A 132,962-nucleotide genomic window follows, 5' to 3' on the forward strand; every position below is an offset into this window, starting at 1 on the left:
TCATTCTAATAGGTGGGTAGTGGTATCTTATTGTTGTTTTCATTTGCGTTTGCCTGATTACATAAGACTCAGAGCATCTCTTCATGTGCCTATCAGCGATCTGTATGTCTTCTCTAGTGAGGTGTCTGTTAAAGTCGTTGGCCCATTTTTTAAGTGAGTGAACCTCACAAGTGTTTCTTAGTTGTCCTCTCATCCCTTTAGGTGGGACAGGATGGCAGCACTGACCACTAGGGACTTCCCTTTCTGTCAGGTCAGAGAGGTTCCAATAAAACCCAACAGGTAGGCTCTGGTTAGAGTTTCTTCTGAGGGTTGGCCTTGCTAAGAAGAACAGAGTGCTCTGGCATATTGCAAAAATGGCTCCTTTCCCTCTTCCTAGTGCAGTGAAGGGAACCCCCCACCACAACCCCAACAATATCTACTACGAGAACCTGGTAGAATTCCTAGAGGTAAAACTCACAGAAGTGTGGGGCTCCTAATGACTGGGTCCCCTTGAAGTTTTTAACTATCAAACTTGTCTACTCTGAGCCTCCAGCAATTCATCCGTTACAGTTTAATACTTCCTTCCCTGGCCTGGGTTCTCGTGAAGATTTCAGCTCCCGACTTTATGCTCTAGGACAGTGATGGCGAACCTATGACACGCGTGTCAGAGGTGACACGCGAACTCATTTTTTTGGTTGATTTTTCTTTGTTAAATGGCATTTAAATATATAAAATAAACACCAAAAATATAAGTCTTTGTTTTACTATGGTTGCAAATATCAAAAAATTTCTATATGTGACACGGCCCCAGAGTTAAGTTAGGGTTTTTCAAAATGCTGACACGCTGACCTCAAAAGGTTCACCATCACTGCTCTAGTAAGTTGCAATTCTCTGATTTTGCTTGTTGGTCTCTAATTTGGGGGGCAGCTCTTTGTCCTATGACCTTACTTCTCTTACAGATCTAAGACATATTATTTATTGTGCAGTTTGTTCAATAACTTTTTACTTGTTGTTATGAGAAAATGGTGACTTCCAAGCTCCTTACATGTGGAAGCAGAAACTGGAATTCCTGGGTCATTTGTCAGATTTGTAATATTCTATGCAGCAGACTTTCCTCTGGTTCCAACACAGTCACACTGTTAGAGCAGGCAGATAGAAAGATATGAGTTGGGAGAGGCTGGAGAGGCAGCCGGGGCTTGGAGGAAGTAAGTGTGAGACGTGACAAATTGAAAATAGACAATGGAGGCATCAGGCCCTGTGCAGGCAGGAAAGTTTCAGAGCCTCCGGGATGTGATCTGATGGCATAATACCTAGATGAAGCAACCTTATAAATTAAAGACACTTTTTTTTCTTTAGAAATAAGGAAGGGGGAGACTTACTGAGGAGCACTCCACTCTAGGATATAAATGTCCCAAACCCCCCCACCCACCCAAGCGGGGCACTCAGTTTGGTCAGCTGACTTGCCTGCTCAGATCCTATCTGAGTGTATTTCTTTTCTACAAAGAAATCCTCGCTTGTTTTTGCTGACATTTGTAGTCTATTGTATGAATTCATTCCTACAAGCGAGACAAGAACTGGGGTCACAGAGTACTGTCTCTAGACAGAGACCCCCTTGACCACCGCTGACAACGCTATTATGGAACCCATCACTCGCAGAAGGATGTGTTGGCCACCTCCCCCCCGACTTTCTCTTTCCTCTTCTTTTATTAAAGCAAGATAACCAAGATTTCCTCCTAATCTTTGAAATAATCATTATTCACATCTGTAAATATTGTTTATACTATATTTAGGCAATGCAGAGAGAAAATAATTTTGTGGAATAGGGTTTTCTCCTTCATATTGTGTTACATGGTATTTGCTAGGCTCACAGCACTTCGTAACTCACAATAAAATCCAGTGTCTCTCTCACATTGATGTTTCTTTCTCTGTGTCTCCCCCTCCCTCCCTTCTACTCTTTCTAAAAATCAGTGGAAAAAATATCCTCAAGTGATAACAACAACAACAAAAAAAGTTATACATTTAAAAAAAAGACTAAAAGCTTGACTTAAAAGCTATTTTTACATATAAGATGGTATTATATCATAAATATATGCATCATTACAAATTTGAAAGAAGCCAGACAAAAGAAACACAAGTTATAAAAGTGAAAATATGTAAGAAGGCAGATTTGATGTAGCTTTACTAAGAACTCTGTGGGATTTACCATAAAGTCAAATGGCAGTGAGTGTCTATCACTGTCCCCATTTGATAGAAATCCGAGTAGGAAAAATAATTCTTTACATTAGATGGTAAACATAGTTTGGTTTACAAACTATTCATGATCAGAGAAAGAAAAGATCTCTTCTTTTGATGGAAAATAACATTCTTTGCCAAAATCCTGATAGTGAATGCCAAGAACTAGATGAGTCAAACATTTGCTGGCAAAAATAAATGCAAAAGTTTCAAAATTTATCACATTTATGAAAAATGCTTGTGATATGTCTTTACTGTTTGTGATCCCTAGGGGCGTGACTGTATTATTGAAGCCAAGAGTCACACAGCGACCCTGAAATATAAAGCTAGATCTAAAAGCAGGGAAGCAAGCTCATCTCAATAGTTCACCCAGGATTCATAGTGGGACATGTTGCTCGCATGGGATAGCACCCCACCCCGCTTGGTAACCAACATATACAGACTTACTGGCAAGAAATCACTTTCTCAGGAGACAGAAACTGACCTCCATTCTCTGATGTGAATAAGCAGTTTAAAAAGTGTACTTGGATTACAATAGAAGGCTCATTTGCTGACCTTTACCCTCATATCACTTTCCTCTTCCATGTTCTTGGACTTTTGCATTAGTACAATACTGTCTCAAAGTCCTCCCAACTATGGAATCAATCCTTTGTCTAAACACCTTCTTACAGTAATATGCAATGTGCAAACCAGAATTAAAGCAGAGGAGCTCTGTACTGAAGATACAGAGTTATAGAGGAGGCAGGGAAAACACCCCATGTCATATCCACAAAAAGTCCCAGCTGGCGTCTACTTGGCTGTTTTATGTGAAGTGATGGAAAGGCAATCCGCTGGGAAAGTAAGATTCTATTTCCCCTGTATTCCTCACCTTTGGATGCATATTAGCATGCATGATGAGAGAGTGGGTGAGGATTCATTCCCACAACAAGCTTCTAGAAAGCTAGAATCAAGATACTATGGGGGATACAAAGTATGTTTCTCACTCATGATGTGCTCCAATACTGTTGGATTTTTTTAAATTGTCATTTAATTATATATTGACTTTAATATTCTAATTAATTAGATAATTCAAATATCACATCTATGCATTTTAGAATTAAACATTTCAAAAAATAACTTGGAAAATTAACTCAATTTCTCAGTCTTCTATTTTTTCCCCTAAACATTATTTAACTCACTGTTGGATTTTGATTTTAGACAAATTGGATTTTTTTTCTAAATACTATTAAGCAGGTTCAAAATGTATTTTTATTCATGTTTTATAATATTCCAGCAAATTGAAGCAAAGAGTATATCTTAAAGTCACACAAAATGAATGTCTTGAAGTAGTGGCATGGGTCAAGGTGATAAACCAGTTACATTTGGACTCACATCTTACCAATCTAAGCCGCCTCTAAATTGAAATAAAAACAAATACATGGAAATGATGTTTTCTTTTATATCTTGAAATTTAAAATGTGGGCAGACTCAAGTGAAAGATTCTGGACAGTATAACAAGCAGGTTGAAAATTGCAGCCATTTTCTCTCTGTTTCTCCCTTCCTAATTTGTTACTAAAAATGAACTCTATGTATGTCTGTTGTCTTTTCTTCATTAAACATGGATACTTTCTGATAAGAAAGGCCATTGAGAATTGCCATGTTTGAAAATCTATCACCAACTAAGAGTATAACCCAAAACCCCTAAATTACTTGATCCCTGGAAATCTATGCATTCTTGGGACTACATTCCCTAACACTTGCTTTAAGAAACAGGAATATAGTATAGTAAACTTAAATAATCTATATATATATAAGTCTAAGCGACTGACCGACTGTTCAACCATTTAACCGTTCGACCATTTGACTGGTAGCTATGATGTGCACTGACCACCAGGGTGTAGACGCTCAATGGACAGGCATGGAAACATGGAAGAGAATGATGAATCTCAGAGGGAAGGGGGGAGGGAGAGGGTGGGAAGCAATTAACCAAAGATCTTGTATGCATACTAGAGGCCTGGTGCACAGATTTGTGCACCGGTGGGGTCCCTCAGCCTGGTCTGTGAGGATCAGTCCAAAACTGGCAATCCAACATCCCCTGAGGGGTCCCGGATTGTGAGAGGATGCAGACCAGGCCGAGTGACCCCACTGGTGCACGAATCCATTCACCAGGCCTCTAGTACAACCTTTAGCATCCTTTGAATGCTAATTTGTCTTAATTCCGTCTTTTCATTGTATAAATTTAGAGGTCAATACAAAAGGACAAATGTGCATAAGTTCTCAATCCTTTGAAATCTTCAACAGTAAACCTAGCATTTTTTATTTTTTCAAAGTGAAGGACTTTTTAAAATTTTTCAATAATAATAATGCTTAGGCACTTATAGATTACATTGTAGCAATACAGTTCTATTAAAATGTGTTGTTTTTATTTTATTATTTTAGAGAGAGAATTATACTCCACTTTGAAAATTACTGCATGTGTTACTACTTAAGAACAATATGTAATTAATCTAAAATAATGAAAGACGTTAAAATAATAATGCTTCATTAAATGTCCCTAAGCATATTTAAAATATCACAAAGTGGTATGGTCAGCTTACCGGTAATTATTTTAGATTCCAAACACTGTACCTTTGTAAAAACTCTTGGGATTCAACGTAACCTGCGACAGCCTGAGGAATGCTCTGCTCCACTTGTAATTAAAGAACAAGCACCTTGGGGACGCTGAAGGGAAGACGGACATTGTAGGCACCAATTGACTCAAAATATGTCTTCCTTTCTCTGTTTTGGAACCTTGTGAATATTTTTGTGTGCATTTAACTTATGTTGATATCCTTATCTCCTTAAAAATATAATATCAACACAGTTCAAATAACCCTATTATATTCGTGGCTTTTAAGAATCTTTTCTAGGTAAAAACAAAACAAAACAAAAAACTATCTAAATTGCAGTGACTCTGAGTTGCCCATGGGAACGGAGCTGGCTAAGGCAAGCCAGAACTGGAACTCAGGCACCGTGAGGCTTGGTCAGATACCCTGAGCTCTACTAGTATAAAAGTAATTAGAAATTTTAAGCACTGCCACTGTCAATGATATACAGTGTTTCCAGAAGCTTCCATGCTCTGTTTAAAGTTCCACTAAGCATATCATTGCTTGTCGGCTGTTGGGACATACGTAGCTAAGATGACACATGATCGCTTGTGCAGGAAGACAGACAGTGCATCTTAAAGGAGAACCAGAAGCCCCATCAATTATTACAGCCTCTGAATACTCAGCATTCAGCCTGCAGGAGCTCATGGGGCCACACAGAGTGGTTTAGAATTGAGTTTAAGTCTCAGGAGCTGAAAACAAGCATGCAAAGGGCACAGGAGGAAACCAACACTTGGGTCATCACCTAATCTTACCATGAACAGGATATAGAGAAGGGGAGAAAGGTGAACTTTTCCTGGAGGTATTTTTCTTCAGAAGCAACAAATCTAAAACGAACAAACAAAAAACACACAGTGGAATATCAATAATTAGTAATCTAGCAGTTCATAGAGGATGAAGAGAAAATGTGTGAAAATCCACTAACCTTAGGGTAAGAGCTATTGAATTACTACCAATATTCTATAGACAGGCTGATACTTCTACATTTTTTTTTGTTCTTAAGGCCAATAGAATGCTAATTTGTCTTAATTCTGTTTCTTCGTTGTATAAACTTAGAGGTCAATACAAAAGGACAAATGTGCTTAAGTTCATCTGCAAAAGGCCAAGATTTTATATTCATGTTTTTTATTACTAGTGCGTAGGTTTTTAGACCTATCAGCCAAATTGAATGGTTTTGGATTTTTAAAAAATGGTAATAAGCACCATTGTCTTTATCCTAAAACCCTTCTCTCATTCTAGCAATTTCAATCTTCAATGGCTCCATCTACAACCCCTTGACCTTCTCTAGCCAGCCATCTTCATTACCCTCCACTTAACCACAGTTTGGTGGCCAAACTCTGGGTTTAGTCATTATCAGAGTTCTCAATCCTTTGAAATCTTCAACAGTAAAAGTTCATTCTCTCATTACAGGCCAGACACAGCCAGCTGCTTATTTCTTCCCTTTCCATCTGCTCACGCACACCACTAATCTTCTTAACACTTTTTCTTTCAATGAACCATTAACCAGTTCTGCTGGTCTGACTTTACCCCCTAACTAACTTGAATCATAATGGCAGTGACGTGAATATTTATTTTCCATCACCTCATTTTCCTTTATCAGTTTTCATTCGGCCCCACCTATTTTGCCAATTTCCTATTAAAACTAAAACATAACTTATTTGTACCTATACTTGGCTTTCCATTGTTGTGAATTACCTGTGTATACTCTTTAACCATTGACCTATTATGGAATTTTGTCTCTCTGATCTGGATGCTAATACTTACTTGCTATAGGAGTTGTGTAAGTTTAATCTTCACATTAATATTTTATTTGTAGAAATTGCAGGTATGTTCTCTCAGAGCTTATATTTTAGTTCAAATATGATGTATTTTATCTCACAGAAATTTTAAATTTTCAGTTATAATTGACATATAACATTGTATTCATTTTAGGTGTACAACATAGTGATTTGATCTATGAATATATTGTGATATGATTGCCACAATAAGTTTAGTTAACACCCATCTCCTCATAGAGTTACAAGTATTTTTTCTTGTGTTAAGAACTTTTAAAATCTACTTCTAATCAACATTCAAATATACAGTGAAGTATTTTTAGCTAGTCTCCATATTGTACATAACATCCTCAGAACTCTTTTCTTATAACTGGAAGTTGTTACCTCTTAAGGACCTTCACCCATTCCCCCCACCCTCACCCCTGTCTCTGTCAACCACCAATCTGTTCTATTTCTATGAATTCCATTTTAAGGATTACACATATAAGTGAGATCATACAGTATTTGTCTTTCTCTGTTTGACTTATTTTACTTAGCATAATGCCCTCAAGGTCCATCCATTTTGTCACATGGATATACAGCCAATTTTATAGTATTTAAGTGACAATAAATATATAGTTTAAATAATCACATCATTGTAAAGGTAATTTTAAAAATTTAAAGTGGAAACTGGGCAAAATACTGTAACTTATTTCACACAAAAAGTTGATGCCCGGCCAGTGTGGCTCAGTGGTTGAGCACTGACCCATACACCAACAGGTTACTGGTTTGATTCCTGGTGAGGGCACATGCCCAGGTTTTGGGCTTCTTCCCCAGTGTGGGGCATGCAGGAGGCAGCCAGTCAATGTTGATGTTTCTCTCTCATTGATATTTCTATCTCTCTCGTCCTCTTGCTTCCTCTCTCTCTAATGTCAATAAAAACATATTTTTAAAAAATGTTATAACATAAACATATACAGTATTTGAAAATAGAGTAAAAGTTGTTATTGTTAAATGGGCTGAAAAATGATTGTATCGTTTAAAATCTGAAAATGGCTCCCTATGAAAAGATTCTCAGCCTCACTTATAATAAAAAATATAGATCAAAACCACATGGAGATATTTTCATTATAAAATTACTTTTCAAAAATGTATTATGTTAACAAAAGAGCCCATCTCTTATCTTCCAAAAGACTGGGCCAACACAGAAGACAGAGCAATGTTTTATATGTATTATATAACTCAATAGCATCTTAATAAGTATCAAGGTAATAACTAGGAGCTTATACTGTGGATATTACTAAGGATAATTTGTCACTCTTCAAGTTGCCAATGCCCTCAGAACTAGAAAAAGGCAATAGATTGAGGAGTGCCAGTGGGAAAAAAAATCACTGTTATTTTTCCTGCCTTAAGGTGATTCTGTTGCTCCAGAACAGTACATTCAGTAATCTTCCTGTCTGGGTACAATTTGAAAAAAGTGGCAATCGCTACTGGGGGAAAAAAAAACAATGGCAAGCCTATTTTGAGGTTTTTATTCTTTTTTTGGCTTAATTTGGTACATTAAGAAAAAGCATTTTGAATCACAGGACAATGTACTTAATTCATGGCATTACATCCTCTCTTAGGTTAGTAAAGATCACAAAATAATTTTCAATCAATCCAGTCAAAACAAAGGTTTAAAACAAAACACGTTTTAAATCAGATAGATGCAATACCTGTGAGAGAATGGTGGCTGACTGGGGCACTTAGTCGGATTGAGGATGTTAGTAAATTGAGGAGGGGGAAGAGGTAAGGAAAAACAAGATACCCTAAGTTATTTTGATTCACAGGTGATAGGAAAGATGTCTTGAAGATTTTTATTTTTAAACATCTTGCAGCTCTTTTCACAAGCTTTTCACATTGGATGATATAACGAAAGGGGTCAATTCCAAATATTATGACATTTTATGCAGTCATTATTTAAAGTACTTTTAAAAATGCCAAAAAGAGCATAATGCTAATGAGAAGGCAATTTTGCATAGTCTTGTCAGAATTAGAATTAAAAAAAAAAAAAACTCCCTATTGGGAGCGGAAGCTAAATCCAGAATTAATATACTTAATAAAGGTATAATACTTGGAAGGATATAAATCCATAAGAGAAAAACAACGTTCTAACTTTTTATGAATTGTAAAGTGAACAAAACCCATAAAATGGAAAACAAAATTTTAGTGTCACTAAAAAAACTTCTTTTGGTACAACGTTAAATATGCATTGAGTTTAAACTATGAACATAATATTAAAAAAACACACACACCAACCCATACATTTTTAGAGCTATAGTCAACAATTAGAGGTACTTAAACATATTTTCTTAGTAGAGGACTACAGTTACCCCCTCATAAATATAGCTTTAGAATTGAGTTAAATATTCCTCCCTTAGGTCATTTAGTTTTTCTGGTGTTTGTTGCTGGTTTCAATATCTTGTGTGACTAGCAATCTGACATACAGAGAAAGCAATAGCAGTTGACATGATAACCTTGGTAGGTTGAGTTCAGAACACCAGGTCCCTTTATACCAAATTTTCTACAACGGTAAACTTCACTGAAATAATCTATCTGTGAACACCAGAATCTTTTGAGTGCCAAAGAGCGGAGTCCTTGATATCTCATTTTTGGTTGAATTAAGAAGAAGCTTGTTCATCCCTGGCTAATGGCTCAATTGGTTGGAGCTTCCTCCCACATACGAAAAGGTAGTGGTTTGATTCCCTGTCTGGGTGTGTGTGGGAGGGTTCTGGTTTGGATCCCAGGTGGGAGACAGCTGATCAATGTTTCTCACATTGATATTTCTCTCCCTTCCTTTCTCTCTCTCTCTCTCTCTCTCTCTCTCTCTCTCTCTCTCAAATTATATAATCATGTCAATAGATGCAGAAAAATCATTTGACAAAATTCAGTATTGTTTCATGATACAGACTCTCAACAAATTAGTATAGAAGGAATGTAACTCAACATAATGAACTCTAGAAAACTGAGACTTAATGATTGATCCTATAAAAGACAATATAGTAATTTCTTAATGGTTTCATTAATTCCCAATTAACAAAAATATATATTAATTGATCAGTAGAACTTTAAATTAAATTAACAATACTGAATGTGTATACACTTAATTAAAATTTAAAAAGCACTTGATGTATTACAATTTTTCTTATGTTATAAAAAAAGTTATTTCTAAAAACAAATGAACTCCTCAGATTTAAACATGAGAATTTCTGATTATTTTTGTTTTAAAATTGCCAGGTAGCACAGGAACAGAAAGTCAGAACAGACTCTATTAATTTAAAGTTGATATCAAAAGGCATGCCCAGTAGTTCCAAGAAAAATTGTGCAGAAGAACTGCATTTGTATAAAAAATGCAGATTCTAGGATGTAGGGACCAATAATCTGTATTTTACCAAGAACCCCTAGTAATGCTTTTGCAGTCTAGTTGATGAAAACCTGTTAAAGTAAAAAGAAAAAAAAAGTATAAACAACCATAAGTATCACCAATGGCTGTCTGCTTTTCCACAAAATTGGCAAAGAGTACATTTGTAATTCAATTGCTTAAATTATAAACCCAAACACTGTTCCATAAACAGTATGTAATAGACTTCACAATGCAGGTAATTCTGGACACATTACTTAGTGATGTAAAATAAATTCTGGTCCTCAATGTTCAGAGCACAAAGGAATTTGTTTACCTGTAAAAAAAAATCAATGATCTTTGAAGAACTCTAATTGCTGGTCAATACAAGAAGAACACAAGATCAATATATCAGTGATTACAGACAAACGTAGGAGATATTGTGGGTTTGGTTCCAGAGCACTACAATAAAGTGAACATCTTATTAAAACAAGTCACACAATTTTTTTTTGTTTCCAAGGGCATATAAAAGTTATATTTACAGTATACTATAAGTACAATAGCATGATGTCTAAAAAAATCAATATACATATCTTAATTAAAAATATTTTATTGCTAAAAAGTGCTTTTAAAAAGGCTCATCATCTGAGCCTTTAGCAAGTCATCATCTTTTTGTTGATGGAGGGTCTTATCTCAGTGTTGATGGCTGCTGACTGATCAGGGTGGTGGTTGCTGAAGGTTAAGGTGGCTGTGGCAATTTCTTAAATAAGACAATAAAGTTTGCCACATCGATTGACTTTTCTTTTCATGAGCAATTTTCTGTGGCATGCAATACTGTTTAATAGCATTTTATTATTGCATGGTAAAAACTCATTTCAAAATTAGAATCAATCTCAAAGCCTGCTGCTGCTTTATCAACTAAGTTTATGGGGTATTCTAAATCCTTTGCCGTCATTTCAACAGTCTTCACAGCATCTTCGCCAGCAGTAGAATCCATCTCCAGAAACAACTTTATTTGCTCATCCATACAAAGCACTTCCTCATCCATTAAAGTTTTATCATGAGATTGTAGCAGTTCAGTCACATCTTCATGCTCTTCTTCTAATTCAAGTTCTGCTATTTCCACCACCTCTGTGGTTACTTCCTTCACTGAACTGTTGAACCTTTCAAAGTCATCAATGAGGGTGGGAATCAACTTCTTCTAAACTCCTGTGAATGTTGATATGTTGACCTTTTCCCACCTACCACAAATATTATTAGTGGCACCTAGAATGATGAATCATTTCCAAAAGCTTTTCAATTGACTTTGCCCAGATCCATCAGAGGCATCAGTATCTATGGAAGTTACAGCCTTCTGAAATGTATTTCTTAAATAATAAGACTTGAAAGTGAATTACTCTTTGACACAACTTCAGAATGGAGGTTGAGTTAGCAGACATTAGAACAACATTAATTCTGTACATCTCTATCACAGGTCTTGGATAACAAGGGTACATTATAAATGAGTGGTAATATTTTGAAATAAATATTTTTCTGATCAACAGGTTTCATCAGTGGGCTTTTATATGTTGTAAAAAAATGTGCTATCATCTAGGCTTTGTTCTCCCACTTATAAAGCACTGGCAGAGTAAATTTAGCAAAATTCTTAAGAGTCCTAGGATTTTCAAGGTGCTCTCTACCTATGAAAGTCCTAGATGGCATCTTCATCCAACATAAGGATGTTTTAACCTACATTGAAAACCTGTTGCTGAATGTAGCACAGGAGGCAGAGGAGGAAGAGGAAGCATAGGAGGAGGAGGAGGAGAGGGAGGGGAGAGAGGAGCAGAACAAGAAGAAGTAGAAAAAGAAGAAATAATATGTGTACTTCAGATATAGGCTGATCTTCGTCAGGTATTGACTGGTACTTCTCCCAACTATTGAAGTTTTTCAAAGCAATAATTGTGTCTAGCACAAAGTGATCCTCCCCAAGGGTTTGCTCCAGCACAAGGAAAGGGAAAACATATTATTAGAGTCAGATCAATAGTTTTTTGAAGCCACAAAACAGCAACAGACCTAAGCTGGCCCTTTCACAAGGCCATAGATCCAATCTCTCCTACTGCACAGTAGCTACTTTCTGCAAGCAGTTCCCATTCAGTCTTGCCATCATCTTGGTACTCATCTAGCCATCTGCTGGGGAAAGAGGGAAGACAATTAATATGAAAGAATATTAAAAGAAGGCACATTACTTAAAACAAAACAAAATTTAAATACTTAAAGGATTTAAAGGGGCCTTCAGAGAGGGGCTCAGAAATTTAAAAATCAGTTAAGATTTCAAGTCACATCCAATGATCTTCAGGAATTCAACTTCAGCAAACCTTTGTCCTACACTCAAGTTATATTGATACATCCTAAAATGTCAGTTTTTAGAAACATTCTATGATAACTTTACAAATATTCTAATATATCTTAAAATCAGTAAAAATTTCTTATTTGGACTTTCCTTAGTGGAAATCTTTATTGCTCTCCTTTCATGTAACTGGTGTTTAGTTGCTAAGGCAGGCTCTGCAACAGCAATCTTCCAGAGATATATAACACAAGGCAAATATATATAAGTGAAATAAGCCAGTCAATGAAGGAAAAACACCACATGATCTCACTCATTCATGGATAATAAAGACCATTAGAAACTTTTGAATAATAATAGATACAAAGGCAGAGTTGCCTCGAACAGACTGTTAAACTACAGCAGGAAGGCCGGGGAGGGTGCGGGGGCAGGAGGGGGTGGGCAAGAGATCAACCAAAGGACTTGTATGCATGCATATAAGCATAACCAATGGACATAAGACACTGGGGGGTAGGAGAGGCCAGGGGATTGTCAAGGGCGGGAAAAAAAAAAGGAGACATATGTAATACTCTTTGTAATAATTTAAGCAATAAAAAAAATTATTAAAAAAAATAAATAGCAGAATTGAAAAAAATAAATAAAATGTTAAACTTCCAAAAAAAGGAAAAAAGAGTAAAGATTAAATTAATTTAAATATTTTTATTTTAATAAATTCAAAAGATGATATTTCAACATGTAATTAATATAAAAATTATTGAGCTATATTACTGCAATGGTCTGAATGTTTGTGTCCTCCTATGCCCAGAATTCATATGTGGAAATCCTTTGAAAGGTGCTTAAGTCATGAGCGGAGATCCATCATGAATGGAATTAGTGGCTTTAAGAAAAAAAGATTCTGGGGCCATGGAACAGACTGACATAGCTTGATTATATTTACACCATGTTAGAATAATGCTTTAGCATTCACAGTTCATACACATAACTTTGTTTGATTTTAATTCATATGAACTAATAAAAACAGGTATTCCCGTGATACTTACACATGAGGAAACTGAACCTCAGAGAAGTTGATAATAGTACCCACATTCCAAAATTAGCAGGGAGCAGAACAAGTGTTTGAGGAACAGAATCAAGAACCTGTTTTCTAAATCCTACTCCAGTTTTCTTCCCATTTCAGCATGCTTATTGCAGAAGAGAATATTCGATAGACATGAAAATAAATTATCTATAGCATCACATAAGAAAATGAGTGAATCTTAGAAGCATAATCTTGAGTGGAAAAATAAGTGGAAGGCTTCAAATAGCATATCTTGATTTTTACAAAACACAAAAACTGTCAAAAGTATTTTCAAGGATACCTGCATAATTAGTAAAGCCTTTTTATTAAAAGCAAGGATAAAAAACATCAAGAAATGATAAACCAAAAATTCAGAGTAGCTACTTTGGTGGAGAGGATAGGAATAACGAATACAGGTAGAAGCACTGGTATTGGTAATTTTCTAGGCTCACAGTGGGGGGTGGGTTATCAGACCTTATATAATAAAAATTTTGAAACTCATAGTCTAGATTTTCTATTATGGTAATTTTCTTTTCTTTTAGTGAAAAATATGCAGAATGTAGGAAGGAGAGTTTCGTTAAAGACTTTTAAAACTATGCTCTAGAGCCCTGGCTGAGTATCTCAGTTGGTTAGAGCATCATCCGCCAAGGTTGTGGGTTCAATTCCCAGTCAGGGCACATAAAGGAATCAACTGGTTAATGCAAAAATAATTGAAACAACAAATCAGTGTTTCTCTCTGCCTTTCTCTCTCTGTCAAATCAATATTTTTTTAAAAAATTAAAAAGAAAATTATGCTATCGTAATTACTTTCAACTTTTCTTAACTGAGGTCAAATTGCCTTACCCTATCAGAGAAACTCATCAAAATTCCAAACTATCCTGCCAAAATCTTCAGCCTGCCTATCATGTTGTTTGTGTATTGTTTTTTTAAATGCCTATCATGTTTTCATCATTTCTTGGAGGAGAGCTTCATATTCTTCTGGATGAGGCGAGGTCCCCTTACCATGTGGTACAATAACACTCTGTGCGTCACTTTAACACTATGTGTCATACTTTATTATACTTGCTTATTTCCTCTGTGTCTGCTCCCACCAGGCCCTGCCTTGTTCACATTTGAATGCCCAACCTGTGGCAAAGGGACAGGCATAGCAGGTCCTCCGCAAAGCACTCTTACATCAGAAGGCAGTGCTTTCCAACAAATGGTCTGAGGACCACATGAATCAGAATCCCCTCAGGTGCTTGTAAAAAACAAGCAAACAAACAAAAAACCAGACAGCACATTTCTGATGATTCAATAACTATGAATCAGAATATCTGGGTGTAGGCCCAAGAGGCTATTGTGTTTGTTTTAAGATATACAGATATTTCCTAAATATTTTGAGGCTTTTCTAAGTTTGCTGTAAATGTGAGGCTTTACTGAGGCTGTCTCTTTATTCTATTTGAGATACAACATTGTTCAAGTTAAAAGAATAGGGGCGTGGGAGAGGGCAATGGGGGAAAACGGGACATATGTAATAGTTTCAACAGTAAAGATTTATAAAAAAGAAGAAAAAGAATAATGTTATGTAGCTTCTCTTTTTAACAATGGGAAGGAAAAGAAAAGGTTTGCAAGTTTCGCTGAAGTGTTTCCTATACCTGCACAGATTTTGTTAATCAGTGTTTCACTGAAAAACAAACAAACTAGTATTAAGACGTTTGTTGCTTTTAGCTCTTTAAACATTAAAAATCATAACGTTTCTTTCCTTTTTCCTTTTATAATTTTTATTTTGTTGAATCAACCCACCTGGTAATAACACCCTACCCTACAAATGTCCAGCCTGCTCCTTCAAACAAACCCCTAACTCTTCCTCCTTTGACCTGCGGGGTCCCTGGTGATTGCCCTGTAGGTGCTGTTGCTATTGTTGCCACAGTGCCTCAACATCCTCTCTTTCAGCATTTGGGGTTAGATCTTCTGTTTCTCTCTCACAACCAAGAGGATTCTCAAAATGATTTTTAAAAACTAGAGCCTGGTTAAGCCAGGAATTCCTATTAGCTGTTCTGTTTGATTCATGCCCAGGTCTACAGTCTTGACTCTCATCAGCTCTTCTGCAAATCCATGCACGATTTCCAGGGAGACTTGGGATAAAAGCTAAATCTCAATAGAAGTTTCCATCCTTCATGACACCATGCATAGAAGACAGTATATTATGTCTTTCCTTCCTCTATGTACTATCTTATTTCTGCCTCTTTCTAATAATTTCCTCTATATAGTCCTCAACTCATTTTATCATGCATCTATTTTCTTCCTATACAATGCGGCCTTCCCTTTTCTTCTTCCTTTCTCTTTGGGTTGTACCTAGAATACCCATGCTTCTTTCTGGTAACAGCCATTTTTAAGCTCTAAGCACTATACTTGGTACGAGGAGAATAAAGTTGAATAATATGTTATACCATACATCAAAAAACTAAAAGTCTAGCAAAAGGGAAAAAAAGAAGTATAGAAATAAATGTAATAAATGGTTACTAAAATATGTGGTTGCATTTTAGTAGTGAAGAATGGAGGTTCCAGAGTTAAACAAACATGTTTGAATTTAATATGTCTAAGGAAAATAAGGGAGATATTTAAAAATTAGAATTGACTGGACTAGTTAATAGGTGTGGGAGGGGTAGAAGGTGAGGAAAGAAAGGGAGAATCAGGATGATTTCCAAGTTACTGGTTTGCTACAAGAGTGTGGGGTAGGGAACCCAGCAGAAACACATCTGTAGGGAAACATGATAGATGCACTTTTGAGTATTACCTAGTAGGTCTGGGTACTTTACACACATACACACACACACACACTCACACACACACACGTGGAAATTTTCCTAGGAAATTTTCTTCATAATAAGGTACCAGTGAGCTTTTTAAGTCCTATAATAAATATAATCTAACAACACTTCACTTAACTCTAATTTTTTTTTAAATATATTTTATTGATTTTTCACAGAGAGGAAGGGAGAGGGATAGAGAGCTAGAAACATCGATGAGAGAGAAACATCGATTGCCTCCTGCACACCTCCCACAGGGGATGTGCCCGCAACCAACGTATATGCCCTTGGCCGGAATCGAACCTGGGACCCTTCAGTTCACAGGCCGATGCTCTATCCACTGAGCCAAACCAGCTAGGGCTAACTCTAATTTCTTAAAAGAAAATTTTCTCATCTCAATTTTACATGAATTGTACATCCATCGTTTGTTTGACCTGTCTTTTATGAGACTTTTTATAAATATTCAAAACAAACTTCTTACCAAGAAAGCAAATCTTACCGGGACCTGTGCCATCATGACCAATCAGAACTTTCTTCAATTTTCCAAGGGACACTGCCTCAATGGAAAAAATATCAACCTGTAAAAGAAACGGAGTGACTGTTAGGACATTCCCTTTATCTAGAAAAAAAAGCATTGCAATCAGTACATTATTAGTAACTATAGTACAATATTACTATATTGCTATATTACTACTATATCATTATTACTACCACTATAAGAATCACCATTTACTATGTTATGCACAAAGTCCTATGCTATGCCTTATGGAAAATATATAGGGTGTCCCAAAATTCACGCAAGATTTGCAATTCAATTCAGTGATGGCGAACCTTTTGAGCTCAGCATGTCAGCATTTTGAAAAACCCTAACTTAACTCTGGTGCCGTGTCACATATAGAAATTTTTTGATATTTGCAACCATAGTAAAACAAAGATTTATATTTTTGATATTTATTTTATATATTTAAATGCCATTTAACAAAGGAAAATCAACCAAAAAAATGAGTTTGCATGTCACCTCTGACACGCGTGTCATAGGTTCGCCATCACTGCCCTATACAAACATGTAATATAATTCTTCCCCTCCTCAATCATACAGCCTGATAAAAATATTTTTAAAATTTAATCACATTTATTCTAAGTTTACTACTGCTAATTTCTTATTCATTTTCTTATTTTATTTTTTAAAAATATATTTTTATTGTCCTAGCTGGTTTTGCTCAGTGGATAGAGCGTTGGCCTGTGGCCTGAAAGCTCCCAGGTTCAATTCCAGTCAAGGGCACATGCTTGGGTTGCGGGTTCACTCCCCAGTAGGGGCCATGCAGGAGGCAGCTGATCAATGATTCACTCTTATCATTGATGTTTCTCTCTCTCTCTCCCTCTCCCTTCCTCTCTGAAATTAATAAAAACATATTTTCGAAAAACAATTCCAGCCAAAACCGGTTTGGCTCAGTGGCTTGCGGACTGAAAGGTCCCAGGTTCAATTCCGGTCAAGGGCATGTACCTAGGTTGCGAGCACATCCCCTGTGGGAGATGTGCAGGAGGCGGCTGAACGATGTTTCTCTCCCATCGATGTTTCTAACTATCTATCTCTCTCCCTTCCTCTCTGTAAAAAATCAATAAAATATATTTAAAAAAAAAAAACAATTCCAACCTAGGCATGTAAATATTCCTTTCTAACTTAGAGTAAATTGATTGCCAATAAAAAGGTGGAAAAAGAATAAATAAAACTTGATGCTGAGGTCTGAGGGACCTAGTCCCTGCTGCAAACAGCAGTGGCATCGAGAATACACATCTTGATTATATTGTCTCCAGCTCTTTCCTTCTCTCCTTCTCTGCATTTCTTCTCTGTGCTTCCTGGGTCGTCTCCTGCCCAGGATCTGCCCTATGCTCTGTTTTGGGAGAATTCACCTGAAGGTCTCACTTCTCAAGTGGGAGTTTACGACAGCCTATCTTTACTGCAGGGCCCAGACTGAATCCCAGCCTGATGAGACCTCTTAAGTCTCCACACGCCATCACAGGCTTCACTGTCATTTTCTGATTGGCTTCTTGCTGCTAAGCTTCCACTTACGAATGGCTGAAAGCTATGGTAAATACCAGCTACTCCTTTGGACGTTCTTCTTTCCAGAATCTTGGGCCCTCAAGCCTTAACTTCCTTGACAGCTCTCCAATGCCTTTAAAACATATTTAAAAGATGTTTATCACCCTAGCCAGTTTGGCTCAGTGGATAGAGCATTAGCCTGTGGACTGAAGGGCCCCAGGTTTGATTCTGGTCAAGGGCATGTCCCCTGGCTCTGGTTGGGGTTTGTGTGGAAGACAACCAATCGATGTGTCTCTCTCACATCGATGTTTCTCTCTCTCTCTCTCTCTCTCTCTCTCTCTCCCTCCCTACCACTCTCTCTAAAAATCAATGGAAAAATATCCTCGGGTGAGGATTAACAAAAATAAATAAGAGATGTTCATCAAACATTTCTAATTCTCAGCAGGATGGCCATTTTGTTACAAGTTAGACTGCCCTAGCTGGAAGTAGACCCTTGATTGTTTTATTTTTATTTTTGTTTTATTTATTTTTAATAGGAGAAAGTGGGACTTACTATGGTTGCATTGTTCTGGTTCAGCCCCACCTCAACTCCAGAGCAATAAGATGCACACCAAGAAGTGACCTCACCTCTCTGTACTTTCTATTTGGTACCAAATGACTATTCAGGAATTTTCTGAGTGTGTGTCTTTTTAGATAAAGAAATTATAGGAAGTGTGGTGGTGGGGGGGGGTAACAATTTATAAGGATCTTTCTGTTACCTATCCCTGTTGAAACTTGACTTTGTTATTTGGGGCCTGGTGAAGACTTCGATTCCCCGAATCTCCCCTGAAGCCGATGAGGTTGATAAGTACATTAGACTCTGTCCCGGCACCTGGCCTCCTGCCAGTGCATATGTTGACCTCATAAACCACCACTGAAATGTCAGAAATCTCATATTATTTTTCTCATTTTTATTTTCTCTTTGAATTTATTAGATACCCTGGAGAAAAATCTGACTGTTCTTTAATCTAGTTGACACGACTTTCTCTATGGTACTTGGGCCCACTCCTTCTTATGTGTACCCCTATTCAAGCACACTCTCCACCACTTCATGTTTATCTCATTCATACAGACACCCAGCCATTCCCACAACTACTGTTTCAAACTAATTATTGTTAACAATTATGCACTTCCATTAACCACTACACTTTCACAGTTATAAGAAGTTGTACTTAAAACACACACACACACACACACACACACACACACAACTCTTCTCTCTCTTAATTAGACGAAAGTGGCAATTTTTCCCCCCTGAAGTTGGCCTATTCTAATCACAGCTGGTCACTCATGCTGCTCCTTCATGGAGATTACTATTCTGTGAGGATTTTTAATAATCTTGATAGAGAAGAAATACAAAGACTCTAGAGAATTGCAAATTTAAATATAATTCTAAAGAAAGAGCTCAGTGAGGTACCAGCAAATTTTAATCCACCATATTTGACCTTAGAATTAAGATAATTTCCAAGACACTGGTAAAAGTCACTAAAATTAAAAAAGAGACTTTTCTAGCTGGTACTACTAATAGGAATAATATCTTGGACACAATGAGTACTTGTTATTTCAAGTTCTAGAATTCTTTTTAAGTCATACTCTGTGCAATTGAACAGTTGCATTTATAGAAATCCACATTAACATTTTCGAAAAAACTCAGACATAAAAATCCAACAAGAAAACAAGGTACGTGAGACACATTGCCTGTTTCCATCATGCCTGACCTTTAGAAAGACAAATGTGGTATATTGGGAAATGGTGCAAGCAGAGAAGACAAATCAGCTTCTTGTGCAGTCTCACATATTCTAAAATACCCCAGAGTGAAAGCCAGCTGAGCTGAAGCAAAAAATTTAGAACACTTCTCATGAATTTAGGACAATGAAAGAAATCTTTTAAACTACCTATAAAGGAGATCTGGTCTCACAACCTGTGCAACTACCTGAGCTGAATTGGCTGAAACTGACACTGGAATGCTTCATGAAAACAAGTATGTGGACAAGCATGATTGGAAGTCTTTACAGGGAGACCATGATTTTGTTACTGGAATTTTTTCTTCATTTCAGTTGATAAGTGAACTTGTTTACAACTAAAAAAAATAAATAAATAAGGACATTAAAAATATTAAAACAGCCCGGCTGTGGTGGCTCAGTGGTTGAGAGTTGACCTATGAACCAGGAGGTCACAGTTCAACTCCGGTCAGAGCACATGCCCTGGTTGCAGGCTGGATCCCCAGTAGGAGGTGTGCAGGGGGCAGCCAATCAATGATTCTCTCTCATCATTCATGTTTCTATCTCTCTCCCTCTCCCTTCCCTCTCTGAAGTCAATAAAAAATATATTTAAAAAATATATTAAAACACAAAGTTAAACAAACTAATCGTTCATGGTTTTAAAAGTATACACCAAAAATTATTTAGAACAGAGACCAAATATTTGTAGCACAAAATGCAGCACTCAGCCCTCCCTCAGCCATTGTTCCTGCCCCATGATCAATTCATCCCCCTTCCCTGCTACCTGCACACACCTCAAATACTTCTCAACACTGTGTTCCCAGGAACAAGTTTAATACACCTAATTGGACCAGAAAAATTTCCTCCTAGATTTAGGCAGTTATTGCCAGAGAAATGTCCTAAAGGGAAGCCATCTTCACAATTTAGGATGATTTTGGATAAATTATGAAAGAATGTTAAGTAATTCTGTTCTTAATGTCACCAGAATTATCAATGATATATCAAAAAGCAATGGCCGTGTTCACAGGATTGTCTGCTGTCAAAGCCATTGTCTACCCTCATGCTGAGCGTATCCTGCAGGACTGCACTTGTCCGGGTATTGAGTGTCTTGGTCTCCGTGTTCTAACCCACATGTGCCGTTAAGTGCAATGCTTACGTCTTTTTCCATTTCGAACCCGTACCTCCCAGCACATGTTAAATGTTCACTGAATAATACTGAGTAAGTGAATGCCTAGCACTCCCTCCATCTAGGAAAAGTGTTGTGTGCTGCTCTCTGCTGGTTGCCCACAGAACTGCTCAAGCAGGAATCACCAGACTGCGCCTCAAACCCACCCCACCTTCCCAGGATCGTTCTGCTACTAACTTTGCTCTCATTGCCCAGTTTATCTCAGGGTCCAGATGGCTTCTGGCCCTTTGGATTTGTCTCCTTGTCTTAGGTCTACATGTGCTATCAGGAATTGACAATAGAATTTGGCTTCCTAGACTGAGCCTCTCTGAAGACTACCATCCACACAGGAGTGACTGAAGAAGGCAAGGGGTAGGCAAGGAGTTACCATTGTCAAGTACTTCATGCCAGACATGTGCTAGAAGCTTCTCTTAAGTGAGCTTATTTAAAATGACTCTTTAGTAGTATATGCAGTATGGCCTAGTGGTGTTATTCTATTTTGGTTCAAATCATCCAAGAATTCTCAATCTGTTACTGGAAAAAAAAATTGTCCATTTTTAAAATAAGCAATAGAGTCACATAAAAAATATCATTCTTCCAGCTATATCCCTAAAGTCGCAAGCTTTCATTCTCCTCTCAGGGTACATGGTTGAAATTTTCATTAGGAAGTGACATATGGAACTTACCCTAGAGAGATGTGCCCCTGTGCAAATGTGTGTAGGTGGACACACACACACACACACACACACACACACACACACACTCCCTGCCCTGAGGTGGGAGCAAGCACATCAGTGAAACTCATGGGACCTTAAATTTTAAGTAGGGCCAAAAATGGAAAATTCTCCACCCAGGGCCTTCCAAGTATTTAGCTCCCCAATTCAGAGATGAGGGAACCACAGAGTCTCCCAACTCCTTCCAGCTGGCAAATGACCATGGGGCCATGGGACTATGATTTCTCAGTCCCCTTCCCTCCATTCATGGAGTAAGACTTTCAAAACATTTCAGGTCCTACCAACCTGCGGTGACATAAACAAATAATCACTGAGTCTAAGGTCATGAACTTTGCATTTGTGCCCCCATCCTTGTCAAAGTGCACACAATAGCTTTAGTGAATGTAAGGGTTTTTTAAATTATTTTTTTTTCTAATTAGAAAAAAGAAATGTAACTGTTTATGTTTGGGGGACTTTTCTAAGTGCCATGTTTTTATCATGATGTTCTAATGTTTTTAGGTAATACTCAGTGACTTTGCCCTGCCGAGCTCTTATGCCCTGTGTGATGCGGCTCCTCGCTGCACATGGGCACCTGTGATGCTGCTCCGACCACCTCAGGAGCATAAGCATCACTGCTGAAACCTGGGGAGCTCTACAGGCAGCACAACTGAACTTCCCAAGACAAACCCCTCGGCTGAATCTTTAATTTGATTTAATTAATGGACTGTTTCAGTGCTTTCTCTCAAGTCACCAAGAATGAAGCTTTCTCAGCACTCATCATGGTGAGATCATGTTGATATTAACTGCACAAAGAAATCGGATCTCAGAAACAGATGGCAAATGGGATTCAGTGCTAAGCATGTGCCGGCACTTCAGTCTGCACTGAAGGTTTGTGGTCCAAGACTTTATATACATTGGTGTTTAGGGCTGAAGCTTCATGGGCTTCTAGGTGGTAAAATATTTATCTTGCCTTTGAGCTGTAGGAGGAAGTCCCAGGGTGGGGAGGGAAGTGGAATTTCTTGCTATTTTGTAGAAGGTCACCCACAAGGCCTAGTGAAAAGATCCCTTGGACTGGAGACCTGACCCAAAGTAAAGGAGCTAGCCCTGCAGAGGCCTGGGGAGGTACAGCACAGCAGATAAAATAGAAGATCAGGAGCCTGAGGGCTAAGGGGACAGCTTACCTGGTGCCCTGAGGGAGCACTGAGGGTGGAGCTGTGGGGAGGGTGATAGGCCTTGCAGGAAGTTGTGATGATTTTGGCTTTTACTCTTGGTAAGTGGGGAAACCTTGGGAGGGTTGTAAGTAACAGAGTGACATCATCTGCCTGATATTTTCTGGAGACCACACTGGCTATGGGGCTGAGAACAGCCTGTCCTAAAGCCAAGGTGCTCTTTGCATTTGCCCTCCCACCGTGATAGCAGCTCCGTGCTATCAAGGAAGCAGCAAAGGAAGACAAGTCAAAGGGAGAATGCAAAGGCACTGCTGAGTGCCTGCTCCGTGACAAATGCTGTATTCATACCTTTTCACATACTCCTGAGGGACACGTATTTCTGGTGTGCCTGGAATGGTCCCGACTGACACCTGTTATTCTCACATACTCATTAACAGAGTCTTTCTCCTCTCTAAAGAAATGTCCTGGTTTGGATGGTGAATTATAATGGTGATCATGACCTAATCTAATAATAAGATTAATGTGCCCCATTTCAGAGGCAAACTAACCAAGACTGAGAAAGGCGGTGCAACTTGCCCTCATTCCAAAGCCAGTGATTGAGACCAAGACTTGAACCCAGACTCTGCTTCTCTGAGCTCCATCTGCTTCATCAATGAAAGGGTCTGTCTCTGTCCGAAGCCCGCATTTCCCCCTTGAGCCTGGGTATTGTGGTAAAAGCTAAAGCATTACAAGAAACCTGCCTGTTTTTTCAAACTTATCTTAACTCGGCTATATCAGAAAGTGTTTCAGAAACACACATATTTTCTCACTACTTAAAGTCTGATAAATGTACATATTTTGAAGCAGACACATTTATATTATGATGGTACTTTCTTACAGTCACAGATAGTTATTTTCTATTTTGGAGCAAACCGCTAAGCATACCTGTGCCCTTGCAGAAACCTAGCATCAAACTCTTCCTCACGCACAGATGTGGCCCAAGACCTCACCTCGCATCATCCTCTGTCTCTCCTGAAGAAAGCCTGGAGCTAGAACGTGAGAAGCGGCTATGGTGAGTTCAGTTGACATTCTTATCCTCTCTGGGCATCCCCACCATCCATTAACTAAAGATTTTTACAGACAACCAGCCAAGGGCGATCGGCAGCTCCTGGTGCCTGTCCCCAGGAACAGGGCAGACGGTGAGCAAATCGGAGCTGATGTGGATGAGTTCAGCTTGGCATACTAGCGCCCGGGAGGAGGTTGCTCTGATCCCACCAGTAATCTAGCTCAGCCCCCAAAGAGTGGTGATTTCTAGACAGATAGTCTCGAAAAGCCTTTTCTTTTGAAAACATTCCAGTTACCATTTGAAAAGAAGAGGCAAAGTCACAAAATTGATTGGCTTGAGTGTTGCGTGCCAATTATAAGGAAAAGGACTCTTTTCTGTGCCACTAATTTAAAAAATAAATAAAACCCTCAAGGGTGTCACTAGAACTCTATCCAGCCTGGCAAGCCTAAGCATTAGTAGCTTCATTAAAAACAAAAAGTTCCCCTACATTATTCTTTGTGTTCTTCCCTGGGCTACTTCAAAACATTTTGACAGATGGACAGACATATCCCAAAATGAAGGTCAACCCCTCCTTTCAAACCCAGAACAGAGAAGCATCAACGCAATGGTGTGAGTCTGCTCTGCCTCCCTTGATGTCACAGGAATAGTAAGCGAACTCTCGGTGGCACCAAGAATGACTTTCCAAAAGCAACACCAAGCATGACCAGACTGCCCCTTGCTCATCAGTAGGTTTTGATCCCTCATTAATTCCTGAACATGGATGTGTCGTTATTTTTTTATTTTCCTATTTTAATGACTTCCCCCTCAATGTATGGGAAAATGGCAGCTAAATTGATTTGCCAGAACTGGAATAAAATGAAAAGACTGGACCAGATTAGCTTTAGGTGTCATGTATTACATGATATTACTTTATAGGAGAAATTGCTGTAAGAAAGGGTTGGTGTGCTTCAGCTAAGAAATTACCCCTCTAAATGGGAGATGCTAATGGGTAAAGTTTCATTAGCTAGTTTGGGAAATGGATGAACAGAAAGATGCAGAGGAGACATGCTGAGCTTTTATTGCTTCTCAAGTTAAATGAACCCCAAAAATCAATAGTTCATTTAAAGTACAATGAGTTTCTTTTGTATCTTGAATTTTTTTAAAAACCCACACAACTGCCTTCTACATTTTTGCATGCAATGTAGTTGTGCAATTGAGTTTAAGTAAAGTTCTTTTTTAAATAATGCAGCTTTTAAAAACACAATACATTGAGACATAACTAGTATATCAGACCAATAAGATTTCTTCTGTTTCTTATTGGCATCATGGATTTAAAAGTTCTTCTATATATCACGTTTAGAAAGAATGGATTCTTGACAGATGTTAGCAACTTGGTGAATAGTATAACTAGGTCCTGGAATTCTAGACTGCTAGATATTAGTTCTAATTTTTTCCTCATATATCCTCTGTAATTTCTAACATTCCTATATTAGTTAAGAATGATTCATGTAGCAGAGCATGGATCATTTTCTGAGCCTTTAAAAAATTTTATTCAATTTATTTAAACAACATAAAAAAGACAGTTTACCCATCTCTCCCAAACCCCAACCCTCTCCACTTGTAATCACTAATCTGTTCTCTGTATCTGAGCTGGTTGTTTTTTGTTTGGGTATTTTTCCACATATAAGAAAGATAATACAGGATTTGTCCTTCTCTGTCTGGTTTATTTCGCAGCATAATGCCCTAGACATCTGTCCATGTTGTTGTAAATGTCAAGATTTCAATTGATAACCACTTATATTATTTCCACATCTTGGCTATTGCAAGTAATGATGCAATGAACATGATACTGCATATATCTTTTCCAATTAGTGTTTTCATTTTCTTTAGATAAACACCCAGAAGTGAAATTGCTGGACTACATGGTAGTTTTATTTTTAATGTTTAAAGGAAGTGCCATACTGTTTTTCATAGTGGTTGCACAACAGCACATAGGATTCCCCTTTCTCCACATGCTCAGGTTAGGATGTGGTAGCTCAAAGCATCAGTGAGCTGTGGAGGGAAGCCTTCTGAGGAGAGCCGAAGAGAAGAAACCGATGAAAGGGCAGAGAGAGGGAAGACAACAGACCGAATATGTTAACTGAAGCCATGAAAACTGAACAGGAGCCCTGTCTGAATCATCTTATGTCCCCTGGTTCCCATTACACTAGGCAGCTAATGCCCATTGTATACATATGTTTACCTTTACTTGTGTGGAATGGCAGGATAGACCATGAACAGGTATTAAAGATGATGAGGGTGAATTGCCTAATGAAATACGGGGCCTGTAAGCAAGAAAGAGGACAAGGCTGAAGATGAAATGTTAGTCCTCTGTATAAAGTTAGCAACAGAAGCTAGGGAGAGGCTCAAAAAGATAGTGACAAATCAAGTATTTAAATCCATGTGTTCAAGGAAAGAGAACCACGTAGAGGTAGTGATTTAAAAAAAAAATTTAATGGAGGAAACAGTAAAGAATTATGTGTGTATCATATAACCAAGGTCAAGGTGAGAGACATATTTAATAACAATGATGGTAATAGCTAGTATTTATTACATGAGTCTATGTACCAGGAAGACTAAGTGCATTGTCTCATGACTCAAAACAATCCTGTGACATAGGCACTAGTTTCATCATTTCACAGATGAGGTATTCTGGCTAAGGATAGCACAACTAAATACATCACCAAGCCAAAACTAAACCAATGTGTCTAGTTCCAGAGTCCCTAGAAGTCTTTGCCTATTCAAATGAGAGATCAACAGTGTCAAATGCAGTAAAGAATTCTAGGACACAGAGAAAACACACAGACACACATTTAATTTAGGACAAATGGCCATTGGTATCTACTGGGAGAATATCTTCAACACAGCAGTGAAAACAAGGTGATTATCAGAGACACACGGAATGGATAGAGAAAAATTAAGGCAGTGTGTGAGTTCACTTTTAGGCAAAACAAAACAAACAAAAACCTGAGTGAGGGAATTTAGGTGCTCCTAAATTCATGATTGATAATATTTTCTACCTGTAAAGCCAAGAAGAAAGCCACATTGAAACGGCTAGCAAACCATTCGCAGAAAGATGAATTGACGACACACATAATACATCCTTGTATGTACATTTTCACCTTTGAACAACCATGCAGGTGTTAATCCTAAAGTCTGATGTTCTAAATAAGGAAAGCTACAGCCTGCAAGCTAAATTTTCCAGCATCTGTTTTTGTACAGTCCAGGAGCTAAGAATGCTTTTCACTTTTCTTAATGGTTAAAAAATTAAAAAACAGAATATTATTCCTTGATAAATTGAAATTATATAAAATTATAACTACAGTTCCCACAAATAATTTTTTTAAATACAGCCACACTATTACTTTACATATTATTTATGGGACCTGAACCGTTTCAAGACTTTATGATATCCTATTCTTTGTGTCTGGATCTTTACTGGAAAAGGTTCCTATTCTCTGTTCTATATCATTTCAATTATATTCATCTTTAATGTCAATCACAAAGGAAGCAAAATTAAATACCTGGCAAAGATGCTTTGTTAGTTCTCACAATGGGCATTTCGTTCCATGTATCACCATCATTTTCATTCTCAGCTATCCAGGAGTCAACAGTTAGACAAAACAGCTCACATGTGTCTATGTTTTCAAGTTGAATTTCTTCCAGATAACCACCTGGGGTCCTTTCCACTGTTGTCATGTCCAATACGTATTTTATAGATTTCACCAATATCTTTAAGATTAATCTGCAACACAAAGGAGAAAAGGGAAATAAAATTTCCTACATCTCTGATCCGATTTGTCAAATTACAAATTCATATTCAATTGTGAACTCAATATGTACTCCCCCCCCCCCCTAAATATTTCTTACTAATTTCCTTTAAAACTAGTTACTTGTAAATGTTAGTATTTATGGCAAAGCATAAATTCATTGACCATGGACAAACTAATGTATTAAATCCAGCTAATTTTCACTACATCCTTTTTTAGCAACTCACTGTTATTACCTTGAAAAATAAATGTTTTATTGTAATTATTGATATCCACTATTTATTCAGTGGTTAGACCTAAAGAAAATAATCTAACTTTCTGGAGTCTATAATACATTATGGTTTTTTTTCCGATTAAAGTGAGGTCCCAAGGAAAAGAAACCATATATGCTTCTGAGTTTAAACTAGGGCTAATCAAATAGCCCTGAAACAGAGTGACTTTGTATTGGAAAGTGTGATCCCCCCCCCCCCCACCCTGCAGTTTTACTGAGAAATAATTGACATGCAGCACTGTACAAGTTTAAGGTGCATAGCATGATGGTTTGATTTACAATAGGTTCAACTAACATCCATCTTCACACATAGACTAAAAAGAAAAGAAAGAAAAAAAGAAATATTTTCTCTTTGTGATGAGAACTCATAGAATTTATTAGCTGTAGTCATGATTTGTACATTACACCCCTGGTACTTATTTACCATATAACTGGAAGTTTTTACCTTTTGACCATCTTCAAAAGATCAGAATTCTTAGACATGATACAACAAGCATAATCCATAAAAGAAAAAAAACCCTGATAAATTGGATTTCATCAAAATTCAAAACTTTTTCTGTAAAAAATCCTACTAACAGGATGAAAATTCAAGCTGCAGAATGAGAGAAAATACTTGCAAGTCACATGTCTGAAAGAGAACTAATGATATCTACTGTATATTATTTATATATTCACATATATCCACATTTACCTATAGAGTATATATCCTTTAATAAATGTGAATAGATATATATGTGTAGATAAAAACAAAACCAACTTCTCAAAAAACAACATTTAAAAAAACAATGGTCAAATGATATAAAGAGCCACTTTACCAAAAATGATATGCAGATTACAATAAGCACATGAAAAGATGTTTGCAATAGAGAAGTGTATATTAAGACCACAATGAGCTATCACTATACATGTATTAGGACAGACAAAATAAAAAAATAATGACTACACCAAATGCTTGCAATGATGAAAAAAAAACAAACAACTCATGAGATCACTGATACATGTTATACGTAAATTGCTGGTGAGAGTGTAAAATAGTAGTCCACCTGGAAAATAGTTTGGCAGTTTCCTAAAATAAAAAATTAAACATACACTACCATACCTCTCAGCAATTACACTGCTGGTCTTTATCTCAGAGAAATGAAAACTTAGGTCCATGCAAATGCTTGTACACAATTGTCCTAACAACTTTATTTATAATAGTCCCAAATTAGAAACAATCAAAATGTCTCAGTAGGTAAATCATTAAGCAAACTGCGGTACAGCCACACAATGGACTACTATCAGCCATGGAAAGGAATGAACTATTGATACATGCAACAACTTGAATGGATCTGAAGGGCATTATGCCAAATGAAGGGAGAAATAAGCTAATATCAAAACACCATAGACTGTAAGATTCCAGTTATATAATATTCTCAAAATGACAGAATCATAGAGATTAAAAACAGAGTAGTATTTTCCAGGGATGGTGGTGGAACATGGCTAGGGGTGGGGGCTGTGGCCATAAAGCGATAGCACCAGGGAAATCCTTGGGGATGAAAGAGCTCTCTATATATGTTGATTATGGAAGTGGTTACATGAACCTATGCACCTGATTAAATGACATAAAAACTATTCATACAGATTGTACCAATGTCAAAATCTTGATTTGATATTAAGCTATAATTAGGTAAAATGGAAACAATTGGAGAAAACTAGAGGAAGGGTACATGGAATATTTCTACAACTTCCTGTGAATCTAAAATCATTTTAAAAAGAAAAAATATTTTAAATGTACTTATAAGCATTTTATTATAATTAGAAAGGCCAATTAGAGGTCTTATCTCCTAGGAGCTGATTTTGTCTGCATAGTTCTTCCTCTAGGCACTTGGCTAATTGACCATTTTGGAGCCCACATGACCTCACTCTGCTTAGCCATTGTGTATGGCATGGGGTGGAGGCAGTCCTTCCTCACCGTAGTGTAGTACAGTGTCTACTTCTTCCTGGACTATTTGAATTACTCACAAGGCTCTGTACTTTTTTCTTCCTTCCCATACAGATAGAAATAAATACATTTTTGTACATAAATAAAATAAGAAAAAAGCATATATTCATGGTATACACAGTAAATTTTCATTTTTTAAATTGAATACATTTGTATCTATAGAAGATATAAACAATTTGCAAAATATAGAAGAGAAAGAATTTACTTATCATTTAAATTAAATTATTAATGATTCACTTTTCTAATGTCTTTCTTTTATATTCCAGGTAATGAAAACTATGCTGTGTTGAATGACATCAAAACTATCCAAAATCATGGTTGATACATTGAAAGCTAACATTCCTACAATCAAATATGCTACTCACTGGGTAATTTTTTGTCACAATTTGCAGATTGTTTAGATCCTTTATAGAATTTAATTTATTAAAATTTCAAATGACATGGAGCTTTGCAGGAATCCCACTTGTTAACATCCTTTTATTTATTAAAATCATAAATAATAAAACATAAACTATTATATATACCCTTCTTTGCATGACTGCATTTTCTACATTTCTTATTCTCTTTTCTCTTTTGAATATAATTACTACTTCATGGCTTTTCACAGTCTCTCCTTGTTTCAATTAACTGTTATGATTATTATCACTATTATGAAGATGGCACTTCCAGCTTAGCCAGTGAAAGCCCTTTATATTCACTCTTCTGTCTGTCAACACTGCCCTTGACATTTTTGAAGCTATCATTGACTCCAGAAACAGAAGGATATTCCAGACCAATTCTGTTGTTGTTGTGGTTTTTTTCCTGATCGAAGACAAAGAATGAATGTATCCTGATTCTTTTAAGCGGTATGTATTATTCGAGACAAAATACGGGCACCAGCAGACACATGTGGGTTGTGTGTGTGTGGAAATGCAGCTGCTGTTGGGACATTGAATGGTGGCAGATTAGTAAAAGCCATTTCCTGCTTTCCCCCTTATCTTGACGCTTCTCAGGGTACTCTCTCCTTATGGATCTTCTTGTGGATTCCTGGGGACCAGGGCTCCTTTTACTCTTGGGCAGACATCAGTCTCGTTCCTAACTGTGTTCTGGGTCATGCACCTCACCTCTTGTCCAGCCCGCCCCTTCTCTGTCCTGTGTGGTGAGATCAGAACTGTTCGCCTCTTGAGTTCTCTGCAGTCTCCAGCGCTTCACTCCTAGATTCCACCTCACCTTATGGCCCTCCTACTTTGGTTACTCCGTCATTTCCTCCTTCTTTGGCTCCGTGGTTTCTGGGATTTGCAGTATCACTGCCCTGTTCTGAGACCCTCGCAGTCATTGCCTCTGAAAGTAGTTTCAAGGGGGCGAAGAGTGGCTGGCTATTCCCAGTGGCATGCACCTTGAGCAAGGTGGGGTGCTACCACACACCTTCCACCTTTCCCCAGTCAGGGGCTCCCCTAGAGGGGATCTGGGCCTCAAGCTCTGACTCTGCTCCTCTTAGATGCCCTGCACCCCAGGTCTGTGGTTACTTTTAGTTTTCCATTTTGAGATTTCTCACTGTTACCGAATCTTAATGTGTTGGGAGATAGATGCTATTCTGAAAAGCCTCAGGCTAAATAAATCTGATGGCTTTTTATAAAATAGCATTTCTTAAAAGCAAGAGGACAGGAAATGTCCTGCCAGAACAGGCCATCATTAGCAGAAGGTTTATTTCAGCTACGGTTTGCATTTCTGCAAAGACACTGCTTATTGAATCCATTTCACAGTTGAGGAAATTGAGCTAAAGTAACTGGTCCAAGGTTGCATAAGAAGCATGCAAATTAAAAATGCAAATGCAGTGCACATTTGGTTCAAAACTGTCAGTCAAATTATTTCCTAACCAAGGCAGCTTAACATGGTCTTGGCATGAGAAAATGACCTAGGCAAGTGTTGGTAACGTACTGAATCTTTGAGATGTTAAAAACGATTAAAGAGTTTTATTTGTATCTTTTTCCTTATTTTATAGAAAAATTCTGCTTGTGAGCATTTAGGTTGGTCAAACTTTCTGATAGGAAATACAAGCTCTATAAGGAATGCTCACACTTTCCAATTATGAAATGACTTTCATAGTTCTTTTCTGAAAGTAAAATGAAGTAGGCCACATATTAATTATGACTTTCTCTGTAAGTGGAATTTTGCAATACTTTAACCCAAGTCTAATAAATTAAAATAAAGAGTGCATATTACTTTTAGGAAAACATTATATATGTCTGTATGAGCATCAATAGAATTAACAGGTGGAATAATGAGGTATTTTAAAGTCATTTAACAAAAAAACATTTCCCTACATATATAAGTGAGGAAATTATTTATAAAATTAACTGTGACCATTCCCTCTGTATTAAACATAGTTTTATTCTGCACACAGACACATATTTCACTTTCACAGAGTCACCAACTTTTCCTGCATAGTTTTCAAATGCCAAATATGAGCTATAACTCTAAAAAATATTAACATTAGCAAACAGAACTTCAAGGCAAGCATCTATTTTTTAAAAAATAAAGGGTGGGTTAAAAGTAGCTTTACAGTTGTTTGCATGGAAAATAATACAATAAATTAATAAGTTATAATACAAGAATAAATTTTGTTTTGAATTTTGAATGCTTACAAGTGTAAATCCCCTTTTGCCCTACCCTGTATTAAAATTGGTATTCATCATTTCTCTCTCTCTCTTTCTCTCTCCCACCCCTCCCTCCTCTCTCTCTCTCTCTCACATATTTTTGTTGCTGTAAAAATGCTTTAAGAATTAAAGGGCTGGAATGCAGCTTTCAATGGTATCTAGTCCATTTGTCTGCTGTTAAGGGGAGTCTACAAATGACCATCCAAGACTATGAAGAAAATTTCAGATTTCCTTTGTAATCTTCTTCAAATGTTAGGAATACTGTTATCAAACTACATTGTCCGCAGTATGATAAATCAATATTGGACATGCTCATACATTAGAATATTAAAAGTGAACACTGTCCTTGAATTGGTGCAAATATTAAATAATGATTATTAATAGGTCATTTATTTCATCTAATAAAATTACAAGAAGAGAGTTTCTAATTAATTTATTTTGATGGCTTTATTGCAGTATATGTGATATACAAAAAGCTGTATTATTTAATGTACGTAATTTGATGAGTGGACACATGCATTCAACTACCAAAATCAAAGTAATAAACGCTTCTCACCTCAAAAAGTTTCTCTTTTTAGAGGTGAGAAGAGAGAGAGTTTTAAAGGTTGATTCTGACTTGAGAACTAGACAACAAGCTTTTCTCAGCTTAGAGCCATTCGACAAACATTTCGTAAAGTATTTTGAAAATAGTTCTTCCATATACCACCTGACTTACAAAAGTATGATTCAGTCGTGAGGGATAGAATTCTGTGGTGTGTGGAGTCAGTGCAGGAGAGAGCTGTGTGAGCCTCTCAAATGACCTAAGCCACAAAAGAAATGCCAGACCATGTGCTGAGTTCTTTTTTAGGCAGAATTTCCACTATTTTCAATGGGCTCATAGGCACTATCACTTTGTGACCAACAGGTGGAATAGCAAACCTCTCCAAAGAGAGGAACAAAATAGCTGATGAAATTTGAGCAGTATCAAATGTCAGCTTAACAAAGTTAAAATTCTTCCAACTGGGAGAGTGGTAAGTAACCAGCACACCCAGAGTGCGTTGAAAACACAATAACCAGGGCCCTTACATCAAGGGGCAAATTGGGAAACTAAATTCCATGCCTAGTGCCTCCCGTCACATGCAGAGTCCCATTACAGGGCCTGTTCACTGCAGAATTTACTTCGTCAGCTCTGAGAAAATACCCCAGGTTTTACATGTTCTCATGATCATCCATCAAGCATCTTGTTCTCCGCAGACAAATAAACCACCGCCATGCCATGCTACCTGGTACAAAGTCTGAGATACTTCCACAGGGACAGTGAGGTCATTCTGAGTTCTTTTGAGCTTTGTTTGTTTGGGTTTTGTTTATTTTGTTTTTAACTTTTGAGTTATTTTGAGTGTTGGTTTGTTTGGGTTTTGTTTGTTTTTGGTTCTTTTTTTTAACTTTGGAGTTATTCTGAGTGCTCATTCATTCTTTAAGGCTCTCTTCAGTCCCAGCATTCTGTGAGCTTCTTGAAGCCTTTCATAAGTCTGTCCATTTTTCAGAATTACAATAAGAAGAGCTTGGGGATTTTCACTTAAAAGTAACCTAGTCTTACAACAAAATCAGGTCAAGATTCAAGCTGCGTCTGTGCTGTAATAATAGTGATGAGATCACAGACTACTTTTGCTGAGGTTAGGAAAGTCTCTGCCAAACACTTTTTTATTTTTAATCCTCACCCGAGGATACTTTTTCCATTGATTTTTAGAGTGAAAGGGAGGGGAGAGGTGGGGAGAGAGAGAAACATCCACGTGAGAGAGACACATCCACTGACTGCGTCCCTACAGGCGCCCTGACAGACTGACTGGGGTGGGGTGCAAACCTGCAGCCGAGGTACATGCCCTTGACCAGAATCAAACCTGAAAACCTATGCTTTCACCACTGAGCAAAACTGGACAGGGCTCTGCCGAACACTTTACATGTGGTTTCAAATCCTTATGGAAATCCTATGAGATACCATTCTTTCCATTTTGCAAAAGAGGAAACAGCTGAGCTTCAGAGAGGTTAAGTCATTTGCCCAAAGCCCTGTGTCCCCTAAGCTTCAGAGCAGGGAATTTAACTCAAGACAACTGGATTTCTCAGGGCACGCGGCCCTTTCCACCATCTAAGCACACTGAAACGCCTGGACAATTCTATCCCTAGAGGTGAACATGGTCCATGTAGAAAAACAAAACAAAACGCAACAGAAACGGCAAACGTAACTGGTGTGTTAATATGTAAATCAAATAGTTGCTCATTTTCTCCTTTCCACCCCTTCACTTCCCACATAATCACCCCCTGTGCTTACCAAATGAATGTGTGTGCACGTTGTGTGCATGAGTGTATATGCATGACCGCACCCATGAGGGATCAGCTCTCACATATTCTACGGGATTTTCCAGGGAATTAAGTAATATTTTGTCTGCAAGAGCAAATGATTACATGAGAGTAAAAGTGAATAAGTTAATGCATCCTTTGCATCGTCTGAATGGGAAGGTTCTTCCCATTTTGCCCACTTATGAGTGGGTGGACAGCATCCCTTCAACTACTCCTGTGCCCTCCAGGCAGTGGCCTGGTTTTATAGAGGCACTGTACTTCTATTTGCATGTGGGGCAAAGGTTAATCATTTGTAAATGCTAACACTACACTATGGCACACTTAAAACAGCAAAGCACAGTTGTGTTGCACAAGAAGACTAAATGAGTGAAGTAGAAGCCATTCTGTCTTGGGCCAGAGACTGAGCTTGTGGAGGGCATGAAGGCAGAGACGTCTATAGAGAAAAGGGCGAGGTGAAGCACTGAGCGATGCATCAAGGGGTACCCAGGAAGGCTGTTCATGAAATTCAGACCTCCAGACAGCATGACAACCTGAGGTCTGGAGTTCCTCACGTAGCATGCTAGGTTGCTAATTAACTCAGTCTCTGAATCCAGCTAAAGGAGAGTGAAAATATTCCATGGGAACCCAGTAGATACTGATTTCATTGCCTACTGTTACTAGACTTGGAAAACTGCTAGAACATGATCTCACTCATATGTGGAATCTAATGAACAAAATAAACGGATGAACAAAATAGATCCAGAGACATAGAAGCATGAAACAGACTGATGAATCTCAAAGGGCAGTGAGTGGGTGGGGAGAAATTAACTAGGGAACTGATATGCATATATGCATAGCCCATGGACACAGACAATAGTGTGGTGAAGGCCTGGGGCTGGAGAGGGTCAATGGGGTTGGGGGCGGGGGGCGAGAGAGAGGGGATATCTGTAGTACTTTCGACAATAAAGGTAAATTTAAAATAAATAAATAAATAAAATGTCCCAAAAAAAACACCTGCTAGAGATAATTTAGGTGTAATTAGAGTTCAATGCCTAAGGCTTCTCTGTCATGCTTGAACTGTGACTAATTTTCCTGGCCTGCAAGCTATAAAAGTTGGACTGGGTTTCCCTTTAACGCCTCCTCACCATTACCCACAATAAGATTCTCACAGAAAATGAGAGCTAAAACTAAATTTTGACTTGTGGCATAGAAGTGTTGATCCCAATAAAATCTGTTGGGCAGATGGATTATCAAGAATGAGTTAACCATAGTCATTTAAGAAACTGAAATAAGTATAGCTTGAATCTTTGGAAGATTGTTGATAATATAATTCCTACATCCTTTACTTTCTAATTTAATAGATAGATGATGATAAATAGACAATATATTTAGATAGCTAGATGATGGATGATAGAGATACATAGATAGGTGATAAAGATAGATGATAGATGATAGATACATCAGATAGATAGATAGATAGATAGATGTAAAACATAGATGGAAGGGGGGAGAGGGAGAGTACCTAGACTCATGTAAAAAATAATCAACTTATACTTGAAAAATAAAATTAAAGTGTACTTATGAACAAAAGAAAATGAATAGAAATGGAGGCTTAAAATAAAATTAAACAAACTGATAGATGTTTCTAAGGTTGATTATTTTGAATCCATTTATGAGGCTGAGATATTTGAATAATAATCTGTATGTTATCATATAATTGGAGCGAATATAGCTGGCAGAAAATATGTGCATTTTTAAGGGAACAAAAATATGGGAAATGTACACATTTCTCATGGTTATTGATGAATCTGTAAGTTTTTCTCTTGGTCTTGATACAACATAGTTGTTCCCACTCTGTAATTTACAGACTAGTTTCAAAGAATTGGATACAAACTGTTCTTGAAACTGACCTCACAAGTACTGTGTTTTTTTAATAAAATGTTTTTATTCAGTTATAACTGAGCTCCCTCCCCAAGGCTCCCAATGCGGGTTTTTAGTGAGGATCAACCAGAAGCTGAGCCTTGCTGACTACTGTGAAGAGAGGAATATGCTGTAAGCTTTTATGCGATCCTGAGTGCAATGAAAGATTGCAAGATCAAGCCATAAACTTCTATTGATTAAAATCTGTAAACTTTAGAGATTGTTCCTCACCCCCAACTTTTTGAATTCCTGAATCTTACCAATAAAAAATGGCTGAAGATACTTAAACTTTGAAATATGTGTTTAGAATTCACAGTCACTCTCAAGTTTACCCACCACCCAGATACTTGAGGGCCTGTGTCTGAGTATTAAGGAAGCAACAATACATATGACATATGACCCCCTCCCTCAGGGAGCATACAAGTCAGACATGCACTCAGTTACAGATGCAATGAGTACTGCAAGATGGGGCTGTGGAGAAATGGAAACTGTTGATTTAACCAGTCTAGGGTATCAAGGAATCCCATTTTAGCATTAAAATTATAAGTAGTGTTGATGACAATATTCTGAAGGTGGATTTGGGACAGTCGGTTAGAGAGAAAAGTCTGACAGGAGTGCCATATAATAAAGACGCTGCCAAAGTGAAGACATAAGAATACAAAGTCTGGCTGAGGTTGGAAGAGGTAACATTGGCAATGAAATCTGCACATCACAACAAAGCAAGACGGATAGAACCTTATGCTTATCAAGGAGATTTGAAAGTTCCTGGGAACAACACTTTGACAATCAAACTCAATAATAATAATAATAATAATAATAATAATAATAGCAAAATTCAACAGATAGAATAGTGAAACTTTAGAAAATCTTTTTAACAAACAATTAGCTACTATATGCAAGAAAATAATTGCCCATGGAATAGGACTAAGTATTATAAATGTTCAGAAAATGCCTTTTCTAAAAATCTTTTTTTTCTTTTTTAATTCTCACCTGAGGATATTTTTCCATTGGTTTTAGAGAGAGTGGAAGAGAGAGGGAAAGATACAGAGAAACATCGATGTATTTTTGGTTGCCTCCTGCATAAGCCCTGACCAGGGCCTGGGCTGAGGAGGAGTCTGCAACCAATGTACGCATCCCTGACCAGAATCGAATTTAGGTCCTTTCAGCACACAGGCCAAAGCTCTTCCCACTGAGCCAACCCAGCTAGGGCTCTAAATTCTTTATGCCAAGATCAAAACAACCAGCTTAGTTCCTATCCCTCTTACTGAATGCCTTTTGAGAAGCAGGGAACTCCAGCATACAAGTTATTATTTTTTTTCTGTTCATCAGATTATTTATTCACTTGATTCTTAGATTCACTTGTTGATAGATGCATATTTGTTGTTCATAATTTGTATCTTTACCTTTTTCTTCTTCTTCCTCTTCTTAAAGGATACCTTTCAGCATTTCATATAATACTGGTTTGGCGGTGATGAACTCCTTTAGCTTTTCCTTATCTGTGAAGCTCTTTATCTGACCTTCAATTCTGAATGATAGCTTTGCTGGATAAAGTATTCTTGGTTGTAGGTTCTTGGTATTCATCACTTTGAATATTTCTTGCCACTCCCTTCTGGCCTCAAAGTTTCTGTTGAGAAATCAGCTGACAGTCGTATGGGTATTCCCTTGTAGGTAATTGAGTCTCTTTCTCTTGCTGCTTTTAAGATTCTCTCTTTGTCTTTTGCTCTTGGCATTTTAATTATGATGTGTCTTGGTGTGGTCCTCTTTGGATTCCTTTTGTTTGGGGTTCTCTGCTCTTCCTGGACTTGTAAGTCTATTTCTTTCACCAAGTAGGGGAAGTTTTCTGTCATTATTTCTTCAAATAGGTTTTCAATATCTTGCTCTCTCTCATCTTCTGGCACCCCTATAATTCTGATGTTGGTATGCTTGTAGCTGTCCCAGAGGCTCCTTACACTATCTTCGTATTTTCGGATTCTTTTTTCATTTTGCTTTTCCGGTTGGGTGCTTTTTGCTTCCTCGCATTTCAAATCTTTAACTTGATTCTTGCACTCCTCTGATCTGTTGTTGGGAGTCTGTATAATATTCTTTATTTCAGTCAGTGTATACTTACTTTCTAGTTGGTCCTTTATCACACCATCGAGGGTCTCATTAGATTTCCTGTACATCTCATCAAGTTTATCGACAGACTCTAGAAGCCTCTTGAGAGACCTCAAAAGTGTGGTTTTGAATTCTATATCCAGTAGCCTGCTTTCCTCCAGTTCTGTCCTTTGTGGCCTGTTTCTTTGTCTCAGCATTTTTTTATGCTTCGCTGTGTTGATAGAGTGGCTTTCCGTGTTAAGTGTCCCAATTACCTGAGGTAGACACTCTTGGTGCACCCCCTTGTGGTCTCTGTGAGCATTCTTGTTGTAGTCAAGCCTTGATTGTTGTAGGTAATTACTACTTGACCTCCAGGCCAACTGGCTGTGAGAATCAGCTGTGTCTGCAGTGGGAGAACTTCTCTCCTCTAGGGAGGTGCTAATCTAGCCTTTGCCTGAGGCTATCCGGCAAATGGCTCTGTGTAGGGCTTGGGCAGGGCGGGTCCCACGGGATCAACAGGGCTGAGGAGGGAGCAGTTATGGCTGCTCTCAGTCAGTCCCCAGGGGGCTCTGCCTCTCTGTCTCAGCAACCGCTGCAAACCTCGGAGGGACCGAAGCCAGACAGTCCCGCTTCTCCCGTTTGAGTCTGGGTCCCTAGAGACTCGCCCGGATCTGGAGCTCCGAGTCTGAGGCTCCCTCCGGATTGAAACAGACAACCGCGCCCTCAGCCCCCAGCCCACGCCGCACGCACTCCGCACCTTAGTATTTTACTTCAGCACTGCGCCTTCTCTGATTCTCGGTTCCTCCTAGTTGTAGAACTTCCACTCAGACAGCCTTCCTGTGGTTCTGGATGATGTCCGTTCCGTCTTTTAGTTGTATTTTTGAAGTGGTTGTCCGAGGCAGCAAACTCCAGCGTTAACCTATGCCGCCATCTACAAGTCATTTTAAAATATTGCTTTGTATCATTTTTATCCCAAGATAATTACAAGTTCATGTTGGTGCCAAATGCAAATTATGTTTATTTTGTTCTGAAAACCATGGCAGGGATTTTAATGGCATTCACTAGAACATATGGTCAGATGTGAGAAATTCTTCTGAAAGGTTACTCATGTATGTGCTCAAACACATATGTAACACTGTTTAGAATGGGGCTAGTGCTCACTGGTCTAAGCTCTCCTCAGTTGATTGCATTTTCAGGTGAGCGTTTACACTGAACGTTCAGCAGTACTGACTGATGAAAATCATACTGTTTGCCAACTGGAATACTGTCAAACATTTTCAGCTTTCTTTTTCACACTGCATTTGGAAGAAAATGCTCTCACTATCACACTGCATCACAAATAACTTTCTTTGTCCCACCTTAAGCTGAAGTTGCTACTTAATTTTCAGCATTCACCTAACAACTGCAAATGTCATGCATGCAGTTCTCTGTATCAAGGTATGTTGTACAATTAGCTCCAGGAGACAGTGCTATTTTTCCTAGGAAAGCCATCAAGCAAAATAGATTTTTATTTCCTTTACGGCACAATGGCTGTGAAAGAAACAGTCATCTTTATGTACAGCATGTCTTTCTGGAACAAGGATGAAGTAAATACAGAGAATATGTTTGAATTTAAGGGTTTTATGAACAACTCAGTCCCTTACTACTTGCCTCCTGCATGAATCTTTTTTCATAATTCAATGTCAGTAGCAGATCCCATCTCTTCCATTGAACTCCCTTCACTGACACTGTCTCCCCATGCTATTTAGATGTCCTGGGAGAATTGGACCTTCTCTGGGAGCATCTGCATAACTCCCACTGATCCTGATTCAAATGTTGCAGCACAGAATGAAGAAAAAGAATGGAGGAGTAAGAATATGAGTCGCTTATTTGTGATAGCATAAGGCGTTAACAAGCTGTATGTGCTCCTACACTTCAGAAAGATCTGCAACTTAATAAAAGCAAATGCAGTCTTGCATGGACCCACATTCCTTTCTAGGTAAAGGCAATAAAGGAAGCAAATGCCCAGGAACAGTAGGTAAACTGTAATGCAATGAAGGTCAGAGTGCCAAGTGAAATCATTTGGATAATTTAAAACTATTCAAGTATTTTCTGGAACTAGAACTTTTAGCTTTATAAATAGCTCATCTTCTTCATTCGAATTGTAAAAAATGCATTAATTATTTATGTTATAGGACATAATATTGGCAGATAGAAAGAACTTACACATTTTAGTGGACTCTATGAAGTGGATCTTGGTTGAATTGGATGTGGCCATCAAAGACTGTTTAATCACACAACAGAGTTTTCAGATAGAAAAGAAGGACAAATATGTAAGCAAGTGTATATATCAATGTCTGTGCATCAGACCCACCCAAGTTCTAGAAAGTTATTATACCCATGCAGGAGTAAGTTTTTTAAGAAACAAATGGTAAAGAATGAATCTAAGTGAAAAAGAAAAATAAAAAGAAAGGAAAGCTTTGCTCACATCTTCATGATTGATTAAGAATCTCAATGACAGAAACATTATCGGTAATGGCCAACTAGGTATTCTTAACCCATAATATAACCATACAGTCTTGGAATAATATCAGGATGATGACCCTCCCACGAGTTAAGAACCTCAACATTAAATCAAAACCATTCAAAGCTTTGGCTAATGTGTGGAGGATGTGAGAGGATGCAAATATGTTCACATTTACACTCTCGGCAGCTGAGAACTGTTGTGTAAGGAGTTAAAGCAATGACATCTATTCACACTAGGCTTCCTAAGAGAACCTTGCAGAGAGCTGTGGGGAAGTCAGGCTAGTCAGTGGAATGGAATAACCCTCCATGCAGTCGACCCCAGTTCACTAAGGTCAGGGGCTTCTTGAAGGATCAAGTGGCCAATGTTTTGCTAGTCCTGATTCTGGGAGGAAAAAGAGCTTTTTTTGTACCTCAGTGAACTCCACAGATCCTATAAGCTACTTTTCATTTGGTTGTTAAAGAAGTTTCATGGCTATGATCATTAATTTTATGTGTAAACATAGTGGGCCATGGTACTCAGATACTTAGCCAAACGTTATTCTGGTTGTATCTGTGAAGATGTGTGTTTTTTTAATGGGATTAAATTTAAATCAGTGGACTTTGAGTAAAGCAGATAGTCCTTTATAATATAGGTGGGTCTCACCCAATCAGTTGAAGGCCTGGACAGGAAAAAAAAAAAAGCTGACATCCAAAGAGTAGGAAGAAGTCTGCTGGCAGGCTGCCTTTGGACTTGACCTGCAACACTAGCTTGTTCTGGGATCTCTAGCTTGCTTACTTGGCAGATTTTGGACTTGCCCTTCCACAACTGCATGAGACAATTTCTTAAAATCTCTCTCTCTCCCTCTCTTTCTCTCTCTCTCTCATATACATACCATTGGTTTCTCTGGAAAACCCTCATGCAAATGCACTACACCTAGTAGCTCTCTAGGTTAAGGGATAAACTCAAATCTAAATGAATGAACAGACAAGTATCAGAAATACACGAAATACACATACAATACATCATACATTTATGCTCATGCAGTCAAAGGAGTAAATGGATACAGTGCGATGATGGCCTAGCTTACGGCACATTTTAGCAAGCTAAGTCTCTAGCTATGTACTACCATGATTATTTCTCACTAAAAGGAAGAAAACATTATTCCCACTTCAAAAGAGTTTGCTCTTTAAAAGACAGGGGATACCCTCCTGCACGGTTCTTTGAGATGTGTACCTCAGGCTCTAACCTAGTAGGCAACATGATATAATGAAAGACTGACAGAGTTTGATATACCTGAGCCCCAAAAAAGGTTGTGTGCCCACTGTTCTTTTTTTAAAATATATCTTTTTATTGATTTCAGAGAGGAAAGGAGATGGAGAGATAGAAACCTCCAAGATGAGAGAGATTCATTGATCAGCTGCCTCCTGCATGCTCCACAATGGAGATCAAGCCCACAACCCAGGTATGTGCCCTGATTAGGAATCGAACCACAATCGTTGAGGCATGTCGGCCGGGCTGCCCATTGTTCTTAAAAAGTTACCCGTTCTTTTGCAGCCTACATTGTAGCAGGTGGAGAAAATTTAATTGGATGAGATATGCAGAATACTTCAAACAAACAGGGCCCTTTTCAGACAATCAATAAATATCATTTTAACACTCTACCATATAAATAAGAATGAGACACCTCTGCCACCAGGAACCTGCTTATTCTATTCCTTTTTCGCTCAGAAACCTAATTCTCTGGCAAATCAGTCTTTAAAGACAACAGTAGCTTAAATTCATGCACTTAGCTTATTTAGGGCACCACAGAGTCCACGTTTGGTAACCTTAACAGCTGTTCTGTCTCAGGGCGAAGAGGCCCATCCATTTCCTGTGGAGGTACTAAATGTTCTTCCTTATCCATTCCTAGCAACGATTTTTTTAAAGCAAAGAATATTTTCATTAAGAATACGGGGAAAGAAATGGAGGGGAAATACAAGCCATTTCTGTGACAGGTAATATTCCATTTTCAAAGTTATCACCAAATAAATGTAAGCCTGAGTATATAAGTTATGAGCTCTTAAGGCACATATGTTCGCATACAGCAAGGTGTAAAAGTTTAGGAATTGTGTTTCTGAAACAAATGTGGGGGTGAAAACATGAGAACTCTATTTGAAATTTTAATCCAGTGCCATTACTGCTTGCCAAAAACTAGTTACACTTCTTTGCTAAATGTAGCCAGGGAACCTTGTAAAGAGAGGTAAATTTCTGTATTTTTTAACCACATATACTTACGATAGATGTCTATGATTTTACATTGAGAGAATGCCCATCTTTAAGCTCTACAATTGACACTAGGTTAAGAAAAAACAAAATAAAGGCTACATTCATTACCTTCTTTCATTTATTATACTAGACACACCCATTCTGCACAAGAGCAGTATGTCTCCACTCAGAGAAATTAATGTCTTTCAGCAAGTAACATATATACTGGAGGTGCTGGTACCCATATGGACCCATCATTCACAACGTTTCAGATGTCTTACGTAATGGCAAGATTCTCTAACAGTCTGGAAACCATCGACAACATTCATTTGCCCTCTGTGGTACCTACAGATACAAGCAGGTGTACGGACCCCTGACCAGCGATGTCACAACTAATGTCCTGACAAAACACTAAGAGTCTGACTGGGTTGCTTGTATTTTCTAGTTGTATAAACTCAGTCACTGTTTTGAACAAAGTTTGATTATCCTGGCACAGTTTCACAGGGTGTCATACATGACATGTAAAGCCATTAACATTAGAAGATTCAAGTAATGAGTGTGAAAGATGTTATTGGGGTTTCTTTTTCCTTTCTTTTTCTCTTTTTTCTATTAAGACTTGTTTTGTCAGAGAAGTTCAAGGTTCACACCAAAATTAAGATTTCCCCTATGCCCTCTGTCCCCACACGTGCAGAACCTCCCCATTACCAGTATTCCCCACCAGAATTACAAATTTGTTACAATCAATGAGCCTACATTGACTCATATTCACCCCAAATCCATAGTATACATTACAGTTCACTCCTGATATCTTATATTCTCCTAGAGGCCAGTTACATGAAATTCATGCATGGGTAGGGGCCCTAGGTCTGGCCGGCGATCAGGGCTAATCTGCGGGGCAACCGGCGGACGCCCACCTTGGCTGGCCTGGCCCCCTGCCGCTACCGGTCGGGGCCTGCGGGCTGGGGGAAACTCCTGCAGTGAGCATCTGCCCCCTATGATGTGGTCAGTGCGCATCATAGCAACTGGTTGTTCTGCTGGTCGGTCTGTGGTTTGGTCAATTTGCATATTAGGCTTTTATTATATAGGCTAGCTTTGGACAAATGTCTAATGCCATTATGATCTCATACAGTGTATTTTCAATGCCTTAAAACCCTCTGTGCCTTGCCGATTCCTCTCTCCCACCACCTAATCCCTGGCAATCCTTTTACTGTCTGCATAGTTTTGCCTTTTCCAGAATGTCAGATAATTGAATTCATACAAGCTGGGGATCAAACCTGAAACCCAGATAGGGTCCTTGATCAGGAATAGAACCCAAGACCCTTCAGTGCATGGGCCCACGCTCCAACCCCTGAACCACACAGGCCAGGGTGCTTTGTTAATATTTTGTTGAGAATTTTTGTATCTATGTTCACCAGAGATATTAGTCTGTAGTTTCTTTTCTTGTGATGTCTTTGTTTGATTTTGGTACTATAGTAATGTTGATCTCATAAAATGAGTCTGGAAGGATTCCTTCTGCTTCCATATTCTCAAAGAAATAATAGAAAATTGGTATCATTTCTTCCTTAAATGTTTGATAAAACTTATCAGTGAACCCACCTTGGCCTATTGCTTTCAGTTTTGAAGGTTATTCATTATGATTTCATTTCTTTATTAGATAAAAGTTATTTCTTTTTGTATGAGTGTTACAAATTGTGTCTTTCACAAAATTGGTCCATGTTATCTTGACCCATTATTTGTTTTATTTCAAATTTATACCTCTAGTTTAGTGGAAAAGTCACGAACACCATTCTTATTTACTCTGATGCTAGAGCCCAATATTCAAACTTAGTGAAGAATGTCAAGGACAATAATACTGCTGTAATATGATATTTCACCTGAAAGTCAGCTTAGCATTAGAAATAAATAACCAGTGAGGCATAATGAATTCATAAAAATGCATAAATACATTCACAAGAATAAAGCATGAATTTATTGAAACACCATTCAGAAGATGCTTAAAAGGTCTGAGCAGAAAAAAAAAATCAAAGATGTTGATAAAAACTCTGGATCCAGGATGATCTAAAACATTCTCAGTAACAAATATTTTGTTATTTTCTCAAATTCTAGACACTGACAGTGTACCTTATGGAATCTGTCTCCTTTGTCAGGGCTCTTCAGATGTTGATAAAAATCAGAATAATGTGAGCAGCTTTTCAGACCTCATTAGCAGCTTTTCAGACTCCAATAGCATCTTTCATACTCATGGAGAATCATATGCTCCAAGGTGAAACTTGAGCAACTCTATGTGAAAACTCCACAAATGTTTCTACTGGCATCCAAATTTAGTTAGCAATTCCATGTGCACTTGAAATGAGGAAATATTCTTTATTAGTAGGGTATGGCACTTGATATATAAACAAAACATCAACCTTATTAATTATGTTGTTTACTTTTTTTATATAATTGATTAATTTGAGTCAACTTCACCTGTCTTGAAACAAGAGGGACATATGAAAGCCCCCTAATGTTAGTGGGTTTCTATTTAAATTCTTGCATCCCTTGTAGTGTTTGTTTAGTATGGGTATTTCTTGTGTTATTATATGCATTGGTATTCCTAACAGTTTCATCTTCCTTGTGAAATGTAGCTTTTAACATTACAAAGTGTCCTTTTTATCTCATTTAATGTTTTTTGGCTTTAATGCTTTTAGTTGTTAGTTTTGCAGCCCTTGTTTTCTTTCTTTAAAAAAAAAAAAATATATATATATATATATATATATTTCTTTTGATTCCAGAGAGGAAAGGTGAGGGAGAGAGAGAGAGAGGAACATCAATGATGAGAGAGAATCATGGATCGGCTGCCTCCTGCACGCCCCACACTGGGGATCGAGCCTGCAACCCGGGCATGTGCCCCAACCGGGAATCGAACCAGGACCTCCTGGGTCATAGGTCGATGCCCAACCACTGAGCACGCCAGCCGGGCAGCTCTTGTTTTCTTACTATTCCTTTTTGCTTGGTAAATCTTTGTCCACATTTTTTTATATTAGCCTTTTGAACCAATAAATTTTAAGTGGTTCTCCAAGATACTAACATTCGTGTGTTTTATCCCACAGTAGATATATTACAGTCTCAGATTTAGTATCAAAACTACTTCCAACTAAATTATTACTATATATCCTACTAGGGTTGTGTAGTCGAATTTCTAAGTTTTAATGTAACTTGAAATAATTTGCTGTGTCTTTACATCATCCAGATACACAGCTTGTTTCATTTTCCTTTCACTTTTAGGGGTTACTTTTTAAAAAAGATTACATAAAATATTTATATGTTTCCAAATCAAAACTGAAATATGAGTGTGTTTTTAAAAATATATTTTATTGATTTTTTTACAGAGAGGAGGGGAGAAGGATAGAGAGTTAGAAACATCGATGAGAGAGAAACATCAATCAGTTGCCTCCTGCACACTCCCTACTGGGGATGTGCCCGCAACCAAGGTACATGCCCTTAACCGGAATTGAACCCGGGACCCTTCAGTCCGCAGGCCAACACTCTACACTGAGCCAAACCGGTCAGGGCTGAAATATGAGGTTTATTCAAAGAAGTTTAGTTTCCTTTCCTGACCCCTCTGACCTAGCCCCTCCTTCCACAAATGTAATCACTTATTAGTTTATAGTTAATCTTTCAAATGTCTATTTTTTAAATTTAAGAATATACTTGTGTAAATATGTGGATATATATGGATATATTCACATAATATCCCTTTTCTTAAATAAATGGTAGCATATATGTTTTCTCTAAACTTTTAACTATTTAATATATCCTGGAAACTTAATAATAGTATATGAAAATAAACCTTACTCCTTGATACAATAAGGAATTATATTAGTGAACTTATTCAACAGCACTTTTTTCTGAATAACATTTGGGAGATGATACTTTGTAATTCCATTCTTTTTCATACATTTTTCTGGACCCTTAATTTTCTTAGGTGAATACTTATGACTAAAGAATAAGCCAAAGTTTATAGTGATATTTTTTAAATATAAAATTTTGTAGTCTTGGTTGCCTGGCAAGTTTAAGAAGATGTAGGGAATACTCAGCAAAGGGATAACTACAGCTGTATTTGGGGCTGATAGTTTTATATTTGGGAAACACAAAGAAGACCGGAGGAAAAATGAGCCAGGAATCCAAAAAGAGGCCAATGTCCTTGCTCCCTTGAGCTAAGTAAGCTACCTGGCTTTTATAGAATGACATCTCCAGCTCACCTTGATCCCAGCTGAAAGGCCCACCAGTCAACAGCTATAAAGGGTTTAGCTTTGGCTGCTCCCAAGAGAGAATGTAGATCCTTTCTCTAAGCCCCTAAAGTATGTTCATCTATATTGCTTAATGGGCACCAACTCATAAAATTTCTGGAATCCTATCTGCCTCATGTGTATATGTCCTTTTTCTCCAATGTGATTGCTTTGTATTTTATAGTTCTATACCTACCAGAGGTCTTAACACAGTGTTGGAAATATCGTGTGCTCTATAAACACTTGATGAATTATATTACAATAAATAATATCCTTTGAACACCCTATCTTTAGAAAGAAGAAACAATTTGGTCTTCTTAAAATTATTTTTGAGAAACTGGATAAAACCTTTTGTTTATATTTTATTCTATTCCACCTAAGAACTGCAATAGGGGTTATCTAGTCTTCCTATTTCAACTTGAAGATATTTCTTATTTTTCTCCTTAAAAAGCCTATGTTCTTAAATATCTAATGCATGTGCAATATCAGAGATCATGATTAGAGGGAAAATTTTTAATTTAAAAAGTAAATCTTCTTACCTATAGGCTGTTTTCATCTAAATTAGGGTATATTAAAAAATTACCCAGTTGTTTAATATTATTGGAGAAGAAGAAAAAATAATAAATATTATTCCAAGACTATTTTACCTTTATTTATAGTTGGTTCTTGATTATGACTTTAATTTCTCTTGCTACAGTCTAGGGCATTTATTCTCTTCTTAGGGAAAATGGAGCATTGTAGATTTATGTTTCTAAATAATATCTTATAATATCAACTGGTTACTGATTAACAACTTCAGTTAATAACAACTGATGAGATAATTAAGACTTCACTGCTGATCCTAGAAAACATGGATTATATGGGGTGACAGGAGAAAATCCCAAACTGCAAGCGATTTAGGAGAAAATGGGAGGAGAAAGAAGTGAAGCAACAGGGTAAGTTCATATTTCAAAAGGTTTGTAAAGAAGGGAAGGACAATGGTTAGTAATTTAAGAGCAGAGTAAGGGTCATTTTTAGAATAGGGAAGACATAAGCATGTTGGTAGTTTGAAGGCAAGGGTTAAATAGAATAATCAACTTTACTCAATATCTAACATTTAGTTCAGAGTAGACATCAGCAAATGCCATTATTTTCTTCCCACAAAAGTTTTGGCTTCTTCAGGAGTGGGCATGCCAAACTCTTTTGGTAATCCTCCAATAAACAAACAAAAATGACTGCTATCTGAGGCCAAAACCTTTGTGTTTTAATATTTAGCTTTTCTGAGAAAATTCAGTTATTAAAAAAATGATAAACTGCTGTTTGTAATTTATTCTGTATTGGGGTTTTGGTTTTGGTAGCTTATTCTATATATAAGTAGAGAAGCTCCACTGGCTTCTTTTGATAAGAATTCATATGTGAAAATTTGGTGGTCCAAATATATATGCTTTTAGAAAATACTTCAACTTTGGTAACTGAAGAAAAGATTAAGTTAAATTGTCCCTGGGATCTGCCACCCACAGGAAAGTTGGCTGTGTTGGCAGGACACTGCTTAGTGCTTCCAAATACAGTCAAAGTCCATTACTGAACTCCAAATTTCAAGTCCACCAGGAAAAGGAAAGGAAGGGAGAAGATGGGAGAGAAGGGAAGGGGAAAAAATAAAGAAAGAGGATGGATAGGAGGAGGAGAGGGGAAAAGAAAAATATAAAAAAGAAAGCCACACAGAGTTGTGCCAAAATCAAAATGACACACTGGCATCAATGTAGTTAATGGCTAGTAATTTTTAGATCCACGTGGTCATCTAACCTTTAAACACTGAAAAGGCCCAAGATAAACGTTCTTTCTATTACTTATGCATTCACTGCTTTACTCTAGTCCAGCCAACCTAGTCTTGGCTCCCTCTATTCCTTCCTCCTACTCCAGCCTCCTGACATGTTTCTACATAGAACTCCCATGCCAGCAATAGCCACCTACCAGCCATCTGCCAAGCTGCCTTCCTGCCTTCATTCATCTGAAAATTTATTTTAAATTTCACCCCATCAAGAAGCCTACCCCAATTTGTGGGCAGGAGTTAGCTGCGGGAGTATAAAGACAAGAATATTTTATACTTTATACAAAGTATTTTGATTTTTAACTCTTTTAATATGTACAATAATATTATAAGGTATTATTGTACCCATTTTACAAAGGAGGAAATTAAAGCTTAGAAATGTTAAGTGATTTATCCATATTTCCTTAGCTAGTAAAGGTCAGAGGTGGAACTCAAATATAGGTCCTCTATTTCCTGCTGATCTAAATTGCATTTTAAAAGGCAAAAAAATGTATTTTACCTTTTATTCTAGGAACATAAGGGATATTCAAATAATTGTGAAAGTGCCCTATGAGCTCATAATATTAAACCTATCTATCTACAAAATTAATTGACTTTATATAGTAGTGAACCAGAAACAGGAAACTATTTTCTAAGAGTGAATGGCTTAGCCATTAACTTTTCCCAAGCAACAGAGAATACTATTTAATGTTTTGATTTACAAAAATGCAATAAAAAGATCAGCTAAATCTCTGGAAAGATTTATAAGTAAATAATAACCATACAAGATACATGGGATGCCTTTATTATGCCCTCAAGGTGAGAATGATCACAGGAAAATTCAACAATGAATGCCTCAGGTGAAAGTAACAAATATTAAACACATTCCAGCAAAGTCACTTCCATTAAACTTACATGCTTTCAACAGATATTCATGAGTATCTAGTTTATGCTAGTCAATGGATAAGATTAACAAAGGTGAACAGAATAGCCAAAGAGCATATATGCATATCCCATGGACACAAGACAAAAATGTGGTTAGGGCCAGAGGGAGGGGAGGGAGGGCCTGCGTAGAGGGGGCAAAAGGGAGGGAAATAGGGGACATCTGTAATCATGTCAACATAAAGAAAAAAAGAATTCAAGATTTAGCGAATGAATGAGATCTGGCCCCTGCAGTCTAGGAAATCCCCGCTGACTATCTTCAAATGTTCTGCTATGATGGACTCTTTGTTCTGATTTTTGGGTTGGTCATTTTTCTGAGGATGTCTCATTTCCTTCCATCCAAATCTAAGTGACACTTCAGGTGCTCCTATAGGGCTAACCCTATAGTCTATGGAGGGTAGCTACCGAAATTAATATAAGGTCTTCCATCACTTTGCAATTCCTTTTTTGAAACTAGATTCCTCCTATAGCATGCTACACTCAAGTTCTCCTTCAAAACTTACGACTGGGTTAGGGAAACATTAGAGTTGCCTCACATTGCCACATGTAACATGAACCAGTTATACAAAAGGAAATTTTTCACTGTTCTGACAGTAATGGGATAGTCAATGTTTCAACTCCACTTGCCTGGTGGCTCTTAAATTCCATGGATTTGGTCACATGATATATTGTAGGCCCAAAGTCACATTTACATTGGGCCATTTCTTACTTGTCTTCAGAAAATTATAGAAATCACAGCTAGAATTAGAAGATTTTTACAGAGTAATAGAAAATTCAGTAAAATAGAACAAAATAAAGATAAAAACAGGTAGAGAAAGACTGCTAGAATGGCATATTGAGGCCTTTCATAGATCCAATCCTCCACAGAACAATGGCAAATCTTTCAAAATCAAATTTTCAAAACTTCTGGAAGTTAATCAAAGGGTCGCAACAATCTTAGGAGCATTTATTCAATGAAAGCTATGAGCCTCAGTAAGAACAGAAGGGTTAGTGCATTATAACTTGGTCTATTTCCATTTCTCTCTCTCAAGCTCCACAATATCCTAAAAAAACAACAACACTGCAACTATGGCAGCTGAGAAAAACAGCAGGAAGACAGTCTACATAGTCTAACTATTGAAAGCCAAAAACAAGAAGAGAATTTTAAAAGTGGCAAAAGAAAACAATTAATTCATCACATATAAGGGATTTTCAAAAATATTAACAGCTGACTTCTCATCAGAAATCATGAAAGCCATCAATAGCAAATGGAATGGTAAACTTCATATATGCAACATTTATTTAGTATAATTTATAATTAGGTAGACTATGTATCTCCTTTTGTAAATAAGGGAATAAAAAATGTTTACATACTATAATAATCATAGCAATCACTCACTGAGCATTTTAGGCACTACACTAAACACTTTACATGGATTAATTCATTTAGTCCTCATGATAACCCTCTGAGGTAAGAGTTATTGAGGCACATAGCAATTAAGTAACTTGTACAAGTAGCCATGCTGGTAAGTGCTAAATCTTGGCCATTCAAATGTTGGCCATCTGACTCCTTCGACCCTGTCTTGGCCATGAGGCTCACCACCTTTCCATCACAGCATCATACTCCATGGACATGAAAAGGATGAGAAAAGATAGTCAAAATGGAAATATTTGACCTGATGGTGGACTAGAAATACATTTTTCCATAATAAGTTTTAAATTTTCTAAAGTTCATATACTGTGTTGCCTTTATGCAAATAAAAAGTGGGGAACAAACAAACCTTCTATTTCTATTATTATTCCTGTTTTCCAACTCCATTAGGATAAAAAAAAATGTTTTCCCAAAAAATGTCATGTAAATGCAAAACATACACAATTCTCTATTTCATCTTAGGGACTGTAGATCAGAAGATATCTTCACAAGCAGGTAATAGTATATCAATTTTACCTTGAACATATCTGCACTGTTGGGGTTAAACAGCTGGTGTTTCCCAGAGCCTAAAATAATTGGACCTGAACATCTTGCTTCTCCATAAACATAAAGGGATACTGTTGCCGTGGTGCCCGCATTTTCAAGGTCCCCAGTGACAACAGTCACCTTCCAATCTCCTTCTGCAAAGGAAAAAGAAAATCAATAAGAAATTATGGAGGAAAACCATATTAATATTAGGAAATGAAGAATTCTACATAATCTACTTAGTTGTGAAATGAATACTTTGTGAAATCAAGAAGTATTAAGATAATTGTTAATCATGGACTCCTTTTGAAACTAACATGTGGAAAAAATTGTAGAAATATTATAGCATTTTAATTGCAAAGCAAATAAGCAGTGAGCTTTTCAGGAAAGCATATATTTGGGGCAGAAATGCTGTGTTGGAGGCATTTAATATTGTTTGGCTGGAAAAAACAGAAGTTTATTTAGGCATCACTGTCAAATCTTTGAGTGGGAAGAATGACGGACATACTATTACCCGGACACTATAAGTTGTTATCTGTGCTAGGAGAATGCCATGTCAGGTTGAGGTTAGTAATACAGTCCTAGCAGAATCACAGTGAGAACACAGAAGACCAAAAATGAAGCAAAAAGTGCTAAAAAAAAAAGTTTTCAAGAAAGATTGCTGGAGTCCCCTAAGGGTTGGAATGAACCAATAAATAAGGAGCAACATGTTGAAAGCAGGACTTACAAAAGGAGTTAGGTTTGGGAGAGGGAGGGTGTAGAAAAGATGTATTTGAAATAAAGACAAAGGTATATTATAAGCAGACTGGATCTCCGTGGTGATGCTGGAGGCACAGGAAGGCTGAGGCAAGCAGGGCATGACAGAAAACATCTTTTAAAAGATCTACAACTTGTACTATGACTGGTTGGGTTGAAAAAATAAATTGAGATAGGATTTCTTTTATCGTTCTGTGCACTTTGGAAAATTATACCATCAACCCCACAGCAGTAAAACCTGCTCATGCTGAGCCCACACCATGTAGTCAAGCGTAAAAGAGGGTAGAGTCTTTTCCGCTAGAACCCAATGTAGGTCGTGCAACTCTACCCACCCAGGTTATCCCTGGATTGAAGGGACAACTTAAAGATGTTTTTATTGTTATTTTCAAAGGCTCCACAGATGCATACTGTTTTGTGAGTATTTTTAACATTTACAAATATGAGTAAGACCTACCACCATTCTGGACACCCAAGTTCTCAGTAACTCCTTCACTAAGATGTTATCTTTCTTTTTAATACATGATGTTATTCCCTCTCCCCAATATATTCACAAAGATCATTTGATTATCTCTAAGCTGTTTAATAAAACTTGCAACAAGTAAATTTTGCATGATGTTACAGTTGATAAAAAAAAAATTAGAACTTAAGCCTCAGTACCCAATAGCCAAAGGAGGAGAACTCAAAGTGGTTCACTCTACACTCCACCTTGCGGCAAGTTTGCTCTGAGGAATTTCAGTTCAGCTGGGAAAGTCGGAAGCATTTCTAACTACAGTCCCATGGAGAATTCTATCGCGGTATTAGTTCTTACAGAAAGTCTTTTTTCACCTGTGCTTGGATGCATAGTTCAAAAAGTTACAGAATTTCTTTCCTTTTTATAGATCTTCTTTCCTACCTCAACTTTATCTCCTTCCGCTGCCCTCTGAACCTACCCTGGGATTTTCATGTCATGCTATCACAGGGAAAAGGTTAGGAATAACTTTGTACATGGGCTTACGTATCTTGTTCAATAAAATAGAGACAAGCAGCAGGGAGCCATTGAATTATATAATGCTCCTGTGATCGTCCCATCTGGAATTAGCATGTCACCATGACAGGAGCTTTAAAGGTGGGGGAACTGATGACATGTCTTCCGTGGTGATTTTTGTTGATTCTCAAGTTTTCCTGGGCATGATTTTCTTTTCTACTGCCAGAATAAAATAAGGATTTTCTCCTATTTTGTATAGTTTACTTTTTAAAAATATGATCACTTATCTCTTCTAAGAATGTCTATCTAAAATACAAAATAGTTATGATGAGAGATTTAAACAACGCATGCAAAGCTATTAACCCCCATTGATTTCCCAGTTTAAGTAACTGTTTCCAGTCACGCTTCCACCAACCCATAAATACCAGGTTTATTCACAATAGACAACCTGGACAAAGCAGCCATCTCCTGCTATGTCAGAGAGCATATTTAAAGAAGGCCTGACTGATGTCTACTAACCCACTTGCTCTTTTGCAGTGACCATTTTATTGCTCTAGTAAGAAGTGGAGTCTGTTTCCCTCTCTTTGAGTCTGGGTTGCCCTTGTCCAACAGAATGCATCACAAGTGACATTCTGAGACTCCAGGGTCTAGACAGGCCTGGGTCTGTTAGAAAACTCCCTCTTAGACCCCAAGAGTCTCCAAGCAAAAATCACCTACCTGAGCCACATCAACCCACTGAAAAGTACAAGATAATAATAAATTATTGTTTAGAGTCACTCAATTTGGGGGTGGTTTCTCATGCAGCAACAGAAAACTGGAATGGCTGCTGAAAGCATGTCACAGATAAGAGCTCTCTACTATCTTTTTACTTAAAAATACCATTAGTGTTTTTACCAGGAGGTCTGATTATTAGCATGTATGCCAGGGGGTTTGTCAGAGGCATTGCTTTCATTTCCCAGGTAAAGGGGGAAAACAGATTGCAGGCCTGTTGTTAACCTTTTCCTGTCCAAAGTTTTCCTTGTTAATTGGAGATTTATTTTCAGGAAGGCACAGATGGTTTCTGTTGGCGAACTAAGTCCCTATAGCTAGCGATGTTGAATAGCCCCTTCCTTAGATCTTAACATTTTATCTTTCTTATTCTGTGCAGAATTCTGTCACAGAGCTGGCATGCATTTAACTCTGTAGCTCAGAAAATGGACCCTGTGGTTGAATATAGAAACATCTGTGTCTAGACACATTTTCAGTTACTTGGCAACTACCCACTGAATACAGTACTCAAAGAAATGCAGGGAAGATGCATGTAAATTAAGCTCTTCCCATGTAATTGTTAGTTCAAGAGACAGAGGAAAAACTCAAAGCTTAAGTCACCTCGATGCACAGGGAAAATTATGTTACAGGCATGCTTTGCCTGTGGCACACCAGACAGCAAGCACAGTCACTTACCTTAAGAGCAGGGTGCAGTCAGATGCAGTGAGAGTGACAAAATCCACTGCTCCTCTGCAAACCGCAAGCTCCCTGAGTACTTGGTGTATTTGACTCTGACTTGGTGGAGAGGGTGAGCATTGTGGCAGAGGAAGATGGAGGAGAATGGGAACAGCAGGTGACTTAGGGAGCAAAGGCTCTAACATTAACCAGATTCACCCCCTTCCCCAAAGCCCCGTGAGGGTCCTCCAGACTCCAGGGGGTGAATCCAAGAATTTCTTCCACCCACATCCCCTTTGTTTCCAGAGGGAGGTCAGAATAAATGACCTCCATCTTTACATCCTTAGTGATATTTTAACATGGCTCATAGATTAGCATGCCTGTCAAATGCTGAATTCAACTCTGTTCATGATACTGATGCCCACAGCACCCCATCAAGCAGCCTCTGCCCCCTATGATCTCATTCGCCCTATAGCCACTTTCCCTTGCACCATTCTTTATCTATCCTAAAGGGCTCCTTCCCACCTCCAGGACTTTGTCTGAAATACCTCTGCCAGAATGTTTGTCCTCTAACTCTATTCTCCTCCTCCCATCTGGTGAACACCTTTGATTTCAGGCTCAGCTCACAAGTTACCTCCTCTAAGAAGCCCCTCCAGATATCCCTCACAATAACTGGAATGAACCCATCTCTCCTTGCTTCTGTTGGACCCTGTGCACACTTCAATTCTTAGATATGTGAATAAATGCCATCTGTCTGTGCGCTCCTACCCCCATCTACCCATCAAGATTGTAAGCCACTTGAAGGCCAACTTTTGGTCTTAAATGTCTCCATATTCCCACTGCCTCATTACTAGTACACTACTTCACACATAGTAGTTTCTCAAAAAGTGAATGAGTGAATGATTTATAAAACCTTTTGGGATCCATTAAGGAGTATTTTTTAAAAGACTGCATGTGTGAGAAAGAATATTCAAGGTATTATTACAAATGTTTCAGAACAATATTTAACTATTTCATAATTTAAAAAGAACAAGTCCTTCCGATGAGGTTTCATTAGTGTCATTTTTGGTACAAAGGAGAAGAACATTGTTATTTGTCTCATAATTCATCTTGTTATTAGTACAATAATAATAAAAACAATATTGACCTTGTATCATCCAAATTTTGAAGGGCATATAAATATATCTAAATGAGATTTGGCAAAGATACTATAAACAGACAAATTATTACTTTATTCTAACTTTGATAATTTTATCTCCAAACAAATCTATGTAAATAAATTCACAAGTCCTTCAAATATAGCTTCATAAGATCATGATATTTTTTGAATTTTTTAAGTACTTCAGAAGAACTTTTATTTTTCCAAGAGACAAATAATATTAATCCTAGTATACAAGTAAAGCAATCGAGAAATTATGTGCTGAATAGCACAGGAGTTGGGACATTTGATACAGAATTAGAAACAGCTATGCTGCTTAGAATAAAAGGGTTTCAAATAATGCTCAATTTTCTTCACTTCAAGTTCAGAAAACAACCATAAAACACTATCAGAAATGAATCTGTTATATATTTTATGTCATGGGTATAGAGTAAATCTTTTGTCATTTCAATGATTCTGATTATTATTTATTGTTGTGGGACATAGTAAAAGACACCCCAATTTACAGGGCTGAATGGAGATAAACAGGAGTATAAATAGTTGACAATAGTGGGGTGTGCTGCCTGCTCCAGTCCAAATGCTTGTTCAGGGGACTGTTGCCAGGTGCTCCGGACCCATGATGCATTTCAACACAAGGAAAAATGTAGTCTAAAAATTAGCATTTATCGGGTACCCAAGATGTACCAGGCTCTATTTAAGTGTTTTATAGATATTATTTTACCTAATCCTCACAGCAACCCTGAGAGTTTCTATTATCATCTCTATTTTATAAGAGAGTAGGAGGCATGGAGAAACACAGTGATTGCTCCATGCCATGCAGTGAGCAAGGGATGTAGTGAAGATTTAGAATCTGCACTATTACCCAGGATGCTCAGGAGCCTCTCTGCTTGTTGGTAGCTGGTTGTATCTCACTATTAAGTAAAGATTAACTATTCTTCAGTGCAGTGTACCATGAAGGCCCTGCCTCTCTGTTTAGTACCTTCAACTCCATTTCATACCCTGATCCTTGTCAGGGAGAATGGCATGATAGCTAAATGTCATTTTCTTTCCAGGTGCCCCAGAGTCCCTGTGGCCATCCTCAATCTGGATTCTAGCTTCTCCTCAATGGCATTTCCATCTTGCCTTTACCCCAGATTCCCCTCAAGCTTATCCTTCATACTTGCTGCTAAACTTCCCCCATATCCCTGTCTTTATTGATCATCCACCTTACCTTACGAACACAGAAACCTATTTCTTGCTTCTCTTTGAGTACTTACTAACAGTTCTCAAGTGCTTCATTTTCCAACCTCCAAACAATTTACTAGATCCAAACCTACCTTCAGATACACCTCACGGTATGCCACTCAGTAGGATAGCAATTCATAGTCCTCAATATATCCAGAATTCAAATCTTGACCTACATACATACGCAGGTCTACATGAACTACCCTCTACCAATTCTATGGCTGTAATTATCTATTGCTTTGTAACAAACCATTCTAAGCTTAATGGATTAGAACAATGATAATTATTTATTTTGCCAGTGGCTCTGCAATTTGGGTCAGACTTGGCAGAGAAGAACCATCCCTGCTTCACACAGTGTCAACTGGGAAGGCTCAACTGCAACAGGAGGATCTGTCTCCAAGATGGCCCTCTCAGATGCCTGGCAAGTTGGTGCAGGCCGCTGGCTGGAAGGTCATCCAGGGATCAGGGAAATAGCCTTTGTGCCTCTCCATGTAGAGCTCTCCATGTTGTCTGTGCTCCCTTACGGTCGTGGTATGTGGCTGGGTTCTAAGGACAAACATCTCCAGAGAGAGATGAAGAGAGGAACAACCCGGCAGTGTTGATTTTGCTGACCGGCTAGGGTACAGCGGAAATGTCGCATAGCATGACACCTGCTGTACACTCACAGTGGAGGCAGTCTCAAAGGTCTGCCCAGGTTGATTCTGCCTTTTGATGGGACACTGACAAGGTCTGGAAGAGCACATGGGACAGGAAGTGTTATAGACATTTTCAGCAAATATGGTCTGCCACATCTACCTTTCCAGACCTGCCATTCAACCTTTCTCAGCCTCTCTTCCATCAGGACCACTAGTCTCTAGGTCAGTGGTTCTCAGCTGGTGGTGATTTTGCCCCAGAGGACATTTGGTGATGCCTGAAGATACATTCTGTGGTCGCAATTTAGGGAATGGGGTAGGTGTTATTAGCATCCAGGGATGATGATATACTTGACAGTCTCCCACAAGAAAAAAAGTTATTCAGCCCAAAGAATAGTTGAAAGGTTGAGAATCACTTCATTAAGTATATTTTACCCCAAACTGTACTATGCTTTCTGTGAATTATCTCTAAACTGGTTGAGAATAAACTCTTTCGGCAATGTTTCTTCATAGCTGTTAGACATTCTGAAGATGCTAAAATCATAGTATTACTGTTTCAATGTCAAATCCATTCCATTCCATTTCTATGTTGAAATATGGATATTTTGTCTGTCAGGGAAAGGTGTAAAACAAGGTTCTAGAACAGCCGTGGGCAAACTACTGCCCGCGGGCCGGATCCGGCCCCTTTGAAATGAATAAAACTAAAAAAAAAAAAAAAAAGACCGTACCCTTTTATGTAATGATGTTTACTTTGAATTTATATTAGTTCACACAAACACTCCATCCATGCTTTTGTTCCGGCCCTCCGGTCCAGTTTAAGAACCCATTGTGGCCCTCAAGTCAAAAAGTTTGCCCACCCCTGTTCTAGAATCAAGGAAGGATGAATGACTATCTAAACACTGCTATTTAACCTGTTTTGCATATTGGTTATCTGCATTTATCCATCACATTCAGATCAGCTTTAAAATGTAAACATACTAATAATACAATTATGGTTGATTTAAAGAGGACCTAATTGAAAAAGCTAACCTCAAAAGACTTAAAAAGAAAACTAGAAATCAATATGCAAATTTAATAAAGAAAAAGTACAATGAATAGAAATTAATCATTTGAAAATGATTATTTCTCTTATGTTTAAATTATTGAAAGGAAAAAGCATTTGAAGCTAAGGTCATTTATGTTACTTTCTTTATAAACCAAGCAATAATTTAATGCCTGTGCCTATATTCATTTTAAATATTTTTCTATCAATAGTTTAATAATATACAATAAGAATATACAAAAACTGGTCAGGATAGGTCATCTTGAAAAAGAAACCAGTTATTTCAGATGATTAAAAGATGAAAAATGGCAACAACATTTACCATTTGCTTCCTCTTGTATTTTAGGTTGATGATTTATTTGCATTTCTGCAAAAAAATAAAAGTGAAGTGCAGTTAATAATAGATCTGTCTGATGACATAAGTGGAAGAAAAAGAAGTGTGAGTTTAACTCTTTAACAGCATAGCAAATCCTTAGACTAATTTGTAACTTACAGTAGGGCATATAACATTGCAAGACACATCTCTATATATGCTTTTATTTTCACTGTGAAAAATAATTATAAATTTGATGCAAAGGGTAAACTATCAAAGGGGACATTCTGGGAACAACTGGGGATTATTTTATGACATCCAGTTTATCAAAATCATCTTGTATTTTCTTGTACTGAAGATTTTGTTAATCCTCACCTTGAAGATAAAGCTCAATTTCTGAATGAATTATGCCCTGAGACATAAAGGGAAGCCATCTGAAGAAAAGAAAAAAGAAGAAGAAAAAAAGAGAGAAAATTAATTTTTGTTTTTCTTAATTTTTATAATAAGCCTTATTCTTCATTGATTTTGAATATTAAAAGGTAACTATTAAAATAGCTTTAAATCAAACATGATCCAATATACTATGGACTCATCACTGGTAAGAATGATGTCACAACTGTGGCTTGCAGAATAAAATACATAAATTACTAACCCTGCTAACCATCTACTCCTTCAGGTTTACCAGTCCTCAATCAGGAACACTTGTAAATACAACTGAGGCCCCTGGGGAGCACACTCCACATACCAAGCGGTAACAAAGGCAAACCAGGTCTAAGACTGAACCTGATACGTGGGCTAGGTTCAAAAGTGTGGCCTGAGGATAACTTGGCACAGAAAAATATGCTCCACCATTTTAATACACCCTCAATCTAATACAACCTGTATCTCTAACATCCTCTGTCTTGCTTTCTCACAGCTTTCTTTAATATCTTTCCTTCGTTGTCTTCAAAAAGAATATTACCCTAAAATTTGGTGAAAATATTACCACTTTGGAATGATAGCTAATCATACCAGCTTCCCTCTCAACCAAGCAAACTCCTGTGTTAGAAGTTCCTTTTGGCAGAAAAAGCCAAGGCTGAACTCCGAAAGCCAACCTTCCCACTTGCTGGCTTTGTGATATTACTCTCTTTACTAAGTCGCCTGCCTCACAGAGCTGTTGTGAAGCGGAAATGAATAGTCACGTAAAAATACTTTATGTACTATTAAAGTGGGTACATAAATGTTACTACTTTACCACAATAACCACAGTTATTGTTATTCAAATGATTGCACATTCAAACACACTTCCATTCCTTCCATCTATTCAATAAATATTTAGAAAGCACCTTTTGTGTGGCAGGCACTTTGCTAAGTGCTGCGGAATATAAGACCTAGAGAGACAAGGAAACTGTGCTGAAGAAGTTCAGTGTGAAAGAAGAAAACAGATGTGTAAAGGTATCAATTCACCAAGTGTCGTAGGTGATGTAAGAAATAATTGCAGGTATTATAGGAGAAGAGGAGACTGACCACTTATTAATGGCAAGAATGGAGAAGTAAAGGAATAAAGAACACACAAACTTCAATAAAGATATGATACTTGAGCGACAAGTTGGACAGTAAGTAGATGTTTGCCAGGCAAACAAGAGGTCAGGAAGGCACCGTAGGGAGAGAAAATAGTACTGGCAATGGCACAGAGATGAGACTCCATGTGGCTGGAGCACGGGAGCTGCTGGAAAAGACATGAGAGGTGGGGGGTAAGAAAATGTGGTGGTTACTGGACCCCAAATGCCAAGGTATTCCAAGGCTGAGCTGTGGGACTTACTCCACCACACTGGCCTTGGAGTCACCAGACGGTGCGGGAGTTGGGGTATAAAAGTGAACTGTGAGCTCAGACAGTTCTGCTGAGCTGTTAGCACTGCTCATCTTTCCACTTTTCAAAAGCTAGGGTCTTGCTTGTCCAAGAACATCATACATTTTATACAGCCACCAGCAAAAAGCATGCTTGAACAGCCCAGGTCACCCAAGAGTTATGGGCTAAGTAGAAAACACAAATACAGAAACAAAAAAATCTAGAAAAAAAAACATTTTTTTTCTAGACTCTTAAGATGAAAATAGACAACCATGGAATGTGTTTGAGTGATCTTGCCCTAAAAAATATGATTTGTTTCCGTGGGAAAAGAGCATAAAAAGTTGACATAGCATAGATCTTGTCTGTGATACATTTTACATATGGCAACCCCTGACTCACATTGAATATGGCAGAAGAAATACTAAATGCATGTAAGAAGGGTCTATGTCTCCAGCCCCATACAGAAGAAACAAGCAAGACTCATCCCTGCGCCTCATTCTGTCAGTTTGCCACCATCACTACTTGTCACTTTTGTACCACGGATTGGCTCAAACTGACAAAGAAGAGACCAGAAATCTGCAGCAGCACAAATACACTCTCAGAATAGCAAGAAATTATTAAGAGTGGCCTCTTTTAGGGAAAAGAAAATCTGTAAAGGCTGTTGGACAGGTCCCAACATTAAAGATTCAAAATGCCAAAAACAGTGCAAGTTTCTTCTTCCATGTCCACAATAGACTGGGTTTTCACATGGAAACCTATTCTTATTCGACCGCATTCATGGGTCTGGGCCCATCCTCTTCCCTGTGACTGAGAGACCAAGTGACAATAAACTCGGTGCCTCCGTGCCAGCGGGGAGTTTTCCTGAGAGTCTCAGTAAGAACCTAGAGAGCAAGGCTTAAAGGCAGTAGGGCCAGGTCAGAAGTGGAGGGAGTTGCTTCCTGGACTTGTCATCATGGGGCTCAAGGGAAAGCCCAAATTATCCTGATTTTAATCGTTGTCCTTTATCTTTCTTATGTGCTGTTCCGAGAGTTCTCTCTAAAATTTTCCTCACTTAATTCCCTTATGAAATTGTTATGTCATGACGATTTTAGTAATGTAAAGAGGCCAACATTTAAACAAATATTCTCACAATGTATGTGATAATTTTCAGTGTTAATCTTTTGGTCCTTTTGTGACATATAGCACATTGAAATACCAAGAAACTGCAAGATAATTTTTATTGATTTCAGAAAAGAAGAGAGAGGGAGAGAGATAGAAACATCAAAGATGAGAGAGAACCATTGATTGGCTGCCTCCTACATGCCCCCTACTGGGTATCCAGCCTGCAATCTGGGCATGTGCCCTTGACCAGAAATGAACCCTTCGGTCTACAGACCGACGCTCTATCCACTGAGCCAGACTGGCTAGGGTGCAAGATAATTTTTACTTGCAATACTTAACAATAGATTATTTACTTAAACAATGAGTGATGCATGCTGTGGAATACTGAGTCAATGACACAAATCCACGCACCTAAAACACACACATACACTCACACACACAGGATTGTCCGCATTGCAGCACACTCTCTTGAAGTACCACGGAGACCAGCACGACCTTTCACAGGTGAAGATGGCCTGGGATGCGGTGCCAGGTTGTCTGACGATGACCTTCTCACAATACCAGTACTGAGATTTGTCTCTGGCCTCACAGCGCAACAGCACCTTCTGCAGCTTGCCAAGTGACACTGCTTCTATTTGAAACGTGTCCGTCTGGTGCAGGAGACAGAGGAAAACCCCACAGAAATAACTTGAGTCCAGCACATGACAAATGCTGGTAATAATAATAACCCAAGGACGGCCAGAGGCGGCATAATACTTTAAAAGAGATAATGTTACTACAGCCGGCATCAAAAGGGGTAATAAGGAAAGAAAAATAAGCATATTACTTTTTTATCTATTAGAAATCTATTTCTGGCTGTGCTTCTTCCTCTCTTGCAGTTTTATTTTCTCCATCTGCGGTAGTATCCAGTGTAACAAATAAATAAGCCCTAATACAAAGGTTTCCAGTCCATGGCTTTTCTCTGGCTTGGATTTCTGCCCCTGTATGCAGTTTATTAGGTGGTCAGGTTGCAGCACGTGGCCCCATGTGTAGCACATTTCGTTTTCATGAATGCTGATCTACTTTGAAGCATGGAAGCATACATTTACCCTCTCTCCCCACCTCCCCTTTCTTCCTTCCATTCTCTAAAATTTCTCTCCTGTACCTCTCTCCATAAATTAGATAGAGCACATTCTTGGGTTTGTTGTGAAAGAGCATCCTGGCGTCTTCATTTCTAAATAGGGTTGCTTTATCATGTCAAAAAGTTACTGAATTTCCAGAGAGGTAGGACCTAAAGTAAATGCTACATGGATTAAAATAAAAAGAACTCCTTCACACATTACTTCCTCAGAGATTGTTGCTGGGAATAACCACCCTAAAATTATCTGAGAAAAGGGTCATGAATTTGATTATGTCTGCGACATTCCCAGACATGCCATCTGACTATTAGCCACTTTTTTCTACTTTGTGGTAGAAATGCTGGTTCAGGGCTGCTTATTTTGCTTACATTGCCACCAGGTTAAATTTCAATTTGGTATTCATGATATATTACTGGGTGTCGACTGTTGGGTCCACAAATTTTTATGGAAATCTCTTGTTTAGACCAAACAGAAACCATTACTAGTCCCATGACATTTCTTTAAATCAGATAATGATTGTGCATGTTCTCTGGGATGCCTTTAAAGGGACATTTCTTGATCTGCATCACCTGCTGTAGCAGATATAATTGATACCCCCTGCCATCTGAGTCCATTTCTGGGGTCATCCGCTGCTTTGCTAGCTGGCTTAGGCATGCTGGCAGCTTTCCTTCTCAGTCCCTACACCTCATTGCTTCTTTGCCTGAGGACTTCCCGTGATGAGACAATTTTGAGGGATGTCCTGCAGAGTTTCTCTAAAGATACCTAACAAGAAAAAGTTCCAGTAGTAATTAACTCATTAATGTCCCTATATTGGCTTTTCCCCATTTCCTGCCTCACTTTCCCTACTCTTCGCCTCAAAGGTGCTCACTGGGATCCCCTCCCAGATAAATTACTGTACCCCAGTCTTTGTCTTATGGCCTGCCTTAGAGCAAATACCTCAGGGTCCAGAAAGATTTCCTGAATCAGCTTTCTGGTTTCTTCTTGTCTCTTAAAGTAACTTAACTTTTGAAGATAAAATTAAACTCAGTCTATTATGTATGTTGCTGCCTTTTGATTACATCGCTGGACACTTTGTAGAAAAAATGACAACCAGCTCAATCAGTGGCTGACGATGTGAGTTGTGGCTGGTGTGAAATTGCTCTGGGGATAAACCAAAAGATTGTTGCCACAGTTTCTCAAGTGCAAAATTCTTGCAATCATTCAGCAGTTCCATTACATTCTAAGCAGTGAGGGAAATAACAGAAAAATGTGAGATCCATAATGAATCAGCGAAGAAAACACTTTTCTACCTCTAGTCTTAAATTTTAAAATCATGCCACTTATTTATGTACTGATTGCAACTTTAATTTCAACCTATAATACATCTTCTCCACTCTGTGGTAAATGATGAGCTGTCAAATCTGAGCATGGAACTTCACACAACACTGGATGCTGGCGACCAACTAGCAGGTACTGAAGCTTCACAATTGATCACGAAGTGGGAGGGTGAGCATCTGGGACTGATGGAAAGCTGGGAAGATTCTCCAGTGGATAACCTCACTAATCACTTGGCATAATAGTAACAATAATATCATGGTATATAAGATTGTGGTTTTGCTCAAAATTTATAACTCAGTTGTACAGCAAAAATTAGGCATAATTTTGTGTTTCCCCTCATCCATACCAGTTCTAGTTTTCCTCTTCATTCTGATGAAAGCTTCTGTATAATGTGCCATGATAAATAAAAACTCGGGTGAGCTTTAACACCTCTGATGTTTCAAAATATCTCATGAACTGTAACTACAAAAAAAGTATGAGAAACAGCATTCTCAAACTGGTTTGGGAACCTTTATTTTTAAAAATATACCCTTGGGTTACATAATCTCTACTCTTAATTTCAGACCCCCTAAATAGCTCTGTATTTCTATATATATAGCAAAATAACTTTAAAAAGTAACTGGATTGCCTGGCTGGGTGGCTCAATTGGTTGGATCATGGACCCTTACACCAAAAGGTTAGGGGTTCAATTCCTGGTTAGGGCATATACCTAGGTTGTGTGTTCAATTCCCGGTCGGGGGGTATATAGGGGGCAATCTGTCAATGTTTCTTTCTTACACTGACATTTTTATCACACAATCTCTCTCTCTATCCTTTATCTAAAATCAATTTTAAAAACCCATATCCTCAGGTGAGGATAAAAAAATCTAACTGGATTGATTATGTATCTCAGCACAACTCCTCAGACACCTAATACACAGAAAGATTCTCATATATGACAAAATAAATAATAAAGGGCTTTAATGTGTGAAAATTATATAGTTGGCACCAGGCAAGATGTTTAAAGAAAGGCTATTGTGTTATTATGTGAAAGGTACTATAATGGCTTTTCTATAACCTCACCGCTTAGCACAAACTTTGTAACTTTCAGTCTCAACAGAGCATGTTCATGTATATTTTTCTCTGATATCATCTCAACTTATCTTTTTCTTATTCTAAGACTATCACTAATTTTGAGTGTCTTTATCTTTGTTCTGTTATTCAAACCTAGTATAGGGTGTCCCATTTTCCTTTTGAGAACAACTTCTAAAATAAAGCACATTAGGAAGCTGGGTCAGGAAACTTTGCTAAAGACGTCCTAAAATGGAAACTTGAAGCACTGTGAGCACCTTTCACTTTCAATCATATACGGGCACCTTCAGAGAGAGTGCGAAGAACAGGGGGAGTTACTTGCGCAGACTCGCCTGTCCTCTTTGAAATTTGACTGGCATGTTGGAGTTGCACAGCAGTCTAAGGCAGAGTCTCCCCTCTCCCCATAGAGACACAGGGAAACTTCTGACTCTGTTTCTGCTCGCTTCAGTTGCCCAGTATGGATGTCAACATGGTATCTCACTACTGGCAAAGCAAAGGGGAGAGAAACAAGAGGAAATCCATCACATGGGAGTCCATGCAAACAGGACCCAGACCCATGGGCTAGGCTACAGTAAAAACAAACAAACAAAAAAATCACATGAGAATTCCCTTAATCTGGACTTTCTGTATCTGAGAGACTTTTTTATCTTTCAATTATTAATTTTAATTTTAAATGGCATTTTCACATCATGAACAATTGCCCAGGAGGCTGACAGCTTTTTAAGAAAGAGAAATCAAAGATTTTTAAAAGGCTGTTATTGTTTTTTATGTATGGCATAGGAAAAGATTTCATGCTTAGTATTTTAACAGCAAAGGTGACAATGTTATTGTGCATGATGCTTAAAGTTTAAAATTATGTAGGGTTTGATGAGGAAATAGATCATTAGTGAGGTAATGACATTAGGTGGCCACTGGTCCAGGCAAAGCCAGAGGAAACATAGATGTGACATTTTTCTTTGTCATGGCCTCAGCCCCTGAGAGTGTAGCTGGACAGTAAGAACCTTTTTGAGGTTACGTTTAATCCAGATCCACGGGTGACTCATGCTGTGATGCTGAAAAAGTCATTTCTCAATGGGTAAAACAACTCTCTTGGAAATAGGAAAAAATATTCTGTAACTAAATAGTTCAGAAATAAATTTAAGCAACTGTAAAACAATTTGTATATGCAAGATATGTTACTGCAGATCATAACACACATGGAAACATAGCTTGTCCTCCTTTTATGGCAGGAAGCTCACAGACAACATCCCCATCGGCTTGGATTCGAGATAACCACACATTTGCTGCAAAATCTAGGGTCTTCTTGCTCTTCATATGCTGCATGGTCACCTGAGATTAGAAGAAACAATAACCAAATTGTGTGATTTCCAATGTCTCATAGACTCAGAGTTCAAAATGCAGCCCAGGGATTGCCAAATGCACTGCACACTCTGGTAGTGGTTATTATGATTATTCATTGTAGCAGTGGCTGTTGCTTATAAGGTAATATTTTTTGCCAGATAAATGACTTATGCTGAGTGACTTATTTTAATGATCTCCTTTAACCGTTGCCAACTAGAATTTTTAAATTCTTATAATTTTATAAATAAAAAAATGGAGGCTTGAAGATTTGAAATAGACTGATTCAAAGCTCTCAATTTCACCTATAGCAACTGGTAAACAAGCAACCTATAGGAGAAACTCCAAAAGAGATGTCTGTGTTCAGATTAGTCACCAAAGCAGGCATATGGCAGAATTCCACAACCTAGCCACATTCCTGCTCACCTCAGAGTTTTCACACATACACACACACACTTGTATATCTGCCTAGAACAGATTTCATCTGATTCATTACCATGTTGAATCTACCCATCTTTCATTACCTAGCTTAGACATAACCTCTTCTAAGAAGCCTTTTGTGAGACCCTGATCTGGGTTAGGTGACCTTATTTTGTGATCCATGGGAACCTACTTATTCATGACTATGACTTAATACCTAATATTTGACTAATGTGATGGACATAACATGTTCTACTCAACATGGTACTTCTACCAGCTTTCACAAGGAAGTCCTTAAATTGTTTGTTTAATAAATGATTATATAAATGAAATGGATATTTGTCAACACAGGTAATTAAACTAAATCAGTACACCTCATTGGACCACTAATATCTGATTGTATCCTTACTTGCTCCAACCAAAGGGGCATGAAAAGAACATTGAGTATGAAGTCATTGCTTGGTCTCCTTGAAATGACAATTTTTACAGTGGATTTTCACAGCACTGCACTGGGCATAGTAGGGAATTTAACAAAAAGAAACTCTCTCTACCACTAAGAAGATTTTATAGATCATCTGTGAAGTATAGACACAAAATATATTAACTACATAAGAATATATTATAGCATGCATATCAATAAACACTTATTAATACACACTAAGTGCTATGTGGATTTTGCATAATGCAAAGTTTAGGATATAATAAAAATACTATCAGATGGAACCCAGTAGATGTTTCAGATAAACGAGAGTCATTATAAGCAGGTGAATGGAAGTCTTCTAGATTCTGGACTTAAAGCCTTCCCCAGGAAGTACACAGTTTTTACAAGGTCATTCTAGCTAGCTGAAACTCTCCAGGGGTCCTCAAACTACGGCCCGCGGGCCACATGCAAATACAAATACTGTATTTGTTCCCGTTTTGTTTTTTTACTTCAAAATAAGATATGTGCAGTGTGCATAGGAATTTGTTCATAGTTTTTTTTCAAACTATAGTCCGGCCCTCCAACGGTCTGAGGGACAGTGAACTGGCCCCCTGTTTAAAAAGTTTGAGGACCCCTGCTCCAGACCAAACTACCTATGGAAATTGGCAAGAAGCCTCTGGTTTATGAGATGCCACTATTCCTTCATCTTTAGAAGTACCCACTGATGAGTCTTAGACATTTTTCGTAAACAACAAAACCCTGCTAACTCCACTAAAAAGCCTTTGGGATGAGGACTCTAAATGAGTTCCATTTACCTTCTCAGTCATGATGCCTCAAATAAAAAATGAATCTAAGTTAATCTGTTTATTTGGTTAAGCAATTAAGAGTTGCAGCAGTGGTTCTCCACTGAATGAGATCTTTGCCCCCAATCCCCAGGAGACATATGGCAATGTCTGAGACATTTTTAGTAGTCACAATTGGGGAAGCTGGGGAGGATGCTACTGGTATCTAATGATGGAGACCAGGGAAGTTGCTAAACATTCTACAATGTACAGTACATACCCCCACACACAACAAAGAATTATCCAGCCCCAAGTGTCAATAGTAGTGCTAAGGTAGAAAAATCCTGGGATAGAAAGATACATACAGTGGGGCCTTGACTTACGAGTGTCCCGACTAACGAGTTTTTTGAGATACCAGCTGTCTCTCCACCGATTTTTTGCATTGAGTTGATAGAGTAATTTGAGTTAACGAGCTCCTTAACGAGCTCCTTAACGAGCTTGGTCTTGGAACGAATTCGTAAGTCAAGGCCCCACTGTAGTTGGTTAGTAGATAACTCATTAATTCAATAGAGTGATGTAGATAGATAAAGAAAGATACACTTATTGACCTTATTGTTGGTTGTGTTTGTTGTTGTTTTTATAAAAAAATGTCAATTATTAAAGTGTTAAAGAGGGTCACAATTCCTGGAAGACCAAAATGCATAAGCCCAGGACTAAAATGAAGGCCAACTGGAATAAACTTGGACTTTCGATCAAAAGACTTTGATTTATGTCCTGGCCCTGCTACTTACCAGGTGTATCTCCTTAGGTGAAAGTTTTACATGATGACCTGTGATCCTCAGGTCCTCATTTGCAAAATTGGTATCATACCTACCTGCCTCACCAGGTTGAAGACCGAATGTTTTAGAGCAAGAATGAAATGAAATTAAATTGAAAACACATTATGAAAAAGACAACTAGGAAATTATTTCCCAAAGCAGAGCAATCTCAAGTGTGAGTTGCAATACCAACGGATATTGAACGGGAGATTCATTTTAGAACATCTGATTTTCCTGGTTGGCCGTAAAAGGGTGGTGTGTGTACCTAAGAGCCAGACCACTTTTTTCAAATCCATGTGACAGTTATGTGATATTGAGAACTGCTTATCATCAATTCAAAACCCAACTACAATATCCTCAGTCAGGACAATAATATTACCTACCTTGTTGTGGCATAAACATTAAAAGTGATGATATGTACCCTGAGTGTTCAATAAATGATTGGTGGTGGTGATGGTAATAGTAGTAGTATCAAACTTAATCACAGAAATTAGAGATCAGAATTCTTAACTGTTATTTGGGATTGCTTGTGGTTCCTCACTCTCCAATATCCTCCTAGAGACAGCACAAAGAAAACTTCAGCCAAACGATCAGTTCTTTAATAACAGAAAGAGAAATTCTATTTTAAATCCCTGAGTTCTAGGTAGAATGACCTGGACAATTTAGGAAGATCGAGAAAGGCCTCCTTCGCCTCTCTTCCCCTAAGTCAATCTAAATGAGCTTCTCCTGCTACCTCTCCTAAGGTCCCTACCCTGAATTCTCTACACCAGTCAAGAGCTCCATAAACAAAAGGCAAAACCCTTAACTTCAAAAGAAAGAGACCTTCCAAGTCTTTGGGAATGGAAAGCTATCCTTTAACCCCTCTCTTTCACTTACCGCACCCCCCGCCTCCCATCCCCATAGAGCTCCCTGACACATCTAGTCTCCTACATTCCTAGTTGAATAATCTTTGCATGCTTTTTCTGAGGTGGTCCCCATCCTGATTTGCAATATCAGGCAGGAACACATTAGAGAAAAGATGTCCATTTCTCTAAACCCCAAGGACTGGCATTGTCTCTATTCTCCAAAGAGAATATGGTTGCCTATGGTTGCCTCTTCTGCTAATGTCCTCCCTATTTAGCCCTTCAGAGATGGCCCTGTAGCCTTTCCCTACCTGTCCTTAGTGCCTATCTTTCATGTCAACCAGGACTCCCAATGGAGTAAGGATCAGGTCCAGGAAGCCCAGAGAACACACCAGCCGGATCACGAGGGCAGAGTGAGCCAACTGCCCTTCTCCTTGGCTCAAGCTCCATATCTTCCTTTCCTGCCTGTTACGGCCAAGACTAAATGCAATTAAGAACCAAAAATCATTACTACCACCACCTACATTTATATTCTACTTTGATTTATGAAATACTCTTCACATATATTATTTAATTCTAAATTTAATCTTATCTTTTCTTGGAGGAGAAATAATATAAAGCCAAATCAAACAAACACTTTCTGAGAACTAAATTTTTGTGGCTAGTTGTCTGCTGGACACTGGCTATAAAAACAAAGAGTGTACTAGGATGAGAAAAGTTGAGAAAAATACTTTTAGAAATCCTACTCTGAAATGCCATAAATCTTTGTTCTACAAAACAAAAAATATGTAACATTTCTATTCTTATTATATACTCAATTTATCCAATGCTTCTTTTAAAAATAATAAAGGCAAATAGCCCCCAACACATTTGTTGGGCCCTTAAAGTATTTAAAATATTATACTAGACTAGAGTGCACGAAATTCATGCACTCATACAGGGGGGTCCCTCAGCCCAGCCTGCACTCTCTTGAAGTCTAGGAGCCTTCAGGGGATGTCCGACTGCCGTGGAGGTGGGAGAGACTCCCACCACTGCCACTGCGCTGTGAAATTGGCTTTTGGCTGAGTGGCACTCCCCCTGTGGGAGCGCACTGACCACCAGGAGCAGCTCCTGCATTGAGCATCTGGTGGTCAGTGCATGTCATAGCAACTGGTCGTTCTGCTGTTCGGTCAATTTGCATATTAGTCTTTTGTTATATAGAATAAAGTAATAAAGTTTTATGGGGGTAGAAGAATCTGGTACTTGGGTCAGGTTAGCAAGTACTAATGTCAGTCATTAGTATTTTCTTTTTGGAGTTGGAAATATGAAAATAAAATAAGGTCTAAATGTGTTCTCAGAGAACACACTAAGTGTTCTTACAAATAAGATACAAAGTTAAAGCTTGACTCCAAGACTCCTTATTTCTGGTACTATTCCTTGTGATGACACCCTATTTGTTACAAGGACTGTACAAGGAGGATCAATTATGGTATCTACAATGGACTGAAGGACTATCAAATGCAAGAATTTATCTTTGGTTCAAATAAGCTGGCACAACTTTTAGAATATTTCTATAAACTGCTGGAGTCTTTTGAGATTAAACATTTGACTGGGGATTTGGGGAGAATAAGAAGCAGGTGCTTCCTGCTGTTTAATGAACTAGAAAATCCTCAAAAACAAACTATTTTCCTCACTGCATTTCAGAACTTGCTCTTTCTTTTCCATGGTTCTTTCTAAAACCCTGAAGTGAAGAAGTAACTGAAAATGAACAGGAACTGGAAATATTTACAAGATGCTTTAAAACTTCAAAAGTAAACAAATAATTTCCTACCTAGTTTAGCTAATCTCAAGACTGCTGGGAGTTTATATCAAGTAGCTTATTATATCACATCAAGAAGTAGTAGTTTAAAAACAATGTCCCCTGCTGAAAATCTACATGTTAAGCAAAACAAACAAAAACATGTTTTCACCTATTTTAGCTTGGGACACCAGGAATAATTTCAACAAATATTTGTTAGAACCAGTGGCTTCCCCCAAACAATAACATACCATAAGTACTCTCCTTGTTCATCATGAGAAACTACTTGGCTATAAACAATACATCATGATTAAGGGCGGAGGGGGGTGGGAAATCCTCCTGGTGTACATGCTAATAATGGTAGACTTTCTTTTAGATTTTCTTAGTCTACAGAAGGAAGCCTTTGATCATTACAGAACTGACCATTATCTTTTTGAAAATGGCATTTCCATTTCGCTTTCAGATTGGGACATCATCTAGTATACCTCTAGACTAAAACAACCTGAAGCCCTGACTTTTGCTTTAGCTCTGACACAGAGCTACCAAATATGAGCAATATAAAAAAGTCAGTATGGCTGAGGAAAAAAAATACAGTCAAATTAAACTTCAAAGCCAAACCTTATGTTGGGATAGATGTAGAAAAAGTGTTGAGTTTCCAAAAATACATTTTCATTGAAACAAATACTCATTTTTCTTCTAAAACAAACAAATAAATAAAATATTTAAAGAATGGCAGTGTCTTTTTCATATAAAATCTTCAGCATTTGTTTTAATTTCCTAAATGAATAGAAACCATTTTAGGACCGGCCTCGATAGAAACTAATGTTTATTTGTTGAGCTCCCCCTGCTGATTTAGAGCAGCAAATATTAGTTATTTCACACTAAACATTACCATAAAAACTTGCTCTTGGTTTCTTAGAAGCCTAAAATTTCTGGGTTATTTTAAGAAACTTCAACCAAGTAGTTAAATACACCTCCTAAAAATAGTTGACTGCAACAGAATAGAGTGGTATTTACAATGTCTGAATGAACACACTGAGGTTATAATACCTCAGTCAGGTTACCTAACCTTTCTGCTTAGAACCTGAGAGAATGGGAGAAATCAATTTATCTCCTTCAGTAAATCCTTTGAAGGATAGATGTAGTAAGAGAGGCATTTTCATTGAGATATGACGATTAAAATTCCAAGGAGAACTAATCCATAATCTGGTTTCTAGTTGGGTTAATTATAGAATGAACTCTTTGAGGAAAAGAACTACATCTTAGCCATGTTGGCATGCTCAAACTCCTAGAAGAACCTCTTCCACATAATGGGTACGCTAGCAATACTCGATGAAGTACTGTGACAATGAGTATAATTATGTATGCCTTTATGCATCTGTGCTCTTCTATATTTTAACACCAAAGTCCACAAAGAAGAGAACTGTTGCTCTCTTCCTCCCACCCAGGCACACTGAAACATAAAAGGGAAATTATCTTGGTCCTGACCTGTCTCAAAATATAGAGTTAATTAGGATAGAACCATACTAATCCTAGTAAGAAAAAGGGAAAAGTCCTTTAAGAAAAGGGAAATATTGATTAAAAGGAATATATAAAAGATATAAAGATTACTGAATTGTTTCACTAGGCCATACATATAGATGAATTGAACTTTATTTTGCAGAGGGATAAACTTCAGGTGAAATTGTAAAATACTGGAAAAAGAAATAATGACTGAAGTTTAATTATCAGACAGGGGGAGGGAGGGGACATATGTAATACTTTCAACAATAAAGAATTATTAAATAAAAATTAAAAAATATATCAGACGGAATATGGTAATCATGTACACAGAATGTACACCTGAGAAGACATGATGTTGATAGACCTGTAAGTCAGTGTGTTTATCAACTGACTCCACCCAAACAAGGTTACACAATTTGTATCTAATAAATTTCAGGCTATTGGAAGACCATTCAAATACAAGGAATCTACTTTAGCTTTGTAAACAGACATTTTCCCTCTCATTAGGAAACAAATCATTTTTCATACATAGTTATTTCATGATAATCTATGTGCAGCACTGAAAACAGAAAAATTCAATCTTCAAATTACTTTCCATTCACCATCTCTCCCTACTCTGCCCTTACTCATACCTCTCTGCTCTTTAAAATCCTCCTTGTCCACAAAGCCTTCCCAGTTCCTCCAGGGCAGTGACTTTCAACCTGTGTGCTGCAAGAATTTTTAAAACATACAATATCTGGCTATTTAGTCAGGGCACTGACCTCTTTTCCCTTACATTGTCAAATTTAAAAATGACAATAGCCAACACAATAGCCATCTGGTGTGAGTGAATCAAAATTATACCTATTTTTATTTTGGTCAGATTGGCAAAAAATATAATTTTCGGTGTGCCACAGATTTTTAGTAATTGGTTTATGAGTGTCATGAGATGAAAAAGGTTGAAAATCTCTACTCTAGAGGACACATGTATTTTTCTTATTAGAAATCTACTGTGATTAGGGTCTGAACATGCAGCTCAGCCTTTAACTGCTCTCTAATTATTGTATTTGCTAATTGATTTTGTTTCTTCACCCAGATTGAAAGCAGAATCTATGGTTGATTCTAAGTTTATATCCTTGCAAAAGCTAAGGCCAGACTTATGGCAAGTTCATTTTCTCTTAGATATAACATCATAACCCAGTAATTGACCTAGCTTTTTTAGGCTAAAATGGTTTCTTGGGATATCATGTTAATAGCTTCTCCCAGAACTCTCCATAGCTCTGGATAGCTCAAAAGAATAGATTAGTACATAGGCTAGTCATTTTCTAAATCATATAAATTATAAGTGATAACTATTATTGGATTCATACAAACATTAGTCATATTTCCAGATGTGGAACTATTATATAAATGAGTCAAAGATGGCCTCTGTATATTGTCCCCTACATTGATTATTTCTTCCCTGAAGACTGAAACCCATTAGCTTAAAAGCCCACTGGCAGCAAACTCAAATTTTAAAATTTTTAAAATAGCCCCTATGACAGATATATGAAAAAATGTTCAACTTCACTAGGTACAAGGGAAATGGAAATCAAAACCACAATGAGATACCACTTCACAACCTGTTATAATGTCTATAATCAGTAAGACAAGAAATAACAACTGTTAAAGAGGATATGGAGAAAGGGGAACCCCTTTGTGGAATATAAATTGGTATAGCCACTATGGAAAAAAGTATGGAGATTCCTCAAAAAATTAAGAATAGAGCTACCATCTGATCTAGCAACCCCTCCTCTGGGTATCAACATGAAAATTTTAAAAAATTTTTTCATAAACACATATATACCCCTATGTTTGCTGAAACATTATACACAGTAGCCAAGATATGAACACAACCTAAGTGTCTTCTGATGAATGATTAGAAAAAAAAGATGTGGTACATATATACAGCGGAACACTACTTAGTCATAAGAAAGGATGAAATACTGCCATTTGCAACAATGTGGATAGATCTTATGAGTATCATACTAAGTGAAATAAGTCAGATGGAAAAGGACAAGAACCATATGATTTCATTCATTTATATGTGGGATATAAAACAGAAAGCAACGGGACCTCCTGTTAAGAAGGCAGAGTAGGTAAAGGCTATGCCTGCCTTCTCTTCCCAGGACCACATCAAAATGACAACTAAATTATAGAACAACCATCCTTCACAATCACCTGAAGACTAGTTGAACAGAACTCCTATAACTGAGGATATTAGAAGCCATGTCAAGACTGGTAGGAGGGGTGGAGATGCCTAATGGGCTGGTCCAGCCGTGGGCAAACTACGGACCATGGCCCGTTTGAAAAGAATAAAACTAAAAAAAAAAAGACCATACCCTTTTATGTAATGATGTTTACTTTGAATTTATATTAGTTCACACAAACACTCCATCCATGCTTTTGTTCCGGCCCTCCGGTCCAGTTTAAGAACCCATTGTGGCCCTCGAGTCAAAAAGTTTGCCCACCCCTGGTGGTCCCTTTGCAGCAGCTAAGAATCAGCAGGAATAGGTCATCTGTGGAGGAACCCCCTGTGGAGCGAGGGTTCCAGCACAACACTGGGCTCCCCAGCTGAGAGCACCAGTCCAGGAAGCGAAGTCCCTACCATATCTGGCTGTAAAATTCAACAAGGATTTCATCCCAGTGAGATGGAGGACTGCTGTAAACTCAGGCATTGTCTTGGGGACTGAGAACAGATTCACTCAGTCACAAACACTAGCCTTAAACTCCAGAGAAGGGACAGAAGCTCAAAAAGTGCCAGGGACATACGAGGAGGAATTGAATTATCCGGTTTCAGGGCAAGTGTTAGAGGGCAGCTCTCTCCTAGAGTAAAGTATCAGCAGGAATCACTGTCCTTTTGTTGATCCCTCCCCCAAACCAGACTGCAGGCACAGGTGAGTGAGTGCCAAGTCTGAGTATCCATTAACCAGGCTAATTGTACTTTCTTTCCACTCTGTTGATTCTCTGAGACCCTGTGCCACCCAATTCACACACCTAGCCGTAACCTCTTTCCCAGGCTAATCCACACAAATGACCAATCAGGGAATGCACTAAGGCCATGGTCGGCAAACTGCGGCTCGAGAGCCACATGCGGCTCTTTGGCCCCTTGAGTGTGGCTCTTCCTAAGCCTTAGGAGTACCCTACTTAAGTTAATAACAAGGTACCTACCTATATAGTTTAAGTTTAAAAAATTTGGCTCTCAAAAGAAATTTCAATCGTTGTACTGTTGATATTTGGCTCTGTTGACTAATGAGTTTGACGACCACTGCACTAAGGACTTTCCTAAAATCTCTGAAAGGTCCACAAACTGCAAACCATGTGTGCACTGTACCTATTGCTAAGTGGCCCTAAGCCCAGGATTAGTAAACCAATCACAGTTCATAGCATAACCACTCAGAGGCACAGCTGATGAAGGAAATAGACATATAAGTCCAGAAAAAGCAGTGAGTCCCAAGATGAACCCCAAAGAGGCCCACACCAAGACACACCAGTAGTAAAATGGCAAAGATTAAAGACAAAGAGAGAATCTTAAAAGCAGCAAGAGAAAAGCAATTCATTATATTCAAGGGAGCTCCTATAAGATTTCTCAAAAGAAACTTTGCAGGCCAGAAGGTACTGGCAAGAAATATTCAAAGTAATAAAAAGCAAGGACCCACAACCATGATTACTCCACCCAGTAAAGCTATCATTTAGAATCAAAGGACACATAAACAGCTTCCCAAATAAGAAAAAGCTAAAGGAGTTCATCACCAGCAAACCAGTATTAAATAAAATATTAAAGGATCTTCTTTAAGAAGAATAAGGAAAAAAAAGATAAAAAATATGAATAACAAAATGGCAACAAATACAGATCTACTCAACAATTGAATCTAAAAAACAAAACAAACAAGCAGAACAGAAACAGACTCATAGATACAGAGAACATTGTGGTAGTTGCCAGATGAGAGATGGGTTGCAGGGATGGGTAAAACTGGTGATGGGAATAAGAAGTACAACCTGGTAGTTATAGAATAGTCATGGGGATGTATAGTACAACATGGGAAATACAGTCAATAATATTATAATAACTATAAATGGTGTCAGGTGAGTATTAGATTTATTGGGATGATCACTTAGTAAATTCTATAATGTCTAGTCACTGGGCTGTACACCTGAAACTAATATATTATATGTCAACTGCAATTGGAAAATTTTTAAAAATTATTCACATTGATAACAACAATTAGAAAAATATGTTATCTTTCTCACTGGTTAAGATTTCTGCTTATTTCTTTTCATAATAACTATGAAGCACAAAATATAAAACATTACCTTCTGTAAGTTCCATTCAGGTTGTTCACTAGTTGCATCATGTCCTATCCTTATTTTATATATCTCTCCAATGTTTCTTATTTCAACCTGAATGAAATGCAAAGGAGAAAAAAATAGCAGAATGTTTTAAATTAAGCACATTAAATTTTTTCCTTCCTACCAAATACTTTTTATTTTTTGGTTCCTAATATTTAAAAAGCTCTCAGGGATCCGTTCAGAGTCTAAAAATTAGGCCCTCTCAAGAAGCTATCAGCAGTTTACAAAGACACGGAGTATAAGACAGAAATATCATGAGACTTGACTAAAAATATGCGGAAGGAGTTAGATGAAAGAATAGGATAAAGAGCAAACATATGCTCAGTACTCTGACTACATTTCTCACTAGAAACCAATGTGTTTTGAGATGAGTTCCAATGACATAAACATGAGTTTTTATTTTAAGAAAATAAGCAACTTTCATCAAAGCTAAATATGGTGAGTTCTACAAACTTAAGGAAAAGTACCAATGAGTGTAGAACTTCCTTTTACTCTGAAAATCCTCTTGTTTATCTCATAGGCTAAGACACAGATGTTCAAAGTTCAAGGAAGAGAAACAAACCTGTCCACCAGTATGTATACTTGGCAAGTTTTTTATATGGTCCAAGAGTATTTGTTTATCTAGGTAGCATTGTGGAAAACTGACTTTGGAATCACTTTGAGCTCAGTTTGTATTCTGGCTGTTGTAATATGAGTAATATGGTGTTTTCATCTCTCATCAATTTCTTTATCTGTTGAATGGACATAATATCGACTGCATACAATTTTCAGTTCAACTAAATGTTTAACACAATAATGTGGGCATTGTGCAAAGCCACAGATATACAAAGATGAAAATAATGGCACATTTCTTAACATAGAGATATTTATAATCTAGTGAGGAAGACCAATTTATAAGCTGACACTTTCTGTATTATAAGATATATCTAGGACAGTGGTTGGCAAACTGCGGCCCCTTGAGTGTGGCTTTTCCACAAAATACCATGTGCAGGTGCACATGTACAGTGCGATTGAAACTTCGTGGCCACACGCAACGGGCCAAAGAGCCGCATGTGGCTTGAGAGCCGCAGTTTGCCGACCACTGATCTAGGACACTGAACTCTGAGTATTAAAAAGGTGAAATGCTACCTTATTATTTAATAGCTTAAGTAATAGCGAACCATCAGAATTTCATAATCTCTTTCATAACACTTCCCATACTTAGAAATCTTCTTAAGTGCCCACCACCACCATCACTTCCTCCCGTAGACTAGCCCTGGGGCTATTACAACACCAGGAAGGAATATGCTGGCATTGACTAGGAGGAAGAAACAGAGGGCTCTTAATCTTGTAGAGCCAACTTCTGCCCCACTTTCTTATACCCAGAGTTAGTCTCAGCAGTAGAACTCAAACTAGCTCTTCCCAGCAGATGTAACAGGAAGTTATCCCATAGTCTGAGCCTAGTTTCTCTCTGCAAGGTAAGCCAACTTTTATATATACTACTTTTGTCCCAAGAATCTATTAGCATTTAAGGGCAAACTTACTCTTTTTACACATTCTAAGTGACAAAAATAAAAGGATAACTGAACAGTCAGGTTACCTGGTATATGTTACTTCATGCCCGTCTGCCTGTTACTCTGGAGAATGGAACTACCATGCAATCAGCTCAACTACATGTCAGCCAGGAGGCAAGTGCCTGGCATGCATTGTCTCTTCCAATCTGCAGAGTAGCCCTGGGAAGAGTAAGGCTCTTTAAAGAGTCTACTTTAAAAAATGAAGAAACAAAGAGGTTAAGTACTTTGTCTAAGGATACACATGGATACATAGCTGGTGAGTTCCAAAGTAAAATTCAAAGACAAGCTTGTTTGATCAGAAATATCCCACTGTCCTCAAAAATGGCTCACTTCAGGATTGGAAGAACAGAAAAGAGAATGAAAAACTAATTCAGAAGTGGCAAATGATACTGAGGAAAAAATAAACAAGTCAATGCCTACAGAAGAGAGAGCAGATAGGAATGAGCTGGCTAGTCCAAATTTAGGGTTCTCAGACTATCAAGAGGTCCCAGTTGCATTGTGCCTTAAGCCCTAGACTATGCTTCTCAAACATCAGTATAAATGCAAATTACATGGGGGTCTTTTAAAATGTAGATTCTGACTCAGTAGATCTGGTATGGGGCCTGAGATGTTGCATGTCTAACCACCTCCCAGGTGATGCCCATGCTGCTGGCCTGAGGTCACAAGGCCCTACACTCCTACAGGTCTTTCATACCCATCCCTGATCTCTACCACTGATCTCTAATTTAATAGCTATTACTTAAGCTATTAAATAATAAGGTGGTGGGCACTTAAGACACTGAGGTAGTGTCTTAGAACTAAGTCCTTGCTCTCACTCCACAGTAAATAGGAGGAGCTAGAAGAAAACATATGCTGATGCCATTGACCAGGAGAGAGAGTCCTCAGTAACTAATATTCGTAGAGCACTTCTCATCTACCAGGGAGAGTGCATATCACATACATTCCCCGACATTCTTTTAAAGTCACAACAAGACTTTTTAGTAAGTGTTTTATGCTCCAACTTTACCAAAAAGGAAATTAAAGATTAGTGAGGATAAGCAATCTGTTCAAGGTCAATCTGGCTTTGAACCTGGTCTCCGTGACTCCAAGATCTCTATTCCTAACATTTCCTACATTCCCTATATGTCAATAGAATTTTTTGAATATATACATATTTTTTCTTTTGGTCATCAGACTACCCTAAAGTTTAGAAAAAAAGGAACACATATCACTGCCTCTATTCTATATGTAAAAATAAGGCTGGCCTGAGAAAAATAAGTGATATATTCAAGGTCACACATTGAATACATGGAAAGCTAGGAATCCAATCCAGCTCACATGGTTTACAGTCTAGTGCTGTACCTGGCAAAATCACCAGTCTCTGGAAATGGAACCAGGCAGCAGTAGTTTTTAAAATTCCCAGGAGACTCCAATGTGCAATCAACACTGATTATCCTTTCCAAGATTGAGCCCTGAGTAAGTTTTTCCAGAAAAACATTGACAGGATTTACCAGCACATGAGTGCACATACACAAGATATAGTATGGCCAATCATAGGCCTGTGGGTTGGCCTGGTGATCTAACCATAGCACACATACAGTGAATTCTAAACAATCGCCTTCAAATAATCTTTTGAAATCCATATGTGCATTGAGCAAAAGTGCTCCTTCATGACTTCATAATAGCTTTTCTTTTTTTTCAACTTAAAATTTGCAGAAACAGCCAACACCGGTTTGGCTCAGTGGATAGAGCGTCGGCCTGCGGACTGAAGGGTCCCAGGTTCGATTCCGGTCAAGGGCAGGTACTTGGGTTGCGGGCACATCCCCAGTGGGAGCTGTGCAGGAGGCGGCTGATCGATGTTTCTCTCTCATCGATGTTTCTAACTCTCTATTTCTCTCCCTTCCTCTCTGTAAAAAATCAATAAAATATATTTTAAAAAAAAAATTTGCAGAAACAGAATGCCAGGCTCTGATCTGAAGATCTAGAAACCATGGGGGTTTGAGGTACTGCAGCCTCAAACAGCCTTGGCTTCCAGTGACTTGAGTTGCCCTCAATCATTCTCTATCCAGTCTTATGAGACTAAGATATATTCTCTAGGGAACACAACTGATTTTCAACAGCTCTCAGCCTGTGGGGATGCGGGTGGGGTGGGGATTAGTGAAGTGGACTGTGATTGTCCTAATTAAAGCCTGTCCAAAACCCTGAGGAACTAGGAGAGGCAACCAGTGACACTCAAAACAATGCAGCCCAGTTTTCTCTGATGCTAATTAAAATAGAGAGATATTCAAACGGACATTGGCAGAGCTTCAAAATATGGCTTCTGAATATGCCAAAAAGATGATTTCACACCATACAGCTCAGCTGAGTGACATCTAAAAGTATGTGCAAGTATAAAGAAAAAAGGATTTTCATTATCAGAAGAATCTCTAAATCTGGTTATAATTTGAGTTGAAATTGATGATTTATGGGGGCAATTTCAAACCAATGGCCTAAAAATTATCTTTAAAGAAAGAAATTTCTTCTATCATTTTCCTTGTTTGGCCCTAGCTGGTTTGGCTCAGTGGGTAGAGTGTCGATCTGCGAACCGAAGAGTCCTGGGTTCGATTCCTGTCAATGGCACATGTTTAGGTTGCAGGCTTAATCCCCAGTAGAGGGTGTGCAGGAGGCAGCCAATCAATGATTCTCTCTCATCATTGATGTTTCTCTCTCTCTCTCTCTCTCTCTCTCTCTCTTCCTCTCTGAAATCAAAAATATATTTTTGAAAATAAACTTTCCTTGTTTGTATAAGATATGTGAAGGGAAAATGTTTCCTTTGATGATTACAAATAGGCATTAGGATAACTTATGAGAATTCTAATAGACCAGAGATTTATTTTACACAGAACACACATGCACACACAATCACACCCTCCTGTATTATAGAAATACCTTTGAAATGGTCAAAAAACTATATTCCTACCGATATTGTTTACCTGAAACTCATCCTCCTGTCTTGGAAGGAATAGCTGCTCTGGGCTGTCCTTGCTAAGACTTATTGGTCCAGTGACTCCTTCATCTCCATACACCCAGAGTGTGGCATTGGCGCGAGTCCCTGTGTTTCCTGTCAGCACTAACACCTTCCATTCATCTTCTGACAGAAGATTCTCACTGCTCTGGGAAGGTCTGACTTCTTCTATGGGGGTAAAAAAGCATTAGTGGCAGATCAGGTGCAATGTCAGGCTGACAGGATCCTTTGTCTCATGGAGCCCAAGGACATCAAACAGAGCAGGGAGGGGTGGGGCGGGCAGGGAGGCACCGAACTGCTACAAACTCCAGAGAGCTGATTTGTGCTCCTCTCCTCTCAACAAGGCTCTGGTCAACAGAAACTGAAGAAAATTCAATGAGGACAATAAACATCTGAAATGCCTGGCAATTTCTCACTTGTCCTCAACACCTCAACACGGATGCGTGCTGGAATTTGCAGTCTGGGTCCATAGATTTCTCATAAAGCTGCCTGCCTGGCTCAGAGGTTTTTAGACAGAGCTACTGCAATATAAAGTAACAAAGAAAAGTGGGATCAAAACACATTTTCAAATGAGATGTAAAAATAGCAATTTTTGAGGAGAGGGAAAATTTTTTTGAAATAGTTCAGGGGGCTGCGGCGGGGGGGGGGGGGGGGGGGGGGGGGGGGAAGCCCTACGGGAAAGAGCACTGTAAGGATCAGAAACCACAGATAGAATTTTCACAAATGCACGTGGTTTCTGAAGTGCTTAGAGCAGGTTCGTCTGTGGGGGCAGGGACCACATAGCGGCAGTGTGTCCCAAGGCAGCCTCCATCAGCCAGGAGGAGCCAAACAGCAGCTCCTTGTTTGTAAGAGGTGCTTATAAAGGGAAGTTCCCAACTTGCTGTCTTCTTTGCACTCTGCTTAGCCTGTTGCCTCATGAAGGAGATGCTGGGGAATGTAGTGCTAAGAGCATTGCCCCAGCTACTCTGCATTGGTTGTCTAAATTGCCCCAACATTTGCATGTTAATTCTTAACTGAGATTGCCAGGTAGAAATCATATATTACAGACTTAGGTCATAAATTAAATGTCCTTGTGTCAAATGGTTAAAAGGAAGCCATGACTCTCCCTACATTTAATTATATGGAATGAAATAATAGGCAACCTTAGGAAGCACCTAGGATCTTAGGACAGCATTAGCATGATGACAACAAACCCAGGAAGTGGCTAGTTACTTCCTGCTATAAAAAACAAATTTTAAAACAAAATAAAAACTATGCCAAAAAGTGTATTTGCTAAGAAAGCACTTACCTTTATCTTTTAATTGACCTAGATCATCTCTATCACTATAATAGCAAGCTTTTTTTTCAATTATAATAATAATCACCATTTATTAAGCTCCTATTATATACTAGGCTCTGTGTTCAATGCTTCATATTCATTTTTTCATGCCATGAAGTAAGTCAAATTATGCTGTCCATTTTAAAATGAGAAAAAGAGATAGAGGCTAAGTAATGTGCCCAAGTCATATAATAAGTAAATAATGAAATGTCTAAATCTGAAGCCTCTGTACTTAAATGAGCTGGATAGCTGTTCTGTGTTCATTTAAAGACAGTTCAGCAGGACACAAGATTTTATTCAGTGCTAAGCACTGTCCTAAAAACTCTAAAAACTTAGCATTCATTACCATGTCAACCTTACACAATCCTCACACCAGTCCTATGAGGTACTGTCCCCTATGAGACAGGTAAACAAACCAGGACTCAGAGGTTAAGAAATTTGCTGACAGCTATACAGGCAGTAACAAAAAATTAAACTTCAAACCCAAGCAGAGCAAGGTTAAATCCCACGGCATTCGGGGCGTTATATCAAAGGCAGCTGACCTGGAAAAGGTCACAAATATTTTTCCAACAAGATTTTATGGTATAATTTAATTTTCAAATATTTTACGTAAACATCTGACTGTTATTTGTAGTCTATCACAATCAGGAGCCTTGCAAACGCACTTGAAATTTCGTCAGAGCCCAGACAACAGCAGTCAGAGCTCTACTGATGAAAACTCCACAGGACGTCCATGAGTCCTTCCCAGAGAGTAACTGGTGATCTAGGTCAGCAGGATACTCTTTAGGATGCTAATCTACTTAATATCTTAGGAATATATTTTGCTCAGCTAAAAGGATCATTTTTACTCAATTCAAGAAAACTTCTTTTAGTTCCTATTATTTGTTAGGTACTGTGTTAGGTTCATTGCTTCCTCAATATTAATGGCAGAGATTAAAAGATTGAAAGATAAATAATGACAGTCTCACTCTGGACATACGCACTATCCAGTAGGAAAGGCAGACATATACATATTTGGATTTCTAAGATGCAAACACATGCATAGGAAACAAAAGAAACAGGACAAAGTTCAGATGTAGCAGAGAGTCAATTACTATAGAGTAGCGGTTCTCAACCTGTGGGTCGAGACCCCTTCGGGGGTCGAACGGCCCTTTCACAGGGGTCGTCTAAGACCATCGGAAAACACATATATAATTACATATTGTTTTTGTGATTAATTACTATGCCTTAATTATGTTCAATTTGTAACAATGAAAATACATCCTTCATATCAGATATTTACATTACGATTCATGACAGTAGCAAAATTACAGTTATGAAGTAGCAACAAAAATAATTTTATGGTTAGGGGTCTCCACAACATGAGGAGCTGTATTAAAGGGTCAGGCATTAGGAAGGTTGAGAATCACTGCTATAGAGGCTGGTAGGAAAGGCTCCTAGAGATAACCTGGGTGCTGGATGTAGAAGGATGAATTAGAATTTTTAGAAAGTGAAGGGAAGGGTATTTCAGATAAAGGGAATACCTGTCCATGTACAAAGACTTGTAGTAGCAGGCATTATGAAAGAACTACACTAAGTGAGATGTGCTTGAACAAGACAATGAGATCATGAAAGGCATTGGGCAAGTTGGAAATTGGCACACCTTTGTGCAGACAACATGGAATAAGTCCAGATTCTAAATTATGGTGGTGACATGCTCTGAGTATTAGAAAGATCTGTCTGAAACAGGGCGGGCTGTATAGAGCAGGGAGAGACTGCAGCAGGAAGGCCAGTGAACAATATAAAATGAAAAAACAAATGGGGTCAAGACACCATGGTTACTTTGGTTTTAGTTTTGGGGTATCCAAATACGAACATATGCACACGTGTGTGTGTGCGTGTGTGTGTGTGTGTGTTTGTGTGTGTGTGTAGCTTGTTTGTTTGATTTAATCTGCAAACATGTTATGGTCTCTAAAGTCTCTTCTTGCTATAACATTTGCACAAACATAACACATTTGCACAAACATAATCCTCAGGGTGCACTCATGTTTCAAAATTCATGACTTAATATTGAATAATTTATAATATAGAACAATGAATTAAAGTTTGTGCTGTTATCAATTAAAAATGAGTTCCATCTAATACCCTGATCTTTTGGAAATGAACCAAAATCCATTAGTCTCAGATAATAAATTTATCCATTTGAAAACCATAAAAACAGTTGCTTTTGTTGACTAGAGTTTTAAAATATTCTAAGATGGGAGAATATTTTATGGAGATTCTGATTTCATCATCTGACTCATTCAGGGGCTCCCTAAATAAAATCTATAGTACCTAAAACTTACTCGGATGTCTCAAAAATGTTCTTCATGAGGGTGACAGAAGACTTTTTCTATTGATTAAGTTATTACATATGTGTCCTTATCCCCACATTACCCCCAACGCCCTCACTCATGCCCTCACCCCCCTGTTGTCTGTGCCCATTGGTTAGGCCTATATGCTGGCATATAAGTCCTTTGGTTGATCTCTCTCCCTTATCCCCACCCTCCCCTACCTTCCCTATGAGGATTGATGGTCTGATTGAGAACACTTTAATTAAACACCACTCAAGTTGACTCAGTCAATATAAAGTAAAATAAAGCTAAGCTACCTCTGGTGCTGTTGATCTCCTGAAGCTCTGAAAAAAAATTTTAAATTACACATAGACATAAATAACAAATTAGCTGATTCCATACATAGTTCATGGGTTGGTCAAAGTTGAGGTCAACTAAAGGCATGAATCATTATCAGAAAGTGTGGGCATAAAAAGACAAGTCCCATAAACCTTTGTGTGCTTTTTCAAGACAGTGTTTAAGAAAGCTGATTTACACTAAAATGTAAAGCAGAACCTGAAATCAAATGTCCCTTAATTTTGATAGTACAGTATCACAAAAATGATTATTATTTAACCCTATTTTTTAAAATGTAAAATAATCTGGAAAAGCTATAAAAAGTTAAACCATTTTCTCTATAGGTATCGTGCAATGCAAAAGTATCTATTTCTAAAAAACTAACACAAACAGTCTTGTTTTATTCATTAATTTGTCAGTTTCTTGGTGTAAGGTATAGTAGGCTTTTATATAGAGCACTGGAAGCACAACACTGATAGGAATAGCTAACAGAAAATAAGATCAAGTAATCAAGGCTATCTCAACATGCTAAAATATTGGACTGATACCAAGAAGAAAAAATATGTTATCAAGGTAAAGGCCTAAATTTGGTTTAAAAATCAGTTACAGAATATTGAAATCAGTTACAGAATATTGTATATACAATACCCTAGTGATCTTAGTATATATCAAGAGTCCAATAAAGATGTGCTCCAAGCAATATTATATTGACAGATATATGGAGTCCACATTAAAGAAATACCATTTTCTAACTGTCCTGATTAAATGAGAAGACAGTCTCCTATTTAGACTCACACGTTAAAATATATATGTACTATATATAGATGTGGTATTATAAGTTCTAGATCTTTGTCTTCTTTTTTTTTCTAATACATGAGCCTTTTGCAAACAGATGACAAGTTTATTTATCATAATCTAACCCCCAAATTACATACATCTTGCCCCATCCTAAAGGTAGACTGACAAACATAATCTCATTCTTCAGGAATGGATCGTTGGTTTTAATGTCTTTAAAATATAAAATAAGCTTGATAAGTTTTCTAACGTATTTTTCAACTAATTTAATTTATTTTTATATGAATTAATACAAACCAAATCTATCTAGCATAACAGTTAAATAGCAAATCAAAGAGGGAGGTATTTCTCACAATAAATAAGTTTTAACTACTACAGATGTTTGATAGAAGTAGAAAGAGAATCATGATCTGATCACTCAGTAATGAATCAGTCTTCTAAGTAATATTAATATGTAAAGACATTTTTGCCCACCTGAGGGATACTTATAAAAAACCATTTCTACTGCAATCACAGAAGGCAAAATTTAAACAAATCATGGGGATTTGGTAGATGACATTTGCATTAGGAAAGCTTTATCACCTAGATTTTCAGGATTTAATGTCTAAACACAAGGTATATGCTATATCAATGCTTCAAATAGTTAATAAATTAAACAGCTTAATTAATAAAGTTAAGTCTCCCTTTTCTCAGTTTCTGGCCCATTCTCCACTTCTATTGCCATTAACTAGTATTGCCATAACATGTAGTATTGCCATTAACTACAATAAAGAAATTGTGTCTTTTTATAATGAATTAATGACTTAAATTTTATGTTGTGCCTAGTATACCCTGGATTTTCCTTCATAAGACTCAACAATCTCACTTCTGGGTATATACAGGAATATTATTCAGCCATGAGAAAGAAGGAAATTCTGCCATTTGTAACAACATGGGTGGAACTTGAGGACATTACGCTAAGTGAGATATAAAGACAAATACTCTATTATATCACTTACATGTGGAATAAAATTTTAAAAAGCCAAACTTGTAAAAACAGAAAGTAAAATGGTAGTAGCAACAGCGAGGGTTGGGAGTGGGAGAAAAGGGAGAGATATTTAAGGGTACAAACTTGAAGCTAGTAGATAAATAAGACCCGGAGATCTAATGTATAGTATAACAATTATAGATAACATCTACACTAATAAAAGAGAAACATGGTAATTAGCGTACGACCGCTACCCTTTTCATTGGCTAATCAGTGAGTATATGCAAATTAACTGTCAGCCAAGATGGCGGTTAATTTGCATATACCGGCTCTGAGCGAATACTGAAGGCAACATGGAAGCCAAGGGCTATAGAAGGGAGCAAAGTAGAGGCCGAGGACACAGTAAAGGAACCAAGGCTGCAGAGGCAGGAGGCGGGAGGGGAAACCCAGCCACAGCGGCTGGGAGTAGGAGGGGAAAGCAGGCAGCAGTGGCTCGGGGCAGGTTGGGCAAACCCACCAAGATGGAGCGGCTGGGGGTGGGTTGGGAAAACCCACCAAGATGGAGCGACTGGGGGCGGGTTGGGAAAACCCACCAAGACTGAGAGGCTGGGGGCGGGTTGGGCAAACCCACCAAGACGGAGCAGTTGGGGGCGGGTTGGGAAAACCCACCAAGATGGAGCGGATGGGGGCGGGTTGGGAAAACCCACCCAGATGGAGCGGCTGGGGGCGGGTTGGACAAACCCACCCAGATGGAGCGGCTGGGGGCAGGTTCGGAAATCCCACCAAACCTGAGCAGCTGGGGGCGGGTTGGGCATACCCACCCAGCCACAGCGGCTGGGGGCAGATGGAAAAACCCAGCAGCAGTGGCTGGGTGCGGGTTGGGCATACCCACCAAGCCGCAGCAGCTGGGAGCAGGTTGGGAAAACCCAGCAGCAGCGGTGGAGCAAGTTGGGAAAACCCACCAAGACTGAGCGGCTGGGGGCGGGTTGGGCAAACCCACCCAGCTGCAGTGGCTGGGGGCAAGTTGGGAAATTCCAGCAGCAGCGGCTGGGATGGGTTGGGAAAACCCACCAAGTCGGAGCAGCTGAGGGAGGGTTGGGCATACCTACCCAGCCACAGAGGCTGGGTGCGGGTTGGGAAAACCCAGCAGCAGCGGCTGGGGGCGGGTTGGGAGAACCCACCAAGCCAGAGCAGTTGGGGCAGGTTGGGCAAACCCAGCAGCAGCGGTGGAGCAAGTTGGGAAAACCCACCAAGACTGAGCGGCTGGGGGAAGGTTGGGCATACCCATCAAGATGGAGCGGCTGGGGGCAGGTTGGACAAACCCATCAAGATGGAGCGGATGGGGGTGGGTTGGACAAACCCACCAAGACGGAGCAGCTGGGGGAGGGTTGGGAAAACCCACCAAGACTGAGCGGCTGGGGGCGGGTTGGGCATACCCACCCAGCCACAGTGGCTGGGGGCAGATGGAAAAACCAAGCAGCAGCGGCTGGGGGCGGGTTGCACAAACCCACCAAGCTGGAGCGGCTGGGGGCGGGAGCGAAGCCCGCCTCAGCGGGTTTTGCTCCCTTCTCTGCTTTCCTCCAGCCACAGTAAGCCCTATTCTTGCAGGAATCTTCCTGCAGCGGGCCTCTAGTCTTATTATAAATATCAAACTTACTAAGAGACTAGATCTTAATAATTCTCATCATAAAAAAGAAATGATCATTATGTGACATCATAGAGGGGCATCATAGTGCATAAATGTATCAAATCAACATCTTGTGCACCTTAAATTTTAGAGAAAATTAACAATGGTAACATTTTTTAAATGTTTTCGCCAGAACATGTTTTCACAAAATACATAGATTTTTTTCTCTTAAATGTTTTGCTACTCATAAAAATGTATCTATTCCCAGAGATTTCAGCTAGCATGCTATTTTCAGCCAAGTCAAATTCAACTTGAAGTGGCCATCCCAGATTCCATACCTCCTGACACAAGATTGAATTCTCCCTCTGAGAAAAATTTTAACAAAGCACATGTTTCTCACGCAATGTGATTTGTCCCACTGCTCCATGGATTCATGACATGACATGGAAATATAACACTGGGCCTTGTCCATACAGCAAAAGTCAAAAGGCTCATTTCTCTTTTCTCTGGTTGATACAATAGTATCATAGGGCTGTCAGAAAGAGACATCTATTTTCTGTTGCTATCTGAAATAAAAAAGAAAGCACAACCAATAACTGATTTTCAAAAAGCACTTTTTTAAAGGTAACATGATAATTTATCTATTTCTCAAGATGGGTTTAAAAAATGTTTCAGACACAGTGGTCACTATGTCAGTTTACCCAAAGATGACTAGATTCTGATGCACAGAATTTGTCAGATATCATTCATAGAAGATAATACATTTAAGAGCGAGAAAAATGATCAAACAGACTAAAACTAGAAACTAAAAATCCAAACCTCTCAGGCCTAGAACACTTTATTGATGCCTCATTTTCTATATCAGAGAAATGGAGGAGATTATTTTTGTTGTTGTTTAGACTTTGGCGAGAATTTGCTGTTATTTATAAAATATATTCATAAAATATTTTGTAGGTAATAGTCCAATGTGATGTCATAATTTAATGCTACCTTCTTTTCAAGTCATTGTTCAGGAGTGATAATTGAATACAAGGTAAAGAAATAAATACATCTATAACAATAAAAGCATAATATGCTAATTAGACCGGACATTCTTCTGGACATCCTTCCTTCCGGACAAAGCCGCAGTGGCTGGGGGCCACAGCAGAGGCAGGAGAGGCCCCGGCCACAGCAGCGGCAGCGGCAGGTTGGGGCTGGGGCCAAGGCCCTTACATGATTTTCGTGCATCAGGTCTCTAGTTTTTAAATATATTTATGTTTTGCAATATAGAGCCCAAGCATAAGCTAGTTCATGTGTTATAATGTAACCTATATTATAAAAATAACTTGGTGTTCTTCTTGAGGTGTTCACAAAGAACCAGTGCAGACAAACAAACCGAAAGAAGAAAAACAAAAGACAAAACTGCTGCTTACTTGCAGTTGGAGAAAGCGAGGAACATCTGGCCTCAGATTCAGGTGGTATTTCTTGCTGGTGTTTTGACTCCTGGATCTTTTCCTCTTCTTGGCTGGGTGTTGCAGACATACCCATTGGGTTTTCTCTGCCAACTGAAATTAAGATTTTAAAAGATATCATCCTTTTAAAATCACTTGTTTCTTCTCAGAAAACTCACCATATGTTTAAACTATGCAAGTTTAAGTCTTGATATTGTTTCCATTTCAATGCCTAGTCAAATCCTTTTACTCTGTATTACATAGTTACCAGAAAATGACCTTTTACTCTTAGCAGCAGACTGTGAGTGAATGGTATTCCGTTAAAATCTACTCACTGCTTTATAAATCAAAGCAATAATTTAACGTCACAGTATGAATCAAATGACTAATTCAAGATATTTTTTATAGATTCTAACAGGAACTCCTTTGATAATCTGCTACTTTGCCTTCATCAAAAGGGTAAACTGACTAAAATGTCACTTAAACAATACTTCATGTGGCTTTACTAAAATATGAGAATCAAAGAAATATACCTATAACTAGAAATGAAGAAAACATTCGCTATTGTACTGTCTTTTATTTTGAAACAAGTTGTTTTGGTGTCTTGTTCAGGAATAGATATCCCCAACCTAGCTGAATAATGACTCCAATTTTATAGTCCATGCTCCTGAGTACTATTTGTATTTAGAACTTCAAAGTTTAAGTTTGTGTTTTATTCTTAGGGATTAGTCATAGTACAGCCATTTTTAAATTGTAGTAATTCAAACTATGACTGTCAGAAAATAGAGGGATCATCAGCCACAACAAAAAAATTATATAGATGTCTGATTCTATATAATCAGAAATAATAGCAGCTATTTCTTGATACCACAATTGCAGTCAATAAGTTAAGATGACTCATAAAATATATGTTAGCATGAGAAGGCATAACCTCAGAGGTATGACTAACAGGAATTAACAAAACTTAATCTTATGGAGTTATAACACTGGTGTCTGAAGACTGCCCATGATGATATTGTCATGTATATCCTTAAAGGATTATAAGATAAAGATTCAGATAATAGTACGCTTTTTAACACCAAACCCTGTAAAACATGTTTTTCCATATGGTTTATTTATAATGCAATGCTTAGATAGTAGAGATTGCAGCTGGTTAAAAAAAAAAACAACAACAACTTTAAAACATTAAAAGGAAAATCAGGAAACAGGAAGTGTGTATGCTGAGGAAAAATTAACTCGTGGAGAAGAAAGAAAAAGTATAATTTAGGTACATTTTATTATGACCCAATTAAGAGATCCATAATGCCCAGGCTGGTGACTCAGTTAGTTGGAATGTCATCCCAAACACCAAAAGGGTTGCAGGTTCGAGCCTGGTCCAGGCATATATGGGAAGCTATCAATCTATGTTTCTCACATCGCTTTCTCTCTCTCTCTCTCTCTCTCTCTCTCTCTCAAGTCATTTAAAATAAAAAGATTTTAAAAAGAGATCCATAATTAAGGGTTTTCATTATCTATAATAATAAAAGCGTAATGTGCTAATTAGACCGGACGTCCTTCCGGATGAAGCCGGGGCTGTGAGGGAAGACTGGGTCCTGGGTGCCAGAGGGAAGCTGGTGCCAGCATCCAGGGGAAGGAAGGCCTACTCTTGCAGTTTACTAATAATGTAGGGCCTCTAGTTTACTAATAATGTAGAAATCTAGGATCTATAAAGACAAGATAAACTTTCTTCTAGTCACTTCCATCAGCATAAATTGAAAGTCAATGAATAAGACATGCCTTGGACATTAATAGGGTATACAGCCCAGAAGGAGAACATGTAAAGAACAGTATATATTGGTGAGTGCTATAACAGACACATGCACACAGTGTCCATGGAGCACAGAGGAGAAAAGAATTAATGTTCTGTCTAGAAATCAGAAACAAGCTCAGAAAGGGTTGCACAGTAGGGCAGCCAAAGCAAATGATGACATGGGAATAAGCATCTCTCATCTCTCTGCCTCCCAGCACTGGCTTCTCAAGATTCTACCTCATCCTCAAAAACAATGTCAACATTTTTTATAGATATAATAGTTGCTTTATAGTATGTTTAAAAAATCTTCCCATCTATTGTTTTCAAGTGAAAGAGACACCTGCAATGAATACTATTCTAACTAAAACATCATTTAAATAATACTTCATGTGACTTTACTAAAGTATGAGAATCAAAGAAATATACCAATTTCTATTAACATTATAGAACTTTCATAAATGTTAATTTAACTAACACAAAATTCCATGATTATCTTCATGGGTTGATCCAAATAGAAAGAGCTTGTTAGTCACAGGAATTTGTGTCTAATCATAAGGATAACTTGTGAGGTTAAAGCATACTTTGTCCAAAGTCAGGAAAGGGGAAGCTGTGTATAGCAGGACAAACAGACACCTCTAGGCAATTACCCACAGGATTGACGACTAATGCCAAAACTACACTATGTGTATTTATTTAAATCATTTATTTTTAAGCAGAAATCAGAAAATTGTTTTCATATATAAAAAATCGCAACCCATTTTTTGTTTAAAAATATACTTTTTAGTATATTTAGATAAAATGGTAGATAAATATATACAACACATACCCTTCATAGAAAAAATCATGATAATCTATACATCAAAATATAGTTTTTACTGCTGGATAGATTACATGGGTATATTTTCAAATTTTTCCACAATTGCATGTATTTTTATAATAAAAATAATAAAGGGAAAAATTATATAAGCAGTTTACAGGTGCCTGTCAACCAGTTTAATCAATATAAAATCAGGCCCAGCCCCATTTGCTCTAAGCTTTTAAAGTTTCACAATCACTGGAGATATTCAATTCTTTTTTTTTTTAATTATCAAATAATCAGAGTGCAGTCTCAAAAGACAATAAAAAAATAGTATGCCTACTTTTCAAAATCATGTTGAATAATGTAACCTGTACTTTGCAATGCCTGGCACAAAATAACTGCCCATAACAGTTAGCTATTATCACTGAAACAAGAACTTTCCCATACTCTTAACTGGCCTGGTCCCCAACAGCTCTGTGGGGCAGATAGAAAAGATGTTACTATTACCCCGGTTACACATATACAGAAACCAAAGTTCTTTGATATTAATACAGCTGGTAAGTAGACAAGAAAACTCAGATCATCCATGCTCTATAATAGAACTACATTGTAGAGCCTATAAGAAAGAATTCTTTTGTTTCTAGTGGTTCTACTGGTACTAATACCTTCGGTTGACCCTTTTATTATCTCTTTTATGTATTGTCACAAATTATTTTTTCTTCTACTCATCTTTTCTAATCATTGCTATCTATTTTATTCCTCATCTTTGCTTCACTATCCTACCCTTTCCTTTGTATGAGTTTTCCTTTCTTCCTGTGCTCTTCCCACATGTGTGCTGTCGCCTGCTAGCTATTTCTCACTGCTTTTTCTTCTACTCCACCCTGCATCTTTCTGCTTTCTCTCTCGTCATCTGTTTCCCTCCAGAGCTGCTGAGACAGATGGCATACCCATTTTGTTGAGTAGGAGTGCCGCTCTGTTCCAGGTTGTGGAAACACAGAGCACAGAGGGAGTGGTGGTGTGGATGGCAGTGAGTTAAGGTGTACTAGCCCAATAATTTGCAAACTTTTAAAGATGGCAACTAAATGCTAAAAAGGAATTAATGCAGATAGCACAAAGAATAGGACCGGATAGACCACCATGTTAACATCAATCTCTATTTTTTCTTATTTTAAACTATCTTCTGTAGATATAATATCACTATACGCATATAGTGATATTATATAAATATATATATATATATATATATATATATATATATATATATACAGACTTTATATAAATATATATACAGACTTTGATAAGAAAAGACTAGGCAGACTTTGATAAGAAAAGAGAAGTTAAATAAGAGTCATACATAATGCCCTAGCTGGTTTGTCTCAGTGGTTAAATAAGAGTCATAGTGACTAAGAAAATCATCAGGATTTTGATTAAGACCAAATCCATGGGACTACAGCAGGGACAAATTAAACTACAAACTATATTTTGAAATAATTTAAGAACACAACAGAGTTGCCTCATTAACTGTGGTGTTCAAGAAAATACATTCTAAGTTTAAATTGTTTATGTAAAGATTTCAGATTCTTACTTCAATTTACTAGAGACCCTAAACTTAGATACAAAAAGTCTGTTTAAAAATACTCACATTTCTGTCCTATCCTTAGACTTCTTTTTTTCAAATTCTATTTTTAATTCAAATATCATTTGTGTTGACCTTTTTCAATCTCCTTTCCTACTATGATCATAAAAAATTAATAGCAATTAAGCTGAGAATGTTTCTAACAGCCCTATCCCTCTCAGTGTATATGGAGATATCCTCAAATAAAATACAAGCACACACGCACACAGACACACACACAGAGATACACACACACAAGTGCACACACCCAATTTAAAAAACTATAAAGGAGCTCGATGTAGCAAAATTTTCATACCAAACATTAAATACCAGAATTTGAGGTATGTGGTCATTATTATAGGGTTGTTTTTTTTTTACTGCTTCTAGAACAGCAACCATAAAAAGCCTAACAGCAGAAATTTGCTGAGAAAAAAAATGATGAAAATATCAGTGTGTATAACCATCATGAAGCAAAAACAATGAAATATTTCAGAGTAAACGTACATTTGATAACTTGTGGATAGAAGAAAACATTCCCATTCTTGGTGTAAATAACTGGTTTCACCTGTCCATCTGACTGGAGTCCAACAAACAACCCTGGGCTCTTTGTAGATTCCAGGCTTATAGATGCATTTTCCAAGTTCTTCTTAATTTTAAAATGACAGTCAATATCTCCTGTACCCTGCAATCAACATAACATGATTTTGTAACTATGAGCAAACCTGAAGGACAGAATTTTAAACCAGTCAGTTCACAAGGATATAATTTTGCTTCATTTTCAAATCCTCATGCCAAATCTAGAAACTGTTACATGAATTGCCCTATGCACTTGACCCTGTTCCATAAGATCCAGAAACAGAGACCATGTGAGTGGCTGAGGCAAAGGTGCACACCTTGGACAGAAGAGCTCGGAATCACAGAGAAGCTATGTTCGGTTTCAGTGTTGCCCATCTGTAGGTGAATAGAGAACAGTGAGCTGTGAAGTTTTCCTTTTGGAAAATAATGTAATGATGAAAAGAGAAATTTTTGCCATAAAGTTTATTTACATTTAAACATAAACTAATTTTCTGTGCTAGTCCACATTTTCTGGATTGAATTGCCATCGGTAAATTGAGTTCACAAAAATTGCTCAAAGACTGTATAGCAAAAATTCAAGACTTAGAAGCCTAGAAGTCATCTATATATCAGATCATCAAAATCACCTCTCTTTTTTAATGCCATTTATAATTGAGTATTAGAAAAGTCACTATGTTCACATTTTATGACCTTAAAGAGGTTTTCTTATAAGATTTAAGAGTCCCAGAAGAGAAAGGTTTGTATACTTTGTGGATGTTGGTGATACGAAGGAAAAGCTGCTTCCTGATGTTCCTTCTCTAGCAGTGGTCGGCAAACTGCGGCTCGGCAAACCGCAGCTCGCGAGCCACATGCGGCTCTTTGGCCCCTTGAGTGTGGCTCTTACAGAAAATACTGACTTCTGTGCATAGGCCACGAAGTTTCAATCGCACTGTACGTGCGCGCCCGCACGTGGTATTTTGTGGAAGAGCCACACTCAAGGGGCCAAAGAGCCACATGTGGCTCTCGAGCCTCAGTTTGCCGACCACGGCTCTAGGGTGACTGCATATTATGAAATTTTACTCTCAACTAGTCTGGCCATGATAATAATGTTACCTGTTGGTTTTCTTAATTGATTTCTTTTTTTTAGAGAGAGAGAAACATTGCTTTCCACTTACTTGTGCATGCATTGGTTGATTATTGTATGTGCCCTGACCGGGAATCAAACCTGAAACCTTGCATATCTGGATGACACTCTAGCCAACTGAGCTACCCAGCCAGGGCCTGTTACCTGTTTTTAACTTAATTAGTCCACTTACCAGTTTAAAGACCATAAGCCTGACACTCTGTTTCTCAAGCATGACTTCCTCTTCTGTGAAATGGGATCTAGCCCACTTTACAACCCTCTGGTGAGTCAATCAAGGATGCTAATTAAATGTGTGTGTGCACGTGCTTTCCTCTTTTACCCTGTGAACATCAGTGCAGACTCACCAGTCCGCTCAAGACAGGGGCAGAGAACCCTGAACGATCTACGCCTTCCCTCTTACCACCTCCAGAAACTCATGCAAACTCTCCCACACAGCCAGAGCCACACTGGTAAGGTGAAAGGGGAGTGGGGGCATCTCTGAGTTTATCCGAAAGAGTTTAAACTAAACTGTTTCAAACAAGAACAGATACACAGAGCATTAATCAGTAAGTTAAATGTATAATCCTTTTGCCGCTCAATCCATAGGAAAATTATCCTATATAATAATAGCGTAATATGCTAATTAGACTGGACATCCTTCTGGATGAAGCTGGGGCTGCGAGAGCCGAGGCAGAGGCGACTGCGGTGGCAGGGGCCAAGCCCCTTGCATGAATTTCATACATCAGGCCTCTAGTAAATCTATAAAAGATGTTATGTTAGTTGCCTCCCACATCCCCTCCTAAGGTGTTAAAGAAGAGCCCTTAATACTTAGAATTTAAAATTACTTCCTTATTCAAAGTACAGGGTTTCCATTGGTGGAAATTCAGGCACCAAAAGCAGCAGCTAGGAAATATTGTTGAACTGAGACTTTCTAGTACCTTGGTTCTCAAAGTGTGGTTTGCAGACCAGCTCATCAACAGCTGGTTGTTATTAGAAATGCAGGCACACAATCCCACTGCAGTCTAAGATAGACTCTGCTTTCTAACACAATTCCCAGGTGATTTGTACACACATTATGTTTCAGAAATAGTGTCTCTCAAGGGTCCGGATTCCTCTCCAATCATACCAAGCATTCCGCTACTGTCCCCACTCATTAAAAACACTAGCTAAGGGAGACCACCATATATAACACCCAATTTCCAGATTGTTCATAAATTAAAATGAAAAAAAGGAATTATTAAGAAATTGCTATTCTCATATCTATTATTGGCAAATGTCTTAAGTGTTTGCTGAGAAAAATAAGAGCAGATGCTTACTGTTCCATCACACTGGCCATCTTTCATCCTCAGATACATCCGTGCATTTTTCACACTTTCAAACATGCAAATCCCAGCGCTGATTTTATGCACTTTCCAGTAGGATTTTTCAGACTGGTTTCCCACTCCAGTGCAGCTGCCATCCGGCTGGAGACACAGGGCTTGGCACAGGCTTGTGGCAAGCAGAACCACAGCACTGTTGAGGAACACACCCTTCAGAGCAACAAATAGAATAGAAAAGCAATAAATAACAAGCTCAAGTATTGCTAGAGGAATATGGCAATAGAGGCCACTCTCTTACAGAAGCTGCAGTGATCAGGATCTTACCAGAAGCGTGGTGATTAAAAATGAGCAAAAAAAATGCCCGGCTAGCATGCTCAGTGGTTGAGCTCCAACCTATGAACCTAGACGTCACGGTTCAATTCCCGGTCAGGCACATGCCTGGGTTGTGGGCTCAGTCCCCAGTGTGGGGAGTGCAGGAGGCAGCCGATCAATGATTCTCTCTCATCACTGGTGTTTCTATCTCTCTCTCCCTCTCCCTTTCTCTGTGAAATCAATAAAAATGTTTTTTAAATGAGCAACAGAAAATAATAAATAGCTTAACTGCAATGCAAAACTGAACAAAAATAAAGGAGGTTATCTGGTAGACTCCTGCTTCACATGAATCATTATTTATTGAGAGTGTGAAGGTAAGCATCAGATGCTACAGAGATTTTAAAAAGATACAAAACAGTCCTAACCGGTTTGGCTCAGTGGATAGAGTGTCGGCCTGTGGACTGAAGGGTCCCAGGTTCGATTCTGGTCAAGGGCATGTACCTTGGTTGCGGGGACATCCCCAGTAGGGGGTGTGCAGGAAGCAGCTGATCAATGTTTCTTTCTCATCGATGTTTCTAACTCTCTATCCCTCTCCCTTCCCCTCTGTAAAAAAAATCAATAAAATATATATATTTTTTAAAAAGATACAAAACATATATATACCACATAGAAACAGACAATAGTGTAGTGACAGCCAGAGGGAAAGGGGGTAGGCGATAGGTGGAGGTGGAGGTGAGCAAAGGGGTGGGGGAGTGTGCAGATGATGTTTTGTTGAGTTGTATACTTGAAACCTGTATGGTTTTGTGAACCAATGTCACCCCAATAAATTCAATTTTTAAAAAAGATACAAAACACAAACACTTCTCTTAATAAATTTATCATCACTATTAAAAATAGTTTTAATACTAATATAAAGCAGAATATTCTGCTAGCCAAGTACCTGAATTATGAAATGCATTGTATGAATATAAGACATGTTTAAGAAAATTTTATGCAATCAACAGCTTAGGAGGAAGATATAAAAAGTTCCTTAAAGTTAATTAGAAATATACTAACACTGTAGAAAAATGGATAAAATACATAAACACATAAGTCATAAAAGACAAAACACAAATGGTGTATAAACATAAGGAAAGGTACCCACACTAGTAATTAAAAAATAAATAAAGCTAAAATTACATGTTTATTCCCCCTAGAAAATTGTCAGGTGTTATTTTTTAAGGACCATACTCAACACTTGAGTCAATGAAATGGATACTTTCCTACACTGCCAATGGGAGTTAGGTAGTAAAGAATTTAATATTACATAGAGAGGTCTGTGGCCTTCAGAGAGTTTTACTATCTAAACCCTTAATGTAATACCTGATAGGAGTGTTTTTGTTTGTTTGAGGGTCTTGGGTCAACCATATAATAAAAATGTGATTTAGGGTAGGAACTTTGAGTCACAAGGTGCCAGTTGACCTCCTGAGAGGCAGAAGACTGAAATCAGCCACATATACTCCCTATATGTTGGAACCCTAGTAAAGGCTCAGGTGAGCTTGCTTCCCTGGTTGGTAATACTCCATGCAGATTGTCACATATTAATGCTGAGAAAGTATCACTGTCCTGACTCCATGGGAAGAGGACAATGTTTGCTACTTTTCCTAGACTCTGCCCTCTGTGTCTATTCCGTTAGCTAATTTTCATCTGTTATCCTTCCCTGCAAAAAAACCTTAACCATGAGGATAACAGAGTTCAGGGAGTTCTGAGTTGTTTTAGTGATCTCAAAGACCCCTGAACTCTAAAGTTTGTATCAGCAGTGAGGTGGTATATGAACTGTTCTCTCTAACTTCAGAGTTGACTTAAGTTTCTCAGGATTAAAAATTGGTATATTTCTGAAAGAAAATTTGGCAGTATGTTTCTAGAGTCTTAAAGATTTCGTATTCTGATCCTTATGTTCAGTTTCAAATTATCTAACTTAAAAAAAATAATGGAAAAGAAAAAAAGAACATAACAAAATATGTGGTCAAAGATTTGTCAAAGTATATGTTGCAGTAATATATGTAGAGATGTAAAATGAAAAGACAAAGATTAAAGGTACAATGATAAACAAATATATATGTATGTATTCCTTATGTTTAAATATTATGCAACCATTAAAATCTTGTTGTTTTGAAAATGATAATGTGATAAAGTGTTTATTTTATAAGTATAAACAGTTTGGAAGAGAAGCTGACCTTGATTTGATTCATGAACCATCATTGACTAGCCATGCTATACTAGTCAAGATTCTTAACTTCCTGAAATGTTTTTCTCCCCATTTAAAAAACAAATAACAATATCTGTCAATATTTTCATGATGGTTAAATTTAGTCTTGTATGTAATGGAGGTCTCAATAAAGTGCCTGGCACAAAATACACAGTCTTATAACTGATAGACATTATATTAATATGATAATTATATTACTTTTAAAATAAGGTCACAAACATATACTATAAAGGAAGAAGCACAAGTATTATGAAATCACTACATGTATATACCACACTCAAAGGGTGCAAACATTCTAATTGTCAGAAAAATTAAATATATACATTTGTTTAGGTCCCAAATGTAAGATTTTCTAACTTTTATTAAGAATCCCCACATCCATAGTTTTAACCTCCAATTGATCTGGGATGTTACTCCCATTGGTTTGTTGCTGCTGTTATGATCCCTATGGCCTTTCAGTCTGGGTAAATAAAAGGCAATAGGCATCAATGCCACCTCGTGGGAAGACATCTGATTACCCCATATGACTCCATTCAAGAGCTTTCCTTAACAGAGCAAGAGAAAGTAGGTGTTCAGCAATATAAACTTTAATGACTTTCCTCCATTTTACCTTGACAAAAACAACAAATTCTTTGGAAAGGCCCGCATAGCTTGTTGATGATTCATCAGCTATTTTGCCATGGGAGTCAAAGATAATGGTGTGCCCAGGAACCTGTGCTGACTCAAGAAGTGCACAGCGGTTGGGCTGATAACGCACCCGTAGCTCAGTGGAGACTCCACCACTAGCCTAAAAGAAAAGGGGGAAATCCTTTGAATTAACAAGAGAGAGTAAATTTAAAATGTTTTGACATTATATGCATGTAGAAGTCTACTCCACTCTATAGCACTCTTGAACTATTTATATAATCTCATATCTTTTAATTCAATAGTTTTGGTTCCCCAGCATCATTTCCAGTGTCTTTACCCAAGAACTTTCTTTTTCTCTTGATTCTCAGAACCTATGGTAGACTATTGGGTAACAAAAATAATTCCATAGCAGGATAATTTAATGTGATGTTAATATGTATTTTGTCGTTGTTTATTTTTTACTTCTTCATTTGCATCTTCCTAACTCAAGAGAGACTATCTGGGACCAAAAGCTGAAATGAATACACATGTATTACTAGGTTTTACTTTCAAAAAACTAAACATATCAAGGATGTTATGCTATAGAGAGACATTCCTGGTTTGGGGGTACTGTTTGAGGACTTACCCTATCTCCCCTCAGTACCCTAGAAAGCATTTGGGCCTGAAAAGAAAGGAGCCTTGGGTGCCTCTTGAATGGCTTAACCCATGACACTAGGGTTAAGCTAAGTTCCCTTGTATAGGTATGCTAGATTAGCAACAGAGCTAATTACCTTCAAGAAACTATCTTGTTTGATAAATACATTACCAGCGACCAGTGTGGCCCTAAGCTAAGAGGGCTATCCAGACATTCTGAGACCCCATTCCATGTGAAATCTTGTGTGTAACGATATGAATCTCATAATAACTAAGCTGGAATATCTCATCAACCTAGGAGCTTTGAGATAGAGTTATAAAGCAATAGGACATTTGTTAAACTCAATTTAAATGAGTAGATTCCATATCCACTACATTCATATTTATTAAGCACTTACTATGACCAGGACCTGTACTGAGCAGAATGTGCTATGAAGTATAGCACAGAAGGCACCTTGCTAAATCTGGAGCAGAGGGGAAAAGACTTCATGGAGAAAGTTTGACTAATTAACCACATAGCCTAAATTTCAGTCACACAAATTACATAAGATTTTTTCAATAATTATTAATTACCTTTAGTTAAATAACATGCTGTGAATTCAAAATCATCATGTAATATTACATAACATTACTAGAAGCCTGGTGCATGAATTTGTGCATGGGTGCGATCCAGCCAGCCAGATGGGGAGAGGGGCTGTGGGAGCTTGGCCGGCCGGCCCTGCCCTCATTGGGCTGGTTGGCCAGCCGCAGTGCGCATCATAGTGACCGGTCGTTCTGGTTGCTTGGCTTTTATATATATAAACTAGCAGCCTGGTGCATGAAATTCGTGCATGGAGGAGGGTGGTTCCCTCAGCCCAGCCTGCACCCACTCCAATCGGGGACCCCTCGGGGGATGTCCGACTGCTGGTTTAGGCCCAATATCTGTGGAATCGGGCCTAAACCGGCAGTTGGACACCCCTCTCACAATCTGGGACCACTGGCTCCTAACCACTCACCTGCCTGCTTGCCTGCCTGCCTGATCACCTCTAACCTCTCTGCCTGCCTGCCTGCCTGATCGCCCCTGCCTCTGCCTGCCTACCTGACTGCCCCTAACTGCTCTCCCCTGCTGGCCTGATCAAGCCCCCAACTGCCCCTGCCTGCCTGATCACCCCTAACTGCCCTCCCTTGCCAGCCTGATCTCGTCCCCAACTGCCCTCCCCTGCCATCCTAATCTCACCCCCAACTCCCCTCTCCTGCTGGCCTGATCTCGCCCCTAACTGCCTCTGCCTGCCTGATCACCCCTAACTGCCCTCCCCTGCCGGCCTGATCTTGGCTCCAATTGCCTTCCTCTGCCGGCCAATTTGGTTCTGATTGGTCAGTTTCTATGTCAGTCAGCATCAAAAGCTCTGCCTCCTAGGCATCCATTGGCTCCTCACAGTTGACCCAGATTTGATTCTGACTGGTCAGTTTCTATGCCAATCAGCATCTCTGGACCTATCAATGGGGCCTGATCAGAAAGGCGGGGCTGATAAGCAGCCCAGGTGGAGGCCTGGAGAGAAATGGAGGCGCAGCTGTTGGCCAGGCTGGGAGAGAAAGAGAGGCAAGTTCTGATCAACGGCTGCCACAGAGGCTTCGGATCAGACCCTACCTCTCTCTCTGCAGGCCTCTCTCCAGGCCTGGTCCTCAGCCCCCTAGGCAGTCAGTGCTGGGTCGGGGCACCCGCAGTGGCCCCAGTCAGGGCAACCCAGCACTGACTTCTGGTCTGGTCGAGCCTTTGGTCGTTATGACCCTGGTTCTTTATTATATAGATATGAGAAAGCTGTCACGTGAGAGCTGGAGTCCAATGGCCTGTGTTCAATTCCTGCTTTCCCACTTACTAGCTCTTTGACTTTGGGCAGCTCACTTAATCCTCCTACACCTCAGGTTCCTCTTCTGTTAAATTGATGTAATAATGGATTCTCTCATATGGTAGATGTAAAGGCTAAAATTTATAACATCTATTAAGCACATAAGACAGTGTATGACAGTAATGCTGTCTCACTTTTCCAAATATATAATATGCATGGATTTTTAAAGATAGCTTTCTACATTTGTGCATTTCAAGCACAAACTAAGCAATACAAAGCATAATTACATGAAATTATTGGATTCTATTTCCTAATAATAGTAACACTGAAAGGGTCTTTGATAAGTTAGATTGTCTCCTTTGGGAGGCTTACCAAAATTTTGAATGTTATCAGAGAAGTGGTCTACTTTTTGGTTTTGGTCTAAATTCTAATTGTAGACATTTAGGAGCATGTATGCATTTGAATCTCAAAAATTAGTGAGACAAAACAGAATGAAGAAAGTGAAAGTAAAAACCAAAGGAAATACAATTTGATAATCTTATAAAAGTATCTTATGCAAAAATGTTATATATAAATACAATGCTATTGATATATGACAAAAAGAAAAATTACTACCTACCATTCCAGTGACAAAGCCATTGTTAACAGCAAGAGATAGATGCCTTATTTCATGACTTTGGAATATGCATATATTTCCTTTGTTGAAAATAACATCAAAGAGACCTGGAAAACATTTTTAAGTATAGCAATTAATTCATAGTTTTAAGGATTCTTTCTTATTTAATTATACATTGAAATCTCCTAATAATATCTCTCAGTTAAATTTTTGTTAATCAGTGAAAAGGTAGAATGCCAGTAGCCTTTGATTATCTATATCTTGCTTGGCAATTAGGTGGAATGTTCATGGAAAATCTTTAATGCCTTCCCATGCTAATTGGTAAACGCCTGAGACAAGGCCCCCCCCCCCCCAAAAAAAAAAAATAACCACTGGTGGTCCCAGGAAGATAAATAATCCTAGTGTAAAAACCCTTTACCCTTCTATAAATCTCAGAGATTTGGGGTAAAATAAAATAAGGCATTACCAAAGTAATTAGATATGATTTGGGCATTAATGACTGGTTCATATGATTGTGATGACAAAGATAATTCATCATGTATTTGATGGTTTTTAGTTCTCAATGTACTTTTATATACCTTTTATCTTAAAATTTAAGCTTTTGAGGCATAAATTTTTGTCTACTCTGTGCACAGCTATATAGCAGCACTTAAAAGAGTTCCTAGAACATAGTGAGTGCTCAAGAAATATCCTTTAGATAAATTAGTTAACTTAGGTTCCCTTAGCCTATAAATACAAAACTACACACACTCGCACTCACAGAGTTATCCCCATTTGGCAAATGAGGAAACTGAGATACAGAGAGGTAAGGGACTTTCCCAAGACCCCTACGTAGTCATAGAATAGAAGTGGAACCAGGACTTCAGATCTTAGTCCAACATTCTTTGCATTACCAATAATCCTTCCTTTAGTACTTACAGCCAACAAATCTTCAGGAATCCACTCTTGTAACAACAATAAATGAAGACCATTTTTGCTTTTACAAACAGCTGGTTCTCAATGATGAGTCAAACAAGCCAGATATAAAAGAATATGCATTGTTTGTTTTATTAAATAAAGCACAAAAACAGACAGAACTATCCCAGGGTCTTAGGAGGCAAGGTAATGGTTACCTTTGGGGGGAGAGTGACTAGAAAGAGGCATGAGATTGTTTCTGGAGTGCTGGTTATGTTCTATTTATTGATTTGGGTTCCAGTTACATGGGCATGTTCAGTTTTGTAAAAATTCATATTAAAATATGTGTATTTTTTTCTGCATATGGATATTATTGAAAGGGTTCAGAGTATGCCACCCCAAAAGTATGCCCTTATGGCACAAAGATTATTTTGAGCTGAATGCAACTGAGAAAAGACACAGTATGAACTCTTTGTCCCCCGCTCTATCAGCCGAAAAGCAGAACATAGATTTATTTTGTGAAGGTATCTCCCAACCCCAATTCCCCAACTGGAAGGGGATAACAATCTTATGACTGGAGACATGTGGCACTGAGAAAGACATGACACAAGTCTCACTAATTAGCTCTTACCTTGAATTAGCTTCCCCAAATACATCCTTCCCAGAGTTGGCAGCCCCTAGGACCTCAAAGACCTTTTCCTTTGTCTTGTCACTTCTCTATAAAATTATTGCTCTTTTTAAAATGCTATGTAAGCCCCAAGTTTTAACCATCCCTTTGACTTCAACCCCCCTCTTTTTAGTTCATCACTAGTTCTCTCCCATAACATGATTTTAAAATAGGTGATTTCTTGAGCCAGGACTTATTTCATTTCCTAAAGAGTTGCTGAGGTTTGTCTGTGTGGTATGTATGCGCATATAAATATTTATACATAATATAAAATAATGTATCTAATATAAAATAGGCAATGTACATCATATAATATCTATAAAATGGTTTCATGGTTACAAAGTTAGATTTTCTAAAATAAAGCAATCTGCCAGGCTGGTGTCAACTTATGAACCAGGAGGTCAAGGTTCAATTCCCCATCAGGGCACATGCCTGGGTTGTGCGCTCAATCCCCACTAGGGGGCATGCAGGAGGCAGCCAATCAATGATTCTCTCTCATCATTGATGTTTCAATCTCTCTCCCTCTCCCTCTCTGAAATCAATAAAAATATATTTTAAAAATAAAAATAAAATAAACCAATCTTTCCTTCTTCACCACTGTCAATATAGCCCATTTTGTATTAACTCAAAACTTTGAGCTTAGTCAACATATAACAAATGAAGCAGAATTATGGTAGTTATTGTGTGATTTAGGTTCCCTAAATCCTAATTTTTAACATGGAATTATTTATATATTTGCTTTACTTATTCACCTTGTATGTGTATATTCATCTAGAGTTAACAAGTGCAATGAATGAATTCTATCTTTATATATTTTTAAATATATTTTTATTGATTTCAGAGAGGAAGGGAGAGGGAGAGAGAGATTGAGACATCAATGATGCGAGAGAATCATTGATTAGCTGCCTCTTGCATGCCCCCTACTGAGATTTGAGCCTGCAACCTGGACATGTGCCCTTGACGGAATCGAACCTGGGACTCTTCAGTCCTCAGGCTGGCACTCTATCCACTGAGACAAACCAACTAGGGCTACCTTTATATTTTTATTTCAATTAATTCATTGGCAAAAGTTTTTAGCTAAGAATCAGGTCTGATGAAGAGATTAACTCTACTATTCCAAATTTTAAAAGGATTTCACTGTATATTGAAATTCTCTTATATTAATTTAAAGTTATATTTCCAAAAGTGAAGGACTTGCATATTAGTTCAACAAATCACTCCAAATGGAAGGCTTTCTGCCTAATTAAGCTCTAACTTATTTTTGTCTACTTAATAAAAGTCATCTTAATGGCTAAACATTAAGGATCTTCATAAAATTAAATCATATTGATGCATATTTCTAGGTAATCCTGGACATTATAAGGTGTGGGATGTTATTAAATTTTGTCTTCCTCATTACATCTTGAATCTCTGGAATTCAGAATACTGTCTTAGTTATTTCTGTGGCCGTCAAATTATTAAACATTATGTTTTGAACAGGATAGGCACTCAGTATTGAGTAGAACCAACTTAATTCCTTAAATGGCCACACTGTATAAGAGCTACACTGTGGCTTTCTATGAACAATTATAATGTTAATTGCCTACATTTTAATCTTCAATTTAGTAATATCAAATATGATTTTCATGGTGTAATGTTCTGGTCAATGACATTTTCTGCCCAGATTTAAAGCCTGTCATCTATTGATCATTTGTATTAATGCAGATAGTGAATTATTTAAATGATCCGATACTGCTATAAAGACATCTGAAAAAGAAGAAGTAAAACTGTAAATGAAACTAGGTCTAGAAATCTGCCTTTTTCCAGCTCCCAAAACTGCCACAGCACACATGCTTTGCCCAGTGATTTTACCATATTTGTCTGTCTTCTCTCCAACTGCATCAACTATGCCATCTGGATGCAGACGGACAAACCCTCCAGTAAGCTTGTTGTAGAATTGAAGAGTATTTCCCTTCATAAACTTCCAGCTTTCTGCAGCCCACTAAATAGGAAAACAAAACAAAACAAAATATCAATATGAAAGACAAAGAGAAGAACATTACTAAGAAACACCCCTTACTAAACATTATGTACTATTTTCTTTTAACACATCAAATAGCTATTTGAACACTCTACCAAATAATTTTTAAAGCCAAAAGTAAAATCTTACTGTTTCCTTTCTATTACATTCTAGCTTCTGCCCTGAGGATATAAAGGAAAGAGAGGGCCATTAATTTCAGCAGTGTCATGCTTTCCTCAATCATCATACAATAGAGTTCTTCAAGAAATGTGTGTACATGACACTCACTTGCAGAGATGATATTGTTATCCCTGGCATAGAGTTCTCTGACAATTTTACCATCATCTTCCCCTTGATCCAGCCATCTGTGGAAAGAAAGTGTTCCTAGTATATTCTGGCTTTATATTTACACTAACCATGGGCAATTATCTAGCCCAGTCAGAAATAATGGATAATGGACATTTAAAAAAGTCATAGGTATCCAGTTGGTAAAAGCAGAGTGAAAAATGGAAAAGGAAATGCTTAAAATGACTATGAGAGTATAGGTGAAGTAGGAGAAGCTACTAGCAGGTAAGGATGAAATATGTTTCCCCTAATTCACAGGTGCATTATTCAATCAGTCTGTCCAGGTCATACATTTTACACCCACTGGACCAATTATTTTATCCTGTTCTCTGGCCACCAATTAGAGTACAAACCATATCAGTTATTTTATAAATGGCTGTTATTGGTTCCACGGGAAAAGAGATAGGAAAATGTCGAAAGAAAGAGCAAATCTATCATCACTATTGGGAAAATAACCCAAAAATCAAGGCCTGATGACAGTGGGTCAGCATGTCATCCTATATAATAAAAGGCTAATATGCAAATAGAATGAACGGCGTTAACAACTGGAACAACCGAACAACCGGTCACTGTGACATGTGCTGACCACCAGGGGGCATGTGCAGAACATGGCAGGTGTTGGCCATGGCAGGATGGTGGAGCAGGTGAGCAGGGGCACCAGACCAAGGCGCTGGTCACTGTCATTGTGGCAAGCCTCTAGTGGTTACTGAAAATTCTTTGCTTCCGTGCACCACAGTCCCGCCCGGCACTCATACCTGCTGCCAGTGCTGGCCCCACTTGCACCCGCTGCCAGCTCTGGAGCTGCCGCTCACACCCACTGCCAGCACCGACCCCGCTCGCACCCGCTGCCAGTGCCGGCCCCGCTCGCACTCACTGCCGGTGCCCGGCACCAGTCCCAATCACTTGGTGCCATCAGTGGATGCAAACGGCAGCTGCTGGCCCTGATTGCCCCTGAGGGCTGCTCCACCTCCCCCTGCTCCAGAGGGGCGATCAGGGCAGCAGCCGCTGCTCACACCCCACTGACAGCGCCGGCCCCACTCACACCCACTGCTGGTGCCAGCCCCAATCACTCCGTGCTGTCAGCAGGTGCGAGCCAGGGCCGGCGCAGTCAGCGTGTGGGAGTGGTAGCAGTGGGAGCAGGGCTGCCAGCAGATAGGGGACTAGAGGCCACGGCGGGAGGGGCCACGAGGGGGTGTGGAGGATGGGCCAAGACCTACCCCTGTGCCTACCACAGCCTCACAGCCCATAGTTCCTTTCAAGGTGCACGAATCGTGCACCGGGCCCCTCGTTTTTGTATAAAAAGCCACATACAACATTTATTTTATACATCTATTTTTTAACCTAATTTGGGATCTAATCCAATGGGAATAAGTTTTCTTAACAGACTTTCATTATCCTTATTAGAGAGAAATTATATTTTTAAAATCTATCTTAATTTCCCAAGAAATATTTAAATTTAAATCATCAGGAATAATGATAAACATAATGGATATCTTTCTAAATAGAAGAAATAGTACCTAAAATTAATGTTCCAAAAAGTTACCCAACAAAGCACTATTAACCAGGAATAATTGAATAAATTATCCATTTCTCTAGAACTTGGAACTAATGTGAAATGAATTTAGTCAATGTAAAAGCACATCTACAAACCTGTGGCAGAAGAAGACATATTCATGATTGGTTGTGGGATCACTGATTACAACATCATCAAGAAACCAGCCATTTCCTATACACAAATTAAAAAACAAAAACAAACGTGGTGTGAGTATTTATGGTTCAGGTTTTACTTGAAGTTTTGAGAAAGAGTGCCGGAAGCCGGTCCATCCTTGCTGCTTGACACAGTCGCTGCAGGAAAGAAACATCTGCACAGCATATGTTTCAAGGGACCTGGCATATATAGCATATTGTTCTTAGTATGTTTGCTCTCCTTAGTGCCATGTGTTTTAACCAAGGTCACCTCTCCGAGAAAGGTTGTTTCCCCAGGTAGAGATTTTTCTCTGAAGTTGGGGAGGGGATAAAACCCCTTAACTAAGTGCCAGGTGGGTAGTTAATCATTTTAACTATGAACAATCATGCTTAAGCTACATAATCTTTACTCCCTGGAATGGAGATAAGAAACGCCCTAACGTTTGGAATAGAGATTGATAGGATTGGAATCAACTGGGATAAATACAGATGTAACAAGACAACAGATGACAGAACCTAGAGACAGGACTAGGCTGGAGATCCAAGACAGAACCTAGACACAGAACCTAGAGACAGAACCTAGGGAGAGAACATGGCAAAAGATCCTGGACAGAACCTGGCTACAGAACTTCGCTGGAGAACCTAACCAGAACTTCGCTGGAGATCCTGACCAGAACTTGGCTGGAGATCCTAGCCAGAACTTGGCTGGAGATCCTAGACAGAACCTAGAAACAGAACCTAGAAGGAGAACATGGCAGAAGATCCTGAACAGAACCTGGCTATAGAACTTGGCAAGAGAACCTAGACAGAACTTGGCTGGAGATCCTGAAGGGAGAACCTCGCTATGCTGATCAACTGAACGCTGACCCCGTGTCATTCCTTCATCGCCGACTCCATCCACACCTTTGGGGACCCCTGGACCCGCTGCGGTTGGACCCCAGCAAAAGATTTTCTAGTTTCCAGACATATATAAAGGCCTTGGGCACCTTTAAGCTTTCATACTTCAAATAAAACAAGACATAAGAGAAGTAAGATTGCAAAAGCATTTAAAAATATTTCTTACACATGTAACAAAAACACAGTCTATTTCAAGGCCTCGTGTTTTGTTACCTACTTCAATATGTTTTTCCTAACAGTTAAAAATAGAACAATTCTGCAATTGCTCTTGATTTCATAAACTGCACTTATAATCCTGGACCTGGCATCTCCCAAAGAATATATATCTGAACTATTTCCAAAATAGTTTGTGGACGAAAAGGGGCCACATGCTAACCTGACTAGTTCAGGGAAGGCCTGTGTGGTGGCCTTGCAAACTCAGAGACCTAAAGTAACCACAACAGATGGGCTGAAATTAAAACTTTTTAACTAAAAGCAAATCATGGCTCTTAGTCATGCCCTAGACCAACATCTTCCCTGACAAAGGTCAATCATTACCTTTAGTGAGCCTGTCTATTGTCTTTCTGCATCTATAACATATCTTTGGAATGTCAAAGTAATTTTCCTTTTTCCAGACCCCTCAAAGCATAGGTACTGCTCTGCAAAGCTCACAAATACCCTTCATTAATTGTTAACCGTTAACTATCCTATACCCACCTATTGTCAAAGAAGCATATGTCTATCATTATACTTTTTATCCAACCCCAGAGGCTTCCCCACTTTGCTTTCTCCCATCTCCCTAATCTATCACCAATGGATTTCATGTAACCCACATACATTTCATCTATGGATTGTAATGTATAAAATAAGGGGCAAAACTGCCATTTTCCGGAGCATTCTCTCAATTTGTTGAGATTTTGCTTCCTGGCCATTGTCAACAGTTTGGCTCAAATAAACTCACAAAAAATTCTTCACAGGTTTGAATGATTCTTATGTTGACAAAACTCTCAGCAAAGTGGGAATAGAGAGATCATATCTCAACATAATAAAGGCCATATATGAAAAACCTATAGCCAACATCATACTCCATGGGCCAAAACTAATATGTTTCCCTGAAAGATAGGAACATCACTCTTATTCAACATAGTACTGGCAGTCTTAGCCACAGCCATGAGACAAGAAGAAAAAATAACAGGCATACAAATTGAAAGGAGGAAGTAAAACTGTCACTATCTGTAGATGACATGATTTTGTACATAGAAAACCCTAAAGATGCCACCATGTGGGCTCTTTTTCCTGTCTCTACTGCTCCAGGGTTGGGAACCCTGAGTGGAGTTGAGACCCCACACTCCCAAGGGGAGGGAGCTTTGCAGCAGATGTCACAGGGGCTGAGGCCTGCCACAGCTTTTTGAGGGGTGCTGCCCCTCCCTGAGACTCCCCTCCTCTTACTAGTCTCTACATGGTTTCTTCAGTGGTCCTTATATATAATATGTCCAGTCAGCTGCACTTCACCAGGTTTTTCAAGTTGATCGTGAAGTATTTTAGCTGTAAATCTGGTCCCTGGCTGGGAGGAAGGAACCTCAGTCTCCAGCTATGCCACAGACATTCTGGAGACTCTGAGAACTTTGTTCTTAACATTTTGAAAATTATACATTGACACTTTTAAGAAAAAGTTTATTTTTTTATCATTTTTGTGGTATATGCACATTAATACTCTTGCCTTTTGTTAAAGGATTTTGTTTATCTTATATGGTTATTTCATACACTAGGAGAAAATTACTTCATTGGGAAGAAGTGGGTCACCTCTCAGCACTGATGGGAAAACTGAGGAAGAAGCAGACACAAATGGCAGCAGAAAATACAGCTGAGACCTTGCTGCCAGGACAACCTCCCTAACGTGCCACTCTTGGCACTAGAGCTTGTGCTTCATGGACTATCACTGCTGCTGTACCCACCAGCAGCATGCTGAGATGTTTCCACTGCCATAGCATTTAATCCAAAACTCCCCCAATATTTATGCATCACATTTCCTAGCATTCTAGGCAGAACAGCTACTTAGTCAAGCCTATCTTATTTCAATGAAAAATATATCTACTTTAAATTTAAAGAATATCTGGGGACACTATTTTAATTTCAGACAGTCAATACTTAAACATCAGCCTATTAAAAGTTTTCTATAATTATTCTCTAAATTTGTACAGAGTTTCATATGAGTATAATGGAAGCAGACCTATGGAAGATTCTTACCTGGGCCAAGCCCATCGTGTCCTATGACAATTTTGTATAAATCCCCAAGGTACACAGCTTCTAGGAAGAAGGTGTCAGTCTACAACAAATCAAACAAGTATAGTTAGATCTAGATTATGAGTCTGATTTCTAACAAGAGTATAAATTTAGATATAGTAAAAATTGTGAAAAGAATTAGGTTCATTCAGTAAATATTCAAATATGTTTAAAGTAAAACAATAATATTAACTTACAGAACATGATAACCAATTTTCTAATATACCCAACTCCTTTTCACTACCAATTTTTCATTACTAAAGCATACATTGGATCTCCCTACAAACATATTTTTCAAAGCACATTGAGACTGGTAAGAGGAGTGGAGGTGCGGACCGGGCTGGTCTGACATCCACCTGTGCTGTTTTTCTAATCAGAAGGGAGATCGTCTCTGTGGAGGCCACCCATGAGGAGCAAGGGGTCCCAGCCCCACACTAGACCCCCAGCCCAGGGTCCCCGAGTTGGAAAGAAAAGCCCCTATGTCTACTGGCTATAAAAAGTCACTAGCTGTTCTCTGGGATTCTTCCCCTCTTTTGTCTCTTTGCTGCACTAGAACTTACTTCAGGATCACTGAGCCTCTGTCTCACTAAAAACCTATCCAATGATGTTTGGTTTTGCCTACATTTTACCACTCACCTGAAGTGAAACACTGCATTGTCACTGAATAGATTTATCACACAGTTTGCTAGTTCTTTGTCAGGGTGATATTTCTCAATAAATATTCACAGCACAATTTCCTGAGATAACAACATGAGGTTTAGCAGTAAACTGACTCATACTCATGCATTCTCTCCTTTGTTTGTCATCTGAGAGACACGTGATTGATCATACAGGTATCAATATGAAAGGGCTGTTGGGTCAAGAACTGAAGTTTTGTTAGACATACGAGACATTTTTTCCGTAAACAACTTGATTGAGAACCAAATCATTCAAGATGGGAGACATCTGAGAACTGAGGTTTGACTGCATACTTAACACTACTGAACTGTGCACTTGCAATAGTTAAGCTGGTACATTTTATTTTATGTCTTCTTACCAGAATTTCTTTTTTTAACCAGACAAAGGACTTTTCATCACTTACTTGTCCTCTTAAAAAACTGATGGAGCTCTTCGACCAAAATAGTTGTCTGGATCCTGTATCTCCCTTTTTCCCATAGATTGATATGTAGACATTTGCTACTGTCCCAGCATTCCAAAGCTCACCCGTTGCCACATGCACTTCATATACTGTCACTGATAACAAAAGAAAAATAAGCTTCTTATGCCAAGCATTACTTTTATGATAGAAAAATTATAATACATATACATATATATGATCAAGAGTTCCAGTTTCAGGTAAGATAGAGTGACACACTCCACCCAGTCTCTCCCACTGCATACAGCTATAAAATCTTGACAGAATGCATGGAACAGCTATATGAAGACTTTGAAAATAAAGAATAGCACGAAGATTGGCGAAGAAGACCAGTATTTAAAGCACCAAGATGTGGCAGTGATTTTACCTTTTTTTTTTTTTCACCCTCTGTTATCTCCCACCTAAGACTCAATGTTCTAGGAAGCTGGAAGTAGGCACAGGACCTCAGTAGAAGCCTTCTTGCTCTGACTCAAGAAACAGGAAGTGGAACACCTAACATATAGAGAAGGTGCGGATATTCTACCATCATTTTCTCTTTAATTTCTCCATTCTCTCACATCCCATTTTCTGGGCAGAGAAGCACACAGGAGCCAACCCATTAAGGGAAAGAACTTTACTTCAATGAAGAAGAGCTGGGCTTCAATAGGGTGGGGCCAATATTCATTGCTTTCTTTCCTCTCTCTGTCCTACTACTGCTTAGCCCTGGACACAGGAAGACTGAAGAAGTGTACAGGAAAACAGAAAAACTAAAGCACCAGTTAACCAGAAGAAGGAAGGAAGGAAGGAAGGAAGGAAGGAAGGAAGGAAGGAAGGAAGGAAGGAAGGAAGGAAGGAAAAAAGGAAGGAAAAAAGGAAGGAAAAAAGGAAGGAAGGAGCGAGCTAGGGAATTGGAAAGTACCAAAGAGGTTAAAAAGAAGGAAGAAAAGCAAACCCATAAAGTTGTTTATGAACTCTTGAGCTCACCAAATTCAAGATGACAACAGTATTGAAATTATCTGAAAAAGACTTTAAAGCAACTATGATACAAATGTTACTGAAAACAATCATAAACACTTTTAAAACCAATGGAAAAAAAGAAAGTCTTAGCAAAAAATAAAAATAGAAAACTTAAATAAGAAATAAATGGAAATTTAGACCTGAAGAAAGCAAATTTTAAGACTTACTGAATAGGGTCAAAAGAAGAATAGAGAGGACAGAAGAACTTGAAGATAAACAGAAATCTAACAGAAAATATTCCTTTAAAAAATGAATGAAGCCTCAGAGGGCTGTGGAAAGTAATAAAAATTTTAATATTTACATCATGCAATATCTGGAGAAGAGAAGTATGAAGCTCAAAAAAATATTTGAAGAAGTAATGGCTAAAAATTTCCCAAATTTGGCAAAAGATATATACCCAATAGATTCAAGAAGTTCAGTAAACCCTAAACACAGTGAATCCAAGTCAATCCATGTCTGGAAACATTATAATCAAACTACTGAAAACATAAGACAAACAAAAAAATTTAAAATAGCCAGAGAAAATGGTACATTACTATAAAGGAATAATGATTCTAATGAGAATAGATTTCTCATCAGAAACCACAGATGCACAAAAGAAGTGGCACAATATTATTAATGGGCTGAAAGCAAAGAACTATCAACACAGAATTCTATGTCCATCAAAAATATCCTTCAGGCCCTACCCAGGTGGCTCAGTTGGTTGGAGCACCATCCCCTACAGCAAAAGGTTGCAGGTTCGATTCCCGGTCAGGGCACATACCTATGTTGCAGGTTCAATCCTCGGTCAAGGAGCATATGAGAGGCAACTCATCGATGTTTCTCTCTCTCTCTCTCTCTCTCTCTCTCAATCAATAAAAATATATCTTTGGATGAGATATATATATATATTCCCTTCAAGAATGAAGGTGACATAAAGACATTCTTATATTAATGAAAATTAAGAGAATTTCTTGCCATAAGACCTGCTCTGAAAGAATTGTTAAAGGAAATTCTTCAGAGAGAAGGCAAATGATGCCAAAAGGAAACTTGGAAATCAAGAACAAAGGGAGAGCAACAAAAAAGAACCTGCATAGAAACAAATTGAATAAACATAAAACTGAGATTGTAGTTACCAGAGGAGTGGGGGAATTGGATAAAGGTGATCAAAAGGTACAAACTTTCAGTCATAAGATAATTAAGTTCTGTAGATATAATGTACAACATGATTATTATAATTAATACTGTTGTATGATGTATTTGGAAGTTGCTAAGAGAGTAAATCCAAGGAAAAAACATTATTTTTTGTATCTATATGATATGATAGTTACTAACTAAACTTGTAGCAATCACTTTGCTATAGGTCAAGTCATTATGCTGACCACCTTAAATTCATACAGTGCTTTATGTCAATTAAGTCTCAATAAAACTGAAAGAAAAAGTGAAGGAGAGTCTTCCTAATTAACTGATATATTCACCCAGGGGTCAATTATGCAAATTGAAATAGTTGTTTCAATAAAATAGCTTTCACAGGACCTCAGCAAGATACTTGAATAGGAAGCCCCAGTCCTGTTTTCTTAGACACCAACTTAACAAAACATTAACAAATTGCCTTAGTAAAAACTCCAGAAACTATATGAGGTTCCCCTACCCAGGCAAGTCCAAAACAAAAAGACTGCATCAAAGCCCCTAAGAAAATTCATGGCATTGTATATGCCTACACCCCACCTCCCCAGCACACTACAATACACATGGGAGAAAATTCCCAATACCTAGCTTCTCACTGGGGAAGTAATAAGAAAGATGAAACATACGGCCAACATTCTGGCTTTTCAAGAGTCTGTCTGAACAACTGGTTTCTGTCTTACCTAAATCAAAACACTGACAGGAATGGGCACAGGGTGTGGGCTGCTGAGCACCAGAGAAATTGCAGAACTGCCTACATATATCCAGGGAAGTTCCTGAGTGAAAACACATAAACCTTTTCAAGTCGGAGACCACATGCATAATCAAAGAGGAAGCAAAGCTAGAAAAGGATAGAGGGGTCTGCAGAATCCCGAGTAGGGCTAATTAGTGAAGACCTTCCTATATATGAAGCTAGTCCACAAAGACTAGACAGGTAGTTGTTTTTTCAAATGCCCAAATTGCAACAAAAAATCACAGACAGAGCAAATAAAAGAGAAATATGACCCAAACAAAAGGACAAATTAAATCTTAAGGAATCAACCAGAAAGCAATGGAGATCTATGAATACCTGACAATGAGTTCAAATAACAATCTTAAAGGTAAACAATGAATTAAAAGAGAACATAGACATCTAAATGACACCAGAAATACTATGTACAAACAAAAGGAAAATGTCAAAAAAGATGTAGAAACTGTGAAGAAGTAAGGACACAGTGGAAACAATGACCCACAAGATTAGAGCGGCACACAGGTGAACCCAGGGAGGCACAACTTATGGTAGCAGAGTCTTACTGGCAGAAACTGCCACAGGAACCATTGCTGGGGTAGGAAAATCTGAACTGTAATTAACAACTGTTGGAGGCTCATTGCTGACAAGTCTGAGTGTTTAAAACTCCAGGGGCACCCAGTCATACTTTTGTGAGTTTTGTCTCCAGGAGCTCAACTAGATTCTGACAGTAAATATCAGAGAAAAATTTCCTCCTGTTTCTTTCCTCAGGAAGAGGAGAAAGGGGAGCAATCTGACATATACCAGAACATTCTGTTCTTAATAAGTACTGTCCTCGGGAGAAATGAGTTATTTATTATAACGTGTTCATTACAATTAAAAACAAATTTTAAAAATACCTTGCACAGCCTGGGAGAGCCCACTTTTGCCCTGGTTTTCTTAGCAACCCTTATTGTCTTTAGGAAAATCATTCCATAATTAAAACATATTTTTCAGGTTAACCAGGCAAACACTTTTAGACTTCCTTTTACCTTAAATGACAAATACTATTCTACTTCTTTATAGACTCAAAAGTATACAATATAGGGGGGGAAAAGACACTGATTCAACCTTTCCTTACTGTATGTATAATGGCATCATTTCATACACAGCACCAATCTCTGCTAGAATTTTGGGCAAAAATATGGCTGTCAACCATCATTTGCTATATCTACCACTGACCTAGATAACTAAAGGCCTACCAAATTTATAAATAGCACATGAGATGATATAGATAGCACATGAGAGATACCACTTGAGAAGTTTCTCCAAGCCAAGAGGAAAAACTGAAAATAATTACAATAATTTTTTTTATTAATCAACCATTGTACCAAGTACTATAGGGAAGACAATGGAAATCAGTAAGTATTTGTAGAATATGCCTTCTTTTGATCAGAATTATACAATTAAAATGAAACAAAGAAGCAAAAAGTAACCTCTGCATCATTACTAACAGTGGGTAGAAACAGGGAACCTAGCAAATACCTCTTAGGGAAGAGAATGGGCTGATGAGAAAGAATGTTGAGAAGAATACTTAGGAGTGATGAGAACAGTGCTCATACATAGCCTTCACTTTGTAGCAACTGGAACTATTCATATCACTTCAAAAATATTTTAACTTCAGCAACTTAACAGTTTAATGCACCTTATTTAAAAACCACAAAGGAATCATCAGTCTCTGCAAATGTTTACCAACCTATGTTCCCTAAAAACGATACCCAAGTTATGTACCTAAGCATAACATTAGATCTATGGCATTGTGTAGCTCTTGCTAATCTTCACATAATATTCATTATCATTTCTTTCTTTAGAAAACTAAGATATCATATTTTTAGTAGAAAATATTCTAGATTGGAGAAAAATCTGTTTTTTCAATTTCCCATTTAATAATTCTCATTTACCCTTTTACTATTCTTTTTTTTTTTTTTTAATATATTTTATTGATTTTTTTACATAGAGGAAAGGAGAGAGATAGAGAGTTAGAAACATCGATCAGCTGCCTCCTGCACATCTCCCACTGGGGATGTGCCCGCAACCCAGATACATGCCCTTGACCGGAATCGAACCTGGGACCTTTCAGTCCGCAGGCCGACGCTCTATCCACTGAGCCAAACCGGTTTCGGCCCCTTTTCCTATTCTTTTCTAAAGCAGAGGCCAGCAGACACAACAGTCGAGCAGTGATAGTCTAACCCTGAGCAGAGCCTACTTCTTAGCCACATATACACAAGGCTTGAACACAACTTTGCCTTTGCTCAAATGCATACAAAGTCATTGAGCAGTTCTGTTTTCATTTCCTAATCAAATAGATAAATTTTCAAAAATAAGGCAGAGCCTGGTGGGAAAAGCATACATTGAGTTGCATTTCTTAGTCCTAGAATAAATTCATTGGACATTCAATTTCTCACGACCCTCTCAGAATTCATTTTCTTGTTTTGATTAAGAGGTATTTCAGCTGACCTTCCTACAGGGTTAACTGTTGATAAGAAACCTATTTCTGACTGCCAGTATATGAAACAACTAAAAAATATACCACCAGCAGAGATAAGAAATTAGCAATTCCTTATTCATTCATTCATTTATTCATTTACTTAACATGGATTTATCAAGTCCTCTGTCCTTCAGCAGTTAGGGAAACAAGTGTTTTCCGTGCTACCTGGAGTTGTATTTTTCCTACCTGGAAGAGTGGGTTGTCCTCTGTTTAAAACAGGAAATTCTCGACAGATTTCCCCATCCTCTTGATCTCGTGCCAACCATCGTTGTACAGGTATATAAAACTTTTTTCCAGAATTCATGTCCCACAATTGTATCTACAAAAGCAACAATATTACTTGTAAAAATATTTAAGAATACATTTTTATTTTAAAGTGATTTTTATAAAATATTAGCATGAGCTCAGATTTCATGCACTACAGATTCGAACTGGTAGTTACTTCTCTGGGGTCTTAGCAATGAATGAAATTCAAGCAATAATTATTTATTTGAGCACCTATTATACCATACTATATCTAATCATTTATCCTGTAGTTAATCAAAGATGTTAATAAACGTCCAAAATCATCAAAAAGTAGAAATTATGTTTTCTAATTCTAAAATCTAGCATTTCATAGTAGGGTACTATTATTGTAGTTGTTATCTGTTAAATTAATCTTTAAAATGTCTTAAATCAGAGATTTTCTACTTAATGTGTTTAAGAAATCATGTTGTTATAAAGGTAGATTTTCAAGACCTAAACTAATTCTGTGGGTCTTGGTAAGGTACAGAAATTTACATTAATAAATTTACGTGAGGTGTGATTATGGTGTAATCATACGTTTAGAAAGGCTCTCAAAGAACCACACAGAATTACCTTTGGCTTGCAAAGCTGCTACTGCTGCCACTAGTGTTTGATTTTATTATTTTAATGAAAGCTTAAGAAGATTATTTGAGAAATACACAAAATAAATCACCAACTGAAACTTTCTTTTTGTACTCTTCCTTATCTTTACATGAAAGAATCAAGATTAAGGTCCTAAGAGCAATGTGAATATTTTATGTGCTGTGAAAATATTGTATCATTATGGCTATAATGGACTGACTTTTAATTCAAGTCCCTTCAAGTTAGAAATACAAGTTGGCTTACTTAAAATTTTAAATTTCAAACTTCTAAACTGTATTATAAGAATTGAACAGAAAATTCCCAGCCAATTATCTAGCATCTTATTTTGAAATAATGAGTAAATTATATACAGGTTTTATACACTCAGAATAAAACTTTGAATCGAGAATATCTCTCTTCTTCATTGGTACTCAAAGACAGGTGAGGTAAACCTCAGGCAAACAAGTTACCTTCCAGTGAGAAAGAACTTGCCATAGAGAGAAAGACAATAGGAATTTTCAGCCTGATTGTTTTGTCTTTCCTGTGCGTATTATACAAACTTTTTCAGATAACGTAACCACTGTATTAGCATTCCAGCTTCAAAATGGATATAATATTGTTTATTGGTAATAAATCAAATGAGATGGCAGGGGAATTGATGATCATTTTCATAAGTTAGTTAATTAGGAGAGAAAATAAAAAGATATTATTACATACGATCACTTATTAATTTGAATATCATCCTTTAAAAGCTCTATATAGTATAAAAGAGAGAATTATTTTACACTGAAGCCAGGCAGTAATTTTGAATTTTGAAATCAAATTTCAACTCTCTGTATTTTCTTTTCTGAGTTTCATTTTTTTTTTCATTCTGTCTCAAGATTTTTCATTACTTGATGCAAAGAAGGTGGCATTATTAACAACTACATATTTCCACTAATGGATTAAAAAATATATTCATCTTACATAATTTTTCATTTATTTTTCTCACATTGTAAAACTACTGAACAAGTTTGCCAAGAATATCAGGAGTCTGATTAGATGTTCTTTGCATTTTAAGAACTTGTTTAGTTAAAGATCATTTGTTTTTGAAATAACAAGAGATAGAAATACACCATATATAAAAATGAATGACAAGCTGTATGATTTCCAGTTCTCAAGATTTGCATTTATTGGCAATCATGCTAATAAGTAAAATTTTTAAAGTAAAATGTAAACGGGTTCTTTGTTGTTGTTTTCTGTGGGGGCTTTTGCTCTTAAAAGTATTCAGGGGGCATTATCTTGATTAGCATGAGCAGACTAAATTTGAGAGCTGGAAGTCAAGGTCTAATAGATTATTATTTCACCGACATTAATGTTCTAATTTTACAACTCTACTGAAGCAGATAATCCACCTAGTTACTAATGCAACAATGTCAAGAAGCAGTGTGAGTTATTCCAGAGTCCCAAGTATTTTCTTCTTTTTGCAAAGAAATGAGAGGATTTATTAGTTGAGGTGCTTCCCTTAATTAATTAGGGATTAAATTACTAACAAGGGCATGTGATACTACCACCTTCAGGATTACACTGACTAAAAAGGTCCAGGTTTGACTCGATCAACTCATAATAGGCATGAAATGTTCCCTTGAGGTTTGATTCCTGAATAGAATTTACAAAGTCTTTGAAAAGGATAGGAGTGTTGATATGTCTTTACCTGTTTACAGTGCCAAGAAGGGGAGATTCCAGAGTTTGTGTGACCAATACGAATTTTAAAGAGTGTACCAATGTCTCCAACCGTGATCTACAAAGTAACCATGAGAACATCTTTCAATGCAATTTTACAAAATCCCATTAAAAACAGCTAATCTTAGGACATTATATATTGATAAAGGGGTCAATCCATCAAAAAGATATAAGAATTATAAACATGTATGAACTTAATGACAGAGCATCAAAATGTATGAGGCAAAAATTGACCAAACTAAATGGAGAAATAGTCTACAATTATAGTTAGAGACTTCAGAATCCCACTTTGAATAATGGATAGAACTAGATAGGAGATCAATAAGGAAAAAAGAGGACTTGAACAACATCAACTAAGTCTAACAGACATGCCTAGAACATTCCACTCAACAAGAGCAGAATATAGTTTCTCAAGTGTACATGCAACATTCTCCAGATAAACTATATGTTATGTCACAAGAACAAGTTTTGAAAATTAAAAATAACTGAAATCATCTATCTTCTAATTACAATGGAATGAAACTAAAAATCAATACAAAAAGAAAAACTGAAAAATCCACACAAACGGTGAAAATTAACATACTTTTAAGTAACCCATAAATCAAAAAAAATGCAAGAGATATTTTTAAGTACCTTGAGATAATTTTTTAAAAATACAAAAACAGAGGGAATTCAACTAAAACATAACTCAGAGGGGAATTTTAGATGTAATTCCATAAAATTTGAATGTACTTTTTGAACCCTGTGAACAAAGACACCTACTAAGAAGGGCTGCTGGTGGATAACTGAGCTCAAATTTAAAAACAGAGCCTAGCAGCCACTTCTACATAGGGGGCCTCTCATATAAACTGCACTTCAGGGTGAAATCCTCATTGAACTGCCTGACTCTGCATTAAACTGCCTTACCCTGCACTGACCTGCCTACCTGCATGCTGTTTCTGCCACCTGAGCCAAGCCTTATAAAGGAGTTCCTGGAAGCCTATTTTAACCAATAGGGCTAAGGCTTTCCCTATCCCATTAGAGCTACATAGCTCCAACCAACCAGAACAGCTCGACTCTGACCAATCAGGACAGTGTCTTTTGGACCAATCAAACTGTGAGGATTTGGAGTCCTCTTTGCCTCCTGTTTCTCCCTTGCTCTTGATCTCAATGTGCCTAGCTATGAATTAATAACTTGATGACAGCTTTGTTGCCCTCCTTTATTTGACAATTTTACTTTTCTCTTTTTGATCATGACTGAGAGTCTTGTCTGTTAAAGCCTCAGCCAGAAAGGCATAAGCCCTTGCTCTTGACCGCAAGTATAAAAACAATAAATGTGGGCTACCTAGTATTTTCTTGTTGTATTGCAGTTTTATTTGTGTTTAATCTGCTTAAGCATGATTGAGCAAAACTGCCACGAATTATTTTTGATTGATTGCCTACAGGACACATGTAGTCATAATGGAATGTGCCAAATTCAATAGATTGCATTCATTCCAAAGTACTAACTGTATCAGTTATATTATCAAGTTTTACTTGATTTTATTACTTACAGTAAATATGTCTTCATGGCCATCCTGAAATGGAGCTCAATCTGTTCCATAAAGATATATGGGGGCTGAGCTTCTTCGTTGTCCATATAGTATAATATAAACCTGTGAGCTGGTTCCTGCGTTTGGCAAGTCACTGGTGGTTATGGAAACTTTCCAGTTACCACCTACAGCAGCACAAATAACACACAGCATTACAGCAACTTATAAAATGAAGACTCAGAACAGCAGGTCATCATAACCTAGGAGAGTTCAGGACAGACATAATTCACTCTTCTCCACCTCCTCTGGAAAAGCCTATAACACAGAGTTAGACTGTTGTTTAAATACTCAATAAAATTACTACATCCTACAATATAACTCTGGGAATATTTCCTAAAGGATCTTTAACAATAGAGTTAGAAAGAGACCATTATCCTGTCATTGTTAGTTGGTCATCCTGGATTCCAAGATACTCACTAATATAACTTCTCTTAAGTTTTTGAAAGCATTTTGACAAAATATCACCAATATTCTTAGCTCTGACATGTAATTGTGCATTCAGAATTATACCTCTCAAGATCATTTGAGTTTAGATATTTATTTTCTAAATCAAAATAAAATATCCAATAATTTACATAAGCATAAAAACTGGAATCAGAGATGTTAGACATTCGAGGAGTCATCTGTTACCATTTATTCATTTATTGTTTTAAGTACCCTTAATTAACATATGAAGTAACGGAGTTCAAAACATGTTAAATAAATGTATCATCAATCAACAAATAAAAATAGTGCTAGAGGGGAGAGGGGGCAAGATGGCTGCAGTCTCAGGAAGTTCCTTCCGCTTGCACCCAGCACCAGAGCAGACTTGTGGCCAAACTGCAGAAGAATCAACTTGAAAAATAGCTGATCTGAAATACTGTGAGTGGGCAGCACCGAGAAGATGGAGTCGGTGAAGCCAGAAGGAAGGTACAGCAGTGCAGCCCCCGCCCCCTGAGAGAATGGGGTCTCAGCCCCACACAGGGATCCCCAAAAGAGAGCAGCAGAGAAGGGAAGGGGAGCCCACATAGCATCGGGCAGTGGGAATCAGTGTTGATTTGGTCCATGTGGGAGACTCAGACCACACTATCCTGCTGATCTGAACAACATGCCAGTTCAGGCCCACTCTCTGGTTTTAGTTCTTAATGCCCTCAAACTAGTAGGCCAGCTGTCTGAAGATGTCTGCAGCTGTCTGCCAATTAGACAGTCATTGTAGACACTATTCCTATCCCACTCAAGAGCACACAAGGTTAAATCAGTCCTATCAAAACATTCCATATCACTCCACATGTCGTATCAACCAGATATACTTCATGTTAAGCCAATTTATTGACCAGGTCAAGGCTTACATTATAATTATGTGTGGTGGACAGCCAAACAGGGAATATCCAGCTGAGATCAATATTAGCCTCCTGAAGAAATAGAGCACCAGACTGAATCCTCATAATGCTATTCTACACCAGACATTCTGGGAAGGAGAGAGACAAAGGTAAGTTCTATGAAACATATGACAGAGTTCAATGTACACATTGGTGTATAAAAAGGGTTAACAAGAAGAAAGTAAGCAAAAGCACAAAAGTACATATCTAGAGAGTTTTCTGTTGATGCAAGTCATTCTTTACATAATAACTTTATCTTTTGACTGAGAATTCCCACTAATAGTTGTATACTTAAATGTGAGTCTAAAAGAATTCCCTATATCATATAAATGACAGGGAATTATTATTTTAGATTTTCTATAATACATTAATAAGACCAAATGGGATATATTACATGAATATATAGTATTGAATGTCACTTATTTCTCAGTAGCCATTATCATCCTAATATAATGCGTGGAATTCCTGTGATGCACAAGTCATGTTTCTCAATGAGTCTAACATCCTATTTTAACTAACTTGTTTATATTGATTCCTCTGAACTTTAAGCAGTTTATTTAGATGGTAGCCAGTAGATTCCAGCCACTCATCAATATGAGTCTTACAAGAGAGATATCACTGTGATGGTGGTATAGGAGACCCCAGTCCCATCCCCCCAACAGAGATCAACAATTAGACAGATAGCCATGAGCAAAAAAAAGCTCTTGGAGAGCTGAGGAGCCCACTAAGGAAACTTCAGCAAGAGAGTGGAACAAAACCCCCGAGAACAACCACACAGAAAAGGAAAGAAGAACAGCTTCATTTGCCCTACATCATTCCATCACCCAGCCCAGCACAGCTCGGCACCAAAGGGGAACTCCCCAGCTAAAAAGAGTTCCCCTCACTGGGAATGGGAAAGAGGGGTGAACAAACAGCTGTCTCAGCCTTTCGGGGCACCACATGAAAGACCCACTTCAGGTTCACCCCACCCAGAGACTGGCAAAGCTGAATCGTACAGAGAGGTCCAGGGACAGGGCAGACGAGCAGGGGTCCCCAGTATAAACCACACAGCAGGAACATCCCTGGTTCCAAGTGACGTGCTCTCAGAGGACCCCAACAGTTCTCACCACTGAAAAAAAACAATAGTCAGCACAGCAGCCACAGTTCCCCAGCTGATTTCACCAGTTTTACCACACAGGTATTCAAATTCAAAGATACCAGCCACCGGATTCCCATCCCACTCCCTCCTACCCACACCTGCTGGAGGCTGGGATTCACACAAGCAGCTCATGCCTAGCTTTCTGAGGCTGCATGAGTGCCAGATGCCACCTAGACCCGTGAAGCTAACTCTCACCACTGTGTCCCCTCAAGGCCAATGCCTCTAGCTTTGCACTTACACTCTAACTGCCTAATACAGCACCAACCTCTACTGCCCTGTATGCACCCATGGTGAGATCCTGTAGCCCTGGTACACTGTTGGTGGGAATGTAAACTGGTAGCACCACTATGGAACACGGTATGGAGGATCCTCAAAATATTGAAAATAGAACTACCATATGTGCAGCAATCTCATTTCTGGGTATGTATGCAAAAGAGATGGAAGCATCGTCTCAAAGAGATATCTGCACTCCCATGGTGTTCATTCCAGCATCATTCACAACAGCCAAGACATGGAAACAACCTAAGTGTTAATCAACAAATAAAGAAAATGTGGTATGTATGTTTGTATATAATTGTAATGGAATATTATTCAGCCATAAAAAAAGAAGAAAATCCTGCCATTTGTAACAACTTGGATGGACCTTGAGGGCAATATGTTAAATGAAATAAACCAGAAGATAAATTATCTCACTTATAGGTGGAATCTACAAACATCAAACTCATAGAGATAGAGAGTATAGTGGTGGTGCCAGGAGTTGAAGAGTGGGTGAAATGGGGAGAGTTGGTCAAAGGGTAAAACTTTCTGGCAAAATAGTTAGATAGTAGCAAGATAAAATAAGATAAAATAATTCTGAAATCTTATACACAGCACGGCTGACCATAGTTAATAATACTATATTGTAAACTTAAAAGTTGTTATCTAAGTATATTATGTTCTAACCATACCAACAAAACAGTAATTATGTGAAATAAAAGATTTATTACCTAACCTTATTGTGAAAAACATTTCCTATTATGTGTGTATCAGATGATCACCTTGTACACCTTAAACTTAAACAATGCTATATGCCATTTATAGCTCAATAAAGCTGGGGGAGGGGGAATAATCTTGCAAAAGATAAGAACTACTCTCAAGAAAAAAAGCAGTTACATGGCTGATTTTTTTTCTACTCCATCAACCTTTATTGTTTTTGTTGTTGCTGTTATTGTTATGGTAATCTGTGTATGAATCAGAATATAAAAATTGATAATAAATTGAAAATATGTATGCATAGAAAAAGGCTGATAATGTTCATGCCCTTTGAGAAGAATTCTAATCATTAACACCTATCACTACATATTGCACTTAAAATCTATGCTGGGGATTATTTACTGCTTATTTCCAGAATTACAGAATGAACAGATCTGCCTTAAAGCATCAAATATACCAAGACTCCCTCTTAGAGGGTTTGTTGTTTATTGTTTAATTTTCAAAAAAATTTCTAGTCATAAACTGTGTGCTACTTTTCTATGTGGAAAAATTATGAAACACCTTGAAATGGACCAAAAAAATTACTGAAATGCTTTATCAAGTAGTCTCAGGGATATATGCCTTCCATTATCTTAATTATCTTACAATCCTGTAAATTGTAAAAAAAAAAAAAATAGTGATGTAAATTACTCTTGTCCATAGAAATATAAATTAGTTGTGTCCAATGGAATGCAATTAATTACTGTCCTAGACAGACCCATATTCGTTTTGGCATTCTTTTTCTCACTATTTTTGTGTGATACTTTAAATTCTTCTTTGAGTCCACTGTAATATATTACTGGTTCCCTAGTTAATGAGTTAAATAAAATACTTGGCAGGTGTTTATATTATATCCTGTATGGGAAAAGTATTCTACTTTACATTATAATAATTTTGATTTATTATGCTATTCTGGGCAGTTACAAAACCCCATTTAGCCTCAATAAACAGGGAATACAAAGTATTTTTATGTTTTTAAAGTAGAGATGTTTACAGCATATCCACAAAGCTCTGGGCTATTTGTGAGGATGAAATAGTACAGGCGATATCGCAGGCACAGTTCCAGACTACTGCAAAAAAATGAATGATAATAAAGAGGGTCACACAAATTTTTTGGTTTCCCAGTGCATATAACAGTTTTGATTACACTATGCTGTAGTCTAGTGTGTAATAGCATTATGTCTTTGAAAAAAACAATGTACATACTTTAATTAGAAAATACCTTATTGCTAAAAAATGCTGACCATCATCTGAACCTGTTGGAAAAATGATGCTGATAGACAAACCTTCAATTGATCTAAAATGTATCCACAAAGCACAATAAAACCAGGTATGCCTATACAGATACAGAAGAAAAAGTGCTTCTTTCTTGGGTTCCATGAGTCTCAGTCTCCTCTAACTACGCTAGAGATACTATTGCCCATCTGAGGAGTTTATTGTGAGGACTAAGACAGTATACATAGAGCACCTAGCATAATTTTGGCACCAAGCAGGACTCAAAACGTTGGTCACCTTTATTTTTATAAAGGGTCATAGGAATAGATGTTGAAATTATATTTATTTTATGTATCTTAATACCCATGAGAGTGAAATAATTCTTGATTAGACAAACACCAACTTTTTAAAAGCATATCAAAGACACTAGTACTAATGGCTTTAAAAAACGACTCAAATATATTCATCACTGTGTGGCAAGCTCCTTGCTGAGAGCTTTAAAATCATTCTCTCGAGTGAACCTCTCCCAGTAATCTTATAAAGGTAGCTTCTCATAAGGATGCTAAAGTGGTGGCCCTATGTTATAGATGAGAAAACTAACCGAATGAGTACTACCAACATGCAAAGTGGCGTGGAGACCTCAAATTTAACCTTGAATAGGGGGCATGTTTTGTGTCACTGAAAGGTTTAGGAGGTAAAGCACCTGAAAGCTTCATGTGAAAATAACCCCTCCCCCACTAAGCCAATCACTCATTAACTTAATTGCAACTTAAGTTAGGATTTCTGGTTTCTCCCATTATTCCCAAATTCAGGGATCAACTCTGAGGATTCTTAATAGCTGACATTTTTTCTCCGTATTCCCTTTTGAACTCTAGCTCCTGGCTACTAACAGCAGATTTCCATTAGTTAACACCGCTAACAACTAAGACTTAGGGAAGCCTGCACAACTGGGTCCTCTGCTTTCTCTGAAGCAGAAGCAAGCAGCCCTGGGATGGCCCTAATGACTGAGGCACTCCCTTCAGTCCTGCAGGCCTCCTTCTGGGGGAGCCTGTGCTCTGGCAACACAGCACAGCTGACACCTGGTGGGCATGAACTGTAATTGCACCTCTCCACTTGAGGACCCAAGATCCTGAAATCCACTATATTCCCCTGAACACAATAAATAGGCTAGCATCGCTTCCTCAGCCCCTAAGCACTACATCTCTAAAGCAAAAGCAAGGTCTGTGTGACATTCTTAAATTTCCTCTAACGTTTCATTTAGTCTTCTGAATTTCACAATGTTACAAGATTTTTTAATAATACAATCATTGTGAAAATTCAAAAAAAAACAACACAGCTTTTGAATGTTTAAAAGAAAAAAATCACTTCCACAGAAATTTTTAAGGTGATTGAAATATTGCTTCATAAAATACAAGAAACTTAGATCTACCCCTTAGCATCTTTGCATATCCTTCTACATGTATGTATCCAAAGTTAGTAAGACGTAAAGAAAAAGCATTCAAAAGCACTTCTTGTCCATTCAACACATATTCACTAGGTGCTTACTATGTTCTAAGAAATATGCTAGATCTAGGATATAACCATAAGATGTGGCTGGACTTCAATACATACGAACATTATTTTAAATAAAATGTACATTACATGGTCATCATTCCCAACTTCTTTTTCCCAATATCATCTGGGCTACCTAGGCCATTGTTTGATGTAGTAGTACTAAAAACCACATGCTACCATGCCAAATTTTCTAAAAACTCCTGGTTGTTATGAGTGATTTCCCCAATCTTCTTTATACATCTACATAACACATTCTTTCCAAGTTAAAGACAAAAATAATTTCCTTGTCTCTCTGCTCCAGGAAAAGTACTACATAATTTTTTATTCATTTTATCCCATCTACCTCATATAAAGAATAAAGATGTAGCAAAAACAGCATGTTTTCAAGAATGAATGACTGGGTTCTAATCCTGACATGATGCCTACTGTGCACCCTCACAAAAAGTACTCTGGCTCCCTGCTTCTAGGTTGTCTCATCTGCAAAAAGGTAGTATCAAAGCCAACAGAGCCTTTACAAGGAAAGATTACATATAATAAATCTGTAAGACTATCATAGTCCCTGGTAAACAGTAGACACAAAATTAATGTTAACTCTTCTCCCCTATTATTTCTCCACAATTTCACCAAAAGTACTCATTGCTCAATATAAAAGCTTATATAACATTAAACTTTCACCTTTCAATTAGAAGTATGTATCACAACGTAGAAAAACCATACTCTATATAGAGGCAGTCTTCATCTGGTGAAATAAATAGCAACTCATAATTTTTTTATGGATTTATTACTCATGTTCAACTGACCAAAAGTATTCTCCATAAAATCAATTACCTTTTAGTTTCTTAATACCAAATTTGTTATTTTAGCACCTCTACGTGTGACTCCACAAAACATTAATCGTCCTACTTTGAGTCAGTTCCAGACAAGAGACACAGACTTCAACATTTTATAAGACTCATTTCTATACCATCATATAGTGAGGAAGAAGAAGGGATCTTAAAAGGTTCCTGGATTAAGTCCCAGGCAAAATATCATGATATTCAAAGCAGAGAATTTATGGTTCATAGTCTAGCTGAATTTATCCTCTGGGCAACATGTTTTTATTTATATATAATTTTTTATTAATGCAGGTTAACACAGAAAGAATTCTGTCAAGTTCCTCTTCACAGAAGTACTTTTCCAATTCTGAAAAGTTTAGTCACCTCTAAAATCACCTCTTTTCTTTTCCAAGTTAAATCATTCCAGTTCCTTCAATTTTTCTTCACAGAGTATGTCTTAAAATTTTCCATTTTGTATGACCTATTTGAATCTCTTGACATTTTACTAATATTTAAAAGAATATAATCTATAGGCAAAGTACTGGAGAGACAGCTTAGTAGTAGAACATCTTTTCCTAATCGTGAAGAAAAATGGTGAATCCTGTTCCACAGAAATGCTTATAAGTTCATTTAACAGATGTTCTGAGGAAAACTAAATTCAACACATTTGGCACAAAAAACGTTAGGGATTGTTGTGGAGATCTTACAATCATACTTTTATCAAATCAGTAAAGTTA

General features: G+C 37.9%; 2 pseudogenes; both read right to left on the reverse strand.

Moving 5' to 3' along the window:
• Positions 1–10,596: 10,596 nt before the first annotated feature.
• On the reverse strand, positions 10,597–21,106 carry LOC138993495 (tigger transposable element-derived protein 1-like; annotated as a pseudogene).
• LOC138993169 (lipoxygenase homology domain-containing protein 1-like) lies at positions 11,680–67,881 on the reverse strand (annotated as a pseudogene).
• Positions 67,882–132,962: the final 65,081 nt, after the last annotated feature.

Source organism: Myotis yumanensis, unplaced genomic scaffold (genome assembly GCF_028538775.1).
Source record: "Myotis yumanensis isolate MYYU_CA2020_CCGP unplaced genomic scaffold, mMyoYum1.0.hap1 SCAF_15, whole genome shotgun sequence".
Classification (NCBI taxonomy): Eukaryota; Metazoa; Chordata; class Mammalia; order Chiroptera; family Vespertilionidae; genus Myotis; species Myotis yumanensis.